At 40.0% G+C, this 144,179-nt stretch overlaps 2 protein-coding genes across 6 annotated transcripts; one reads left to right on the plus strand and one right to left on the minus strand.

Annotated features, from left to right (window-relative positions):
- Positions 1 to 24,355: 24,355 nt before the first annotated feature.
- LOC147460446 (uncharacterized) lies at positions 24,356 to 92,836 on the minus strand. Of its 5 annotated transcripts, none has more exons than XM_086507693.1 (2): positions 92,066 to 92,836; positions 24,356 to 26,755 (listed from the first exon to the last, which is right to left on the minus strand). In XM_086507693.1, the coding sequence occupies exon 2, from the start codon at positions 25,247 to 25,249 to the stop codon at positions 24,491 to 24,493; it is 759 nt and encodes a 252-aa protein (XP_086363819.1). In that variant the 5' UTR covers positions 25,250 to 26,755; positions 92,066 to 92,836; the 3' UTR covers positions 24,356 to 24,490. The 5 variants fall into 5 exon arrangements, 1 of the variants encoding a protein (XP_086363819.1); XR_015187382.1 differs by lacking the exon at positions 24,356 to 26,755 and adding an exon at positions 91,641 to 91,887; XR_015187381.1 differs by lacking the exon at positions 24,356 to 26,755 and adding an exon at positions 91,641 to 91,890.
- On the plus strand, positions 45,657 to 47,818 carry LOC147460447 (uncharacterized). The gene has a single exon (XM_086498562.1). It carries the CDS (start codon positions 46,934 to 46,936, stop codon positions 47,480 to 47,482), a length of 549 nt encoding a protein of 182 aa, XP_086354688.1. The 5' UTR covers positions 45,657 to 46,933; the 3' UTR covers positions 47,483 to 47,818.
- Positions 92,837 to 144,179: the final 51,343 nt, after the last annotated feature.

Raw genomic sequence — 144,179 nt, forward strand, 5'->3', positions numbered from 1 at the left:
GGCCATCGCAAGTCCTATCCGGTATGGAGAAGGTCCAAGAAGCTGAAGAAGTTCAAGGAGGGAGGAAAGGACACCACTTTTCTTACCTATGATGGCACCTTTGGTGCTACGGACAAGATATTGGCCTTCATCCAACAGTTTGATGTGGCCTTTGATGATGAGGACTTTATGGAGTTCTCTAAACTGCGTCAGGTATCTATGCATTTTCAGAGCTCCGCTCGTCAATGGTGGGCTAGCCTACGAGCCCAAAGCACTACAACAAAAGAAGGTGTTATCGACACGTATATCGACGCTGCCCGTCGTTATACGCGTCGCTGTGAAACCAGTCGCTATTAGCGACGCTGATAGCGACGCGTATAGCAACGTGCATAGCGACGCATATAGCGACGACCATAGCAGAAAAAGTTTTTCTTGGGCAGAGGGCAGGTAGCCTGGCCTGTGCCCAGTTAAAAGATGGACACAGCCATAGCCAGACTTCCTGCCCTCTACCCAAGAAAGCGAGCAGCACCAAAATATCAACCATGCTCCTACACGCAGAAATTTCGGCAGAGTTCCCTTTGTTTTTACATAAACTTTTCAAAAAAAACCATATCATGTATACGCCTCCTACATGCTATCCATGTAGGATCTCACATGAGATTTAAGGCCAATGAAAGACAACCATACCAACTGAAAAGCATAGCCATAACTTAAAAGCATAACCATAACGAACCATAACCATAACTTAAAAGCATAACCATGACTTAAAACCATAACCGGCTATAATCACTTTGATCAAAACCATAATGCAGATAACCATAACCATAAACAAAATTAACAATAACCATAAGCATAACCAGAAAGAGAAACAATAACTCTCTATTGTAAATCTCTTTTGTAAATTACGTACCTAAACAAAGCAGTGACGCTTGCATCTGACCTCCCGTACACTGACTGAAGATTCAAAAACGCCAAAGAAGTACGAAACACAGATATTTTGGTGCCTTCATAGATTGGTTGACGTGCCAACTTCCTCAACATGTCTTCAGGAGATAGGCGCAGGGCTTCTGGTGCTGCTTCGTTCGCGTTCTCCTCGCTTGTCTGGAAGAAGGCATCCAGCATCTCCTCCATGCCGTCGTCTTCTATCTGTAAGCCCTTTTCTGCTTCCATCCGTGGCTCTATATTGGTCGGACCTTCACGCATAATCTTTTCTCTCTCTCTCTCAGATGTAGGTGCTATGTCGCGGAAATCAATGCCTGTTCCGTAGGAGTCGTATCGCAGATTCTGTACGGTTTCTCTAGCAAACTCTCCGTACTTGTGCACATGCTCATTACATATCCTACGCTTGCGCAGGATTTGATACTTACAGAGCGTGCACGAGCATGCAATCTTTTCCTCCATGTTAGTTGATGACGTTGCCATCTACAATGATTATGAATGTTGTTTTAATATATATATATATATATATATATATATATATATATATATATATATATATATATATATATATATATATATATATATATATATATACTCCTCACAATGTAAACTACCTCACATTCTCTAGTCTTGCCCAATCTCCGTACACCTCGGTCTAGAGGTGTACGGAGATCAGGTCCACCGGGTCAAAATCTCGTCTTTATTGGTCAAATCCTATATGGGTAGACACATACATGCACTCCCAGGTGTACATGGCAATGCATGTAGCAGACAAAACCCCTTTGCCTCTTTTAGTTCCATAGTTTCTTCCTTGTCTACGAACCCACCTGCCTCCATTCCGAGGTAGCCTGTTAGAGAAAGCTTTCCAATGCCGCACTTGATGAATCATATATTAAAGCATGACCATTTTTTTCATTTTTGTAATGTTCCGTATGTTTGCAATTTTTTGCACAGGTTTTTCCAAGGATATTATGGCCATCCTGGTGTTTTTTTCACCACATGCACAAGCCATGGAAGTTCTCAGCCCAATGAAATTTTTCTACGTGATTGTAAACCAGACGGGGCCTCCATGTCCAAGCCAGAAGATAATGTGGAGATGGATGAGCAACTTGAGAAAGATTCAGAAGCCTTGCATGGTTCTTGCTCAAAAAAGCGATCTCGATCTCTCTTTCGCTCTCTCTCTCTCTCGATCTCGCTCTCGCTATCTCTCTTTCTCTCTCTATTTCCTTATTTTCCTATCTCTCTCTGTCTCGCTCTTCACTTCTCTCTCTCTCTCTCTCTCTCTCTCTCTCTCTCTCTCTCTATATATATATATATATATATATATATATAGAGAGAGAGAGAGAGAGAGGAAATAGAGAGATAGATATAACTCTCTTTCTCTATCTCTCTATTTCCTCTCTCTCTATCTCTCTTTTTCCTCTCTCTCTCACTCTCTCTCTCTCTCTCTCTCTCTCTCTCTCTCTCAGCCGTTTTTTGACCTAGTAGACAGCAGTTCACTCTTTTGACCATAACTTGCTCATCCGAACTCCGATTTAGGTGATCTATAGTCTCAATCGAAGAGCACAAACCCCTCTACGCATTGATGTAAAGACAGAATTTTTCTGTGTAATTGAAGGCTTTGCTGTAGCAGCATCTCAGAACTGAAAAAACTATCAAAACTTTGCGTTTTTGTTGCCGACTTGAAGGCAATGTCAGACAAAACTCGCAAGGGTGGAAAAGCCACACTTGCCATGGAGAATGATGCAAAATCTCCAAGGAATTTGGATGCTAATCCAACCACATCATCTACAACAACGGAATCAATGATCATGGCTTACTTGATCTCGTTACAAGAAACCGTCAACAAACAAGGTGAAGAGTTGCGCGCACTTGCAATGGAGAATGGTACTTTAAGAGTTCTCGTTGTGGAGAATGAGCACCTCAAGAAGGTTCTTGAAATGCAAACAACACGCTTGATGCATCTTGAGAATGAAGTTCAAGAATGTAAACGCTCTCTTGTTGACATGAATGTATTGAAAGAGCGCTTGAGTAAAGTTGAGAGTGATCATGTATTGAAAGAGGAAACAATAGATACAATACGACATGATGTATGTGAGATGAGAAATGCATCCAAATCATGGGCTGATATATGTAAGGATAATGTGGTTTCTACATCTCCTATCACGCAAGCCGTTGTCCAAGCAAAGAATGTAGAGAATGTGGACACTCAAGAATTGCACGAACGACAAAAACGCTCAAAGAACATCGTCATTCGTGGAATCAAGGAGGAAAGCATGGAAACACCCCAATCTCTTGCACTTGCTATTGAAGAGTTTTTTGCTACACACTTTGGCATGTCAGGAATCATGGCTTATGGTGCACATCGAGTTGGAAAACAAGGAGTCCCTCGCTCGGGAGAAAGACCTATTGTATGTACCATGGCTGATGAGGTAAATAGAAAGATCATCCTTGACAATGGTTGGATCTACCTCAAAGGAACAGGTTGTAATGTATTTGAGGATCGCACTATTATGCAACAAAATGTACGTCGCAAAGCATATGAGGAAAGAAGCAAGAAGGTTAAGGTATCACCTCAAGAAGAAAAGCCACTTAAGGAGGATGCAAGTCCACCCAACAAATAGGGACACATGATCTATGAGACCAACTCACGCTTGCGAATAAGCTTTTGGAATTGTAACGGGTATCCATGGAATGCGGGAATTGGCATTGATGAGCTTACCAATGACTCCGATGTGATACTTCTTGTCGAAACATGGGAGCATGATGCGCAACGAATTCTTAGATTTGACAAATACGATGTGCATTCTTTGATGTGGGCCAAAAATGCAAAGCAACGAAGAGGCCAAGGAGGCGTAGCATGTATGACCAAAAAGGGTTTGAAAGATGTTTCCATTGTCAAAGAAGATAAATATAAACGCTACTTATGGCTAAAAATCAGCCCACCAAATGGTCAAGTCATGTTTGTGGCCGGTTGCTACATTCCTCACTATGACTCCAACTTTTATGCTTGCTTGAATATGGATAGAGATCAGCCCTTTGTTGAACGAGAGAAAGACATTGCTCATTACAAGGATCAAGGTGAAGTCATTGTTTTTGGAGACATGAATGCTCGCACAAATATGGTACAACACGACACACAACAAGTAGACATGCCGCATGTCTCAAGAAGAATGGATGACTCATACATGTATAATCGAAGTTCTAATGATGCAAAATAAGTGGATCAATATGGAAAGTCACTTCTACATATGTGCAATAGTACCGGAATGCTCATTGCAAATGGTGTATCTCTATGGCAAGGCACCAATGACTTTACATGTAGAAAGCACAACGGTGCTAGCGTGATTGACTATATGTTGTTCTCGGAAGCCACTCTAGAATGCATACAAAGCTTTACACTTGGTGAATGGAATCCGGAATCGGATCATAGGATGTTATGTATTGACCTCAAGTGTGGTAAACGGCCCGAGCATGTAGCCTCCAATCATGATGTGAATCATTTGTACCTACGTCTAGACTTCAAACGAGCACTTATATATGCTGATATGGTGGACCAAATGTTAAGCATGATAGAGCATCAAGAGAGCCCAACATTAGAATGCAAGTGGAAAGTTTTCAAAGAAGTAATTTTCTCTTGTGCGAAGGAATGCTTTTCGGTGAAACACATGTCTTGCAAAAGGTCTAAGAAGGGTAGCACCAAGAAGAAATGGTTTGACATGGAATGTAGTCAAGCCCGAAAACACTTGCTAAGATTGGATGCAGTCAAAGACAAGGAAGTTTACTTGGAATGTTCACACACATACAAAGCACTTGTTCAAAAGTAGAGGAGAAGGTGGGAAGTCGAAAAACAACTTCTTTTAGCACAAGAGAAAGCACATGCATGTGGCAAGTTTTGGCAAAATCTAAAAGGCAAGTGCGTTGAGAGCTTTGGTGACTTGACTCTTGAGGATATGTATATGCATTGTAAGAATCTCTATGAGCAACCCAATGTTGATAAGATGGAGTGTTGTAGCTCCCTTCCGTTTATGTCTCCCTTCTTTACCATTGAAGATTTATGCCGCGCGCTTGAGAAACTTGCTACTCGTAAGGCAGGTGACCTTCAAGGTGTCAAGGCTGAAATGATTAAATGGACAAGCAAGAAAACACGATATTGGATATGCGATATGTTTAACCTTGCACTTCAGTATGGCATGCCTCATGATTGGAGTGCAAATTGGATCAAACCTTTGCACAAAGGAGGAGATGTAAACAATGTGAACAACTATCGCACTATAATGGTTGGTTCTTTAATGGCAAAGTTATTTGGATGTATCATGGAGACCAAGATAAGTGAATGGGCTAAAAAGAATGGCAAACGTGCACTTGGCCAAGCAGGTTTTCGAAAGTATCATAGCACTATTGATCACCTTGTCACTCTTCGAGTTCTTATGGAAGCGTCTCGATTGAAAGGAAAAAAGTTGTATTGTTGCTTTGTGGATTTCAAGAAAGATTTTGACATGGTACCGCGAGGAAATCTTTGGAGACGTATGTAAAGGCTTCAAGTGCCGAGAGAATTTATGCATGCAGTCTTTCGCATCTACCAAAAAGTGATATGTCGATTACGTATGGAAGATGGAATTTCAGAATTTTTTGCAAGCACTATTGGTGTCAAACAAGGATGCCCACTTTCCCCAACCCTCTTTGGGCTACTCATTGATGAATTGGAATGCATGGTTCTTCACTTTATGCAGCAAGAAGGCAAAGAAGAGGTTAAGATTGGAAATGCGGTGATCATGCTTTTGTTTTATGCCGATGATGTAGTGCTCTTGGCACATACCTTAGAAGATGCACAAAAGCTTATGAGTGTCTTGGAACGCTTTTGCCTACATAGCAGGCTGATCGTGAATGGATCCAAAACCAAGGTTATGCTTGTAAAGACCCTCAATGATGAAAATCCATGCATTGTATATAACAATGAGAAACTTGAAGTGGTAGATCACTTCAAGTACCTTGGCCTTGAGGTTCCATCCAATCATAAATGGAAGGATTGTGCAATGCGTCGCTTGGAAGCCGGAAAGAGGGCCTATTATGCATTTGAGAACATGTGCAATGCAGGAGAGATCAAGTGTTGGGCTCTCAAAAAGTACCTCTTTGACACATTGGTGACACCGGTGGTTCTTTATGGAGTGGAGGTGTGGGGTGGAAGCATCGGGAAGTCTACTTGGAAAGAGTTTGAGAATGTCCAAAAGCGTTTTCTCACCAACTTTCTCCAAGTCAAGACACAAACACCCTACATGCTCTTACTTCTTGAGTCCGGATTGCTTCCCATTGAGGTCTTGGGCATGAAAAGGGTTGTGGAGTACATGCGTAAGACACAACGTAGCCCTTTGCATCGACTTCCTAGAATCGCATATGAAGCAAGTCAAATGGTTCAAAAGACATGCAAGAGCAAAATACTAAGTTCGGGGTGGATGCTTGATATCAAGAAATGGTTTGGAAGATGGGATGCATGTCACTTGGTCAAGGATGCGTCGATCGACTCCCAAGTTAATGAGGCCTTCTTACAACGCCAATGTATCACAGCTTGGGAGAAATCCGGAGGTTCTCGCTTCAACCATTACACCACACACATTGCCCCAAACTACAAATCTCTCTTCTTCTCGGAACGAGGTAACCGAACCCATTCCTACATCCTTGAGCCCATCCCGTTGAGTGCGATCCGCACCATTGTCTCCATTCGTCTTAGCTCCCATTCTCTACGCTGCGAGATAGGACGTTGGGGCACTGGCGAAGAGTGTCATCGACTTTGCACCTTATGTCCTCGTCAAGTGCGAGAGAGTGAGTACCACACACTACTTGAGTGCTCAGCTTTTGACCACATTAGGTCCTCTTTTCCCCATATATTCAGCCATGATCTCTCCCTACATACCTTCCTCTCCCAACCACGATGTGGACTCTCTATTGCGACGCTCATTTCAGCCATTTTTGAGCATCGAGAGTCACTTATGAACTCCACTCACACCACGTGACATGTTCATTTGGTCCCATGGGTCATATTTGACCTCCCAGGACGATAATAGAACTATCTATCTCTCTCTCTCTCTCTCTCTCTCTCTCTCTCTCTCTCTATATATATATATATATATATATATATAACTCTCTTTCTGTATCTCTCTAGCTATTTCCTATCCCTCTCTCTCTACTTACCTCTCTCTCTCTCTCTCTCTCTCTCTCTCTCTCTCTCTCTCTCTACTTCCCTATCTCTCTATTGATCGAACGAGCGACTGAGCTAGGGAGATCTAGACGTCCACTACTGCGGAGGACTACACAACATTGACAGAGGCTGCATCAGAGGATCTAGCTAGGTCACTTTGGCTCGACATGCATAACGCCCGGTCAGACTACTGACCATGGAGGAGATTGATGAGATCCGCCAGCGACAGCTGCTGGATCTCCTATGATCTACCTATCCTTGCTAGTTGGTTTAGCCGTTTAGTCCATACCCAGCAGTTTAGGATTCCACAATATTTTATTTTTTCATCTTCTTACTCTGACTTTGTATCAGATCCATCACATTGTAACTTTCTTGTCTCATGTCTCATAGGTCACTTTGGCCTTTCGAAGACATTAATATAACATTTCATTTCATTTCTCTCTTTAATTATTTTTCTTTAATTTTAATTTCCTAAGCATACATTAATTCTCTCTCTCTCTCTCTCTCTCTCTCTCTCTCTCTCTCTCTCTCTCTCTCTCTCTCTCTCTCTCTCTCTCTTTCTTTCCTACACACACACACACACACACGATGTAGAGAGAGAGAGGGGTTGGGGGGGGGGGCATAATACCTACACAGCAGGTGGAGGGCAAGATTTGAGCAGAGCGCAGGCAAAAATGGCCCCTACTGCTTGCGGGTTTCGCTTTTTTCCCCCAAAATTTTTTGCGTCGATATACGCGTCGCTATACGCATCGATATACGCGTCGATATACGCATGGGAAATAAAGCCTTTCCACGTGTATATCGACGCACATATCGACGCGTATATCGACGCCCGCTAATTTCGTCGATATACGCGCGTCGATATCTCCATGTTGTGTTGTAGTGAAGGAAAGCTCCAAGGACATGGAAGGCTTTAAGAGCCTCCATCATGAAACAATTTCTGGCAAGAAACACTAAAGACAATGTCCTCACAGAATGGCAAAGCTTGAAACTCTCTCCCTACGAGTCTATCCATAAGTATGTAGATAAGTTTTGGGATTTACTTCTCAAGGCCAGTGTCTACAATAATATAGTCTTTGAGGAGCAAAAGCAACAATTTTGTGCGGGTCTTTTTGACGAGATGGCCGAGTATATCAACTCACAAAGGCCTAATGCCATATCGGCGGTCATACACCATACTATGGTCACCTCTCAAATCAATTTCGAACAAGGGGTTAAGAGAAACTCTAAGCCCATGGAAGTGAAGGATCAAAAGGAGCCTAGAGGAAGGAATAATGCTCAAACTTCCTCCAAAGGCAACTCTAGCAACACCGATAACAAAGCTAAGGAGAAAGGAGTCTACAAAGGTAAGAATAGACTCTCTCCAACAGAGCTAGAGTGTTATCGTAAGGATAAAAAATGCTACAAGTGTGGACAACAAGGGCATGTTTATCGTGCTGTCCTCAAAGAAATGCATGCAACAAGCCGCCTTGAGTTTCTATGCTGGAAACTCCAAAAGAGGATGCTCATAGCAAAAGGCTTTTGTTTTTCCTAAGCTAGGAGATATGTACATACATGTTTATGAGTCGGGTAGCATCCTATACCATGTAAATATGCATGCTTTTCGTAAGTTAATGAAAATCTATATATTCATATACATGATTTTTGTTGAAAAGTCTGTAAATGAATTCAATGTTTCAACCAATAACAATAAAATAAAAAGAGACAAGAATCAAGAGGAATTAAAATTTTCTACATTCCTAAATGGATTCCAAAATGTTTTTATTGACGATACCCCCGTGAGCTATCTCCACAATGAGGGGACTATGACCATGCAATGGAGCTTTTACCACGAAGCTCACTGCCTAATAAGCCTCCTTATTGAGCTTTATAAGATCCACAAGAGGAGTTCAAAAGGCAATAGCATGAACTGGTAAGTTTTGAGAGAAATTAGGCTTTCCTCTAACCAAAAGAAAAGTGGATTTTTTTAAAGAGATTCAATAATTAGGTCACATTATCTCTAAAGGTGCTATTTGTATGGAACCACAAAAGGTAGAGGTAATAAAAAGATGGCCTAATCCAAGGAGTCTACATGAGTTGCGAAGCTCTAAAGGTATGAGTGCATACTAGAGATGCTTCATAGGAAAAATTCATGCTTATAGCAGGTCCAATACATGACTTAACAAAAAAGAACGTTAAGTGTACATGGACTACAAAGAGAGAAAAATACTTTTGAAAAGTTCAAAGAGAAACTTATCTCTCAACTTATGCTTACACTACGGGATCTCTCAAAGATATTTGAGGTCCAATGTAATGCCTGGATGCATGCCTTCAAGCAAAAATTTGCTTCAAGAAGGGAATACCATAGAATACAAGATTCAAAGACTCAAATCCAATGAGCGAATGCTGGACATATACAAAAGGAACTACGAGCTGTTTTATATGTTGTTGACACATGGAAGTACTTCTTGCGGACTCCATCCATGATACAAACCAAGCTCTTTGACAATCAAATGAGGTGGGCAAATTTCTTCTTGAAATTTAAATTTTACATTGCTCACATTGCTGGCAAGCACAAACATGTAGTCGATGCACTTTCCCGATGGCCAAGGGTAGATAGGATATCAATAGCAACTTACAATGAACTATATTTTATGATAGTTAAATATGCTTCTAACCCAGGCTTTAGGGATATGATAATAGCCTTTACAAATGGAAGAAAAAGAACCACTCACATTAGAGGATGGTTATCTTCCATACCTCAATAGGCTATATCTTCCTCACTTCCCCTGCTCCTCCCATATGCGGGGCAAAGAGGAATTTGAATTTATTCTTTTAGGAATAAAAGCATACTTGTATTGGCTTACCAAGAAACAAGGACATACAAGAGTTTGTTTCAAAATGTATGGTATACCAAAAGATGAAGTATGATAGAAGGACCATGGCATGCCAACATCTAATTGTGTCGGATAGAAATCCTACCATGACCACTAATTTCTGATAGAGTCTCTATCAGAACTAGAGTAGCCCTCTTATGTTGGCCTACTATTCCAACGGATGGCCAAAAGGAAAATTAGAAAACTAATGATCCTTGATCTACTAAAATCTTGTGATTCGAGGTAGATCAATGCTCAAAATGGGAGAAGTACTTACCCTAACAACAGTACGTCTCTAATAACATGAACATACTTCTAAGGGGAAAGTACCTTTCGAGGCTAAAGACGAAAGATCCAAACGTCCCTTGTAGCTTAAGGTACCTGGGAAGATCTTCATTGAAAAGGAGTATAGCCGAGATAAAAAAGAATCTTTTTAGAAGATTAAACAGGCTATATCCATCTATTAGCTAGGCAAAAGAGGCTCCTGCCATTAGGCATAAAAGAGCCTTATCCTTTAAAGAAAAAGAGATCTTTCTTTGGGTCCTACTAAACAATTAAAGTTTCCCAACTATTGGCTCATATATATCATTTTTCATGAGAGCCCATTCAAGCCTTATTAAGGAGCGCCACCAATAGAGGCTATAAATGTAGACCCATTAGAGATCGAGGATGAAGCAAACGAGCTCCAACCCAAGTTCATCCTTCGACAGGAACACAACGTATTAAGAAATGGTAAGATTATTGATAGTATCTTATTTAAGTTAAGAATTATCCTTTCAAATATGCTAAATGCATGCAAAGAACATAGCTTAAGGATAATATGAACCTTGTTAATGATGCTTACAATGACACAAAAGAGTAAGCAAATGTAAAAGAGATGCATTTTAAATGATTCATGTTTTTTTCTTACAAGACTTTCTTTTTATGTTTCGTGCACAAATTTTAAGAAGTATGCATACTTAGGATCATGTTTGTGGTGACTACGTCTCCCAAACACCAAGTAGAACTTGTCACTCTACTTTGGAAGTATGATATGGACTAAAAAGAGCAGACATCCTTGCGGCAGACAATGTCTCTCAAGCACCAAGTGGATTAGTCATCCACTCTGGAATGATGTCGTAGGGTAAAAATGGATCCTCTACCCGCTAAGACCAATGGACTAACAGGTGAGACTTTACCATCTTTACCTCATAGTCGAGGACGACTATGATTTCAAGAGAGAGGTAATGTCATAAAAACTAATATCTAACCAACCCAAATGATTTTCTCATATTAAACTGATCACATAATGTGGGAGAATAAACGGAAACAAGGGTTAAGATATAGACATGTGCTTATAGATCTATCTCAACACGGGGCCAATGGTAAAGGAGCCCAAATGAGAGATGGTCTATCAATGAGCAAGGCTAACCAATGGAGAATAAGACCTTAGGGCTAGCTTCATTGAAGACCTCCAATAATGTGTGTAAAAGTCCTTTGACCTTAGGTAAGCTAGGGCTGAGCTTGAGGCGCGTGAGCTTGAGGCGCGCGAACCCGACCCAGCTCCAGGTGCTTGTCCTGCTTGTCCTGCTTGTCATGTTTGATGACTAAGGTGCTTGAGGTGCTTGATGATTGAGGTGCTTGAGATGCTTGATGTGCTTAATGATTGAGATGCTTGAGGTGCTTGACATGCTTGAGATGTTAGGGTTGCACTTGCGGTGAGAACCCAGCCCAAGCTTAAAGTGCTTAAGGGCCAAGCTTGTGGTGGGAACTGGGCCTATGCATGAGGGGTTGAGGTGTCAAAAAGTCAAAGATTCAATCCCTACAAGGAAGGGGCGAGCCCTACATGAGGGGGGATGAGAGAGAACACCCACACACTCACACAAGGCATGCATGGTACAAAGAAAGAAAAAGGGACACTTGTCAAGTTCCTCCTCATGTTGCCCTCATGGTGTGCCTAAAGCCTGGTTGGACACCCAAGGGGTCCAATGATAATTTAGGGGATTTAATTAATTGATTTTGCATTTATCAAGTCCTCTCTCTCAAAGGGGAAAGGGGGACACTTGTCTCAAGGCTACCCTTGCTGCTTGTTATGCCTCCTGCTTATGATTGGCTAGGCCTGGAGGGGTCCAATGAGCTTCAAGCATGATCTACAAGGGGGGGTCAACCCAAGCAAGCTAGGGGGTTGCTTAGGGGGTATACTCACCCACACACACTCACAAACGCTCTCATTGTGTGCTAGGCAAAGTGCAAGAGCTCCATCTCCTTCTCCAAGCTCCTTGAGAAGTTGCGAGCCTACACCAACACTCTTGGCTATGGAATGCAAATCCAACCAAGAGCTATGCTTCAATGCTTAAGCTTTCCATCTTCTCCATATTCGTTACTATGCTATTATGTATGCTAATCAAGAAGAGTGATGATAAGTGAGGAATTATTTCTTTCTCATATGGAATACTTCTTCTTCCTCTTCCCTACCCTCATTCCCTACTAGCTCTCTCCACCTTCGAAGGTGTTTGAGGTCTTGGGACTGAGGCTTGGGATAGTTAATGCTTTCCACAAAGTGCATGTTATGCTTATTGCAAGAAGGCTAATGGTTTATTGCAAGTAGATTAGTTACTTAATGCAAGTAGATTAATTGTATTGCAAGGAAGATTAATTGTTGCTTTAGGCACAAGTTGATGCATAAAAGTATGCATCCTCATGCACTCAAATGATTTACGGAACACAAAGACTAATGATGTTCACGAGTTCTTGATTGTTTTCAAGCTAAAATTGATTGTTGATATTATGCAAAAGCTTGGTGTATGAAGCTTCTATTTCCATACTGCCAAAGAGGTCTCAAGGAACACAAAGATTGTATTGTACCAAGTCTCTCTTAATGAGAGAATATATAATACAAATGCCTTTTGGAGGGGGACCGGCTCCACATAAATCCGGTCCTCAACTGTTGTCATATTCTCTAAAATCACTCTCTCTCTCTCTTTCTCTCTCTCTCTCTCTCTCTCTCTCTCTCTCTCTCTCTCTCTCTCTCTCTCTCTCTCTCTCTCTCTCTCTCTCTCTAAAGGTATTGCTCATGCCTAGTTAATTAAGTGTTATGATTAAGTTGCTACTACCAATTAAGTTCACCATCTATGCTCTCAAAGTTGCTCACTCTAATTCTTTTAATTCCGCTATTCTCTAAGTTCACAGACCATTTCCATTACATGAAACGCACAGAGGAGAACCAATTGCTTAAGATATGAGATGGCGTCCTCACACATGTCAACTCTGTTGCTCGTCACATGCGCTATCGACAACATTTTAGAACACTTACGTATAATCAGTGCTTGGGATGGAGACGTGCTCCTCGACCTGCCTTGGCTCTGATACTAGTTGTAGGGCTTGGGACCTATGGAGGATGGAGACGGTGTGTAGCCATGGGAACAGGAGAGAGTGCAAAAAAGCGAGATAGGAGATGAAGGAGAGAGAGAAGGAGAGACGACTATTTGAAAAATAAACATTGTTGTTTGTTTGTAAAAGAGACTTACATATACATAGAAGTTTTTAGCCATGAAAAAAACTCAAATTCTAAATGAACTTCTAACTAACCTTATCTGCATGCCATAAGGGCATAATCCCATGTAGGGCTTGAAACCCAACCCCCTCAAGCCTGAAAACCCTGAACCTACCTCTCGTGATATCTCGAGTTTTTGGTGTACTCAGCAACCATGAATTTTAGGTTCTCTCACAACCAAGGATTTGGGTATATCCATAACATGATGCTATGATAGTAAACCTCTCCTTAAGCATAGATAGGGTGTAGGAAAAATTAGCTACCAACGAATGGAGGTTTTGGTTCACTGTCAAACCTTGGGTTTAAGGTGTACCCAATAACCTCATGAGAAGTAGGACAAAAATAGGACTTGAACAACAATTGGTATTTTTGGAAGGTCTTACCACTTTGTATGTGTGGCAATGTCTAGCCCGGTACAAGTTTATTTGACTAGGAAAAACATAAAATGAGTTGATCTAAAGAACATCACTGTCAACATAAAGTATTTGGGATTCGATATCTCCATCAATCACATGAATTTAATTTTTACCCTTTTGAAAGCATTTATTGAAGGATGATTTGTCTTACCACAGTGAAAACAAGGATTCTTCTTGAAACAATTCTTTGTATGGTGATTGTTGCACCCACAAATGGCACAAGACCTGGTACCAATGGATGGTCGAGATGAAGCTGAGGTAGAAGCACAATTAGTGAATGCATAGGCAATGGGAGTATCAAAAGAACTGATGGGAAATATTGTACATGCATTAGGAATAATGAGAGAATTGGTACCGGATACCCTTTCTTCTTCTTCCTGTGAGGACAACGGATCGTTCTCTTTTAAGAAAGTGACAATCTGATGGAATCCATCATGCAAATTTTTAACAAAACAGCTATGAGATCTTCTTCTAGTATTGGGGCTTCAACATAAACAAGTTGATTTTTAATAGTCGTTAGTTTGTTAGCTAAAGATGCAATGTTTTCATTGGCATGCATAGCAAGAGAGTACAACTCCATCTCTAGACTCATCATTGGATACTTAGCTTTAGCACCAAAAACCTTCTCTAGTTGTACCGAGGTAGCACTAGAAGATTGCACATCATTCAAATAATGGATAAAGTCATCTTCGAGAGATGTCAGAATAGTACCTAACACTTGCTCATCCTTGCGTTGTTGCTTGGAAGATAGCGCTCTCCTAAAAGCAGCGGATGTGCCAGATTTGTCGGTTGATAGGGGCTTCACGACACTCCACAGATTTTTCCGTATAAGATAGCCTTTTACCTTTATTTGCCAAGTATGGAAGCCAGTTCCACCAAACTTGTCGACTTTTGACGCCATATTGGAGCCTTCAAGAAGCCTGGTAGCGAGGATTACCTCGTGTATATAGTTGACTTGCAGCATTTTGATATGCTTTGCTATACTTTATATGCAAGAAACCATCCTAGCCAATCTATTCATAAGTGTGCTTATCAACTATCATGAGTGATACTCTCCCTCTTTACATGCATTTTGAGAGGTTGATGGATGCAGGGTATATGGATGCCTATGAGTGACCATGTAGTGCTTGCTATAACAGTGTTTTAGAACACTGATGGAGTTTGTCTGTGCCTCTTCAACTACACGTCGCACCTCACCACTATTGCGTTGCATTGTATCTATGCTAGAGCCTACATGTAAATCCAATAGACTACTCTGTATGGTCTGCAAAGCTTCAAAATGCATCATGCTAGTGTCAGTCATCGTATGAGTGACAATCCCTACTGCAAATGCTCCCACCACTCAACACTAGTACATCGTACATGAGACAGCCGATTGATGACGAAATGTGCACAAATCTGGCTATCCTAGCATCCCTTGCACTATTTGCATGTACTGCATCATCAAGACTACTCATCCCATATGGATGTGTCATCGCCGACAGTGGGATGGCTAAGTCTCTCTCATCCATATGCAAAACCATATGTATTGGAATTAACTCATCAACCTCCAGCATGAGCATATCTAAGAACTCTATGTCTGTCATCTTTGCATGTGTCTCTAGGGAGTAGACCTACTCTACTTCTGTCTGCACAGACTTGAATGATAGTTGTTGTGTCTTACTAGAGAACTACCACTCTATCTCTGTCTCCACCGAGTCTATTGGCACGTCCTATAGAGCTAAATGCTCTATCTCGTGAGCATGGTGGAGCTCACCATTGAAGGAGACATGTCACGTCTCTCGCTCAACGCCTTCTAGCAAAAAGAACAAGACTATACCATCTCAAATCTTAGATACATGCATAGGATATACCAAGCAATTGCGGGCTCTCACAATCTGCTAACTGTCTTAGTGAGATCAAGTTCTGTCTCACTTGAGGAAAATAACGTACATGTCGTAGCATGTATGACACACCACTGAGCAATGACAAACAAACATCTCCTGTACCTGCAATGTCAAACACCAAGTATAGACAACCAAAGCTCTCACTAGAGAAATTGCTAAACCACGCACGATATGGTGTGACATGAAAAACTGCATCCTCATCTAGCAACCAATGAGGAGAAGTGTCACCTCTAGAAGATATGTAAGCAAAAGGAACGCTAAAGGCAAATGTGACATCACCATCACTGGCATATGAAGCCACCCCTCTAGCATGTGTCAATACTGTAACTGCATCACGCATAAATCTCCGTTGCTCTCTCATAGGTCTAAAACAATGGCGCCTAATGTGCCCTATGTGACCACAATGCCAATATTGCATATACGGCAACTATGAGACCGCTCTCTCTCATAAGTCATATTTGTAGACTCTAAATTTTCACATATATGTGCAATATAGATGCCAAGAAACTATGGCGAGAAAATGACAGAGTCTAAACTGAGCAAAAAACTCAAGCAAAATATCAACCAATAGACCGTGTCAAACTAGCAACAAAGTGAGAGATCACACTATCTACACAACCATGAAAACCATGATGAATTGCATCAAAACCAATGCTCAAATATGCATAAAACATCTCCATAATTTTCTATATACGTAAGCATACAATCTGGGACAAACAATCTGCTATATACGTAAGCATACAATCTGGGACAAACAACTCAACCAAGCGTAAAGCGCATAGCCATATACGCAAGTAGTGAGCAAACAAGCTTAAAACGCATCCCACAAGAAAACTGTCAATAAAAATTTGCACAAAAACCTTTGAAACCTTTTACTGCTTGTAATTTGTAGCCGTACGAGCATATGGAACTCTCACACTTGCGAGAGTGGATACAAGAACAGTAAATTATGTCCAAGCTGACGAAACCTAACTCAGACTCGACCACTAAACCATCATAGAGTAAAACTGTAGATACGTATAAATCATGGCAAGAATCTGGGAAAAATTCGACAAAGTTCTTCTTGAAAACTGAGTATAATCTCAAATTGCCTTAACCATAAATAATCAACAACACAAACAATGCGCAAAACAGAGACTACTTAGTCTCTTGTCACAAAGGTCATACATCAAGTTAAAAGTGACTAAACGCTCTACAACCACGATAGAGAGAAGCAAGAAAAAACTTGTGGGTCATAATCAAAAGTGCATAAACTTATCCAAGACCACTCCGTCTCAACCACAGATCCACATATCGATGACATGTACCTTAAGTATGGCAACCAAGCTCACTCCTGCATGAGTAGCTCTATGGACACTCTACCTGTCCGATATAGTTGTATACCTATAAACCTGCCACTTGTGAGCTCTATATAACTCACGTTGTATCCGCATATGCATACATAGCAAATTCGCTCAAAATCATGTGCATAAATCTCTTTGAAGAAAAATTCACACAGTCACAATGCGTAGAAAACCGCATCCGGATGTGTTACAATCCAAAAGTCACATCCCAAAGAATGACTTGCACACACAAATGGAAGATAAATTCTCTTTCAAATAGCACTACAGTATGATATACATAGCCAATGATACAAACCCCATAATGCTCTACAATGTAAGAATTTTTCCTCACCTCCCCTTCGAATATAATGGTTTGTTGTGTGCTGCTTCACATCCATTGAATATAAAGCTATCTCCCACTTGGATTGATTCTAACACACCAGCTTTTTGTGCACAGGGCGAACTAGATCATTTGATTAAATAGGAACAATATGGCAATTTGTCAGGTCACATGAAGTTATAAGCGCATTGTTGAAGTTTTGTCCTTTCCTAGTGCTCTACAACATCATCCTTGAGCACTTTATGCTACTAGATCTAACTCCTCAGGTCAAGAACTAACTTTCGCTTTCATAGAGAGACACCTGTAAATCTGGTTTCTCTGTTAAACCCATACTGGGGATGAACATGTGCTATGCTGAAGACAAATATGAGCATGCATGTATGTCGGGACATACCCACACCTTATTCTCCAGCATCTGCACATCTTGGGCTGATCGATTAGCACCTGCCATTCAGGCACCAAAGAGGAAGATGGCTTACTTTTGCTAGAAGTCTATATACAACAGCTTAAGCACGATTCTGCATGCAGTCTCAAGAAGTTTTAGACAAATTCTCACGATAATTCCCACAGTGTGACTTACCTCAACATCATGAGCTTCTGTGAGGGAGGCACTGCATACCTAGCTACGTTTGATTGGGGACAGCGGGCCGGCGGTCCCTTGCCCCCAATCGTACCTAGCTAGGTATGCGGTGCCTCTCGAGAAGAAGCTCATGATGTTATGCATTGTATGAAAAACACTGAAAAAGACTCCGTTTTCCTACATGAGAAAATTTCTAAATCTTCTTGTGAATGGTCGTGTGTGTTGAACTTTTCGGCCATAATAATTCTGAGCAGTTAGTGCTTTGGGCAGGAATTTTGATAGGGCTAGTCCGCCACAGTTCTGTGATAAAGAACAATCTTTCATGGTGCTCAATGCTCTCTTTCTTCAACGTGCTCTTGGATTCACCATTTGCATTGTTGCCTGAACTACGACAGAGCTAAGGTGGTTTTGCCACCAATATTATCATTGCTTTCATATGTATTGGAGCAGGAAAGTTTTCAGATACCCTGGCGGTAGTGAGAGACTCGCAATCTCCAATTTGGTCTCCTTCAGGACTAATGGGGGCTGCTATCCTTATCTTTGGCTGTAGAATTTCTGTGGCTATTGTCCTCCGGACAATTGGCATCAATATTTGGTACTCCCAACACAGACGACTTTTGGAGGTTTCTCGCTGATCGAGTCGCTATCTTGTGGGTGGCTATTGAGGCATCCTGTGCATTTTAGAAATGGACGTTTTCGTTGGCAGGTATGCCTTGGAAATCTGCTTTCATTTCCAAAATGAGTGTTCTAAACAGAGTTTCTATGATGTTAATGCCTTGTAGCTTGCTTGCTCATAGGAGTCAAGGGAGGGCACTCTAACCGTTGACACATTGCATGATGCACTCTATGTTAACTCCTTCTAGCTTGGTTGCTCATAGGAGTCAAGGGAGGGCACTCTAACCGCTGATACATTGCATGATGCACTCTGGCTCTTTATAAATACACCACTTTTGACATTTTTTGCTGGGACATGAAACGCTCTTGCAATGTAATGGAATTTAGCCTTTTAACTTGAGTTGGAGCGGAAAGTGAATAACATACTGAGCATTTCCTTGAGCATTCCTTTGTGTGTAGATGTAGAGTGAAAAGGAAAGTGCTTGGATGGAGAGAGCAACACTAACACACTACTTCATTAACATGGCATGAAAAATACTTGTAAAAGAGAGTGAGAGTTTAGAGAAATTGACACCAATAGATGAACGGATTACTTGGAGCCGGTCCCCCCTCCAATAGGCATTTGTATTATAGATTCTTCCATGTCGAAAGATTTGTTTACAATACAACTGATTGTGTTCCTTGAGATCTTCTTGATGAGGTGAAGATGGCAAGCTTCACTCACCAAAAATTAATATAACAACAACAATAAACATGATTAGCATGAACTTGAAAAATGCCCAGCCTCAATCCCAAGACCCCAAACACCATGAAAGGTGAGGAGGGATGACAGGGAGTGAGGAAGAAGAGAGAAATAGAAGTATCTCTACAAGAAAGCAATACCCCCTTGCACATAATCACTTATAGGTCTTGTAGCATAGCTTAGCATAGTGAGAATGGAGATTAGAGAGATTGATAATTAAGCATAAGCATTCTCTTGTGTGCATTTGCATCCATAGCCAAGAGGTTATTGTAGTAGGCACTCAACTTCTCAAGCTTGGAGAAGGAGATGAAGTTCTTGCTTCACAAGAGTGTGTGAAGAGAAGAATGAGAGAAGGAGAGGGCTCATGGGATGCTCAAATGAGAGAGAGAGGTAGCTTGGTCGACCCCCTTTCCTAAGCTTCTCTTGAAGGTCATTGGGACATGTAGCCCTCTAGCCAATGAGAGGTTGGCTCCCTTTGGGACAAGGTGTATAGCCTCTTGACAAATGTCCTTCTTTCCCTCTTGTGAGGTTAAGCTAGCACCCCCCTTGCTTAAGCACAAACCTTGCCTGCTTGAGCAGTGTGCCTCTACACCTGACATGTGGCCCCTTTCCTCTCATGAGAGTATAGGCCCTTGGTGAGGTGCACACACACTACTCACCTCCCTCCTTTGTAGGGCTCGCCCCCTCCTTTATAGGAAGTTGTTTGAACTTGGTAAGCAGGCAGGCCCCCTGCTTAAGCACAACCCTTGCTTAAGCAAGTTGCCCCCTTGCCTGCTTGGACCTTAATTGACTAAAGTTTAAAAGTTAAAGACTATTTCTTAAGGCTTTTAACACTTACCTTTGGAGGCTTTAATGAATCCAACCCTAAGGTATTTTGCTTTGTTGGTTAGCCTTGCTCTTTGATAGACCATTTCTCATTTGAACCCCTTTACCATCGGCCCCATGTTGAAATAGATCTATAAGCACATCTATATCTTGACTCTTGTTCCCGTTTATTCTCCCACATTAAGTGATCAGTTTAATATGAGAAAATCATTTTGGTTGGTTAGATATTAGATTGTATTACATTACTTCTCTCTTGAAATCATAGTCGTCCTCGACTATGAGGTAGAAGAGATAAAGTCCTAGTTATTAGTCAGTTTTACTTAGCGGGTAGAGGATCCATTTTCACCCTACAACATCTTTCCAAGATGGATGACTAATCCATTTGGTGCTTGGGAGACATAGTTGCCGCAAGCATGTGTGCTCTTTACTCCATTTCATTCTCCCAAAGTAGAGTGACGAATTCTACTTGGTGATTGAGAGACATCGTCATCACAAACATGATTCTAAGCATGCATACTATTTAAATTTGTGCACAATTAAAAAGAGAATTAGTTTTGTAAGACAAAAACATGGATCATTTTAAACAAATTTGTACATTTGCTTACTCTAATGTAGCATTGTAAGCATTGACAAGGTTCATACTATCCTTAAGCTGTATTTCTTGCATCCATCTAGCATCTTTAAAAGGATAATTTTTGAATTTAATAAGATACCGTCGGATAATCTTACCATGTCGTAGTACCTTGCCTTCATGCCGAAGGATAGCTCCGGATTGTAGCACCTCGTCTTGGTATTCAACTTCGGGAGGGTCTTCAATAATTGGTTCACTTGGTGGCTCTCCCTTGTAGGGCTTAAGTAAGCTCACATGAAAAGCATTGTGTATGAGCCAATGGTTGGGCAACTTGAGTTGGTAAGCAGTCTCATTCATGGGCTTCAAAATATGAAAAGGACCATAGTATCTTTTTGTTAGTTTAGCATAATACTTTTGATGGCCCGTAGGATTTTTGCCCGTGGTTTGCCTTAATCGAGCCTTAGGAAACTTAAGCAAGACCCAATCATTTTCTTTGAATGTTAAGGCCCTTCTATGCTTGTCAGCAGCAACGTTTTGCCTTTTTTGAGAGATGGATATAGCCTCCTTAATCTTTTGAAAAGATTCTTGTAGGTCACGACTATACTAATCGGCGGCGTAGATCTTTCCATGTACTTTGAGTAGCAAGGGACTTTTAGGTCTTCCCTCAATGATCTCAAAAGGTTCTTTTCCCATAGAAGTATGTATAGTATTATTGTAGGCATACTCTACAAGAGGTAAGTACTTTTCCCATTGTGAGCGTTGATCTAGTTCGATAGTATAAGTCTTGAGTATATCGAGTATCGTAAGATTGGCTATCTCACTTTGGTCATCCGTTTGTGGGTGATAGGCCGAATAGAAATTTAATCTTGTTCTTAGATTTTCAAAGAGACCTTTCTAGAAATTACTGATCATTCTAGGATCTCTATCTGACACGATGGATGTTGGTAATCCATGGTGTTTGCAAATCTGTGATATGAAGAGAGTTTCCATTTGGTGTGCCTTAATAGTATTTATAACAGGAATAAAGTGTGCTTGTTTGCTAAACCTGTCGACTATTGCCCATATTCCCACATTCCCATGGATAGACTTGGGTAATCCAAAGATGAAATCCATGGATATACTCTCCCATGGTGAATTTGTGATATGCAATGGCTGGAGTAATAATATAGGTTGCTTTCCTCTATCATATTTGTTATTTTGGAATACTACGCATTTTGAAACATACTCTTGTATGTCCACTTTCGTGGTAGGCCAATAGAAATATGTCTCTACTCCTCGAAGAGTAGGTTGAATACCTCTATGCCCCGTATAGGGACTAGGATGGGATTCATACATAACTTTCTCACGAAGGGAATGGGTAACACATAGCCTATTTCCGTGGAGAAGATAACCATCCTACAAGGTGAATGGTTCCTCTTTCTTCCCCAAAGCAAGGACTGACGTTATGTCTCTAAAATCAGGGTTGGTAGCATACTCGTCTATCATAGAAGATAGATCATTGTGAGTAGCTATAGACACTGCATTAACTTCTTGGTCGTCGTGGGAAAGTGCATCAGCCAATTGATTGTGCTTACCAGCAATGTGAGCAATATGAAAATATAATTGCAAAAGAAAATTTTTCCACCTCATTTGTTTGTCGGACAGCTTGGTTTGCGTCATGAAATACTTGAGACTCTGGTGGTCAGTTCGTAGAATAAATGGAGTCCCCAATTGGTAGTGCTTCCATGTGTCTAGGGCATGCAGAACATCTAAAAGCTCTTTCTCATAAATGCCCAAGACTCGTTCATCCGTATTGAGCCTTCGGCTCTCATATGCTATGGCATGCCCTTCTTGAAGCAAAACTGCTCCAAGCCAGTCACCACAAGCATCACATTGGACCTCAAATGGTTTTGGGATATCCAGAAGCATGAGGACTGGTTGGGAGGTAAGCTTCTCCTTGAGCTTATCAAATGAATTTTTCTCTTTAGCAGTCCATACATATTTAACGTTCTTCTTAGTTAAGCCATGTAGTGGTCTTGCTATTTAAGAGAATCTTGCTATGAAGCGTCTATAGTATGCGCACATACCAATAAAGCTTCTTAGCTCATGTAGATTCTTTGGGTTAGGCCATGCTTTTATTACCTCTAACTTTGATGTATCCATACGGATACCATATTGAGAGATAATATGACCTAGGTATTGAATCTCTTGAAGGAAAAATTCGCTTTTCTTTTGGTTGAGGAGAACCTTGTTCTCCCTCAATGCTTGAAAAATCACTTGGAGATGGTGCTTATGTTCCTCCAAAGACTTGGAGTAGATGATGATATCATCAAAGAACACTCCAGTGAATTTACGATAAGGTATAAAATTTTTCTCCATTAGAAGATTGAATGTAGCTGGTGCATTAGTCAAGCCAAAAGGCATGACTAGATATTCATAAAGACCAAACGTTGTGCGAAACGCGGTCTTTAGGATATCTTCATCCACAAACCTTATTTGATGATAGCCAATGTTAAGGTCAATTGTGTGGAAAAACTAAATTGTCATACCTCCCTGTGTGATGCACAATAGAGTCCACCATGTAGAGGCCATTCTCATGTCGTCTGGACACATTTGCAAACCACTTGCACTCGAAGATGAAGGTATGAAAGTTTATAAAATTAACCTTTATTATCCTTTCAATATATTTGTAGTACCTAGCTTCATCACCATTTGTGTCAAAGTTGCCTATGATGAACAATCCATGGTGGTTCTACGCTCGTCAATGTGACACGTACGGAAGTGACGATCCTTTGACCACATACAGTTAAAGGAAATGCACTTCAAAATAGAAAAATATATTAATTTATCAAATACATATTGAAGATAATTTCAAGAAATAGCGCTACAATATGGTTTAGGTATATGAGTACTCTACCTTTGGTACACAGTCTCATGCATACTCCCATTCTTTGCAGGTGATGTTTTCTCCGCGCGTTTTTGCCTCTGTCATTCTCTCATGAATCCACTCTACACTAATGATATCTGGGAAACATGCAAGGTGTCTAGGCACTGGGGGTGCCCTCCTTCCTCCATGTGCTTGTTTCCATGCTTTCTCTCTTGCAAACGCCTTGCCTTTCCCACTATCCACAAGTCCACCCACTTGGTCATAATCTTTACATTGGGAATACAAAAGTTATTGACCACTCGGGATAGATTCATATCCATGTTAAGTAGTTTTCGCTTTCACTTGGCAGGTGTGAAGTCATCCTTGCATCTTCCTTGTCTCACCACATGCGAGGCATTGAAGGATCAACTTATGCCAAATACTCTGATATGTAAACACATGCCTCTTCAAAAATCCACCCTTCGGCCATACATGCCTTTGGTTGAGACCGTAGCCACACAAAATCTCTGAGAGTCTTTAAAAACCTCCCTAAGAAGAACATCCATCGCGCGTGCACTACTCCACATATAGCGATCTCCTCCACCACGTGAACCAAGAGGTGAATTTGACTAAGAAGGATCGATCAAGGAAATGCATCATGAATGGCACACAGAGTTTCTGTTGCAAGTATTTGAGCAGCAGGGATATCATCTATTTCGATTCCGTTGGAGATCACAAATTTGCAAGAAAACACACAAGGATACACTAAGTGCCTGTTGAAATTATTGTGTACATAAAAAAGGTGTAATTGAGTGTGTTGTGGTGTATCTTACTAGCTTTCATAGTTTCAAAATAGCGTCCCTGACTTTCTTGTCCCGACAGAATGAACTACAATGTAAATCAGGGGAAGGGAAAGTGAGTGATAGTCATATACACAAACTATAGATAGAATAGGGAGTATGAAGATTACGTGAAGCATCTTGTGCCAATCGTGGGACTTCAACCCATACAATTGAACGCTTCCACCTTTCTTCGCTTTTGTAAAAGCTCCCTTTAGCGACCTCATGTATCCTGTTGGTGTGCGAATAGAGGCAATGGTACCCTTCACCTTGTCTAGCATCCATGGTGCTTTAGGAAGCACAATCTTTCCATTTGGGGCACGACGTGGAGTAGCAGAGGTGGGGAGACGTTTTAAAAGTCTCAAATCCTCCCTCACACCCAAAGAGTCCTTCTTGCCAATAATGTGGTCCCATGGTGTTTGGGCTACATTCTTGATTATGTGCATGGAATCCAAGAGGTGTTGTATTTTTAAGTCCTTCCAATATGGAAGCCTTAAAAATATGGAATACCTTGACATACCTTTTGGTGGAGGACATGGAGGATTGTTGTTGTGGTGTTCTTCCCAAATGGTTGCCCAATATTTCATCATGAGCTTTAGAGGGGTCTTCCCATTTGTTGGAGCCTTGTGCTTGTTATGCCCTTGCGGTAAGAAACAATGGTTGTTTGGATAGATTACTTTGTGCAAGGAATCGGGCCTCTTCGTCACCAACGATGGACCGCAAGTAGGACATGCATTATGCCCCGATATGTACAACCCTACATACATATCATATGGTTAGAGAGATGAGTAAACTAAAGTGAACTAAAGGGAGAGAGGGAAAGAGGGAGAGAGAGATAGATGAAAGGGGGTTACCAGAAATCTCTCTAAGCCCAGGATAGTCATGCATAGTCCACATAAGGATTCCCTTCACAATGGCCTCTCTCCCCTCCTTTGCAAGTGAGACATCAACAACAAGAAAACCTCTCCATAACTCCTCCAACTCCTCAATGAGGGGCTTGAGGTAGACATCAATATTTGACACTTTGTACTTCCCTGGCACAAGCAAGGAAATAAGTATATTGCCTTTCTTGGTTTTCTCCCATGGTGGAATATTGTAGTTGACGATCACCACAGGCCAAGTACTCCATGAAGTAGACTTAGTGTCGAAGGGATTGACACCATCACTTGCTAACCCAAGTCTCAAGTGTCGAGGCTCCAACCCAAACTCTAGCCATTAAGTTTCGATGTGCCTCCATGCAGGTGAATCGGCAGGGACACACATCATTCCATCATTTGAGCGATGGTTGGCATGCCACGCGAAAAGCTCCATGGTAGACATGCTTTTAAACATGTGTTGAATGTGAGGAACTAATGGAAAATGTCTCAATAGCTTGCGGTGTAGGTGCACCCCGCTCACTCATGTCTTGTATTGTGCCTCTCCACACACTGGACATGAGGTAGCATGTGCATACTCATTGCGGTATAGCGTGCAATCATTAACACACTCATACTCCATTCCAAGTGCAGTGACATACAATCTAGCTCGTCGACGATCTGGAGGCATGTGGTGATCTTTTGGCAACATTTTGCCCATCAAACTACAACAAACATGCATATTGTTATAATTGCTAGAAGACATCACCATAAAGCGAGTGGAGAGTATATAAAATCCACATTCCCTACTTACAAAAGTAGTACATCGACACTTGCATTACTGCAACAGAATTTTTCTTGCAAGTTGAGGACTTCCAACAATGCTCAGAGCACCGAGTACTGTGCACCGTCGTAAAGAGGTATTCGGGCACTCGTCATCAATCTATTCTCCATTTTGGCAGCCCATTTAGTGCAGGGCTAACAATCCTCCTAGCACACGTCACGCTCATGAGCTAGTAACTCATCACACATGTCAAACATGTGTGCATCCTCTACCTGAAAGTGCAACGGAGACACCATACGAGTTGCCAAAGTACCGCACACGAGAGGATCACCATGCGGTGCACCCAAATGGCCCAGTAGATCTTGTTTGTGTTGTTCGGCCTTGGGTGCCAATTGACCACCACCGAACACAGACTAATGGGGCATCTCCTCAAGTGATGGGTGAGTCACGCTTTCATCTCTCCAAGCACTTTTTTGAGGATGCCAAAGCTCTTCGTTCTCCACGTTCTCCAAGGCAATGCGCTTCAAGCGAGGGATTGCCCTTTTTCACTTGGCGCAAGGACAAGGGAGTTTTTCCTTGAGCCAACGATCACGCTCAAGACCTCTAGGGGGACCACGATCATCCCAGTCGATGTCCTGCACACGCGAAATGTTGTTTATTTAGTCATGTGTCCTAAAAAATAAATAATTAGACAAGCCCTAAACAGAATTAAAAAAATTACATAAAGTTAACATCAAAGGGAATAAATGACAATGAGTGCTAAAATTAATTTTAACTAAAAGAGAACTTAAAAAATGCAATTAATAAACATTTAAAAGTACTACAAAATAAAGTATCCACAAAAAATTAAAAATCTTCATCAAAAGACTCAAAAAGCTAAAAAATGAAATAATGTATAGCTAAAGGTAGAGAGGGTGGTTTGTACCCCCCCCCCCCGCAACCTCGGACTCGCATGTATCCGTTTGAAATGACCGGCCGCGGTAATAGATGCGGTAATGGGAACGGTGATGGACGTGGTAATATCCGCGGTAATGCCTGGCGCCTAAAATAGGACAATATCTTTCCAGACCCTGTGAGACACCCATAGTAGTATTTCACAATGGAATGTCCCAAGAGGGAAGTACAACAACATCCGCCCTCAAGACGCTCTCACGCTTCCTAGGTGGACCAATGCTACCACAGAATGCAGACAAAGTTATCCTCGTCATAAAGTTTTTGCTACATAATGTTTTGGATACTGACCAGGGTACACTAGTGGATACTGACATGAGTGGACTGATATATCCTTCCACGCTTGGTTAGCTTCTTATCTTTGACGCCTGTTGGATTTGATAAAAAACGACGTGCCTTAACCCTACCAATAGATAGTTTGCAAGGTACATCTTTATCATTGGTTGACCTCTTCTCGTCCGGCTGGATTTTCACATTGCCCCCATAGAAACCCATCTCTAACAAACCTAGTTCAAGTGCCGATACCGCAACCTTCTGTTCTTTTGAGTTCTTGATTTTCCAAGCAAACCCAATGTACAGATATAGCAACTTCTCCACAATTCTGCAAAGAGAATGCATTGAACAAATGTAGACATTGGCAAGTGGAATATTTAGAACTGGGTAGAAATTAGGATCCTCATTGTGGCGAGTTATAGGTGCCTTTCTCCACCATTTTGGGTCCATCGTCTTTGCAGGCACTACAAGAGGCTATTCATATTAGCGACGCTCACACAGCGACGCTCAAAAAAAAAATTCCCGGCGTCGCTATGAGCGTCGCAACTTTCTTTGTAAATTTGCGACGCTCATAGCGACGCTTATAGCGACGCTCATAGCGACGCCGACTGGGCTAAAAAAATAACCGAGCGCGCCCAAAAACTCAGATCTCAGATCTGAGTTTTTCGGCGCCCTCAAGCAAGGAGCAGGTAACGCTCTCCCTCTCCCTCTCTCTCTCTCTCTCTCTCTCTCTCTCTTTTTCTTCTCCACACACACACACACACATGAGGAGAGGAAGGAGAGCCAGGTATGCTCCTTCCCTCTCCTCATTCTCATGTTCCCTTCCCCTCTTTCTCTCTCCCTCTCTCTCTCTCTCTCACACACACATAGTGTTTTTGAGAGAGAGAGAGAGAGAGAGAGAGAGAGAGAGAGAGAAAGAGAGAGTACAAACAAAAACAAAAACGCACACACACATACATAAACAAAGAATGCACACACACATTGAGAGAGGAAAAGAGAGAGAGAGCATGCATAAACAAAAAACGCACGCATTGAGAGAGGAAAAGAGAGAGAGAACATGCATAAACAAAAAATGCACACATTGAGAGAGGAAAAGAGAGAGAAAACATGCATACGATCCAAAAAAAACGCACACACATTGAGAGAGAAAGAGAGAGAAACTAATTTAACGTCGTAGGAAACTAATTAAAATTAAAAGACCTAAAGATCTAGTCGACGAGGAGTTGAACTCAAGACCTATTATTCAAGAGGGAAATGGCTTAATCAATCTATCATACTTGGCATGGGTGATAGAAAGGTTATACCATTTATCTCTTTTTATTGGCACACACATCCACACACGCGCACACACACAAGAAGAAGAGAGTTATAACGTCGTAGGAAACTATCTTAAAAGACGTTAAAGATTAGGTTATATGTAGACTTACATTAAATTAGATTTAGGTTTATTTTTAACTAGATTTACGTTTATTTACGCTAGATTTAGATTTACGTTATATTAGATTAGATTTAGGTCTCCATAGACTGCGATGCCTGCATGAAGCGGGTGAAGAAAGCCCTCAATGGAATATAGGGTATTGCTGCCTTCACTCATGGTGGGCTCCGTCGATCCAAAAGTACTGGTGAAATGTCTTCAGAAGATAGGGAAGAAGGTGGATCTTCAGGGCGGCAAGAGTCACTACATCCCCGACACAATGACCATCTAGACAACCTCTAGTCATTCAACAACAACTTCAAAGTTAGTAACAAGAGCAAGAACGGTCTAAAGGGCCAATTGCTGTCGTCAGATGTGGATGGAGATGAGGCAGCGTCACCGCCGGAAGTTAACTCTCACATCTTTAGTGATGAGAATGCCAACTCTTGCCGAGTTATGTGAAAAATTATGTGTTAAATCAGTTTTAAGGTTCTTATAATCCCTGTTAGTTTAGTTCTTTGTTTTTAATATAACATAATTTACGTTAGATTTAGATTTATGTTATATTAGATTAGACTTAGGTTTATTTAGGTTTACCCACACACACACACACACACACACACACACACACACACACACACACAAGAAGAAGAGAGTTTTAACGTCGTAGGAAACTATCCCAAAAGACGTTAAAGATTAGGTTAGATGTAGACTTACGTTAAATTAGATTTAGGTTTATTTTTAGTTAGATTTACGTTTATTTAGATTTACGCTTATTTACGTTAGATCGAGTCCACGCAAGAATTACTTACGGTTTAGGGTTTAGAGTTAGACGAACAGTGAAAAGATCTACTGTGAAAAGATGTTAAGATGCTGTGAAGTGCTACAGCTAGAGAAGAGGCAAAGGGGTTTTGTCCACTACATGCAGTATCATGTAGACGTGGGTGTGTAGATTTCTTGTACCCACAAATATAGGTATTGACCAATAAAGACGAGATTATAACCCGGTGGTTCTGATCTCCGTGCACCTCTAGACCGAGGTGTGCGGGGATTGGACATGACTAGAGAATGTGAGGTAAAGAGAGTGAGAGAGAGAGAGAGAGAGAGAGACAGAGAGAGAGAGAGAGAGATAAGACGAAGAATGCCAATAGAATATTGAATTTGTTGTCCACGTTATAAGTTTTTTATCCTCATTATGAGTAGTGACGAGGATGTGGGACCATCCAACCGAAACACCTATCTCTCAACGAGGGTCTTATGTCCTTGTAATCAATGCAAGCATGCTGTGCGACGGACAAGACGTGTTTCTTTGCAGCACGTTCGCGAATTTGGCGAGTTCGATCCATCTATTATAGATCGAGTTGTTGCCAATTATAACTCGTCGGACTCTGACGCTGGCCAACAAGCAGCAATCTTGCAACCCAATAGACGTGTTCGCAGGCGCTTTGGTCAAGCAGCATATGTGAGGCCACAAGATGTAGCCTTTGACAGCTCGGGGGATGATCATGCAGAGCACATTCCCAACGAGGCAATGTTTGAGCCCGAGATTGATGAAATGATCGAGACGATCATGGATTCAGAAAGTCTTATCTATGATGATATGAAAAGTGAAGCCGATACACCATTGTACAATGGAGCACGTATGTCTAGATTGAAAGCACTCCTGGTTCTTCTCAACATGCAGACAAAGTTTGGATGGAGTGACACTAGCGTCACAGCGCTTTTCAGGTGATCTATTACAATTAGTTTACTTTAATAAAACTCTAAATGTATAATGATCTGATAGATTTTTACACGACTTTATCATATTTTTATGTTGTGTAGATTGCTGAAAGAGCACATACTACCAGCTGACAATGTGATGCCAGATTCCCGAGATGAAGCAAGAAAGATTTTGCGAAACTTGGGGATGGATTACACTTCTATCCACGCTTGTCCTAATGACTGCATTCTTTTCAGAGGGGAATACATAGACATGGAGAAGTGTCCGAAATGTGATTCCGAAAGATATCGAGTAGATCTCCACGGGACAAAAATTCCACAAAAGGTTTTGCGACATTTCCCTCTGCTTCCTCGCATCAAGCATTTCTTCGAATGTAAGTCCATGGCTGCCCTAGCATCATGGCATGAGGAGAATAAATCTTCGGATGGTGTGCTACGAATTCCTGCAGATTGCGTAGCCTGGAAACATATAGATGGAACATGGTCGGATTTTGCTAGGGAAGCTCGAAATTTGCGCTTAGGCCTGGCTATGGATGGCGTAAATCCATTTGGTCAAAGATCAACATCTTACAGTGTATGGCCCGTTGTCATCGTCAACTACAACACTCCCCCGTGGTTGACTACGAAGAAGGGACACCTATGGCTAAGCTTGATTGTGCCAGGGCGATATAAAGTGGGGAATATGGATGTGTATCTTCGTCCACTATTGGAAGAGCTACAACAATTGTGGATTGGCATAGAGGTGGTGGATATGAGCCGACACACAGGACGACAGAATGCTTTGATCAGAGGCATTCTAATGTGGACCATGCATGACTATCCTAGGCTAACAGAATGCTCAGGTGATCTATTGACACTCCTCACTCAGACACTGTAAATCTTGTTTTTTCCCATAGTTGATCTATTATCATGTGTATACATGCAGGGCTTCAAACAAGCGGATACAGAGCATGTGTCACATGTGGACCTAGACTGAATGCACGAGGGCACCCTCACTGAAGAAGCAAATCTACGAAGGTCATCAAACGTATCTTCCAGAGAATCATGTGTTACGCGACGGCTTTTTGGGAAGAGAGCCACCAAGGATGTCTGCACAAGCATGGTTAGAGCAGAAGGAGATGTGCGATGACGGATTGCCTCCAGGGATGAAGAGACTATCTCCATGGTACGAGTTACCATACTGGCCCTGACTCATGATCAATCACTTGCTCGATCCAATGCACATATTCAAAAATGTGGGTAATCTACTATGGGACCATCTGACCGGCAAGAAAGATACTTTGGGAGCCAGAGTTGACCTTAGAAATGTGGATCGTATGGAGCAATATTGGCCGCAAACAGCGTCTGATGGATCGATAAAACTCCCTAAAGCACCATGGATTTTCACAGGAGCCCAAGAACGCAAAGTAAAAGAGACCATTCGATCTTTGTGGACCCCCACTGGCGTAATGCACTCGCTCCGAACGTGTTTTACTAAAGAAGAAAAGCTTACTGGTTTGAAGTCACACGATTGGCATAAAATGTGTCAGGTACGTTCATAGTGGACTTTAATATCATTGCATAAAATGTGGACTTTAATATCATTGCTGCACATACTTTACAGTTTATTTTACCAGTTGCCATTGAGGGATGTTTGTCTCTCGACATCCGTAACACAATCTACAAACTTGCAAAGCTGGTGCAATGGATCTCACAAAAGGAGATCAACGTAGACTCCATACCATTCGCCAAACTAAATGCTGCGGAGCTTGTGTGCATGTTTGAGAAACATTTTCCTACTACAATGCTAACCATTCAGGTGCATCTTCTTGTTTACATAGTTGATGAGGTGGAAATAACTGGCACAGTTCATTCCAGATGGATGTTCTTCTTAGAACGTTTCATGAAAACGCTTAAGGGATATGTGCGTCAAAAGGCACGTCCGGAGGGTAGCATGGCAGAAGGTTGGTTGGTATCAGAGTCCCTAGTGTACATTGGAGAGTGGCTAGACAGATTTGATAAAGCCCGGGACACGCTATGGCAAACCATAGATGATGAGCGCATATCTGGGATTGTCATGTGCAATCTCGGTGTTGAGAAGAAGATGACGGAAGATCTAGAGGCTAAAATCAACCAATTTTGCATGCTTCACAATCCAGTGATGCAAAAGAGGATTTCACAATATGAGGATGCAAAGCAAGAGCGACAAAGGGCACGAATCGAGTGGAGACGGGGAAGACGACCACCGGTGCACTATCCAGCGGTTCTGGAGAGCCTACCAACCTTCATGAGCTTAAGATGGTTGCACAACCAATTGAAAAGCGCACAACAATGCGGTGACGAAGTGACTGAGGAAGAGTGGGAGTACTCTCGGGGTTGCGCGACCAAGGTAAGTTTGCAATGTACGACTAGCAAGTGACTTTATTTATAAACGTTTGAACGGCCACTCATAATCTTTGTTCGTTGTAGTATAAGTCATACACAACAGCATGGTGTAAAGGTCGACATTTTAGGGTGGAACGAATCGACAAAAAGCGTTTTACTCAAGATTGTGGAATCATGGCAAAATTTGAACAGTCTAGTCGACGACGTTCCTCTGATGCAGATCCTGTGGTGGCGGAACTCACTTACTTCGACACGCTGCAAGAGATTTTGAGGATCGATTACAGAGGATGTTTTGTCGACTTGTTCGACGTGCAATGGTTCAAGATAATCATGGAGGTTCGCAACGCGAGTACGCAGGTAGGAAGGGCTTAAACGCCCTGATGGACATTCTCAGTTCTCGCGGCGGCATGGTTAGTATTAGGGTTTACTCTTTTTTATTTTTTGTATTGTTTTATAAATGTCGTTATATGTTTATACTTACTGAAAGCTGTCTTATTGTCTTTTTTTGCAGAATCCGACAGATACGCCGCTTGGACGCGATGAGACGTCTGACTAGACGACGTCAGTTTAGCCGTAGCTAGATAGCCTTAGTTTAGGATTTCTCATAGCTTATGTATCATGAGACGGATTTTATACGTCTTTTTGAACCATGTATATTATTACATTTGTCATCGCAGTTCCTTTTGCCAATCAATTCTTTATGCCTATGATGTTGTACAATTGTCATTATTACATTTGCCAATCAATTCATTTTGCCTATGATGTGTACAATTGTCAATTTTGCAAACAATGCGTCTTGTGGGTGACTATTTTGGGATTATTATCGACCCTTGCACTTTTTTAAAAAAGTGAATCAAGTACAATATGGTTGATGGGTGGCAGGGCATTCAATGCCCTGCCACCAAAAAGAATTCTCTCGGGCGTCGCTATAACCGTCGCTATTTATGACTCTGTAGCATCGCTATGAGCGTCGCTATAGTCTTCAGTGTGAACGTCGCTATGAGCGTCGCTATATAGCGACGCTTATAGCGACGCTCATAGCGACGGTTTTAGCGACGCCGGGGGTTATAAAAACCCAATGTATTTCCGTCGCTAACAGCGTCACAAGAGCACACAACCTCTTGTAGTGAGGCTCCATACAATACAAGCATGGAGCCTTTACCATAGCATACATTCCACAATTATATATACACTTCAGTGCTTTAAGCTCACCTGCAAGTCTATGCCATTGGACCTAAAAGTCTCCCCTTTCATTGACAACCAACACCTTTCCTTGATTCATTTGTTTTTCAATGGTATCAGGGATAGGGGTTTGATGGAACACCTAATATAAAATATCATGGTCTTCTTTCTTTACCTTCAATATTAAATCCACATGAGATGTTAAAGTACATCTGAATTTAATCTCAAGAGGGCTCACCAAAGCTGAAGAGAAACTGGAAATGGAATACCTGAAAAGCACCAAGCCACCATATGTTTGTTTCTGATTGAACAGTAAAGTATGAAGGATCATTATTGGGGCATTTTGAAAGAGCCCTATTCATCAATGTTATTGTGACTTATTCTAGCTTCTTCTCTTTGAGGATCTCACACTCATCTAGCTTCAAAACAAAATGCAAAACGCCACCTGTCTCTTCAAATGTTACATTGTAGAACTCAACCATTCTAGTGTGCGACAAAGTGAGGTCCACGTAGGTTACAATTGATCCTTGAGATCTATAAATACCATCAATATGAAAGGGACATCCAATGCAATCTCACTACAAGAGGCTCTTCACATTAGCGACGCTCACACAGCGACGCTCAAAAAAAAAAATTCCCGGCGTCGCTATGAGCGTCGCTATAAGCGTCGCTATGAGCGTCGCAAATTTACAAAGAAATTTGCGACGCTCATAGCGACGCTTATAGCGACGCTTATAGCGACGCTCATAGCGACGCCAGCTGGGGAAAAAAAATAACCGAGCGCGCCCAAAAACTCAGATCTCAGATCTGAGTTTTTCGGCGCCCTCAAGCAAAGAGCAGGTAACGCTCTCCCTCACTCTCTCTCTCTCTCTCTCTTTTTCTTTTACACACACACACACACACACACACACACACACACACACACACGAGGAGAGGAAGGAGAGCCATGTATGCTCCTTCCCTCTCCTCATTCTCATGTTCCCTTCCCCTCTTTCTCTCTCCCTCGCTCTCTCTCTCACACACACACATACACACACACACATAGTGTTTTTTAGAGAGAGAGAGCGAGAGAGAGTGCAAAAACGCACACACATACATAAACAAAGAATGCACACACACATTGAGAGAGAAAAAGAGAGAGAGAGCATGCATAAACAAAAAACGCACGCATTGAGAGAGGAAAAGAGAGAGAGAACATGCATAAACAAAAAACGCACACATTGAGAGAGGAAAAGAGAAAGAAAACATGCATACGATCCAAAAAAACGCACACACATTGAAAGAAAAAGAAAGAGAAACTAAGGGAGCGTCGTAGGAAACTAATTAAAATTAAAAGACCTAAAGATCTAGCCGACGAAGAGTTGAACTGAAGACCTATTATTCAAGAGAGAAATGGCATAATCAATCTATCATACTTGGCATGGGTGATAGAAAGGTTATACCATTTATCTCTTTTTATTGGCACACACATCCACACACGCGCACACACACAGGAAGAAGAGAGTTATAACGTCGTAGGAAACTATCTTAAAAGACGTTAAAGATTAGGTTATATGTAGACTTACATTAAATTAGATTTAGGTTTATTTTTAACTAGATTTACGTTTATTTAAGCTAGATTTAGATTTACGTTATATTAGATTAGATGCGGATCTCCATAGACTGCGATGCCTGCATGAAGCGGGTGAAGAAAGCCCTCAATGGAATATAGGGTATTGCTGCCTTCACTCATGGTGGGCTCCGTCGATCCAAAAGTACTGGTGAAATGTCTTCAGAAGATAGGGAAGAAGGTGGATCTTCAGGGCGGCAAGAGTCACTACATCCCCGACACAATGACCATCTAGACAACCTCTAGTCATTAGACTTACGTTAAATTAGATTTAGCTTTATTTTTAGTTAGATTTACGTTTATTTAGATTTACGCTTATTTACGTTAGATCGAGTCCACGCAAGAATTACTTACGGTTTAGGGTTTAGAGTTAGACGAACAGTGAAAAGATCTACTGTGAAAAGATGTTAAGATGAAGTGAAGTGCTACAGCTAGAGAAGAGGCAAAGGGATTTTGTCCACTACATGCAGTATCATGTAGACGTGGGTGTCTAGATTTCTTGTACCCACAAATATAGGTATTGACCAATAAAGACGAGATTATAACCCGGTGGTTCTGATCTCCGTGCACCTCTAGACCGAGGTGTGCGGGGATTGGACATGACTAGAGAATGTGAGGTAAAGAGAGAGAGAGAGAGAGAGAGAGAGAGAGAGAGAGAGAGAGAGATAAGACGAAGAATGCCAATAGAATATTAAATTTGTTGTCCAGGTTATAAGTTTTTTATCCTCATTATGAGTAGCGACGAGGATGTGGGACCGTCCAACCGAAACACCTATCTCTCAACGAGGGTCTTATGTCCTTGTAATCAATGCAAGCATGCTGTGCGACGGACAAGACGTGTTTCTTTGCAGCACGTTCGCAAATTTGGCGAGTTCGATCCATCTATTATAGATCGAGTTGTTGCCAATTATAGCTCGTCGGACTCTGACGCTGGCCAACAAGCAGCAATCTTGCAACCCAATAGACGTATTCGCAGGCGCTTTGGTCAAGCAGCATATGTGAGGCCACAAGATGTAGCCTCTGACAGCTCGGGGGATGATCATGCAGAGCACATTCCCAACGAGGCAATGTTTGAGCCCGAGATTGATGAAATGATCGAGACGATCATGGATTCAGAAAGGCTTATCTATGATGATATGAAAAGTGAAGCCGATACATCATTGTATAATGGAGCACGTATGTCTAGATTGAAAGCACTCCTGGTTCTTCTCAACATGCAGGCAAAGTTTGGATGGAGTGACACTAGCGTCACAGCGCTTTTCAGGTGATCTATTACAATTAGTTTACTTTAATAGAACTCTAAATGTATAATGATCTGATAGATTTTTACACGACTGTATCATATTTTTATGTTGTGTAGATTGCTGAAAGAGCACATTCTACCAGCTGACAATGTGATGCCAGATTCCCGAGATGAAGCAAGAAAGATTTTGCGAAACTTGGGGATGGATTACAATTCTATCCACGCTTGTCCTAATGACTGCATTCTTTTCAAAGGGGAATACACAGACATGGAGAAGTGTCCGAAATGTGATTCCGAAAGATATCGAGTAGATCTCCACGGGACAAAAATTCCACAAAAGGTTTTGCGACATTTTCCTTTGCTTCCTCGCATCAAGAATTTCTTCGAATGTAAGTCCATGGCCGCCCTAGCATCATGGCATGAGGAGAATAAATCTTCGGATGGTGTGCTACGAATTCCTGCAGATTGCGCAGCCTGGAAACATATAGATGGAACATGGTCGGATTTTGCCAGGGAAGCTCGAAATTTGCGCTTAGGCCTGGCTATGGATGGCGTAAATCCATTTGGTCAAAGATCAACATCTTACAGTGTATGGCCCGTTGTCATCGTCAACTACAACATTCCCCCGTGGTTGACTACGAAGAAGGGGCACCTATGGCTAAGCTTGATTGTGCCAGGGCGATATAAAGTGGGGAATATGGATGTGTATCTTCGTCCACTATTGGAAGAGCTACAACAATTGTGGATTGGCATAGAGGTGGTGGATATGAGCCGACACACAGGACGACGGAATGCTTTGATCAGAGGTATTCTAATGTGGACCATGCATGACTATCCCGGGCTAACAGAATGCTCAGGTGATCTATTGACACTCCTCTCTCAGACACTGTAAATCTTGTTTTTTCCCATAGTTGATCTATTATCATGTGTATACATGCAGGGCTTCAAACAAGCGGATACAGAGCATGTGTCACATGTGGACCTAGACTGAATGCACGTAGGGCACCCTCACTGAAGAAGCAAATCTACGAAGGTCATCAAGCGTATCTTCCGGAGAATCATGTGTTACGCGACGGCTTTTTGGGAAGAGAGCCACCAAGGATGTCTGCACAAGCATGGTTAGAGCAGAAGGAGATGTGCGATGACGGATTGCCTCCAGGGATGAAGAGACTATCTCTATGGTACGAGTTACCATACTGGCCCCGACTCGTGATCAATCACTTGCTCGATCCAATGCACATATTCAAGAATGTGGGTAATCTACTATTGGACCATTTGACCGGCAAGAAAGATACTTTGGGAGCCAGAGTTGACCTTAGAAATGTGGATCGTATGGAGCAATATTGGCCGCAAACAGCGTCTGATGGATCGATAAAACTTCCTAAAGCACCATGGATTTTCACAGGAGCCCAAGAACGCAAAGTAAAAGAGGCCATTCGATCTTTGCGGACCCCCACTGGCATAATGCACTCGCTCCGAACGTGTTTTACTAAAGAAGGAAAGCTTACCGGTTTGAAGTCACACGATTGGCATAAAATGTGTCAGGTACGTTCATAGTGGACTTTAATATCATTGCATAAAATGTGGACTTTAATATCATTGCTGCACATACTTTACAGTTTATTTTACCGGTTGCCATTGAGGGATGTTTGTCTCTCGACATCCGTAACACAATCTACAAACTTGCAAAGCTAGTGCAATGGATCTCACAAAAGGAGATCGACGTAGACTCCATACCATTCGCCAAACTAAATGCTGCGGAGCTTGTGTGCATGTTTGAGAAACATTTTCCTACTACAATGCTAACCATTCAGGTGCATCTTCTTATTCACATAGTTGATGAGGTGGAAATAGCTGGCACAGTTCATTCCAGATGGATGTTCTTCTTAGAGCGTTTCATGAAAACGCTTAAGGGATATGTGCGTCAAAAGGCACGTCCGGAGGGTAGCATGGCAGAAGGTTGGTTGGTATCAGAGTCCCTAGTGTACATTGGAGAGTGGCTAGACGGATTTGATAAATCCCGGGACACGCTATGGCGAACCATAGATGATGAGCGCATATCTGGGATTGTCATGTGCAATCTCGGTGTTGAGAAGAAGATGACGGAAGATCTAGAGGCTAAAATCAACCGATTTTGCATGCTTCACAATCCAGTGATGCAAAAGTGGATTTCACAATATAAGGATGCAAAGCAAGAGCGACAAAGGGCACGAATCGAGTGGAGACGGGGAAGACGACCACCGATGCACTATCCAGCGGTTCTGGAGAGCCTACCAACCTTCATGAGCTTAAGATGGTTGCACAACCAATTGAAAAGCGCACAACAATGCGGTGACGAAGTGACTGAAGAAGGGTGGGAGTACTCTCGGGGTTGCGCGACCAAGGTAAGTTTGCAATGTACGACTAGCAAGTGACTTTATTTATAAACGTTTGAACGGCCACTCATAATCTTTGTTCGTTGTAGTATAAGTCATACACAGCAGCATGGTGTAAAGGTCGACATTTTAGGGTGGAACGAATCGACAAAAAGCGTTTTACTCAAGATTGTGGAATCATGGCAAAATTTGAACAGTCTAGTCGACGACGTTCCTCTGATGCAGATCCCGTGGTGGCGGAACTCACTTACTTCGGCACGCTGCAAGAGATTTTGAGGATCGATTACAGAGGATTTTTTGTCGATTTGTTCGACGTGCAATGGTTCAAGATAATCATGGAGGGTCGAAACGCTACTGTGCGTAGAGGAGAGTCTGGTTTTCTTGAGGTGGATTCTACTAAGAAATGGACTGACCTAAGAGACACTTTCGTACTACCCGAGCATTGTGAACAAGTAAGTATATAAATAGTTAACATCCCCCTTTTACAAGTTATGTGCTTGAAAGCTCTCATGTAAGTTATGTGGCTCTGGCAGGTAGTATTTCATCCTACAAAGTCTACATCAAACTGGTGGTACGTCATAGAGGTAGCCCCTCGTAGTGCAAGGACGTATGAAGGCTACCATGTGCCAATCACAACGACATCAATGGAGGAGATCAGAGAAGATGCTCAATCAGAAGCCGCTGCGGTGGTGCCAGACGAGCATCAAGATGCTACTACTCTATATGGGGTGCATGCAGAGGAGCTACAAAATGAAACAGAGGATATGTGTTTAAACGGAGAGCTCTATATAGATATAGGAAGTTATGCTGAGTTATGCGAGGATGAGAGAGAGATCTCTTAAAGCCACAAATATTGTATTTGAACAATTTTGCTCCGTGCTGTAAAAGCTCTAGCTCTCTAAGTAGCTTCCATGGTGTGTAACGCTCTTTTCTACTCGCGCTCACATCTTTTGATTGAAAATTCTGAGTTTTCGACTTGCCTCTTCTACCACTCGATTCATTGCGTCATTGTATTTATATGCGTCATTACGTCATTGTATTTAATGGTCTTTGCGTCATTGTCTACTCTATTCATTCAATATTAAGTTTAAATATTCGTGTGTTTAATGCAGGTATGGATGATGAGGAGTTTCTTTCTTCTTTGTCACCGCAGCAGAGACAGTGGTACGTGGAGCGTCATCGCTCTGGCGCATCATCGCGCGTTCCTACACCATCCGCATCTCCCTCTCTTTCGGAGCATTCGGCGCGCTCCGAAGCTTCGGCGTCGACGAGACAAGCGTCACACTCGTCTAGACACCGGCGCTCTAGTGGTGGCGGTGGCGGTTGTTGTGGGGATTCCGCCACCGATGCCTCCACACCGCCTCGTGTTCGACGAGGCTCTTTACCCTCCCCTTCTTTGCCCGCCCCCACACCAGCCACAGCATCGCCGTCTACGCCAGGTTTTGCACGGCTGACTGTTCCTAGAAGCTACACACCTCTACCTACTCCGCCAGGAGCCACCCCACTCGACACTCCTCGCTTCGGCGCCCAGACGCCGATGGAGACACCTGACGTCCGTACCCCCATCGACACGCCGCTAGAGACCCCTGCCGGGACACCCAGGTTCACACGTCACCGGCCAGAGGGCTTGCCTTACTCCGTCGACATCAGCGGCGGCATCATCATGGATGATGACGGCAAGAAGGTGATCTCGCGCATGCGTGGTCTTTGCTCTCAGCTGTTTAGACACTATATACTAAACAAATGGAGTGAAGTACCAAGTGATTTAAAAAACAGAGTCATCAGCATACTTCATGATGAGTTTCCCGTTCCAACACGGGATCAGCGCTTCAATGAAGACCTGATGAAGATTCGAATGCGCGAATACTGCAAACACAAGCGTTCCGAAGTGCAAAAAGCAGCGCGCGAGAATCCCGACAAGTGGAAGCAACAAAAGGATGCAGCCAGAGCGCGAGTAGAGGCAGGGAGCTCGCACCACTTGGGGAGCGGTGGATGGGCATCATTTGAGGCCGATTTTGTAAGTCTTTTCACATTGCTCTTTATGCATGTTCGATAGTTTAGGGTTTATGAGTTTTTTAGTTCTAACATAATGAAATCTTTGTATGTTTTGACAGTGGTCGATGATAGGACGTGATCCCACACCGTACGAGCGCGAGTACGCAGGCAGGAAGGGCTTAAACGCCCTGATGGACATTCTCAGTTCTCGCGGCGGCATGGTTAGTATTAGGGTTTACTCTTTTTTATTTTTTGTATTGTTTTATAAATGTCGTTATATGTTTATATTTACTGAAAACTGTCTTATTGTCTTTTTTTGCAGAATCCGACAGATACGCCGCTTGGACGCGATGAGACATCTGATTAGACGACGTCAGTTTAGCCGTAGCTAGATAGCATTAGTTTAGGGTTTCTCATAGCTTATGTATCATGAGACGGATTTTATACGTCTTTTTGAACCATGTATATTATTACATTTGTCACCGCAATTCCTTTTGCCAATCAATTTTTTATGCCTATGATGTTGTACAATTGTCATTATTACATTTGCCAATCAATTCAGTTTGTCTATGATGTGTACAATTGTCAATTTTGCAAACAATGTGTCTTGTGGGTGACTATTTTGGGTCTATATATTATTTACCTTTGCACTTTTTTTAAAAAGTGAATCAAGTACAATATGGTTGATGGGTGGCAGGGCATTCAATGCCCTGCCACCAAAAAAATATTCTCTCAGGCGTCGCTATAAGCGTCGCTATTTATGGCTCTGTAGCGTCGCTATATGCGTCGCTATACTCTTCTGTGAGAGCGTCGCTATAGGCGTCGCTATATGCGTCGCTATACTCTTCTGTGAGAGCGTCGCTATAGGCGTCGCTATGAGCGTCGCTATATAGCGACGCGTATAGCGACGCCTATAGCGACGCAGATAGCGACGCTCTCGTAGCGACGCTTTTAGCGACGGTTATAGCGACGCCGGGGGTTATAAAAACCCAGTGTATTTCCGTCGCTAAGAGCGTCACAAGAGCACACAACCTCTTGTAGTGTCTGTCTGTGCATGGTTGAGTTGAAGTCTCTCTTTCCAGACACTTGTTGCTGTTGATAGAAGTTTACACTTTATTCCATTCCTCACAAAAATGGAGGAGATAGACTGCTGAATAGTCGAGTACCCTCTCTTACTCACACCAAGGGAGTCAAGTGTGCCCTGTATTTCACTTGCAGGCACTCCACTCTTTTTAATAAAAAGGTCAACAATATCCTCTGCAAAATATTATACTTTTTGTCATGCATTATATCCTTTGCGAGACCACTCGTTATCAAAGGCTTCAACTGTTTTCCTACATTCCCCTTTGGATCTATGTTTTCTTTGTCTAGATATATAACATGTCTACATAGAAAATATAACATACATAAGAAAAAACAATGTATAGGTGAAATAAACTAAAAGGTTCACAATCCTGACCACAATGCTTGTATCCTTTTCTTGAGACCTCCAGAGACAACCTTCAAGGTTTCAACATTTTGTAGTCTCTTCTTTCGCACACTAGCACCTAAGCTTGTATCTTTTCTTTCTAAGTTACACACTTTTTCTTGCAATACCTGTATTTCTTGTGTGCACTGCAAAAGGGTTTTTTGGTCCTCACAATACAAAGTAGAAAGTCATATAATCTCATTTGCTTGATGGTGAACCATGCTTTTTTGAATTTTTGAATTCCCAATTAGAGCTTTGTAGTAGCCAAGTAAACCATTCTGTTCATCACCTACAAAGGTCAATAAAGTAGTCCGATTTACAAATGCAAAGGAGGCATTGGTCATAGGATTCAAAGGATGGAGGGAGCCATTTGTCCATAAATCTATGTGTTTGGTTCCTTCTACTTTGAGTCTTGCTTTCTCCTTTTGTGTTACTGTTCTGTTTGTTTTACTTTGCTTGCATAAAGGCTCATATTCAGGACTCAAATCAACATGTAGATGATATTTATGACGATTAGTGAGAAGGTTTGAGGTGGTGGATGAAGAGGCCATGAATGCACAGTCAAAAAAATCTAGAAACAAAAGAGTATAGCACCATAACTCCCTAGACTACCTACTGCATACATCCTATGGAAAAGAAATTCCTTTCTATATGACGAGGTGCATTCAATATAATTGAAAAGGGACATTCCATCAATCATTACGGCCGTCATGACTCTGTGAAAAGAATCCACTTCGAAGTACACTTTTTGAACGGTCGGTGAGGACACCTTTTCTTTTACCACACCAATTTTCTAGAGAGAGAAGAAAAACAAATTTATTTTCTTCGAAGGCCCTCCAAATGACCTCCCAAATTTCCTAATGTATTGAATCCTTAAAAAGGCCTGGTTTGAACTATCTTTACCTTCGTCTTGTGTTTGTCGATAGATCATTTGACTTGATTCACCTCGTATACATAGTTGACTAGCAGCGTTTTGATATGCTTTATATGCAAGCAACCACCCTAGCCAAGCTATTCATAAGTGTGCTTGTTGACTATCATGCATGATACTCTCTCTTCACATGAGCTTTGAGAGGTTGATGGATGCAAGGTATATGTCTGCCTATGAGTAACTACGTAGTGCTTGCTATAACAGCGTCTCAGAACGCTGATGGAGTTTGCTTGCACCTCTTCAATTACATGTCTCACACCCCACCACTATTGCGTTTTGAGATGCTTCGCCTTCACCTGGGCCTAACGAGATATGTCGGTCTTGGGAGATGCGCGTTTTAAAACTGTTGGGAAGTGCACAACACCGTTGATGGCTTCAAGCCCTAAAGTTTGCTGCCTTTTGAAACACACAGAGGAGAACCAATTGCTTGAGATATGAGATTGTGTCCTCCAACATGTCAACTCTGTTGCTCGTCACATGCGCTATTGACAACATTTTAGAGCACTTACGTACAGTCAGTGCTTGGGATGGCGACGTCCTCCTCGACCTTCCTTGGCTCTGATACTAGTTGTAGGGCTTGGGACCCCTAGAGGATGGAGACAGTATGTAGCCATGGGAACAAGAGAGAGTGCAAAAGCGAGATAGGAGATGAATGAGAGAGAGAAGGAGAGATTACTTTTTAAAAAATAAACGTTGTTGTTTGTTTGTAAAAGAGACTTACATATATATAGAAGGCTTTAGCCATTAAAAAACTCAACTTCTAATTGTACTTCTAACTAACCTTATCTGCATGCCATAAGGACACGTTCCCACGTGCTGGGCTTGAAACCCAACAACCCTCCCTCAAGCCCGAAAACCGTGAACTAGATACATCACTCTCGTGATATCTCGAGTTTTTGATGTACTTGGCAACCGTGATTTTTAGGTTCTCTCACAACCAAGGATTTTGGTATATCCATAACCTGGTGCTATGATAGTAAACCTCTCCTTAAGCATAGATAGAGTGTAGGAAAAATTAGCTACCAACAAATGGAGTTTTTGGTTCACTGTCAAACCTTGGGGTTAAGGTGTACCCAATAACCTCATGAGAAGTAGGACAAAAATAGGACTTGAACAACAATTGGTATTTTTGGAAGGTCTTACCACTTTGTATGTGTGGTAGTGTCTAGCCCGTACAAGTTTATTTGACTAGGAAAAACATAAAATGATTTGATCTGAAGAACATCACTGTCAACATAAAGTATTTGGGATTCGATATCTCCATCAATCACATGAATTTGATTTTTACCCTTTTGAAAGCATTTATTTGAAGGATAATTTGTCTTACCGTAGTGAAAACAAGGATTCTTCTTGAAACATTCCTTTGTCTGGTGATTGTTGCACCCACAAATGGCACAAGACCTGGTACCAATGGATGGTCGAGATGAAGCTGAGGTAGAAGCACAATTAGTGACTGCATAGGCACTGGGAGTATCAAAATAATTGATGGGAAATACTGTACATGCATTAGAAATAATGAGAGAATTGGTATAGGATACCCTTTCTTCTTCTTCCTGTAATGAATAGATGATACCATCCAAGGAGGACAACGGATCGTTCTCTTTTAAAAAAGTGACAATCTGATGGAATCCATCATGAAAACTTTTTAACAAAACAGCTATGAGATCTTCTTCTAGTATTGGGGCTTCAACATAAACAAGTTGATTTTTAATAGTCGAGATTCTGCAGTCAACATGGCCTTACCATCACAAGGCAAGAGAGAGGGTTGCCCAATCCCCTGGTCCACACAAAATGTCTCTTCACCTACAATCTGTTGCTCTTTGACCACCTTTTCCACATGCATAATATCATATGTCTCATACCTTGAGAAAGAAGACTCTGTTTCCCATGTGTTTTTCGTATCCAAGGCACTGCTATAGCTCGAATACACCTCGGCTTTCTCCACAAAACTCATCGGCTTTGGCACTTCAGCTATCTTCTCCACTGCTTGCTTTTCGGAAGTCACTTGGTCAAGTGCATTAGGCGGTACTCGGTAGTCTCCTCTCTGCAGCTGCTGAGGCCTCATAGGCCCACACGGTCTCATCTCTACTCTGTCATCACGCCTATCCGCTGCTACCACATGTGCATCAACAAAGGGTCGGATTACCTAAAGCTCTTCCCTAGCAATTGGCCTTGGCACCAATGGACTCGCCAAAACCTGCTTTGTATGTTGCTTCTTTAAAACCTTCTTCGTCCTGCTCTACGCATAGGCTACTGCCTCCTTGTACGTGCACGGTCCATCTATCTCAACTTTATCCCGCACTTTTACATACAAGCAGTCCACAAACTTGGTCATCTTCAAAAAATATGCATCCTCTATAGCAGTTACCTTAACCAACTTGCTCCATATGGCCTCGAACTCCCACACAAATGCTCCAAAATCACCATCAAGGCTTTGCTTTAGGTTGTCCATTATCTGCTTCACTTCACTCCACTGCGTGTTGGCCACATATCGGCTTCGGAATGCCGCTTCCAATGTGCTCCAATCCTGTTTTTCTTTAACCTGCAAGCCCTCGTACCATACCTTTGCTTTTCCACAAACCAGGAGCGGGAAAGCTTGGGCCACTCCCTCTTCTCTTGACAAGCCGATGTCCAGCAAAAAAAGGCCGATCTTGCAGCCAAACCTCAGCATCTTCAGCACCTATAAAAGTCAAAAAACCCGACCATGCCATTCTTGCTAGATCCTACTCTTCAAACCGCGACATTTTCCTCGACTTAATCGAGAAGCAATCAGTAGGTCCTCAGTGGGGGCACCACTGATGGAAAGGGGGAAGTGGGAACAAACCCAGCACACTCTACACTACCTCTCTATAGCCCAGGGATTAACCCCCACCCCTAACCATACAAAAACTCACACACGCACATTTTCTACCAACCTTCACACCACATACTCACCTACAAGCAATCGCGGCTACACACACTCGACCATAACAGCAAACACTTGTCAACAAACCACCATATATATCCTTACACCAATGGATACATACAACTCCCCAATTGGTAAATGCACGCATACAGGGAGGTGACACACGCAGACCGCACACAAAATAGCTCACTCAATCATTCCCTCCCTCCCTCTCTGCACACACACACAACTTGTCCGGAGCCAACGCTACCACGGACTCACTGCACGAGATTAGAGGGAAACGACGATTGAATTCAAACCACTCAAGACAACTCCAAGCACATTATGCATCACAAAAAAAGCATCTAAATACAATGATGGCATCACTTGGCGACCACTTCCATGCTATGTGACTGCTCTCTCCCTTTACGACCTGGCGGCTGTGTGCCTTCACCAACTGCAGTCCCAAATAAAACCCTCATGATAGCCTCTCGGCCCTATTCGCCTCAAAGCAACCCTTGGCTATGGGCGGCCTTGGTTCTATCACCTCCTCCAAACCCTACACTCGGCCCCCTTTCTTATGCATCCAACCTCTGGTTGCCCTTTCCAACCTTGAAGACTTTGATCACTTCTCTATTCCCGTCTACCGCCCACACTACACCATGGTCGCCCCTTGAACGCCTTCACGTCAGTGCCCCTCCAATTATATTCAAGCCCTCGACAACTCTCCACATGAATTTCTTCATTGCAGCCCTGCACTCGGCCCCCTTTACTACTCACCTCCAACCAGATGGCGGCATCCCTCTTGGTCACGGCCCAGCCTCCTGTCAATGGCATCTTGCCATGGTCTCCTTCTCCTCTGTGCTTCTCAAAGCCACCCCTATGGCAACTTTCCTTTCTCCCTCTCAAAGAATCTCCCGGATTTGCTCCATGGTGTTGGCCGCCGCCTAAGCCGCTTGCTCTCGTTTTTTGGCCACCCTCATGCGGCCCTTGCACAGCTGACGGCCTCTCCTTTTGATGGCTCTCTTAACCCTCCTGTGGCGCTGCCTTGCAGCAGACCCACCACCCTCCAACTCCTTGGTTCGATGGACTGCAGTCCTCGCGGCTTCTGCACTAGCTCGATCAAGCTCCCTCTACCTGGTCCTTGGAGTCCTCTCTGGTGAACCTCTTCTTCACGCCAAGGTGGCCCTGCAGACCAACGTTGAACTAGACCCACTCCTGTAGTATCCGATGCTCCCCGCCCTATCGAGTCCGCATCCTCTAGCCCATGGCTCCCCCTTGGCCCACCTCTTCACCTTCATAATTTGTGCTTCCATGCAACCAGACAGGTGGTGCTCCTTTCCCCTCCATTTGTTTTGGCGCCCTCATCTGTGTCGTTAGTGCCACGCATGGAACCGATTTTCATCTCAGGTTAAGCTCAGCTTATTTTAAGAAAAAAAAATCTTATTGGGTCGCCTTTCCCTCGCCCATGCAATACCAACTTTGAGCTCACCTTGGAAAACTCTTAACTTTACTTCCTTTCACACCTTCAACTGTCGGATCCAAACTCCAGCATCGATCTTTGATAATTAGTCCACTATATGGTCACATAGTAGGCTCCTCTGCAATAGATCTCGATTATCAAAGAACCCAAAAAAACCCTACCATCTATTTTGAAGCCACGGTCGCTAATCATAATGCCCGATCAAGAGTTAATAGGCATTGGTCTTCAAACACCTAGAGAGCCTTGAACTCACCGAACATGAGCAAGCATTTTTCATACATACTGGTACTATTGGATGGAGATAAACATCTACCTTTAGTATCCTTAAAACTCCAATCAGCAAAGCTTCGAACCACATTTGACCTAGTAAAAGTGACATTTGGCGTACACATCCTGGCAGTAGAGTCTCCTGCAGACACCTCCATCAAAATCCCATATCATAAACCTGATAGCACCTACGTCCAACACCCCTTGTCTCGTTCCCAGTCTTGTGATATAAACATTTGCTCTTTCGACCTGTGATAGGAAGAAACATTGACAGTTTCCACTAGCAAGTGCTCCATCTCGGTATACCTCTCTCCTAGCTGCATCAAATACCTGCTCAAGGTCCTTGCCATTTGCCTGCAAGCTATTATGCCCGTATGTCTTGCACATCCATAGGTCGACCATCCTCAGCTGTATCAATGTGTCACAACACGACATCCACCCCCTCTAAACCTGCACATCCTCCAGTATGTGCCACATTCTCTCTTTGTAAGATCAGCCCTCTTGTACATCTTCCTTGATTTCTTCTTCACTACATGATTCCAAAGCTTCATCTTCACTTTGATCTTCACTTGTGTTTTGCTCTTCCTCCTCATCAACATCTTCTAGATCATTGTCTCCTCTTCTCTTAAACATTTTGATCCTTTTTCTTGCAATGGTAATCTTTACTTATGTACCATCTAGTTCAGACAAGCTGTAAGTAGCATTTTCATGCACATGCTTTACAACATACGGTCCAAACAATCTTTTTGAGAACTTACACATGATTGTGTGTTGGTTATCAAGGCTACTATCATACACTAAAACCCAGTCACCTTTGTCAATTGCTTTGCTCCTGAGCCGATGTCACTTATCAAAGTAGTCCTTGTTTTTCAACCTCGCATTTTTGAGTCGTTCTTTTGCAGCCTCAATGTCTCTAGGTCTTCTCTCTAGCTGCGTTATGTGCAATGCAAGGAGATCTTCCCTACTAAGCCCCTCTTGCGAAGGTAGTACATTCCATGTGGGAATTGTATCTTCAATCGGCATCACTGGATTTTGATCATACATTAGCTATGTAGGCATATAGCTAGTTATTGAGCTATGTGTTGTACAATCAGTCCATAAAGCATATGGTAACAATTTTGGCCACTCACCAACTCTTCCTTCGCAAGCCTTGGCCAAAGCTTTGATGATAGGAGGATGCCCTCTTTCACTCTTTCCATTGCCTTCAGGGTTGTAAGTTGTAGTAAGAGAAAGCTTGATTCCTAATCTGGAAAAGAACTCCCTTGCTTCCTTGGTGATCTTTCCCACAAAACCATAATGGAAAATCACCTCATCAAGAAGAAATTTGCATACAGATTCTGTGGCTTTAGCTCTTAATGCTCGCCCTTCAACGTGGTTAGTTACGTCCTCTCATGCAAGAACTAAGTATCTCATCTTCCAGAGTCCTAAAGGCATTGTGGCTAGATCCACAACCCATTTATAGTGCATGGCTAGTGGATATGTAGGGTGCAATCCATCACGATGTCGAACATTTGAATACATTTGACAAGTTACACATGACTCTACAAATTGAGATACATCTTTATACATACCCTTTCACCAGTATTTTTCTTTCAGCTTGGAGAAGGTTGTCCACACACCCCTATGTCCAGCCCATAGACTCTAATGAAACTCTTGCATGCACTTTACTTGAGTCTCTTTTTTACATATAACCCTTTGTGGTGTAGCACCCTTTTGTTTAGGATGATTCCACAAGTAACCATCCCTCAAAAAGTACCCGTATTCTTTCCTGCATATCCTCTTGAATTCTTGTTTAGACCAATCATCCTGTCTTACTAGAGTATTCAAGTAGCCTCCTATAAGAAGCCAATACCCTTCATAAAGCTCTTTCAAGAACAATTCAAGTGGATTTGTCATGCAAACATTGTTACGTTTGACATGAGAGATAGAATAGAACTTTGTGCCTACATCATCTCCTTTGTCAATCATTTGTGACTCATCTTTATACCTTGCCCTTGATAGCATATCTGCCATTGTATTGTCTTTACTTGCAATGTGCTTAAACTTGGGATCTAAGGACTTAATGTAGGCAATCCACCGCAACATAGCAATGTCTTACGTTGAGCAGATTGTAATCATCCCAATAAGTGGTAGACAATCTATTTCTACCATCACATGCACCAATTAGGTACTCTTTTCCATTTTTCAAGGTTGTAACCATACCCCGTAATTCTCTCTTTATCTGTGGATAGTTTCTTTGGCGACCACTTAGTACCTTTGCTTCAAATCGCACCATGTACCTGTTTCTTCTTCATCATCTTGCCCTATTGCCCATCCAATTCCTGTTAGGATTGGTGTCTACTCTCACAATTACTGACCTTTGACACTCATAATCTACCTTTTTTAAAGTTGGTGCTGACTCGAGCAACTCCTTTAGTTTTTTGATGGCTTTTACATGTGCTTCTATCCATTTAAACCTTTGATTCTTTCTAAGCATTGATAAAGAGGATCAGCTATATGTGCATTGTGAGGGCCATACCCAGACTCGACCCTACTCACCTCCCTAAGTCTTCCAGAGTGCTCCAAGGAATGACGTAGATCTATCTGCACGTATCCCTCCCACTTGGGACCAACACCCAGAGAGGACTCTGGCTTATCTTGAATGCCAACCCAAGGGGTTAAATCCCATCAATTTGACGACTCTATCCGCTTATCATAATTTAAATCCGTCCTTGGTATATTTCAGTCATCCACACCCGAAATCACGGTCCTTAGTCTTGATTCTCTGGATCTTTAACTTGAGGATTTTCTTCTGCTTTCTTGTTCTCCCTTGGTTCATGGCGATAACCTCTTTTTCCTGACAAGCAGGCATAGTAGTTATTGCTTTCTCCTAAGAAGAGGGATCTTGTAATCCTACCTGGTCTCGCTCGTTCCCCCTTACCAGTTTTTATCCCGCATAGTCCTAGCATTTAGCATTAAAAAAGTTATTCAACATCCAGCCATCTGACCCTCCGGCTCCGCCCACCCACCGAACCATTTCATGAAAATCCCTTCCCGAGGTAGTACTTAACTACTACAAAATAAGGAAGACAGTCTATCAGACATCATTAGACAACAAGCAGCATACAATCTGTTGCATACCCTCGTTTTGGGAAATTCATCTGGTTGTTCCCACCTGATCTTTCTATTCATTTCTTTACCTTTATCTACTACAATTAGCTTGCAACTAGTTTCCTAACTAATCATGCAACACATTTAGTTTCAACCACTTCATCTTGACTCACTCAGGACCAAGATAATCGGTTACAAGCCATCAAAATGGCAGCACCTTCACAACATTTCCCAGAATTAAGTGTTGGGAAAGGTTCATCAAGTAATTTAATCATTCCTTCCTAAGCATTTTATTTCGAAAGGAATAGCACCATCTAGTGACAGATGCATAGGATAGCCCATATATTCCTAGCGTTTCGAGTTCCTTTTTAAATAACCAAATCAAACAAATTTCCTTAATTAAATTCACATCATCCTCCCTGAGTATGACCTCCTCATCCAACTATTGGCATCAGGCCATACACGGATTATGGCCGTTTTCCAATAAGAAACCGCAGGTACTTCACTCGACCAGGCAAAAATAAAACAAACCCATTTATCCCTTATCGCTCGGGCATGGATAACCTAAGTATAAAAAACTTTCCGGTTACGTTGCCAATCTCTGTCAAGTTCCCCAAGAGAATCCTCTCAATGGGCCGGTCTTTCAATCAAATTTACCCCAAGAAGATCCATCTTGGTTTCCGATCATTTCCAGACAATCTTCAAAACTCTTAGTTAAATCTATGTTTTGCAATGGGCTATCTGTTGGGGTATAAAGCCCAATGTGGTCGCCCAGGTAAGTGGGCGGGCCGCCAGGTATGTACACATATTCTTTTGTAAAAACCTAAAAAGAACTCACTATGCTCTACACATTACAGTAGAGCGAGTTCACCATATCGTCGTGCTCTTCTTCTCGCACTCTCTCTCGCGTCGCACTTCCGCTCGTACTCCTTCAACTGGTATCAGAGCTCAGATCGAGGCTCGGGACAGCACTGCAGGAGGCTAGAGTCACCAACTCAGATTGGAGTGAAATTCGACAGGCGAAGACACGGCCCCAAATCTCGTGGGTGAGCTCGAAGGGCATGGTGTTGTCAGAATTTCATTCTGAGGTCATCTCGGCCACCGTTCGGCTTTGACAATGGTCTGCGCAGGCCATTTTTGACTACGTGGTCTCAGTGGGTGCAGATCCGACTCTGCAAATTTGGGGTTTTCGGCCTACGACTGCAGGTGCTGAGGATATCGACACTCCCGGAGTGTTGATTTGTGGCTGTCTACACATCGAAGGACGGCTCACAGTTCTTGGAGGCGTGTCACATACGACACGGGCGCATCTACACACAGACTGTAGGCGACATCCACTAGTTCATCAGGTAGCTTGTGTTTGCTGCTTGATATTCCAGATTTCATCCTGACATTGCAGGTACTTACACATAGGATGTATTGTCAGAGATGATGTATGTTTGTTGAGGGTTTTCTGGCTGTGAGTCACGCAGCAAACAACCGCCGCAGCGGTTACAGCATATAGTGGGAAATTTGTGGATGTATGACTTTGTGGGAAGTCTATGTACTGTCAGATTTACTGCAGCCTTTGTTGAGGGTGGAGTGAGGTTTTATTGAGCTGGGGAATTCTCGAATGTTGAGATCCTTTCGGTGATACAGGTCTTGGAGCGATCCCTCGAGCACCCTTAGATAGGTAGCTAGGATGTATTGACTGTGAGTTAGACAGTTGGGATTGCATCTTTGCTTTACTGCCATTGAGGCATTGTCGCAGTCTATGCTTATAGGACAGTGACAGGACAGTGAGAGATAGTACAGGTGCAGGACAGGTTTACCCGCAGCTTACAGTGTCAGAGAGACAGTGTTTTTTGAGCTGTTTTTTGGTCTTCTTTTAGTACACTTGAGACATTTTACAAAGGAGACTCTGCCAAAATTGCAGAATCTGAAGCTTTCTTGGTTCATTTGACAGGTTGATATTGGTTCAGAGGTCAGTTTACAGGGGAAACTCTGCCGAATTTTTCCCAGAAAAGTAAACTACTGTGAAGAAACCAATAGAAAGACAATGGACAAAGGCAAAGGAACAGCCTAAGTTGTCAGGGGAAGGACCAAAGAAAATGACAAAGGTGGAAAGAGGAATCAGTCTCGTAGCAAGTCCCGCAGTGCTAAAGGCAAGAGTGACATAGAATGCTACCATTGTGGCAAGAAGGGTCACATGAAAAGAGACTGCAGAGAATGGAAAGCAGAAAAAGGCACAGAGAAAGCTGAAGACCATGGTGAGAAGAACAAGTCCTCAGTGAAGATTCAAGAAATAAATGTGACAAACACTGTTGCAAAGGATGACAGTCTAGTGTCAGGAGACATCTACTTCTTGAAGAATACAATGGACTCAGCTCTTCTTACAGCATCTGATGGAAATGCACTAAGTGATTGGATTATAGACTCAGGGGCATCACTTCGTGTGTCTCCAAACAAGGAGTGGTTTACTTCTTATGTGACCACTAAAGATCATGTTTGGCTAGGCAATGGACAGACATGTGAGATCTTAGGTGTTGGAGATATTCAATTGAAGTTTCAGAATGGCTCTTCCTTCACGCTGAAGAATATGAGACATGTTCCCACAATTACAAAGAGCTTGATCAGCACAGGTTTACTTGATGATGCTGGCTACGTCACCACTTTTGGACAGAACATGTGGAAGATATCCAAGGGTTCTATGACAGTAGCACATGGAGTAAAGTCTGGAGGACTTTACATGATTTATGTATCAAATGTCTCTAAAAAGGTAATCAATGTAACCGAGCAGCCGAACGTTTCTTTGTGGCATAGCTAGTTAGGACATATGTCCAAGAAGGGAATGGAAATCTTGTCTCGTTCTAGTTATTTGCCTGGCTTTTCATTTAATGATTTTGAATTCTGTGAACATTGTCTGTATGGTAAGCAAACACAGTAGCCACATAAGCATAGAAGCAGTAGAAGAGATACACAGTTGGCACTTGTTCATAGTGATTTGTGTGGACCTATGCCTAACCTATCTCTAGGGGGAGCTTCTTGCTTTATGACATTTATAGATGATTACTCAAGGAAAGTATGGGTTTACTTTCTCAAGCACAAGGATGAAGCGTTTAGTGTTTTCAAAACGTTTGTGACACTTGTGGAGAATCAGAGTGGCAAGAAGCTTAAATGCTTACGCACTGACAATGGTGGAGAGTATGTTTCAAAGGCCCTTCACGACTTTTGTGAGTCAAAAGGTATAAAACGTGAACTTACTGCTCCTTACAATCCTCCTCAAAATGGTGTTGCTGAGAGGATGAATAGGACCATACAAGAGAAGGTCAAAAGTATGTTGTCTAATGCACAGTTGCCAAATGGGTTTTGGGCTGAAGCTGTATCAACAATTGTTCATCTTGTAAATAGATCTCCTAGCAAGGTTTTGCAGAAGGATTCAGTGCCAGAGATGGTATGGTCAGGCAAAATACCCTCATACAAGCATCTCAGAGTCTTTGGCTGTGAGGCATATACTCACGTTCCAAAGGAATTTAGGAACAAACTTGATCCAAAAAGTAGAAAGTGCATCTTTCTAGGCTATGGTAATTCTGGTGAGATGGGGTACAGACTTTGGGATCCCGAATCCAGAAAGGTTGTCCGTAGCAATGATGTTCACTTTAATGAATCCAAATATCATTCTAAACCAGAGAGGGTTGAGGAGATTAGAAGAGTTGTCTTCCAAGAAGATGGACTTGCATGTGCAAGACAAAATGTCAGGGCTCAAGAGGAGCAAGGACAGGATAGAGTGGAGCCATAGGTTGTGGCTGAGCCTGAGCCACCTATTGTGCGTAGATCTGGACGTGTCACGTGACCTCCTTATAGGTTTGTTCCATCTATGAACTATGTCATGTTGACTGATTGCAATGAGCCTTCATGTTACAAGGAAGCAGTGCAAATGAAGGACTTCGGGGATTGGCAATTGGCCATGCAGTCAAAGATGACAGCTCTACATAAAAACCAGACATGGAAGCTAGTTAAATTACCACGGGACAAAAAGGCTCTACCTTGTAAATGGGTTTACAGGTATAAGATCACCGCTCATGATAGTCAGCCAAAGTACAAAGCAAGGCTTGTTGCCAAGGGCTTTAAGCAAGAACAAGGCATTGACTTTGATGAAGTCTTCTCTCCGGTGGTCAACATGACTACATTGAGATGCTTTCTTGCATTGGTTGCCATATTCGATTTGGTGTTGCACCAAATGGATGTCAAGACAGCGTTCTTGCATGGTGATTTAGATGTGGAAATTTACATGCAGCAGGCAGAAGGGTTTGTTGAGAAAGGCAAGGAAGATTGGGTATGCCAGTTGTTAAAGAGTCTTTATGGCTTAAAACAATCACCGAAGGCATGGTACCATAAATTCCACAAGTTTATGCTTTCTCAAGGCTACAAACGTAGTGAGTTCGATCACTGTCTATATACAAAGAAGGCTAAGGATGGCAGTTGGCTGATCCTTATTTTGTATGTGGATGACATGTTGATTGCTGGCAAGCACTTGGAAGAAATTTCAGCTTTGAAGTCAAAGATGGCAAAATCGTTTGACATGAAAGACATGGGTGAGGCAAGTCATATACTTGGTATGCGCATTGAGAGAGACAGATCAAAGAAGTTGATTTGGTTATCTCAAACAGAGTATATTGACAAGGTTTTGCAACGTTTCAATATGGAGAAGGGAAAGGCACTCAGTGTTCCATTGCCACCATATGTGAAACTTAGCAAACAAGATTGTCCTGTGTCTGAGGAAGAACAGGCTGAAATGGATAAGATTCCATATGCGTCTGCAGTGGGTAGTTTGATGTATGCAATGATTGCTACTCGCCCAGACATTGCATTTGCAGTGGGAGTAGTAAGTCGATACATGTCAAACCCAGGCAAGAAACATTGGGAGGCAGTGAAAGGAATATTGAGATATATGAAAGCTACAAAGAGTATGCATATATGCTATGGGAGTCAGGAGCTAAGTGTAAAGGGTTTTATAGAATCAGATTATGCAGGTGACTTAGACAACCGAAGGTCTACGTCAGGGTATGTCTTTACATTGGCTGGTGGAGCAGTATCATGGCGTTCTAGACTACAAGATTGTGTTACTCAGTCTACTACAGAGGCTGAATATGTTGCAGCATCAGAGGCATGCAAAGAATCAATTTGGCTTAATCGACTAGTAACAGATTTGGGAATCAAAGAAGAGATGCCTGTGTTATATTGTGATAGTCAAAGTGCTATACAATTGGCTCGCAATCCAGTTTATCACTCAAAGACAAAGCATGTGGATGTGAAGTATCATTTCATCAGGGAAATGCTCGAGGATAAGCAACTTCAGCTTGTCAAAGTTCACACCACAGAAAATCCTGTTGATCTACTTACAAAAGGACTTCCCTCAGAGAGCTTTGCGCATTTTCGCAAGCAGTTAGGTGTAGAATAGTACATCACTTCTCTACATCTCTTGTATATTAGCTTGTATAGTAGCTTCTCTCACACTTAAAGTACCACATTGGACTTTAAGTGGGAGGTTGTTGGGGTATAAAGCCCAATGTGGTCGCCCAGGTAAGTGGGCGGGCCGCCAGGTACGTACACATATTCTTTTGTAAAAACCTAATAAGAACTCACTATGCTCTACACATTACAGTAGAGCAAGTTCACCATATCGTCGTGCTCTTCTTCTCGCACTCTCTCTTGCGTTGCACTTCCGCTTGTACTCCTTCACTATCCCTATCACCTCACGAGATTCCTTTTTAAATCTTGTTGGTAATTTCCACGTTCCTTCATTTATCAACCTTAATTCCTACTTTCATTAATTATCTACCAGCCAAGTTTAGTTAGAAAATACAAGCGAGTTTTTGCCATAGGCATTTGATGGTTAATGTCTCTTCGAAAATGCCAACTTTTTAAGTTCAATCCCCGTTTTGTCCGATTCCCAAGTTTTTTGCAATCCTTTGCCATCCATGGGGCATCTCCATGGAAGCTTGTAGATTTTTCGGTTCAAACAATACGGAAATCAATTTCGCGAAATTATCCCCTATCTCCCCCATCCCGTATTTGCAAACAAACTTGAAATTGACTACTTTAGAAATACTCTTCAATACCAAAAATTGAACTACTTCTATCGAGCTTAGACAACTACTATTTTCTTATGGTGCCTAGCTTTCCATTTAGGAAGCTAGAAGGTCGTCCTATAATTTATGAGTCTTCGAGCTTTCCATTAAAGCTCGCTTTGGAGATAAAATGGGAATCTAGAGCTTTACATTAAATCTTGGAAGAGAGGATTATAACCATACATTCTTCCTACCGTAAAGAGACATGCAAACCCTACGCTTGATTACCATAATGAGACTAAACTTCTTTCTTTAATGAGACAAGGATTCCATGGAAGCTTAACCCTAATCACACACAAAGTCACCATGGAAGCTAAACCCTAAATTGCAACTTTGTCTTTCAATGTTTTTCCTAAGTGCAAAGTTCCCATCAAAGCTTAGCTTAAGGATGCAAATTTACCTTTGAAGCTTAACTTAATGATGCATAGATACTCTTAGCACTTAACCTTAACTGCGTGGTTACCATTAAAGCTTAGCTTAAGAATGAATATCTACCTTTGAAGCTTATCTTAATGATGCATAGATACTCTTAGCACTTAACCCCAACTGTGAGGTTACCATTAAAGCTTAAACCTAAAATACAAAGTAGTCACTAAAGCTTACACCTAAGTGCAAAGTTATCATTAAAGTTTAACTTAAGAGTGCAAATCTACCTTTGAAGCTTAACTTAATGATGCATCGATACTCTTAGCACTTAACCCTAACTGTGAGGTTACCATTAAAGCTTAAACTTAAAATACAAGGTAGTCACTACAGCTTACTCCTAAGTGCAAAGTTACCATTAAAGCTTAGCTTAATGGTGCAAATCTACCTTTGAAGCTTAACTTAATGATGCATAGATACTCTTAGAACATAACCCTAACTGCGAGGTTATCATTAAAGCTTAAATCTAAAATACAAGGTAGTCACTGAAGGTTACACCTAAGTGCAAAGCTACCATTAAATCTTAGCTTAAGGATGCAAATCTACCTTTGAAACTTAACTTAATGATGTATAACTACCATTAATACTTAACCCTAATTCCAAGGTTACCATTAAAATTTAAACATACAATACAAGGTAGTCACTAAAGCTTACACCTAAGTGCAAAGCTACTATTAAATCTTAGCTTAAGGATGCAAATCTATCTTTGAATCTTAACTTAATGATGTGTAACTACCATTAATACTTAACCCTAATTCCAAGGTTACCATTAAAGCTTAAATCTAAAATGATGCACATAAACCTTCCTAGTATTAAAACACATGGTTCATATTAATTAATCCTACTAGAAGTGAAGATTACCTCCTATAATCAAGAGGAAAGTGGGGTTGAAGTCCTTCTTGAAGAGATATAGGGCTCAAGGAAGAAGGAAAGGGATTTAGGATGAAGAGGAAGGAGAGAAGAGATTCTTTACAAAACCCTCAAGGGTTTGGCCTTCGAGAGAGAGAGAGAGCAAGAGCAAGGTTTAATGGGAACCTTGATTTACTTAAGCATAATCTTGAGCATGGCAAGTATGCAAGTAGCTTAGCAATATGTGTAAAATTACAAAGGAGAGAGGTTGCTTATATAGGAAATGGTGGGTAGAATACTCAATTCCTAATGGACCCCAATTCTTTTCTGAATTCCTATTGGATCCCAATTCTCTTTTCAATTCCTATTGGACACCAATTCTCTTCTCAATTCTTATTGGACCCCAATTTCTTCTCAATTCCTATTGGACCCCAATTCTCTTCTATATTCTTACTGGACCCCAATTTCTTCTCAATTCCTATTGGACCCCAATTCTCTTCTTAATTCTTATCGGACCCCAATTTCTTCTCAATTCCTATTGGACCCCAATTCTCTTCTCAATTCTTATTGGACCCCAATTTCCTCTCAATCCTATTGGACCCCAATTCGCTTTTTAATTCTTATTGGACCCCAATTTCTTCTGAATTCCCATATCTCAACTTTATCTTCCAATCAAGTTAGTCCCTTTTTCTGCCAGTTCTCGATCTAAATCGGTTCCCACACGGCTTTTGACGAAGAAGTATAAATAATCTTAATCTTTTTGCAAAAATATATGGATGACGTAATTTCTTATCCGGAATATCCTTGTCTTTTCATTCTGGGGTAAAGTCTCGTTGTCCGCATGACTTCTTTGTCGGTCTTTCTTTTTCTAAATTATTTTCTAAGCTGAAAAAGTTTTGAATAGCTCTAGGATTTAGGGAGGGACCTTACAAATTCCCCAACAAAAAAAGGGTTGTCCTCAGCTTGGGGATGCTTTAGAGTGTAGTCAGACTCAATCTTTGGTCAACTTATGATTGAAGATGTCAGTAACTTTAGGGTATTTAGATTAAAGGACAGTGAAGCTGGTATGGACCTTGAATAATACACTTCTCTTCCATTTTTAGCGTTGACTCAAAAGTCTTAATCATAAAGAAGTCTTAATGACTCAAGGTTACTTTAATTTCTGAATGTGATCTTACTCAACTAGGTACTTTTTCTTTGGTGTGATCGGATTGTGTTTCTCTTGTGAGGTATGAAAATAATTTCTTCACTTCACTCTCTATCTAGTATCAATACACTTTGTAGAAATCTTACCATTGATCTTACCTAGACTTTAACTTTTTCTGTTTTTGAGTGTTGACTCATTTTTCTATTGATATCATCCAACTGATACCATGTTCTTGACAGTTAAAGGATTTCATGTTGATCGTTCAATTAGTCTTGCAATATCTCATCCCTTGTGTACCCAATTTATTTCCTCCATCCTCCTTTCTCTTATGTCTATAGCTTATTGCCTTATCTTTCACTTGGTAATCAAATATTTCACGTATCATAATAATTAGACTTGTAAAACACCATAGACGATTTGAATCTCAAAAGAATTGCCTAACTAGAGATGTTTGAATTCCATAAATATGACGATTGATTACATCCACCTCAAATTTATATCAAAAGTGCCATCAATATCTTGAATAATAACTATAATTTGTTCCGAAGAACCAACCAAAAATATGATCACGGGTTTGGACAAAAGGGAGGTATTGATTTGATTCCAAAAGATGAATTACATGGGCTCATCCTCCAAAACTTGGAAATTGGGTAATTAGCTGGTCCCAATCTTCCGAGGAAGCATCTTCAACCGGATAGCCCTTCCACTTGATTAGTACTTCTCGAATTGTCCTATGTCGCAGTTGCTTCTCTTTAGTTTTCAGAAATTGTTCTGGTTCTATTTGAAGTTCTTCTTGATTGACGAGAATGGTGTCATCAAGATTCAAATTATGTAGAGGGTCAACAACATATTTCTTAAGAAGGCTGACATGAAAAACATTATTAATGTGTATGTAAGGCGGTAAGGCTAACTCGTAGGCTTGTTCGTCTATCTTTCTAAGGATTCCAAAAGGTCCACAATATCTGAATGCAAGCTTACAAAATTTCTCTAGCTTTAAGGAGCTACGTTTGGGTTTGACTTTGAGGAAAACTTGTTCACCTTCGCTAAAGCTGTTAGCGGAGTGGTAAAGACCAGCATAGCTCTTCTACCTACAGGTTGTCTCTAATGACTAGAAGTTGATGATCCATCTCTTCTAGGGTAGACTTAGCGATAGGAATATGAAGAGCTGGGTCCGCTAATTGAAGAGGGACTAAAAATTCATGACCATACAAGGCTTTAAAGGGTGACACTCCGAGGCTGCGATGGTGAGAATAGTTATAAGCAAACTCAACTAGGGAAATAAACTTGATCCATTGTTGGGGCTGCTCGTTGCAATATGCTCGAAGCATATCTTCAATGACTTGATTCTCTCGCTCAGTTTGACCATCAGTCTCAGGATGATATGTTGAGCTGAGATTCAGTTGGGTACCCAGAGATCGAAACATGGCTTGCCAAAACTTAGAAGTAAATTTGGCATCCCGATCACTGATGATTCTTGTAGGGATTCCATGTAATCTTACTACCTCTTTGAAAAATACTTGGGGTATGTCGATGACGGTGGCTGTCTGCTTGACTGGAATTAGATGAGCCACCTTAGTGAACTTATCTACTATGAAAAAAAAATAGAATCGTAGTTTCCAGTTGTCTTTGGAAGACTTGTAACAAAGTCCATACTCAGAAATTTCCACTCCATCTTAGAAATATCTACTAGGGGCTGAAGCTTTCCAGGTAGTAAAGAAGACCATCTGCTAAGGTATAGTCAGTTAAGTGTTCCCTCAGGTTCTGAGCTTGAATCTCTTGCAGAAGAGGTCTAAAATAAGGGTCTACCCGCATTTCTTCTTGAACTTCCTCGGGTAAAGAAGAGCTAAGGAGTGAATTAGTCAAGGTTCATGAGGACAGGACTACTGGTCAAGAGGTCTTTGAGTCTATTAAAGGTAGCATCTCTCCCAAAAAAAAAAAAAAGTTGTCATCAACTCGAATAAAATACGTAATTGATGAAGCTTCTTGGATACGTCTTGCGACTTAACTTCTTGTTAACGCTTTCAACTTGACTTCTATCTTACACTTCTTCGTCCCCAAAAATCTGTTAATATAATATTGGAGTCATGAAAAATCTTTTTTAATAGCTATCTTCTTGAATAAGTCATCACGTTTGTGGCTTCTTCGATACGCTATTTCCTCTTTATAAGCTACTAGTAATCCCTTCTTTATCAGCACTTGTTATCCTCATATTTTTGCGATCTTCACTCTCTTGTAACTTAGTAATTCTCTTATCTGATGGCGTCTTGGCAAGAAGACTTGGTTCTTCCTGTATGCATCTCTCACTTGTAGAGTATAGATGAGGTAGTTAAAAGACAGTTCTTAGAGCGATACAAAGATCTCCTCTTTCCTCAACCAAATTCTTGTGTCAGCCAGACGATATGGAAGACATGGCGACATCTCACAAGAGTGACTCTATGGGGTAAAGACTATTTTCGCAACAATACCCGACTTGTTATGGTTATAGACGCTCTGGACTTGGCCCTCGATACTACTGCATCAAAAGGACACGAGATCCTGGGTTCTCCACAAGGCTGTTCCAGTGTTCTTGCTTATGCAGTTTATCCCCCATTCCAAGATTTGCCTCGATACCATCTGGAGTCTTCCTCTCAGAGGTCCTTTTGTTTTCTTTGCTCATACCCCAGAAATTGCTCAAGCCGTTTCTCGTAGAAGCATTCCAGAGGGTGAGCGTCCTAACATGTGCGGTGCTTGCGATACTTGGTTATGTGACCATATATTAGAGGATCTTTATGAGTTGTAAACTTTCTTGCCTCCCTTGTAATCCTTTTTGGCTTTAATTGAAGAAATAACCCTTTTTGAAAAAGTTGAGTATTGTCAGTATTTCCTTTTCTTCAAATGTCAGTCTCTCTTCTTCAATTGCCAATGAGTTTTTAATGACTTCTCTTTACTGTGAACTTTTAATTTCTGCAAATGGCCTTTCGTCTACAATAGTCTTGAGTAAAGATTCCAACTTTAAAGTTCTTGGCTAACTCATAAGTTTGATTTCTTGTTCTTCTCAAGTCTTTGAATGATTCGAATAATTTGTGAGCTTATCTCTTGCACTTTCCCATCTTTAAGGGATTTCTTTTGGGCAAACTTTAAAGAAAGAAAAAAAAAAATGGTCATCACTTGCACTCTTAAGATTCTTTCTTATGACTTGCAATTTGGCAATCCAATTCTTCGCTTGATCAAAAAACCCTTCTGTCTCAAGATTATCTTGGTTCGATTTACATTAATCTTGAATTCTCATGAAGTCCTAACAATAGAAAACTTGGAAAATCCGCAACTCTTGCGCTCAACAAGACTTCTTCAATTCAGTGGGATGAGTACTCAATTTTTCATAGTATTTATGTAAACAAAAATGCCATCCTTGCCATTCTATGTAATCTTCCAATCCTGATAAATTCCAACCTTCATAAATCTCTCATTTATGAGATTTCAACCCTGATCAATTCTCTTCACTCAAGAAAGAGCAAAAGCCTTCATCAAATCTTCCATCATCTTTCCATATACATCATCTCAATACTTCAAACTTGTAGCAACAATCTTGGCATCTTCCTGTACATCAATGCTTGAATTCTCGAGTATGGTTATCCTTTATTTTTAAAGTTTCAAGCAGCATTATTTTCAGTTTGTACCCTTATGAGCTCTGATATTTTTCCCAAATCATAAACCATTTAGCTTTAATATTTCTCCAGATCACAAACCATGCTCTGATACCACTTGTGAGGGCCATACCCAGACTCGACCCTACTCACCTCCCTCAGTCTTCTAGACTGCTCCAGGGAATGACGCAGATCTATCCGCAGGTATCCCTCCCACTTGGAACCGACACCCAGATAGGACTTCGGCCTATCTTGAATGCCAACCCAAGGGGGTAAATTCCATCAATTTGACAACTCTTTCCGCTTATCATAATTTAAATCCCATCAATTTGACAACTCTTTCCGCTTATCATAATTTAAATCCGTCTTTGGCATCTTTCAGTCACCCACACCCGAAATCGTGGTCCTTAGTCTTGATTCCCTAGATCTTTAACTTCAGGATCTGCTCTTGCTTTCTTGTTCTCCCTTGGTTCATGGGAATAACTCCTTTTTCCTGACAAGCAGGCACGGCAGTTATCGCTTTCTCTTAAGAAGAGGGATCTTGTAATCATACCTGGTCTCGCTCATTTCCGCTTACCCGTTTTTATCCCGCATAGTTCTAGCGTTAAACATAAAAGAAATTATTCAACATCCGGCCATCTGACCCTTCGGATCCGCCCACCCACGGAACCATTTCATGAAAATCCCTTCCCGAGGTAGTACTTAACTACTACAAAATCAGGAAGACATTCTATCAGACATCGTTAGACAATAAGCAGCATACAATCTGTTGCATACCCTCATTCTGGGAAACTCATCTGGTTGTTTTCACCAGATCTTTATTTGAAAACTTTCTATTCATTTTTTTACCTTTATCTACTACAATTAGCTTGTATAGTTTCCTAACTAATCATGCAACACATTTAGTTTCAACCAATTGCTTCACTCAGAACCAAGATAATCGGTTACGAGCCATCAAAATGGCAGCACCTTCATAATATTTCCTAGAATTAAGTGTTTGGGAAAGGCTCATCAAGTAATTTAATCGTTCCTTCCTAAGAATTTTATTTCAAGAGGTATAGCACCATCTGGTGACAGATACGCAGGATAGCCCCTATATTCCTAGCCTTTCCAGTTCCTTTTTAAGCAATCAAATCGAGCAAATTTACTTAGTTAAATTCACATCATCCTCCCTGAGTATGACCTCCTCATCCAACTATTGGCATCAGGCCATACCCGAATTATGGCCGTTTTCCAATAAGAAACCGCGGGTACTTCACCCGGCCGGGCAAAAATAAAACAAACCCATTCATCCCTTATCCCTCACGCATGAATGACCTAGGTATAACAAACTTGCCGGTTACGTTGTCCTAGCTAAAAAGGGCCAATCTATGTCAAGTTTCCCAAGAGAATCCTCTCAATAGTCCGGCCTTTCAATCAAATTGACCCCAAGAAGATCGATCTTGGTTTCCGGTCATTTTCAGACAATCTTCAAACGTCCTAGTTAAATCTATGTTTTGCAATGGGCTATCCCTATCACCTCTCGAGATTCCTTTTTAACTCCTAGCTGGTAATTTTTAGATTCATTCATTTATCAACCTTACTTCTTACTTTCATTAATTATATACCAGCCAAGTTTATTTAGAAAATACAAGCGAGTTTTTGCCATAGGTATTTGATGATTAATGTCTCTTCAAATATGCAAACTTTTTAAGTTCAATCTCCGTTTTGTACGATTCCCAGGTATTTTGCAATCCTTTGACATCCATGGGGCATCTCCATGGAAGCTTGTAGAGTTTTCGGTTCAAACAACACGGAGATCAATTCCACAAAGTTATGCCCTATCTCCCCCATCCCGTATTTGCAAACAAACTTGAAATTGACAACTCTTCAATACCAAAAATTGAACTACTTCTATCGAGCTTAAACAACTACTCTTTTCTTATGGTGCTTAGCTTTCCATTTAGGAAGGTAAAAGGTCGTCCTATAATTTATGAGTCTTCGAGCTTTCCATTAAAGCTCGCTTTTGGGGATAAAATGGGAATCTAGAGCTTTCCATTAAAGCTTGGAAGAGAGGATTATAACCATACATTCTTCTTACTGTAAAGAGACATGCAAACTCTAAACTTGATTACCATAATGAGACTAAACCTTTCTCTCTTTAATGAGACAAGGTTTCCATGGAAGCTTAACCCTAATCACACACAAAGTCACCATGGAAGCTAAACCCTAAATTACAACCTTGTCTTTCAATGCTTTTTCTAAGTGCAAAGTTACCATCAAACCTTAGCTTAAGGATGCAAATCTACCTTTGAAACTTAACTTAATGATGCATAGATACTCTTAGCACTTAACCCTAATTACGAGGTTATCATTAAAGCTTAAACATAAAATACAAGGTAGTCACTAAAGCATACAGCTAACTGAAAAGTTACAATTAAAGCTTAGCTTAAGGATGAAAATTTACCTTTGAACCTTATCTTAATGATACATAGATACTCTTAGCACTTAACCCTAATTGTGAGGTTACCATTAAAGCTTAAACCTAAAATACAAGGTAGTCACTAAATCTTACACCTAAGTGCAAAGTTATCATTAAAGCTTAGCTTAAAAGTGAAAATCTACCTTTGATACTTAACTTAATGATGCATAGATACTCTTAGCGCTTAACCGTAACTGCGAGGTTACCATTAAAGCTTAAACCTAAAATACAAAGTAGTCACTAAAGCTTATTTCTAAGTGCAAAGTTACCATTAAATCTTAGCTTAAAGGTGCAAATATACCGTTGAAGCTTAACTTAATGATACGTAGATACTCTTAGCACTTAATCCTAATTGCGAAGTTACCATTAAAGCTTAAACCTAAAATACAAGGTAGTCACTAAAGCTTATAACCTAAGTGCAAAGTTACCATGAAAGATTAGCTTAAGGATGGAGATCTACCTTTTAAGTTTTACTTAATGATGTATAACTACCATTATACTTAACCCTAATTCTAAGGTTACCATTAAAGCTTAAACTTAAAATACAAGGTAGTCAATAAAGCTTACACCTAAGTGCAAAGCTACTATTAAAGCTTAGCTTAAGGATGAAAATCTACCTTTGAAGCTTAACTTAATGATGCATAACTACCATCAATACTTAAACCTAATTCCAAGGTTACCATCAAAGCTTAAACCTAAAATGATGCACATAAACCTTCCTAGTATTAAAACACATATTTTAGGTTAATTAATCCTACTACAAGTGAAGATTACCTCCTCTAATCAAGAGGGAAGTGGGGTTGAAGTCCTTCTTGCTCAAGGAAGAAGGAAAGGAATTTAAGATGAAGAGGAAGGAGAGAGGAGCTATTTCACAAAACCCTCAAGGGTTTGGCCTTCAAGAGAGGGAGAGAGCAAGAGCAAAGTTTAATGGAAACCTTGATTTACATAAGTATAATTTTGAGTATGGCAAGTATGCAAGTAGCTTAGCAATATGTGTAAAATTACAAAGGAGAGGGGGTGCTTATATAGTAAATGGTAGGTAGAATACTCAATTCCTATTGGACCCCAATTCTCTTTTCAATTCCTATTGGAGCCCAATTCTCTTCTCAATTCTTATTGGACCCCAATTTCTTCTCAATTCCTATTGGACCCTAATTCTCTTCTTAGTTCTTATTGAACCCCAATTTCTTCTCAATTCCTATTGGACCCCAATTCTCGTCTCAATTCTTATTGGACCCCAACTTCCTTTCAATTCCTATTGGACCCCAATTCTCTTCTTAATTCTTATGGACCCCAATTTCTTCTCAATTCCCATCTCTGAACTTTTTCTTCCAATCAAGTTAGTGTCTTTTTCTGCCAGTTCTCGATCTAGATCAGTTCCCACATGGTTTTGACGAAGAAGTATAAATAGAATCTTAATCTTTTGGAAAAATATAGGGATGACGTAATTTCTTATCCAAAATATCCTTGTCTTTTCATTCTGGAGTAAAGTATCGTTGTCCGCATGATTTCTTTGTCGGTCTTGCTTCTTCTAAATTATTTTCTAAGCTGAAAAAGTTCTGAATGGCTCTAGGGTTTAGGGATGGACCTTACATGCATAATGTGGAATCCAAATAACATAAAACACACATGCTCCCAGAAACCTTCTAACCTCAGTGATGCTAGTGCATGTTTCTTTCATTCTTTGGATGGCATCTACCTTTGTTGGACAAGGTTTCCTACCATATGGCCCGCACATGTGCCCCAGAATGAGCACTTCATTGACACCAAATATAGACTTTTTTGTTGACAATGTAAGATTCACTTCTTCCAACCTAAACAAAATTTTATCACAATCATTTATGTGATTTACCACAAACCTGTGATATACCTTGAGATCCAAAGCTTCACCTTTCTCACTTTCTTCACATCCTTTGATAGGCAAATTATCAATGAAATGCATCGTGATTTGAGGAATAACGTCACGTAAGACCTTATTCATTCCATTCATCATATGTGCAACCGAATTGGTTGCTCCTTGTGGCAAGCTACACATCCTTACCAAACCCAAAGGTGTTCTCATGGTTGTCAAGTCTCCGCTTTGAATCACAAGCTGAAATTGATCATAACCTGAGTAGAGATCCCCCATTGAGTAGATTGCCCTCCTTGCAAACCCCTCTGCAAACTCATCCACGATCGGTCATGTACCTACATTTCTAATTGTCATCTTGTTCACTGGTTGCATATCTTGGATGAAGCGCAGAGCACCATTCTTTTTTGGAATTGTGAATCACCTGTTTGAGTATGGAGCACAAGAAGGCTCCAAGATTCCCATTTTGATTTTCTCATTCAGTAGCTCTGCTAACTTTTGCAAATGAGCCTTTGGAACCAGAATAGGCCGCAAATTCCAAGGCACATGAGGTATTGTGAAAATTACCATAGGAGCTACAATAGAAGGATCCGCACATCCTATCTCACGTGGCTCAAATGCAAAAGCCTTACCATGCTTTGAAGCACTTTGTCTCCTCGTGTGTTAGAAACTCCTCGCAACCAATCTGCAACGCTTGAAAAGACTCCTTTGTGAAGGTATGTCTAATCTTTTTAGGATTCCTTAAACTTGGTTGTTACAAAGAAGCTTGCTCAATCTTTTCCATGTTGTTTGGTGGTAAGGGTGAAGCTACTGGTTTCACCTCTTTGCTACACTCTTGTATTTAGTTTCAACATGGACTTCTAGGCCAACTATTTCGTTTTCTTTAAAAGCTTCTATTACTTGATACATTTCCAGTGACCTAGTGTGATGCTTAAAATGTTGATGGTTGAGGCTAAGAATGATGATACTTGGTGCTCAAAAATATTAGAGACTCAAGATTGAAAATGCTGATCTTGATGATTGAAAATGTTGGGTGATGAGGGTACTTTATCCTTGTTTGGCAAGTCTAACTAGCCTTTAAGTGACCCCCCTAACGTCACTTATATAGCAAACTAATGCTAGGTGGAGCAGTCTCCTTTTTTGCTCCCATGACCTTGCTGAAATAATGCTAAAAAGTGAATTATTAATACGTTCACAACCTATTGATAAGTTTCCATTGGTCTAAACCCTAAACATAGGAGTTAGCTTTTCCACATGTGCATACAGTTAGATGTGCATGTGACATGCTCATATGAACTCGTCAAGACTCAATCTCATCTTTCCCTTGACTGTTCACTTGTACTAGAGCCCTCTCTCTCTCTCTTGCCTTGAGGAACGGTGTCAGAGTGCACGTTCTCTAGGGTTGACCAAGATAGCACAAAGGCTCAAACCAAGAGAAACAAGTTTAGATAGAGATAAGTTTAGGGATAATAAGAGTATATGGTGAATATTAGAGAGAATTTTTGAGAGATAATTGTGATTTATAACACTATTAGCTGCTAGAAGAAATAAGAAACATATAATCGACACATAAATGATGTTTTCAACCAATAGATGCTTCCAATTTTTTATTTTTGATATCTCTATTACAAACCAATTCCATACGCATGCATCGCTATGCCTTTCAATTTGTGACCCTCTCATTAGAAATCCCCAAAGTTAAAGAAATCTATAACTGCCAGGCACAAATCACTCCATATACAATTTCCTTGAGAGAAAGTGCGAGCCTGAGAAAAAATCTTTCCTCCTCTTGATTTCACCAGTTAGGTGTTGAGAGAGAGATCCCAAGATTAGGTAATGTGAGAGCTATGTAATATTCAAAATAATTGGGTGCTGTGGAGCTTATCTCTATAATATTAGAGAGATAAGTGAGCTATTGACCTTAATTAACTTGGCTATGCCATTTATATGGATATCAAGAGAAAGTTGAATTAGCTATATGAGCTTAATGGATATCAAGCTATGGAGCTTGAGGGAGAACAAGAGACATGGAGCTTTGGCTTGTATAGAGGGAGACAAAGATCTATGTTCCTTGAGCATAAGGGACATCAAGAAACTATGCTCCTCGTTGAGAATAAGGGGGAGATAGCTTAATTAGCTTTGGGACCTTACAGGAGAGCATGAGATATGGAGCTTTGGCATGAGGACAAGAGAGAGAGAGATCACTGAGCTATGGCTTGTATATGAGGAAGAGAGTTATTAAAGCTTGGCAATTTGGAATGAGGGTGAGTGAGCTTTCGCCCTTCAACACAAAATTCAATTGACAAGTAGAGGAGCTCTCCTCCTTCTAAACTACTGAAAAATTGGTTGGAAGGCAACCCACATAGAGGATGTAAGTTTTCCATGGTGTGAGGTAGAGTTCTTGGGCAAGGGCAACATCCATAGGCAAAATTGAGCGCCTATTTCTCTAACTCCTTGCAACAGGTTTTAGGTCTACTTTTCCTTTCTCATGCGCTATCAAACTCCTGTAGCGGCACTACCCTTTGTGTAGCACCATCCTTCCTCACTCCTAGCAGCCCTTTAGTAGTAGCAATCCCTTGGAATTTTTTGCTCATGGCTCTCATCCCTTTTTCAATAGCGCCCCCTTCTCCTTCAAGCTCTCCTCATTTTTCCCTCTGCATGTAATCTCAAAATTCCATGTTTTAAAAAAAACTCTATTTTAGCCACTTTTCACACCCACTCCTATTGACTTGCTTTTCCATGCTCAAAAATCCTTTGTTATTCTCCACCTTTGGCACTGCATGATAGACACCTTCCCTCCATGTTAAAAACAAGCTTCACTTCTCCTTCAATTGTTTAAAAACCCATGCAAACTTTGCCTCTTCAATTAAGAAAGTGGTCGAAGGAGGTGACCCACATGGCCGATCATGGTTGTCTTTGCAATCCATAGCATAAAAGCTTGTTCCCCTATGCCAAGGCCTCACACACCACAATGAGCATAGTCCACTTTACAAAAATTCTTCTTGGATGATGGGACCTTGCGGGGTGAGAATACAATCACCTCCATCGTCACCCAATCCCAAGTCACAACTGCTCGCCATGATACGCGATTAGAGAGCTTCTAGATATTGGTCTTCAAGCACATAAAATGCTTGGAAATAATTGTTTTGTACCATCCATTTGGCATACACACCATAGTATCTTCACATGACATGATCATCAAATTACAATCGATAAACCATATTCAACATATACTACAATTATTGCAGTTTAAGCGATGACATCCCAAATGGGAAGACCACCAAGAACTTTCTATGCTTCCATAAGAAGAATTCAATGACATTCCAAATGGGAAGCCCACCAAGAACTTTCTATGCGTTCATAAGAGCATCACATCTATCCTATGTATCAACCCAAATACCACCAAGCATAATATTTTTCTTACGTATCAATGAAAGCATTCTTAGTCACCCAATTTGGCCTAGATATTGATCAATGCAGTGTTGAGAAAAACTTTAATTGCATCCACATCCATTGTCTTTGGTCATGGATATCTAAGACTACGAAGAGAAATCAACTGACCATATAAGTTGAGCAGTTAATACCCAATTTGAACCCTGCAAATCACGTGTTGTAGCCCTTCTTGACCACTAGATACAAAACCCATGATATACTTGATTCCATTTATCGATATACAGCTTGAGATGGGTCCAAAAATAATGGAATCGACCCCCAAAAAATTCTTGTATTGAACATGGTTTTCTCATCTGGACCTTGATTAACAAGCCATAATAAAGACAAGCATGGAGAGCATGTCAAACACTACACTTTTGTACTGTAAAATTGCATCTTGATAGCATCTCTACTTCTTGGTGTAGAGGCATCGAAGCTCTTTTAATGGCCCCAAAACCACAGTTAGCATACATTTGATTGAACCACAGTCATAGCAGATTGTGGCAGGAATCATAAGATTTCCAAAACTCTAAAATTCATACAGATTCTACAAAGAGGCCTGACATTCACCTCCAAACTTGCACATCCTTTGATATATGCCAAATTCATCAAATCCTCAAGCATAGATCTGTAATCACATAGCCACTAACCCATTGTGGGCATTCCCTCCTCCAAGATCATAGGGAAAACAATATAAAAAGTCCCGATCAGTAGAACATATGCATTCATTAACCCATGAAACATCATGAATACCACTTGGATCAAAACATAGCATAGAGTCCCCTATAGTATCAAGTGACATCATATCCCATATAGAATTAGGTTTATCAGCAAATCCTCTATGATATCAAGTACCATTAGATACTACCATATCCCTTGTGCAACCTACTCAATTAATTGTTGATCATCTATCATGGGTAGGAACACTGGTAGTGGAGCTTCACCCCCTCTAGTATTGGAATTATTGTCATACGTATCTAGTTCCTTGGCAAAACCCTCCTCATTTGGCTCTCAAGAAGCATCAAAAAAAAAATTCTATTTTGCACATGCTCAAAATCTAATAAAGCCTCATCAAGTAGTCGCATAAGGTCAACATCAACCATATTTGATAGACTAGATCATGCATGAAAACAAATTGCTTGGTACTCTTAGCATCTACATTCGAGCATCCTTCCAAAGCTTCGTCCAATAAACACATAAGCTTTGGCCTATCGCTTTAGAAGAATCTTCTATCATGCACATATCAAGCTACAAAATATGCTTTGTCTCTTTAGATTCCCTCTCTCCCATTGTTGAATTGATACTTGATTTGTTTTTGCGCTAGCCTACTCTTCAAATCCACCCAATTCACATTTTCCGAATTGTTACAATTCTCGGCTTTCAAGTCGATACCCAAATTTTGATTGATTACTTGCACTTGATTTGCATACTGCTGCTACAAAATAGCAATCACTAGGCCTTTCATCCACTATATCTCATGATCTTGACATAACATTGCTAAATCCGTCTACCTCAATCAAGTTCGCATCAGATTCACAACATTTGTTGAAGTGTGCATTTCTTTAGGGTCAACCAAAAAAGCATCCAACTTTTGATTGTAGACAGGAACTTAGCAAAGGCTCAAACCAAAAGAAATGAGTGCAAATAGAGATAATTCTAGGGTTAATAAGAGTATATAGTATAGGTTAGAGAACATTTATAAGAAATTATTATTATTTATAACATTATTAGCTACTAGAAGCAATAAGAAACATATAATCGACACATAAATGATGGTGTCAACCAACAAATGCTTCCAATTTTAATTTTTGGTATTCCTACTATAAATCAATTGAATATACCTACGTTGGCATGCCTTTTGATCTTTGACACTCTAATAAAAAATCCCTAAAGTTAAATCAATTTGTAATTGCAAGGCACAAATCACTCTTTGTACAACTTCCTTGCTTGAGAGAAAATACAAGCTTGGAAATAAATCTTTCCTCCTCTTGAGTTTTACAATTTGAGTCGACTGCCTCCTTTCCAAGGGTGTTGAGAGAGAGAGAGAGATCCCAAGCTTAGAGAATGTGAGAGCTATGTAATATTTAAAATGATCGACTGCTATAAATATTATCTCAATAATATTGAAGATAAGTGGTCTATTGACCTTAATTAGCTTGACAATGGCAGTTTGAAGGATATGGAGAGAGTCTAATTAGCTATATGAGCTTAATGGATATTGATCTATGGAGCTTAAGGAAGAATAAAAGGTTATGGAGCTTTGGCTTGAGGACGAGAGAGAGAGAGAGAGAGAGAGAGAGAGAGAGAGAGAGAGAGAGAGAGAGAGATCACCAAGCTATGGCTTGTATACAAGGGAGAGCAAGAGCTATGTTCCTTGAGCATGCAGAAGAGATTGAAAAACGATGCTCCTCCTTGAGCATAAGGGGAAGAGAGCTTAATTCGCCTTGGGAGCTTAACGAAGAGCGTGAGAAATGGAGCTTTGGCGTGAGGACGAGAGAGAGATCACAAAGCTATGGCTTGTAAATGAGGGAGAGCATCATGAAAGCTTGGCGTTTTGGCATGAGGGTGAGCGAGCTTTGCCCCTTCAACACGGAATTCAATAGCCAAGAACAAGGATAATTTTCCAAAAAAAGAGCAATTTTTGCGTGAATTTGCTAAGTAATTCTCTAAAAGAAGAATCAAACATGATGCCACATCCCAAATCTATGCTTTTAGGTAACAAAAGAATGACAAAGTGAAGTAATCTTTGCTTTGCTTTAAATAGTGTATAGAGAGGTTACATGTGAGAGACACGATTAGCAAAGAATTTCCGAGAAAAGGATTGAACAAGGTTTAATTCTTTAATCAATCCACAATTTTCTTTTTCTCATTTCTCAACAAGCATTCTTGAATACGGATTTATGCATGGAGTCTACATACTAGTCTCAATATAGCCAATGTCATCATGGCAATGTCCATCAAAGGTGGTAATAACCAAAATCGGGCTACAAGGTCAGGGGTTATACACTTAATTTATTTTTTTAACTCAATGTCAAGTTTCGTCTAAAGAGACATGACGTGAGCTTGACAAAAATAGCATGTCTATCCCTACAAGCTATTTCCAAAACACTACCAATGATTGAGATATGCTATTAGCATACGGACTTAAAGAATTTTGAAGAGTTAAACATTATCTCTTCCAAGGTGGTTCAGACAACCTACACACCGGTGGTGCAACCAAATCTGGTCGATGTTGTGAAGCGACCTATGCACTATTGTGGCTGCCCGTGAGTGCAAGCCGCAGTACTAAAACAGGTAAGAAAGCCCTAGGCAAGCAAGTGGTGGTTGAAATATGTGGTTAATGCAATTTTTTGGGCCATAAAAGTGTCCAAAACACTAAGTTGGTGTTTGGTATGTAGTTGTTTTTTTTTTGCCATAAAAGTGTCCAAAACACTAAGTTGGTGCTTGGGTATGTAGTGCTTGAAGTGCTTGAAGAGCCAATCTAGACGACTCTTCAAACAAAGCTATGGTGTGAAAGATAGTGTAGCTCAAAGTTGGAATGTTTTGCACATCCCACAGAACATGTCAAGTGAGAGCAAGTGGCCACAGCTAAAATTAGTGAATAGATACAGAGAGCTCAAGTTGTGGAGCGTGTCAATCTTTCTAGATCCCCAATCGAAGCTCAAACAAGCAAGATACGACTAGCCAAAGATTTATCGGGCACCAATTATGGACCAAATTGAATACATTGGTAGTCATGCCATCTAGCAGTTTTTGGGCCTCGACCAGGTTCCAAAAAGTAGAGCTCAACACGTAAAGTTGTCAGAAAGAGATGGCTCATCATTCCTATTTTTTATGGCAAGGTATTGCAAGTTAAAGGTGAGGTACATTTTCCTCGAAGAACGATACCAGATGTTTTTTGCCAATATTGGTTGTTACGATTGGCAAGCTTGAGAATCTCTAAATGTGGTAAGCTCCATATTGGTTGAAGTTGACAATAACAGCTTTCACCCGGTCTTTGCAGTTTAGAAGTTGAGGTGCTAGGCAAAAAATAGCCATGTCTTAAAAGTGGTGGTAAAAAGGGGGATTTCATGTGTGTTATACTTTAGAATATGGAGAATTTTAAGGTTGGATTGAACCATGGTGCACCATGTGGCACTCTCGTTTATCCCACATCCCCCCCCCCCCAGTGCTACGTAGGGTGTGTGAGTCTATGGAGTGTACAGGCAACACTTAGCTCGTGTGAGTTGTGTTTTTTTAAGGTGAAGTTGATAGAAAGAGGTGTTGTGAATACCATGGGCTATAGAGAGGTATTTTTGTGTGTATTGAGTGTGTTCCCCATTCCCCCTCTCCATCATCTGGTTCCCCCACTAAGGAGTTGCATTGGGAAGTATGGTGATATGAAACTATGGTCAGAGTTTCATAGAGGAAAAGAATCTGGGTGAATGGTTTGCAAGTTTTGAAATGTACATGTTGTCTTCGCAAATTCTATGGTTGCAGTTATGATTGTCAAGCATATCTCTTATATCTATGCATGCTTGTCAAGCATATCTCTTATATCTATGGGAAAGAAAGAAAAAATATCACTTACATCTATACGAAACATTTCTCTACAATTTTTTTTTTAAAAAAAAGTACTAGTACAACCATTTTATTTAGGTTTTGAGAATCTCTCTTCTTTCAATAGATAGATATATTTAGGTTTTGAGAATCTCTCTTCTTTCACTAGAATAGATAGATATGATTATCTTAACAATTCTTTTGTGAATAAGAAACGAGTCTGAGTAGCTCTATTATTTAGTCCATAGAACCTGCTATGTGTCTATAAAAGCAATATTTTCTAGGTATGACCAGGCTTGTGAATAACGAATCATTTAGTGAGTGTTGAAAGTCACTTGTTTGACCCTTCACACTCTTGTTTCCAAGGAAAGAGGTTATAATCTATCAAGTGACAATAGATAAGTTTACTAATCTACTTACAGTCATTACTGATAATAAGCAAGTTTATGATGATCTCCACCTACCTAGTGGATTAAATAGTATCATTCGGTATCCGTGTGACAGTCGAGTTGCTTATAGCCATTTTAAGCATGTGGTATCAAAATCAATTTCAATTGCCAAATTTTTTTATGTATCTAGTATCTTTTGTTAATGTAACAAGTATTGCAACAACATTAAGAGATGATTGTTTAAGTGTTTTATGTTTTAGTTATTCTTACCAATTACCCACATAGCAATGGCTTTATGAGCCTCTCGAGCTAACAATGACACATTTTCCTTAATTGTGTGTCACAAAAAAGTCATTGTGGGCTCGTCAATTAGATCCATTTGACCATTTTAAGCATGTAGTATCAATAACAGTTTCAATCGCCAAAAATTTTCATTTATCTAGTATAGTTTGTTGATGTAACAAGTATTGCAAACAACATCACGAGATGGTTGCTTTTAAAGTGATTTAGGTTTAAGTTATTCTTACCAATTACACATAGCAATGGCTATTTCATGTCAATGAAAAATCTTCATTGCTTATACTTAAATATATTTTTTGTCTCAATCATAATAGGATTCAAACTATTCAGCATGTCTATTTAGTAGTTACCCCATATAACCTATTTTGCATTGCTAGGCTCTAAGTGGTAAGTGTTGATTTTCTCTTGAAAGAGCTATTTACACATCTATTCCCTCAAGTTTTTATCTATGTTGTGAGCATAGACAAAATGATGATTAATTTCCAAAAGCCATGATAAGTTTTTCTTAATACATGCAAACTAGGAATCATGGGCCCCAATGTTTAGCAAACATATCTGAAAAGACATGAAAATACATTTAATTCAATGATTATCAAGAGTCCTAAGCAAAAAAAATCAAGTATTTATTGAGGCTTATATATGATCTCCGACCTAAACAACAAGTGATGGCAGCCTTGGCTACGAAACTATTTCAACAATTTACGGCTCGTGAAGCATGCTCGTAAACATTTTTCATGAAAATGTATGACAAGAAAAAGATGGATACTTGAACTATCCTAGCAAGAAACATCAACAAGTCACTTCTACCAATGGTTAAGAGATATTTCTTACGTGTTACAAAACTTCTAAAGTTTGAAAGCTAGTCATATACCTAAGTAATCTTCTTGATGTTGTAGCCCACTCAAGATACTCAAGTGAGTTGAAGATATAGTCTACACACTCGTATTCATGTCAGACAAGAAAAGGATAGATGCTTGAACTATGCTAGCCAAAAACATCAACAAGTGACTTCTACAAAAGATGAAGAGATTCTTAGGTGTTCTAAAACCTTCAAAAAACTTGAAAACTAGTAAATATGTAAGTTATCTTTTGGATGTTGTAAGCCACTCAATATACTCAAGTGAGTTGAAGAATAGTCTACACAATCGTATTCATCCGATTCTTTTGTAAGCTACTTATGCAAACGCTTACATAGGGATAGAAATGTTTCCAATCAAGATGAACTTGTTGCTTTCAATGAACCTTCCACTGAACCGCATGAAATGGTAACACAATATTGTTCTTTAGGAGACATGTTTTCATCCGATTCTTTTGTAAGCTACTTATGCAACGGTTACATAAGGACAAAAATGTTCCCGATAAAGATGAACTTGTTGCTATCAATGAGCCTTCCACTCAACCACATGAAATGGTAACACAATAGTGTTCTTTAGAAGACATATCCAGCTTGTGTTTTCAAACAAGAAAACACTTATGCAAGGGAAGAGTAATTTCAAGAGCAGATCGTAGCAGCTACAACTAAGAGTAAGCCTTAGGTTGTATCAATGACAAGGGGCCTATTAATAAGAAAGAGGGTTATCCTATTGTAAGGTGTGGCTGGATGGAGCTTAGGATGCACTTCATCTCCTCTATGGAGGTCTAAAGACAAGGCTATGAAGAAGAGGAGCAAGGCTCTTTTCTTACCATTGCCTTTTCAATCCCTTATTTTTTCAAGTGCAAGGGAACCTTTCTCTTCCATCCTAATCCTCATGGAAGAGAACGCACAATATAACATTGGAAAAGAGAATGGATTACAAACACAATAAGTTTGTTAGAATTATGTTAGGATTATATATTTTAATCAATGACATGTTCATTCTCTACCACTAGTAGGATTTCTTGGAATAGCACATAAGTTTAAGAGTTCTAGTTAAGAAAAAATTAGTAAACCAACTATTACCTATCCATCTAGACAAGACAACAAAATTTTTGTGCATTTTTTTATATACTGAATGGGTACCTTTATTAGGGTTACAAATATCTATGAGTTTTTATTTGTATAGGCGACACTTAGCTAGTGTGAGTTGTGTTTTTTTAAGGTGAAGTTGATAGAAAGGGGTGTTGTGAATACCATGGGCTATAGAGACGTAGTTTTGTGTGTATTGAGCGTGTTACCCATTCCCCCTCTCCATCATCTGGTACCCCTACTAAGGAGGTGCAAAGATTGCTTCTCGATTGACATAAAGAGTTTCTTGCATTGGGAAGTATGGTGGTATGAAACTATGGTCAGAGTTTCATAGAGGAAAAGAATCCGTATGAATGGCTTGCAAGTTTTGAAATGTACATGTTGTGTTTGCAAATTCTATGGTTGCAATTATTCTTGTCAAGCATATCTTTTATATCTATGCAAAATATATATATATATATATATATATATATATATATCACTTACATTTATACAGAACATTATTTTACAAAAAAATAAGTAAAAACTACTAATACAACCATTTTATTAAGGTTTTCACATTCTCTCTCCTTTCAATCGATAGATATATTTAAGTCTTGAGAATCTCACTTGTTTGCGTGGATAGATATGATTGTCTTAACAATTTATTTGTGAATAAGACACGAGTCTGAGTAGATCTATTACTTAGTCCATAGAACGTGCTATGTGTTTATAAACCAATATTTTCCAAGTATGACAAATCTTGTGAATAACAAATCATTTAGTGAGTGTCGATAGTCACTTGTTTTATCCTTCACACTCTTGCTTTTAAGGAAAGAGGTTATAATATGTCAAGTGACAATAGATAAGTTTAGTAATCTACTTAGTCATTACTGATAGTAAGCAACCTTATGATGATCTCCATCTACCTAGTAGATTAAATAGTATCATTTGGTATCCGTGTGACATTCAAGTTGCTTATAGCCATTTTAAGCATGTGGTATCAATAACAATTTCAATCGCCAAAGTTTTTTTATGTATCTAGTATCTTTTGCTAATGTAACAAGTTTTGCAACAACATTAAGAGATGATTGCTTAAGTGTTTTAGGTTTTAGTTATTCTTACCAATTACCCACATAGCAATGGCTTTATGAGCCTCTCGAGCAGAAAATGACACATTTTCCTTGATTGTGTCACAAAAAAGTCATTGTGGGCTAGTCAAGTAGATCCGTTCGACCATATAAAGCATGAAGTCTCAATAACAATTTTAATCGCCAAAAATTTTTATTTATCTAGTTGTTTAGGTGTTTTAAGTTTAAGTTATTCTTACCAATCACACATAGCAATGGCTATTTCATGTCAATGAAAATTCTTCATTGCTTATACATAAATATATTTTTTGTTTCAATTATAATAGGATTCAAACTTTTGAGCATGTCTATTTAGTAGTTGTCCCATACAACCTATTTTGCATTGCTACCCTCTAAGTGTTGATTTTCTTTTAAAAGATCTATTTACACATCTATTCCCTCAAGTATTATCTATGTTGTGAGCATAGACAAAATGATGTTTAATTTCTATAAGCCATGATAAGGTGTTTTAAATGCATGCACACTAAATTCAATGATTATCAAGATTCCTAACAAAAAAAAATCAAGTATTTATTGAGGCTTGTATACAATCTCCGACCTAAGCCACGAGTGATGGTAGCCTTGGCTACAATAATAATTCAACAATTTAGGGCTCATGAAGTATGCTCATAAAAATGTCTCATGAATATGTATGACAAGAAAACGATAGATACTTGAACTATTCTAGCAAGAAACATCAACAAGTCAATTCTACAAATGGCGAAGAGATATTTCTTACGTGTTACAAAACTTCTAAAGTTTTAAAGCTAGTCATATACCTAAGTAATCTTCTTGATGTTGTAGCCCACTCAAGATACTCAAGTGAGTTGAAGATATAGTCTACACACTCGTAGTCATGTCAGACAAGAAAAGGATAGATGCTTGACCTATGCTAGCCAAAAACATCAACAAGTCACTTCTAAAAAAGATGAAGAGGTTCTTACGTGTTCTAAAACCTTCAAAAAGCTTGAAAACTAGTAAATACGTAAGTTATCTTTTGGATGTTGTAATCCACTCAGCATACTCAAATGAGTTGAAGATATAGTCTACACAATTGTATTCATCCTATTCTTTTGTAAGCTACTTATGCAAACGCTTACATAGGGACATAAATGTTGCCAATCAAGATGAACTTGTTGCTTTCAATGAGCCTTCCACTCAACCGCATGAATTGGTAACACGATATTGTTCTTTAGGAGACATATTCAGCTTGTGTTTTCATCCGATTCTTTTGTAAACTACTTATGCAACGCTTACATAAGGACAAAAATGTTGCCAATCAAGATGAACTTGTTGCTTTCAATGGGCCTTCCACTCAACCGCATGAAATGGTAACACAATAGTGTTCTTTAGGAGACATATCCAGCTTGGGTTTAAAGAAGAAAACACATATGCAAGGGAAGATTAATTTCAAGAGAAGATCCTAGAGGCTACAACTAAGAGTAGGCCTTAAGGTTGTATCAGTGCCAAGGGGCCTATTAATAAGAAAGACGGTTATCCTATTGTAAGGTGTGGTTGGATGGAGCTTAGGATGCACTTCATATGCTCTATGGAGGTCTAAAGACAAGACTATGAAGAAGAGGAGCAATACTCTTCTCTTTTGCTTGTCTTTTCAATCCCTTAATTTTTTAAGTGCAAGGGAAACCTTTCTCTTCCATCCTAATCCTCATGGAAAAGAATGCACAATACAACATTGAAAAAGAGAAGGGATTTCAAACACAATGAGTTTGTTAGGGCTGTATATTTTAATCAATGACATGTTCATTCTCTACCACTAGTAGGATTTCTTGGAATAGCATATAAGTCTAAGAGTTCTAGTTAAGCAAAAATTAGTAAACCAACTATTACCTGTCCATCTAGCTGACAAGACAACAATATTTTTGTGCATGTGTTTAGTTTTTTACTGAATGGGTACATTTATTAGGGTTACATATACCTAAGAGTTTTGATTTGTACAGGCGACACTTAGCTGGTGTGGGTTGTGTTTTTTAAGGTGAAGTTGATAGAAAGGGGTGTTATGAATACCATGGGCTATAGAGAGATAGGTTTGTGTGTATTGCACGTGTTCTCCATTCCACCTTTCCATCATCTAGTACCCCCACTAAGGAGGTGCAAAGATTGTTGCTCGATTGACATAAAGAGTCAATTTTTTACATTGGCAAGTTTGGTGGTATGAAACTATGGTCAGAGTTTCATAGAGGAAAAGAATCCAGATGAATGGCTTGCAAGTTTCGAAATGTACATGTTGCCTTTGCGAATTCTATAGTTGTATTTATGCTTGTCAACCATATCTCTTATAACTATGCAATATATATATATATATATATAACACTTACATTTATGCAAAACATTTTTTTACAAAATAAAAATTATAAAAATACTAGTACAACCATTTTATTAAGGTTTTGAGAATCTCTCTCCTTTCAATAGATAGATATATTTAGGTTTTGAGAATCTCTCTTCTTTTAGTGAATAAATATGATTATCTTCACAATTCATTTGTGAATATATAAGACATGAGTCTGAGTAGATCTATTATTTAGTCCATAGAACTTGCTATGTGTTTATAAAAGCAATATTTTCTAGGTATGACCACGCTTGTGAATAACAAATCATTTAGTGAGTGTTGATAGTCACTTGTTTTATCCTTCACACTCTTGATTTTAAGGAAAGAGGTTAAAATCTATCAAGTGACAATAGATAAGTTTATTAATCTACTTACTCATTACTAATAGTAAGCAACCTTATGATGATCTCCATCTACCTAGTAGATTATATAGTATCATTTGGTATCTGTGTGACATTCGAGCTGCTTATAGCCATTTTAAGCATGTGGTATCAATAACAATTTCAATCCGCCAATTTTTTTTATGTAGCTAGTATCTTTGGTTAATGTAACAAGTATTGCAACAACATTAAGAGATGATTGTTTTAAGTGTTTTAGGTTTTAGTTATTCTTACCAATTACCCACATAGCAATGGTTTTATGAGCCTCACGAGCTAACAATGACTTTATTGTGTGTCACAGAAAAGTCATTGTGGGCTAGTCAAGTAGATTCAATCGACCATATAAAGCATGAAGTATCACTAACAATTTCAATCGCCAAAAAATTTCATGTATCTAGTATCATTTGTTAATGTAACAAGTATTACATTAAAAGATGGTTGTTTAGGTGTTTTGCGTTTAAGTTATTCTTACCAATTAGACATAGCAATGGCTATTTCATGTCAATGAAAATTCTTCATTGGTTATACTTAAATATATTTTCTGTCTCAATTATAATAGGATTCAAACTTTGAGCATGTCTATTTAGTAGTTATCCCATATAACCTATTTTGCATTGCTAGGCTCTAAGTGGTAAGTGTTGATTTTCTTTTAAAAGAGCTATTTACATATCTATTCCCTCAAGTTTTATCTATGTTGTGAGCATAGACGAAATGAAATTTAATTTCTATAAGCCATTATAAGTTTTTTTTTTTTTTTTGCATGCACACTGGGAGTTATTAGCCCTAATGTCTAGCAAACATATCTGAAACGACATGAAAATTCATTTAATTCAATGATTATCAAGAATCCTAACCAAAACAAATGAAGTATTTATTGAGGCTTATATACGACCTCTCTCTTAAACCACAAGTGATGGCAACCTTAGCTACAAAAATAATTCAACAATTTAAGGCTCGTAAAAATTTCTCATGAAAATGTATGACAAGAAAAAGATAGATACTTGAACTATTCTAGAAAGAAACATCAACAAATCAATTCTACAAATGGCGAAGAGATATTTCTTACGTGTTACAAAACTTCTAAAGTTTGAAAGCTAGTCATATACCTAAGTAATCTTCTTGATGTTGTAGCCCACTCAAGATACTCAAGTGAGTTGAAGATATAGTCTACACACTCGTATTCATATCAGACAAGAAAAGGATAGATGCTTGAACTATGCTAGCCAAAAACATCAACAAGTCACTTCTACAAAAGATGAAGAGATTCTTACGTGTTGTAAAACCTTCAAAAAGCTTGAAAACTAATAAATAGGAAAGTTATCTTTTGGATGTTGTAATCCACTCAACATACTCAAGTGAGTTGAAGATATAGACTACACAGACATTTTCATCCAATTCTTTTGTAAGCTACTTATGCAAATGCTTACATAGGGACAGAAATTTTAACAATCAAGATAAACATGTTGCTTTCAATGAGCCTTCCACTGAACCACATGAAATGGTAACACAATAGTGTTCTTTAGGAGACATATCGAGCTTGTGTTTTCATCCAATTCTTTTGTAAGCTACATATGAAATGCTTACATAAGGACAAAAATGTTGCCAAACAAGATGAACCTGTTGCTTTCAATGAGCCTTCCACTCAACCGCATAAAATGATAATATATTATTATTCTTTAGGAGTTATATCCAACTTGTGTTTTCAAAGAAGAAAACACTTATGCAAGGGAAGAGTAATTTCAAGATAAGATCCTAGAGGCTACAACTAAGAGTAAGCCTTAGGTTGCATCAGTGACAAGGGGCCTATTAATAAGAAAGAGGGTTCTCCTATTGTAAGGTGTGGTTGGATGGAGCTTAGGATGCACTTCATATGCTCTATGGAGGTCTAAAGACAAGGCTATGAAGAAGAGAAGCAAGGCTCTTCTCTTTCCCTTGCCTTTTCAATCCCTTAATTTTTAAAGTGCAAGGTAAACCTTTCTCTTCCCTCCTAATCCTCATGGAAGAGAACACACAAAATAACATTGGAAAAGAGAAGGGATTACAAACACAATGATTTTGTTAGGATTATGTTAGGATTGTATATTTTAATCAATGACACGTTCATTCTCTACCACTAGTAGGACTTCTTGGAATAGCACATAAGTTTAAGAGTTCTAGTTAAGAAAAAATTATTAAACCAACTATTACCTATCCATTTGGGCAAGACAACAATATTTTTGTGCATTTGTTTAGTTATTGAATGGGTACCTTTCTTAGGGTTACATATACCTGTGAGTTTTGTTTTGTATAGTCAATACTTAGCTGGTGTGAGTTGTGTTTTTTTTAAGGTGAAGTTGATAGAAAGGGGTGTTGTGAATACCATGGGGTATAGAGAGGGAGTTTTGTGTGTATTGAATGTGTTCCCCATTCCCCCTCCAATCATCTGGTACCCCCAATATGGAGGTGCAAAGATTTCTGCTCGATTGACATAAAGAGTTAATTTTTTGCATGAGAAAGTATGGTAGTATGAAACTATGGTGAAAGTTTAATAAAGCTGAAAAAAATCTAGATGAATGGCTTGCAAGTTTTGAAATAAACATATTCTCTTTGCGAATTCTATGGTTGCAATTATGCTTGTCAAGCATATCTCTTATATATATGCGAAAGAATACTTATATATCACTTACATTTATGCAAAACATTTTTTTACAAAAAAAAAGTAAAGAACTACTAGTACAACCATTTTATTAAGGTTTTGAGAATCTCTCTCTTTTCAATAGATAGATATATTTAAGTTTTGAGAATCTCTCTTCTTTCAGTGGATAGATATGATTATCTTAACAATTCATTTGTGAATAAGACACGAGTCTGAGTAGCTCTATTTTTTAGTCCATAGAGCTTGCTATGTATTTATAAAAGCAATATTTTCTAGGTATGACCAATTAAGCTTGTGAATAAGCAATCATTTAGTGAGTGTTGATAGTCATTTGTTTGATCCTTCAAAGTCTTGCTTTTAAGGAAAGAGGTTATAATCTGTCAAGTGACAATAGATAAGCTTATTAATCTACTTAGTCATTATTGATAGCAAGCAACCTTATGATGATCTCCATCTACCTAGTGGACTAAATACTATCATTTGGTATCCATGTGACGTTCGAGTTGTTTATAGCCATTTTAAGCATGTGGTATCAATAAAAATTTCAATCGTAAATTTTTTTTATGTATCTAGTATCTTTTGTTAATGTAACAAATATTGCAACATTAAGAGATGATTGTTTAAGTGTTTTAGGTTTTAGTTATTCTTACCAATTACCCACATAGCAGTGGCTTTATGAGCCTCACGAGCTAACAATGACCTCATTGTGTGTCACAGAAAAGTCATTGTGGGCTAGTCAAGTAGATTCATTCGACCATATAAAGCATGAAGTATCACTAACAATTTCAATCGCCAAAAAATTTCATGTATCTAATATCATTTGTTAATGTAACAAGTATTACATTAAAAGATGGTTGTTTAGGTGTTTTGCGTTTAAGTTATTCTTACCAATTACACATAGCAATGGCTATTTCATGTCAATCAAAATTCTTCATTGATTATACTTAAATATATTTTCTGTCTCAATTATAATAGGATTCAAACTTTGAGCATGTTTAATTAGTAGTTACCCCATATAACCTATTTTGCATTGCTAGGCTCTAAGTGGTAAGTGTTGATTTTCTTTTAAAAGAGCTATTTACACATCTATTCCCTCAAGTTTTATCTATGTTGTGAGCATAGACGAAATGAAATTTAATTTCTATAAGCCATTATAAGTTTTTTTTTTTCTGCATGCACACTGGGAGTTATTAGCCCTAATGTCTAGCAAACATATATGAAACGACATAAAAATTCATTTAATTCAATGATTATCAAGAATCCTAACCAAAACAAATGAAGTATTTATTGAGGCTTATATACGATAAGTGACTTAAACCACAAGTGATGGCAACCTTAGCTACAAAAATAATTCAACAATTTAAGGCTCGTAAAAATTTCTCATGAAAATGTATGACAAGAAAAAGATAGATACTTGAACTATTCTAGAAAGAAACATCAACAAGTCACTTCTAGCAATGATGAAGAGATTTCTTACGTGTTACAAAACTTCTAAAGTTGCAGAGCTAATCATATACCTAAGTAATCTTCTTGATGTTGTAGCCCACTCAAGATACTCAAGTGAGTTGAAGATATAGTCTACACACTCGTATTTGTTTAGTTATTGAATGGGTACCCTTCTTAGGGTTACATATACCTATTAGTTTTGATTTGTATAGAAAACACTTTGCTGGTGTGAGTTGTGTTTTTTTAAGGTGAAGTTGATAGAAAGGGTTGTTGCGAGTACCACAAGCTATAGAGAGGCAATTTTATGTTTATTGAACTTTTATGTGTATTGAACGTGTACTCCGTTCCCCCTCTCCATCATTTGGTACCCCCACTAAGGAGGTGCAAAAATTTCTACTCAATTGACATAGAGTCAATATTTTGCATTGCGAAGTATAATGGTGTGAAACTATGGTCAAAGTTTAATAGATGAACAAAATCCGGATAAATGGCTTGCATGTTTTGAAATAAATATATTATCTTTGCAAATTCTATGGTTGCAATTATGCTTGTCAAGCATCTCTTATATATATATACGAAAAAATACATATATATCACTTACATTTATGCAAAATATTTTTTTACCAAAAAAAAGTAGACTAATACAACCATTTTATTAAGATTTTGAGAATCTCTCTCCTTTCAATAGATGGATATATTTAGGTTTAGAGAATCTCTATTCTTTTAGTGGATAGTTATGATTATCTTAACAATTCATTTGTGTATAAGACACGAGTCGAAGTAGCTCTATTTCCTAATCCATAGAGCCTGCTATGTATTCATAAAAGCAACATTTTCTAAGTATGACCAACTTGTGAATAACGGATCATTTATTGAGTGTTGATAGTCACTTGTTTGATCCTTCACACTCTTGCTTTTACGAAAAGAGGTTATAATCTATCAAGTGACAATAGATACGTTTATTAATCTACTTAGTCATTATTGATAACAGACAACCTTATGACTATCTACATCTACCTAGTGGATTAAATAGTATCATTTGGTATCGATGTGACGTTCAAGTTACTTATAGCCATTTTAAGCATGTGATAGCATTAACAATTTCAATCACAAATTTTTTAGATGTATCTAGTATCTTTGTTAATGTAACAAGTATTGCAAGAACATTAAGAGATGATTTTTTAGGTGTTTTAAGTTTTAATTATTCTTACCAATTACCCACATAGCAATGGCTTTATGAGCCTCTCGAGCAAACAATGACACATTTTCCTTGATTGTGTCACAAAAAAGTCGTCGTGGGCTAAGCAGGTAGATCCATTCGACAATATAAATCATGAAGTATCACTAACAATTTCAATCGCCAAAAAATTTCATGTATCTAGTATCATTTGTTAATGTAACAAGCATTGCATTAAAAGATGGTTGTTTAGGTGTTTTAGGTTTAAGTTATTCTTAACAATTACACATAGCAATGGCTATTTCATGTCAATGCAAATTCTTCATTGCTTATACTTTAATATATTTTTTGTTTCAATTATAGTAGGATTCAAACTTTTGAGCATGTCTATTCAATAGTTGTCCCATACAACCTATTTTCCATTGTTAGGCTGTAAGTGGTAAGTGTTGGTTTTCATTTAAAAGAGCTATTTACACATCTATTCCCTCAAGTTTTCTCTATGTTGTGAGCATAAACAAAAAATGATATTTAATTTCTTAAACCATGATAAGTTTTTTTTTTAATGCATGCACACTAAGAGTTATGAGTCCTAATGTTAACAAACATATCTAAAACGACGTAAAAATCCATTTAATTCAATGATTATCTTTAATCCTAACCAAAAAAATGAAGTATCTTGTATACGATCTCCGACCTAAGCCACGAGTGGTAGCAACCTTGGCTACAAAAATAATTCTACAATTCAAGGCTTGTGAAATATGCTCATAAAAATTTCTCATGAAAATGAACGACCAAGAAAAAGATAAGATGAGCTATTCTAGCAAGAAACATGAACAAGTCACTTCTAGGAATGATAAAGAGATATTTCTTGCATGTTATAAAACATCAAAAGTTTCAAAACTAGTCATATACCTAAATAATCTTCTTGATGTTGTAGCCCACTCAAGATACTCATGTGAGTTAGAGATATAGTCTACACACTCGTATTCATGTCAGACAAGAAAAGGATAGATGATTGAACTATGCTAGCCAAAAACATCAACAAGTCACTTCTACAAAAGATGAAGAGCTTCTTACGTGTTCTAAAACCTTCAAAAAGCTTAAAAACTACTAAATACGTGGGTTATCTTTTGGATGTTGTAATCCCACTCAACGTACGCAAGTGAGTTGAGATATAGCCTACACAATCATATTCATCCGATTCTTTTGTAAGCTACTTATGCAAACACTTACATAGGGACAAAAATGTTGCCAATGAAGATGAACTTCTTGCTTTCAATGAGCCTTCCACTCAACTACATGAAAAGGTAACACAATAGGGTTCTTTAGAAGACGTATCCAACTTGTGTTTTCATCCAATTCTTTTGTAAGCTACTTATGTAAACGCTTACATAGAGACAAAAATGTTACCAATCAAGATGAACATGTTGCTTCCAATGAGCCTTCCAATCAACCGCATGAAATGGTAACACAATAGTGTTCTTTAGGATACATATCCAGCTTGTGTTTTCAAAGAAGAAAACACTTATGCAAGGGAAGAGTAATTTCAAAAGAAGGATCCTATAGGTTTAACCTCGACAAGGGGCCTATTAATATGAAAAAGGGTTCTCCTATTGTAAGGTGTGGCTGAAGGGAGCTTAGGATGCACTTCATCTCCTCTATGGAGGTCTAAAGACAAAGCTATGAAGAAGAGGAGCAAGGCTCTTCTCTTTCCCTTCCTTTTCAATCCCTTAATTTTTAAAGTGCAAGGGAAACCTTTCTCTTCCACCCTAATCCTCATGAAAGAGAACGCACAATATAACATTGGGAAAGTTTCTCTTCCACCCTAATCCTCATGAAAGAGAACGCACAATATAACATTGGAAAAGAGAAGGGATTACAAACACAATAAGTCTGTTAGGATTATGTTAGGATTGTATATTTTAATCAATGACACGTTCATTTCTCTACCACTAGTAAGATTTCTTGAAATAGCACATAAGTTTAAGAGTTCTAGTTAAGAAAAAAATAGTAATCCAACTATTACCTATCCATCTAGACAAGACAACAATATTTTTGTGCATTTGTTTAGTTATTGAATGGGTGCCTTTATTAGGGTTACATATACCTATGAGTTTTGATTTGTTTCAAAATACATATGGGGGTTTAACCTTGGTTTTCTAGTAGGCAAGTCAACATGTTCGAAACTTTGAATTTAAATATAGATGTACACAAGCTACTTAGGAGGCCATTTGGAAAAACAAAGACGCATTGAAAACAATGTAACAATTTTTATGTAGGTCTAGCTATCCTTAAAAAGGCCCAAATGCATAATTCTCATAAAGCAAAGGGGCTACCTTGAGAGAGGTAAGTTATTTGTGTATGCAAATATTTCTCCCACATTGTTACATATAGGCATTTTCTGCATACGCATGAATATAAAGCAAACTCCGTTACTCTCAGAGCCATATGCCACATGTTGCATTTAAATGCATGTGAACACCTTAACGTTCCTTTACTCACTAAAAAGACAATGTTCGCAAGTGTTTTAAAATCTATTTTGTGAGTGATAATTTTTAAATAGAGCTTAAATTCCTCACGCAAAAATGTATTCTTTTTTAAAAATTCTACAAGCATTCCTTTGATATGCTTGAATTCTACTCAAAACAAGTGCAACTCTAAAATCAATATTATTCATGCTTACGACCTGATCATACGCTACCGCTCTCCCAAAGCTATGTTACCAACCAGAAACTCTTCACAAATACAACTTGCGATAATGAAAGGTCATCTTTTAGAAAAACTAAAGCGGTTTTGAAAAATGGTAAAATCAATCTATACTAAATTTTAATGAAGCCAGAAAGGCCTTTATTTTTTAAAGATTATATCTCTACAATAAATATTACACATTATTTCAATCTGAAGATACATTTGCCATTTTAACAATGGTATTTGACCAACTAGAGGACGGTGCAAACCGATTGTTGCTATTTTCTAGAAAAAACAGAATTAAGAATTAACCTCCAAAAAAAAGAGATTCACAAATTTCACGAAAGAGAGATTCTTCCCGATATGTAAAGTGAAGGTATGTAGAACCTTAAGGGAAGGGGAAGTAGATTCTCGTGGAAAATGAAAAAGCTTAAAAATCAAAAGACATTCTTCACTCACCATATAAGAAAGATATTAATGTTATGTGAACTTTTACGTATTCACATCCTCTATTTTCTCCGCTAATTTTTGTTCTTTCCTTGAGCTTTCTGTAGTAGTTCTCCTCATATAAGGAGGCCACTATATTATTTTTGTATCAAAATTTGCTTCTTTTACTTGAATTATATTATTAGGAAGTACCTAGTATATTAATTTACGAAGTGCTGAGTTGATATATTAACCTCCAGTAGCCAAACACAATGATAATTCCATAAACCCAAGCTAGCCTAGACTATTTCCAAAAGCTCAAATGAAAAGGGTTCAACTCAAATGAAAAGCTCAAATGAAAATCCATGCAACCCCAATTTGTTTGCAACCATGGCTTGATATTGACAGAGCTTGGAGGTTTGCTTTCTATTCAATGTTGACAAGGGGGGGGTTACAAAGTTTCGCAACATGGTCTACTTCTCACTAATATGAGAGAGCTTGGAGGTTTGCTTTCTATTCAATGTTGACAAGGGGCGGGTTTACAAAGTTTCGCAACATGGTCTACTTCTCACTAATATGACAACTCAGGTAGGAAAATGCATAGTTATGGAAAGCAATGGAGCTTACTTAAAGACTCTCAAAATAATATTCCCAACAGAAACCAGCTAAGCCTCGTTCTTGGGTCACACTCAAAAAAGAGCATCAAATGAATAACTGTGCCTACCTTTTGTAACTATGCCGATTTTGGCATAGTTGTGAAAATCAAGGCATAGTTATGAGGTTGAATGAATTAAGCACAAATCCTTACTTATTCATCTAATGCTCTATCTTGGCATAGTTATAGTTATATAACTATAACTGATAACTAAGCCTCGCGTGACCATATATCCTTAAACGAACATTGCGAAAGGCGTAGGTATCATGATAACTATACCTCCTTCCTACACACACATGCACCACTTCATTGTCATATAAACTTGTGGAAGTCTCAGCATAGTTGCACCAGTTATAATCATATTCTCAGCATAGATAATGAGAAGGACCTCTGCTCAAATCCGAATAAAAGTAGTGCTGAACAGCGTTCGTTTTGAGCTATGAAGCTATGAATGTCGCTTCTCAGAAGTCCACAGAGGGCTACGAACAGGAGCATAAAATCACTCACTAGCTAAATATTGCCTTGTGCGCCTGGCAATGATCATTGCCACACAATTCATTATTTCGATGTTAAGCGTACTGACCAGCTGCTGCAGAGCAGATTAATTATTGGCTGAGTACCTCGTTTGCCCGATTTGTTACACTATATTAACATTCAGAAATCCGTCTAAGTTTACAGCTAGCTGCAGTGAAAGGACAGCCACTAAAGCAAACTTTATGAAAGTAGAAAAAAAAATTACTAGCAAGAGGGAGGCGATGGCGTACCTGCTCTTTATCGTCTCTGTTTGGTTAATGTGCAGTGGCCATCGGGTCTACTCGCAGATGATAGCATGCCTGATAAAGAAGGGTAGGAAGAGAAACAGAAAAAGAACCCGCCGCAGGAGAAGAAAGGAGGGGCCGGGGGGGAGTGGTTTTACTATGCTCATAGTGATGATCTGCATGGCCCCCGGCACGCCAGCTGCAGAGGCTATCATCCTCCCCTCGCATTTTGATAACCTCTCAGGTGGCATGCAGGGAGCCAGGCAAATAAGCACCCCCAAGGGCCCCCACCTCAGATAGATCTATGAGCTCTCTTGGGCTTGTTCCTACGACTTTAAGACTTCTCCCCTGCTCCTTCTTCTTCTTCCTCTCTCTCTCTCTCTCTCTCTCTCTCTCTCACACACACACACACACACACACACACACACACACACACACAGAGACTCTCAGACAGACACACTCTCTCTTCCTTCCTTTTCTGCTTCCCCTCTTGTGCTCCCCCCCTTCTGCGGCCGTGTGCGCTAAGAGATGGGAAAGAGCCCACAAGTACTATATATTATGCGTATGTAGCATGTATTGAAGCCAAGCATGACATGTCCTTCCTCACGGATGAATGCTCATGGACCAATTCCTCACGTTAACTATAGGTACAATACATAGCGAACAGGGAAGACACTGCTGATGGCGTCAAATAAGAGCTTCATTCTCTAGCGCTGAGCCAGCTAGCGCTTATAAGGGCTCCTTTATAGTTGACAAGTTTCCCTTCACAGGAAACAAACTTTCAACACCTTTACACACACACAACCCCCCCCCCCCCCCCCCCCCCCTCCTTTTTCCTTTTCTCTCTCTCTCTCTCTTTTGCTGCCCTAGGTGCGCTCTTTCTTTCTACATCTCTTTACCAGCCATGACCCTACCAGAGCACTAGTAGTGCTTCCCAACTAAAACATACCTTTCATCCACCCGCTTTCAAATTAGAATCCCTCCCCTTCGCTCCTACAAAGCAACATAAAATTGACTCAAGAAAGAGAAAAGTCCAAAGCTACAATTACTTTTCATCAGTCATGCTCCTTTTCCAAAGATACATGAAAATGGACACAAGACAATGGCTATCATGGTAGAGTAGACTCGATCCACTAATGTCTCCAATTGTGTGTAAATTGTTCTTAAAGAGTTATGGGAGAGCAAGTGTGTGTGGATAAAGCTAAAGCCGTAGTGTAACCATGTCAGTGAAGCAAAATGCGAGTTGCACACCACATGAGTCATTGTGCCTACCAACATCACATAATGACAAAACGAACTAGTAGAAGACTCTAGTGAGTCAACTTTTCTCTGGCAAATCCAAATCTTATAAACTCAAGCACAAAGAGTTGGACCTACCACTCCAGATATCAACCGGTTTTTCATGGCTACCAGATATACACAACCTACCATTGAGCTCACATCGTCTTTCAACTATACAAGAGAACAAGGCTCTACACAAAATTTCAAATTTTCAAGCATGTACTGCAGCTACTATATTGCAAATCAATCCACTAGAAGAAAAGTTCATAATTGGGAGGTGTAGAGGTATCAACAAGGATAGTTTATGTGCATGAATGCTCAATTGTCCCTAGCTCCAAAGGGTGAGAAATGGACGAAAAAGCTAAGGTTGAAGATAGTAAGCCTGACTACCACTCCGAGAAGCAACAGATTAAGTACATCGTCCTCTACAAAGCAAATCTAAGACCAAGAAAGAAGACATAAAATCCAATGGAAAAGAAGACTCAAAAGGCAAGAGCAAGGTTGATGAGTTTGATAAAGAACCCAAAGAACGGTTAGACCACGAAGAATATAAAGATTGACATCCAAAGATTGAAATTGACCAACTATGGAGAACTCGTGTGGTAAAATCTGTGACTTGAGGACCAAGCGCATAGATCATCCAAGCCGGCGAGAGGCACCTCAAGAGATTATTGCATCCGTGGATCCGCAAAGATTGCAAGAGGAGTGAATGTAGCAAAGCATACTAGGATAGCCAGAGGCAAAGGTTAGATGCTACCAAAGATAGATATGAAAGGGCTAGGAAACTAATTGCATGCTATTCTCCACCCAACCTCCTCCTTTTTGTCCTCTAGCCTGTCTTTAGGAGCCCATGAATTATGCATGCCTAGATGGCCTTGCCTAGCCCCCCACACCCCACACCCCCACCCCCCCGGTCCTACCCTTTTCTTGCTCTATACACCGGCATCAAGTCAACTGACCCACTTTATAATTACCAAATATGGTACTCATATGTGGAACTATATGCTTATAGTGAAAACTAAACTTAATGATTGTAGATGATAGCCAATATTGAACTTGTAAACAATTCAATATCATGACTATGGAGATTCTACTTGATAATCTAAGCTTTAAGTGTCATTCTGCTCTATTTCTGAGAGTAGAGGGTAATCTATTTTGGTATGTGAATCTAGTAGACAATGGAATTACAAATTTTCTCTCTTTTGTGAGGTCCCCACCCCACCGTATCAAACGATGGATCTGATGGTGAACCTGGTGGTCACTAGATCTATAGCGGAAGCTAACAAAATGGTTCAGGGTTCAACTAGCGGACGATCTCTCATCACAAAGTGAGTCGAGTTCGAGCCTACTAGCAAGAGAGATCTAGCTCCACCTCGCAGGGTAAGCGTACTTAAACTATCTAGCGATCCTAAGACCCACCTTCCAAGAGGAGAGAACCCTCGAGTGCCTTTTTTCCCATGTTTCAGAGGCACGTACACTCGAAACTTCACCGCTCTAGGGGCAATGAGTATTACTAGTATTGAATTAAACCCTATGGGGACAGAGAATTTCCGACTAATCGGGACCACCCTTCTCATAGGCATTGGCAACTTGAGCCAAGCCCCCACTATCTACCCCCACACTCACACTTCCTTGTGTGTCCTAATTCCTACCACAATGGTTGTTCAACATAAAGATTCCTTGATTAGATTCTGAATCACATTGTTCGTTAAGAGAGCCCTTCAATCAGTATTGCAAACGGCACCAAGACAGTATTCTAGTAAAAATTCTACTCAAACTCATTCATTAAAATTCCAATGTTCTGGTGCTACAACATTCCCCCTCCAGCGAGAGTTTACTCCTCCCGTTGTCGCCTAGCTGCCCATACAACTAGGTATGTCCACCGCATAGAAAGCACGACATGGACACTCCCACCACATAAAAAGCAAGACGTGGGTCCCCACCGCATAGAAAGCAAGTCGTGGGTATCCACCGCATAGAAAGCAAGTCATGGATTCAAGAGCCCTTAATGAGGAACTCTGCCCCTTGTGATCAGTAGAGGGGGTCAAGACTGATTCAACATTGGAAATAGAATGAACATATCGAGCTAAATTTTTCCTACCAGACATTCTTTCCTATTGCAAACAGCATACCCATCAATCAATTCTTTCCTACTTTAGACTTTAATGTACAAACGAATTCAATGCCGAGGTTTCTGTCGGATTTCTACAACATGTATGGGGATATGTTCATTCCTAGCTAAACGTGTGCAATGTGAAATTAAACAACTTAAATGAAATTATGATCTACCTCTTCCATTTCTTCGTCGATGGCCCGTGAGATGGCCGGTGTTTGTTCGTCCATGGGAGCTTTTCCCTTTCCGTTCGCATTACTCGTTCCCGCCTCGCGGTCGTGGGCTAAAGTCCGAGAGAATCATAACAAACCAATTCGCAGATTAGAATCATTAAAGAATCGTCCTTATGCAAGAGATTAGATTTTTTCTTCGAGACCTAGCAATTTTATGGGTAATTTCTTTATTTGCCCTATGGGAACTGGCTCTAAAGTTAATCACTTGGCTTAGATGATTAAGAAATTCATAATTTTACTAATTGATTTACAAGAGAGATGAAGTAAGCAAGCTCAATCACTTTCCTAGTGCGATTTGAAGATGAAGATTTACCGCAGGCATGTGTGATAGAAAATTCTCTTCTTATTGGCCTAATGACGGTTTAATTTTAGCCTTAATCATATCTTAATGTGAGAGAAGATTGAGTCTAAGTTAATACAATACTATTGAATGGAAAAAGAATAAATTTCATCAAATCTACATTATTACCGGCTAACAATTTATTAACTATGCTGCCTAGAGAGAGAATCTTTGCTAATCATGTATTAATGATTGATTAAGAATGATGAATGGCTGCATAAATTAGCTAATTGAATGATGATTATGTAATGGAGTATAGCTATGTAAACTTAGAGAGCAGCTATTGGAAATTATAGCTGAAAGCAGGCATAGTAGACGAAGAATACACGAGAATAATGATGAGAATTAAGAAGAACCGGAATTAACCATAATTACCGTGATTAGGGGCTGAGAATCCTCTGATTTTTTTGATCCAATGAATCCTCAAGATGAGAATTTTCGGCAGCACCTCCCTCCTTGCTTCTCCTTCAAAAACTGTGTGTGTACCGACACACCTCCCCAAGGTGTGTGTAGGTGTGTGTGTGTGTGTGTGTACTGGGTGTGTGTGTGTGTGTGTGTGTGATCACACCTTTAAATAGGCATCCTCAAGCTGAAAATCAAACCTGGTTGCTATTTGCATCTGGGTGTTACTCCAGTTAAGCATGGCAAGTCTAGTTGCCTACCCACAAGTGTCCAGTTGGCTTGGTTAACTGGCTCTCACACTTAGTTGCAAGCTTGGAAACTCTCCCAAGACTCCCACAAGGACAAAAGGCGCCCCCTAGCTGCTAAAGCTGACCTTGAGTGGCCTGGAACCTGCTCCCACACAGCCTCGAGCCCTCGGTGCCTCCCCAGACAATTTTTGGGAAAAAATGATTTTAGGCTAAAACGGGTCATACGAGTCGGAAATTGATGAAGAAAATTGCTATACCAAACCCTAACTAAGGCGTACTAGCCCGAGTACCTGCCATATTTAGCAGCCCCCGGGGTTGAAAATGCTTTTTTTCAAATTCGGGGTACGGGTGCAGTTTTTCGAGACTGTCAAAACTAGATGGGTCGGGTGACCAAAAACTTACTATTTTTGGAATTTTTTTACAAAAATTATTTTAATTCACATTTTGAAGCTTTAAAATATTCTAAACATCATGGCACTAACAGAATTTGGAAAACCGCTAAAAATAGTAACTTTTTCCATTATGTTCATTTCAAGGTACAATGGTGCTCTTTTTGATCGGGGTCAGAGACCTTACAACCTCCCCAACGTGAAAAATTTGAGATGTCCTCATCTCAAGAATGTGTTTGGGTAATCCTTTATGAGTGTTGGTTTGTCCTCCCAAGTTGCATCTTCTTCAGGATAATCCTTCCACTTTACTAGATGCTCCGTGATAGTTTTGTTGCGTAACTTTCTTTCCCTTGTTTCCAATACGTAGTCGGGTTATCTGATCTGAGTCCAAGAATTGATCAGGGTTAGGAATATAGGGTTTGAGTAAGCTGACGTGGAACACATCATGAACCTTCAAGTTTGCAGGTAACTTTAGCTTGTAGGCTTGGTCACTTACAACTTTAACAATCTCAAAAGGTCCACAATACCTTGGGCTTAGCTTCTTATATCTGCCTAGTGATAAGTCTCTTTTCTTTGGTCGGACTCGCAAAAAAACCTTATCCCCTTCTTTGAAAGTTTTTTCCGAACGGTCTTATCTGCATAGTGCTTTTGCCTATCCTGAGCTGCCTGAATGTCCTGGCGAATAGCTCTAGTCTGAGCTTCCATATCTTCTAACATCTTCCTAGAGGCTTCTACCCTGATGGTTGGATCTGAGAAGTTCAGTGGTGCTAAACAGTCATGTCCATAAAGAGCTTTGAAAGGTGACATTCCAATGCTTCTGTGTTCGGAAGAATTATAAGCATACTCTACCAAAGGTAGATATTATAACCACTTCTTTGGCTCTTGCGAACAATAGGCTCTGAGAATGTCCTTGATGACTTGATTAACTCTTTCAGTTTGCCCATCTGTCTGCGGATGATACGTTGTACTGAAGGCTAATTGTAACCCAATAGATTGGAAAAGAGAAGTCCAAAATTTTGATGTAAACTTGGCATCTCTATCACTGACGATACGCTTGGGTAGACCATGTAGCCTAAAAATCTCCTTGATGAATACCTGGCTAACATCTGAAGCAGTAAAGGTTGTCTTTACGGGTATTAGATGGGCCACTTTTGTGAGCATATCAACAACCATGAAAACAGAATCATAACCTCCTGTAGAAGGTAATCCTGCAACGAAATCCATACTGATGCATTCCCATTTCATCTGGGGTATGTCAAGAGGTTGAAGTTGCCCTGGTAACTTGATCCTTTCAACTTTTATCCGCCGCGGACAAGAAAGACATTGCCTCACATAGCGAAGTATGTCTCCTTTCAATCCAGACCAAAAATAACTCCTATTGACAGCATGAAGAGTTTTAGCATAGCCTGGATTTCCAGATGTAGGGCTATCATGTGCTTCATACAAAATAGCCTTCTTTAGAGATGGATCTCTGGGTACACAGAGTCTATGTCTGTAGTAAAGACATCCTCCCATAAGAGAGTAATCTTTAGCTTCAGGCATCTTATTCTGCTGAACTAATGATACTATACGTTGGTACTGTGGATCTACCAAGGATGCTTCTTTGATTCTATCCCAGATAGGGTTATTTGGAATAGAGATAGCTCCGAGAAAGGATTTTCGACTAAGACCATCTGCAACTGCATTTTCCTTCCCTGGTCTATACTTTATGTCAAGGTCATATTCCTGTAATAGCTCTATCCATCGCTGTTGTCGCATGTTGAGAATAGGTTGAGTAAAAATCCATTTTAAGATCTTGTGGCCTGTAACCAGCTGAAACTTGCGTCCGAGAAGATAATGTCTCCATAACTTCAGCGCATGTATAACTGCTAAAAGTTCCAAATCATGAGTAGGGTAATTCTTTTCATGATCCCTCAGCTTTCGCAAAGTATACGCCATTGGTCTCCCTTCTTGAGTAAGAACTCCACCTAGAGCAAATTTGCTAGCATCTGTGGCTACTTCAAATTCCTTACTGAAGTCTGGAAGCTTTAAAATAGGAGCTGAGACCAAGAATTCTTTTAGCTTAGCAAAGCTAGACTCATGCTCTGTCTTCCATTCGATCCTCATTCCTTTCTTCAGGAGTTCCGTCAAAGGTGCAGCAATACGTGCATAATCCTTGACAAAAATCCTGTACCATCCCGTTATTCCAAGAAATCCTCTTACTTCACTAACGGTGGATGGTTGAGGCCAATCAACGATATCCTTGACTTTGTCTAGGTCTACTGAAATCCCTTCAGCTGATATGACAAATCCAAGATAGTTGACCTTTGGTGAGAAAAAGGTGCACTTGCTCTCTTTAGCGTAAAGTTGGTGTTCCCGAAGAAGATCAAGTACTTTGCGAACATGTTCTTCCTGATCTGCCTCGTTCTTAGAATAGATCAGAATGTCATCAAAGAAAACCAAGACAAAATCATCCAGGTAAGGTCTGAAAATATCCTGCATAAGTCGATTGAAGCTTGCAGGAGCATTTGTTAGACCAAAAGACATTACTGTGAATTCGTAGTGTCCATACCTAGTGTTGAAAGCCGTCTATGGAATATCTGATTCTTTGATCTTGATTTGGTAATATCCTGACCTTAGATCGATCTTTGTAAACATTTTGGTGTCGTGGAGCCTGTCCAAGAGTTCGTCAGTCCTTGGAATTGGATACTTGTTCTTGACAGTTACCTGGTTCAGTCCATGGTAGTCTATGCATAGCCTTAAGGTTCCATCCTTCTTCTTTTGAAAAAGAACTGGTGCACCCCAAGGAGAAGTACTGGGTCGAATGAATCCTTGCTCAATGAGTTGCCTAAGTTGTTCCTTGAGTTTGATGGCCTCTGGAAGTGATATTTTATAAGGTCTTTTTGAGATAGGTTCACATCCAGGAATAGTCTCAATCTCATCATCTACCTCTCTATGTGGTGGAAGATTCGTAAGGTCTTCAGAGAATACATCATCATACTCTCTCAACCAGTTTGGTCGAAGTGAGGTATCTGATTGGTCCACCTTGTTGAGATTTACCGCATAAATTTGCTGTCCCTTTCTTAGTCCCTTCAAAAGTGTGTTGGCCTTAACTAGAGTAGCCCTAGGTCTCCCATTTCCCCCCTGGATTAAGGCTTCATTACCCAAGTTATCTGTAAAGGTAAAGCTTCCTTGTGCACAATGGATGTGGGCCCTATTTTGCTTTAACCAGTCCATCCCTAGTATCCCATCAAAGAATCCTAAGGGTAGGGTTCGAAATTGGGCAGAAGTTGGGTGTCCCCCTAAATCAAAGTCGATTTTTCCTGCATAATGTTGAGATACTACTTCCTTGCCATTTGCTAACTCTACAACTAGCTTGCTTGTTGGATACTTATCTAGCCTTAGCTTCCTCATGCATCTGGGTGAAAGAAATGAAAGAGTACTACCACAATCTATAAGGAAGTTAACTTGTTCACCTCTGAGATATCTTGGCGTATGAATGACTGTGTATTGCTTGCAACCATTGGGATTGTCAATTGCAGCATGTAGGGTTGCTCTCTCCACTGCTTCATCACCCACAGTTGGTTGTACCACTGCGGCATTCACTCTGGCGGTAGCTCCACGCCCTCGCCCTCTGTTCATCCTTCCTCATCTCCCTCTTCCCTTAGCTTGGCCACACCCATGGGTATTTAAGGGTATGGTATTGGCGTTGGTTGCCTGAATGTTCCTGGGGCACTTGGATCTGTAATGTTCATACTCGCCGCAACCATAGCATTGAACATATGGAAACTCCATGGTTGTGGTGGTAGCCACAATAGGGCGCTGGTCATATGCTTGGTTGGTTGGTCTGTTATTCCAAGCAGTTGTCCTTGCCCTCTTTGCCCAATGATTCCTCCTGTTCTGATTAACCTTTTGTACTTCAAGAGCTAGAGGTTTGGCCCTCAACAAGGCATCTTGTAGTGTCGTTGGCCTGAGAGCTTCCAATCGAGTATTCAAAGGATCGATTAGCCCTTGGCAGAACCTCGCTACCTGTTGTTCCAAGGTCATCTTAGAAGCATATCTCCGAAGAGTGACAAACTTTGCATAATACTCTTCGACAGATGAAGTCAGCTGCTGCAGAAGTGAAAAGAATTCATTCATCTTCAAGGTTCTATAGGCAGGTGGTAAATAACGCCCCATTATCGCATCTTTGATGTCTTCCCAGGATTGGGAAGATCCCTTAATATCCAGGTCCCCGCAATGTTGCTTCGATCATATCTTGGCATCGCCAGTCAAGCGGAACATCGCAAGCATGGTCTGATTTACGGGTTGGGTCTCCGCAGCTTCAAAGTAATCGTCCATGGCTTCCATCCACACTTCCGCATCTCTCTCCACATTTGCCCCCTTGCCCTTAAAGATCGGAGGTTGGGCTTGCTTAAGGAGGAGCTTCTTCTCTTGCGCTGCCCAGTACAGAGCAACAGGCGGTGCCTACATGGGTTATACGAGATTCTTAATACCATTACTTGGATTTCAAAATAGACACGAGACTTTAAATAAAATTCAAGACTTTATCAAGAGACAGAAATTCAGAGACAAAAAGCACTTTATTGATGAAAATTTATTACAATTGAAACCCCTCAAGGTTTAGGATAACTAATGATCAACTTATTACATGGCTTTTTGGATTGCGTATAAGATACGCCTAGGAGATTGTGTTCACATGATGTACTACTTTGTTCGTGAAGTAGTTCCTGTACTCATCCTTGAGTGGATAATAAACTAAGATATCAAACCGGGATTCCTCTTTTGGTACTCCAAAAGTTCTCACTCTGTTCGCTGGGATCACCTTGGTGACCTTTTCCAAGAGCCAGTCGTTGATGGTTTGATTGGAGTTGCCTGAAATAGTCAAGTCCAATCGGGTAGGCAGCAAGTAGAATAACTCTACCACCCTCAACTCTTCTCCCCAACGTATCTTCTTCAAATCGGTATCTAGGCATCCTAGCTTCCGAGCGTTGATGTGGTAAACCCCTCCTGCAAGTGTCCAATCAAGTCCCCATCCTCTATCGATGCGAGTGGAGTGTAGCGTATGAGCCTTCATCAGTATCTCCATGACATCTCGCCTGAACTGGTAAACTGGGGATCGTCGAGTTTGCTCATAAATAAGCTCAAACACTTCGAACTTACGATATTCTAGCACGGGGTCTTCCTGCAACACCAATGCAAGGAATTCGGAGCAGCTATCTATATACTTTCAGTTCCTTTTTAAATATTCAAACAATACGACTTTATTTCTCAGCCTAACCTAGGCTCTAATACCAGGTGTGAGGTCCCCACCCCACCGTATCAAACGGCCGATCTGATGGTGAACCTGGTGGTCACTAGATCTATAGCGGAAGCAAACAAAATGGTTTTGGGTTCAACTAGCGGACGATCTCTCATCACAAAGTGAGTCGAGTTCGAGCCTACTAGCAAGAGAGATCTAGCTCCACCTCGCAGGGTAAGCGTACTTAAACTATCCAGCGATCCTAAGACCCACCTTCCAAGAGGAGAGAACCCTCGAGTGCCTTTTCCCCATGTTTCAGAGGCACATACACTCGAGACTTCACCGCTCTAGGGGCAATGAGTATTACTAGTATCGAATTAAACCCTATGGGGACAGAGAGTTCCCAACTAATCGGGACCACCCTTCTCATAGGCATTGGCAACCTGAGCCAAAAGCCCCCACTATCCACCCCCACACTCACACTTCCTTGTGTGTCCTAATTACTACCACAATGGTTGTTCAACATAAAGATTCCTTGATTAGATTTCGAATCACATTGTTCGTTAAGACAGTCCTTCAATCAGTATTGCAAACGGCACCAAGACAGTATTCTAGTAAAAATTCTACTCAAACTCATTCATTAAAATTCCAATGTTCTGAAGGTACAACATCCCCCCTCCAGTGAGAGTTTACTCCTCCCGTTGTCGCCTAGCTACCCATACAACAAGCTATGTCCACCGCATAGAAAGCACGACATGGACACTCCCACCGCATAGAAAGCAAGACGTGGGTCCCCACCGCATAGAAAGCAAGTCGTGGATTCAAGAGCCCTTAACGAGGAACTCTGCCCCCTGTGCTCAGTAGGGGCGGACTAAACTGATTCAACATTGGAAATAGAATGAACATGTCGAGCTAAATTTTTCCTAGCAGACATTTTTTCCTATTGCAAACAACATACCCATCAATCAATTCATTCCTACTTTAGACGTTAATGTACAAACAAATTCAATGCCGAGTTTTCCGTTGAATTTCTCCAACATGTATGGGGATATGTTCATTCCTAGCTAAACGTGTGCAATGTTAAATTAAACAACTTGAATGAAATTATAACCTACCTCTTCCATTTCTTCGTCGATGGCCCGTGAGATGGCCGGTGTTTGTTCGTCCATGGGAGCTTTTCCCTTTCCGTTCGCATTACTCGTTCCCATCTCGTGGTCGTGGGCACCACCGAAGCGAGTTCTCTTAACCGGGGCCATTTTACTCACTACTTTAAATGATAAACTTGAAGAAAAGAGCTAAAGTCCGAGAGCATCATAACAAACCAATTGGCAAATTAGAATCATTAAAGAATCCTCCTTATGCAAGAGATTAGATTTTTCCTTCGAGACCTAGCAATTTTATGGGTAATGTCTTTACTTGCCCTATGGGAACTGGCTCTAAAGTTAATCACTTGGCTTAGATGATTAAGAAATTCATAATTTTACTAATTGATTTACAAGAGAGATGAAGTAAGCAAGCTCAATCACTTTCCTAGTGCGATTTGAAGATGAAGATTTACCGCAGGCATGTGTGATAGAAAATTCTCTTCTTATTGGCCTAATGACGGTTTAATTTTAGCCTTAATCATATCTTAATGTGAGAGAAGATTGAGTCTAAGTTAATTACAATACTATTGAATGGTAAAAGAATAAATTTCATCAAATCTACATTATTACCGGCTAACAATTTATTAACTATGCTGCCTAGAGAGAGAATCTTTGCTAATCATGTATTAATCATTGATTAAGAATGATGAATGGCTGCATAAATTAGCTAATTGAATGATGATTATGTAATGGAGTATAGCTATGTAAACTTAGAGAGCAGCTATTGGGAGTTATAGCTGAAAGCAGGCATAGTAGACGAAGAATACACGAGAATAATGATGAGAATTAAGAAGAACCGGAATTAACCATAATTACCGTGATTAGGGGCTGAGAATCCTCTGATTTTTTTGATCCAATGAATCCTCAAGATGAGAATTTTTGGCAGCACCTCCCTCCTTGCTTCTCCTTCAAAAATTGTGTGTGTACCGACATCACCTCCCCAAGGTGAGTGTAGGTGTGTGTGTGTGTGTGTGTACTGGGTGTGTGTGTGAGCATGTGTGTGTGTGTGTGAGCACACCTTTAAATAGGTCTCCTCAAGCTTAAAATCGAACCTGCTTGCTATTTGCATATGGGAGCGACTCTAGTTAAGCATGGCAAGTCCAATTGCCTACCCACCAAGTGTCCAGTTGGCTTGGCCAAGCCAACTGGCTCTCACACTTAGTTGCAAGCTTGGAAAGTCTCCCAAGACTCCCACAAGGACAAAAGGTGCCCCCTAGCTGCTAAAGCTGACCTTGAGTGGCCTGGAACCTGCTCCCACACAGCCTCGAGCCCCCGGTGCCTCCCCGGACAATTTTTGGGAAGAATTGATTTTAGGCTAAAACGGGTCATACGAGTCGGAAATTGATGAAGAAAATTTCTATACCAAACCCTAACTAAGGCGTACTGGCCCGAGTACCTGCCATTTTTAGCAGCCCCCGGGGTCGGAAAATGCGTTTTTTCAAATTCGGGGTACGGGTGTAGTTTTTCGAGACGGTCAAAACTGGATGGGCCAGGTGACCAAAAACTTACTATTTTTGGAAGTTATTTACAAAAATTATTTTAATTCACATTTCGAAGCTTTAAAATATTTTAAACATCATGGCACTTACAGAATTTGGAAAACTGCTAAAAATAGTATATTTTTCCATTATGTTCATTTCAAGGTACAATGGTGCTCTTTTTGATCGGGGTCAGAGACCTTACAACTTTGCTCATGCAAAATTAGCACACTCAATAGAGAATGTGTAGAGTGTGTACCCCTCCCGGGTGACTCAATATCTAAAATCAGTTGTGTCTATTGTAGCCTCCCACGTATCCTTCCTACGAGAGTCAATATTTGAAATAGATTGTGTCTGTTGCAGTCCTTTCTAATTTGTATCATTTATGAAATATTTTGCAATTGTGTCTTCCAATAACTTTGGATACAGATAAGTAATTTAAGCCTTGATATCAAGCATCGGGCGGTCACTCATCAAAAGCTCCTTGTATCACGTACGTAAAAAGGCTTATTTACAATATCCCAATATGCATATCATACTTACATTGTGTGCTTATTTTTAAAAAAACCCACTATCTCTAATGTATACATGAAAGTATACAATTTACTGCATTAATAATCCTCTCTGGTTAACTAACCCTCTTTGGTTAACTCACGTGATATGATACATATTTTGTTGTCTAGATATATATTTACTAAGAAGGTTGTAGCATTAAAAAAAATATACATAGAAGTATACATTTTAGAGTATTAATTATCCTCTCTAGTTAACTAGTTGATATGATACACGATTTGGAAAGTAATCACCCCAAGGATATCAAGGTGGAGACCATGAAGAATTTAGAGCTCATCTAATTCATTTAGCTTAAGAATAATCTCATGATACCTATAGTTGTAGTTGATTGTAGAAGAATTGTGCACATTACAAGGGGCCTTTTGTTGATGTGAGCTTTAGAAAAAAGCGGGCATTGCTTATTGATTGTCACTTATGCAACACCAACAAATTTCCCCACGAAATTTTTAGAAAAGTCATTGAAGCTTCTCCAAATAGAGCATTGAAGAGTTCCACAACTATGTGCATGCCAGGTAATCTCCCTCCCCTCTCCCCCACCCTCCCTCCCCCAAAACATGTACATAGTGTACAATGGCATATATAGTGAAGCTATGTCTCTGGCTCTCTATGAGACAACTCACACAACCTCGCCTTATATGAAATGCTTCAATATTGGCCAGTCTCAATCTCCATCTTATGTGATGATGTCTACATATGCCTAATAGCACATCATAATCCATGGGACAAGTGAGTGTCCATGTAGGTAGGTCTAGATAAGAACCCATCCTCTATGAGGTGGAGAAAATGCTCTCTATATATAGTCATCTTTGTGCCTAGCTCATGTATAGGTTGTATCCATGTCCTCTGTGTATCCAACTGAAACAGATCATTTATCATAAGACTAGTGACCTGCCTCCATGTTAGAAAGAGCGAGGGTGCATCTTGAGAATTTTGAAAGGGGGCAGCCTATCCATTGGGAAACCATGTAGTTCAAACCATGCTGCCATTAGTGCATACCTCATGCATACCAGCTGGGCCTCTTGGATCTCCCCAACCCTACTGCTTGATCACTCAATATACCTTTTCTAGTGAGACCATTGGGAAACAAGGTAGCTCAAACCATGCTACCAAATGTGCATACCTATAGCATACCATCTAGGCCTCTTGGATCTCCCCAGCTATGTTCCTCGATCACTCAATAAACCTCTTCTGGTGATGTGCCATGTATCGCTCCTCTCTGGCTAGTCTTCTCTATGCTCAATCTTTGGATGGAAGAACATTGTGATATATCTCTCTCTTAGTAACCCTGCTTGATATTGCTAAATCTCCGAAAGATAGAAGCCAAAAAATTTATCATCCTGGTATCTCATAATTCTAGATAAATTCCTAGAACCCTCTCTAAAGAGGTAGTGAGAGCGGCCATGTATCTCATAGTATGTTGAACAATGACATATATAGTGAAGCTCTGTCTCTGGCCTCTCTAAGACAATTAGCTCAACGTGGTCTCGGCTCAAATTCCTTGATGCTGGCCATTATCAAACTCAAACTGATGTGATGATGTGCAAACATGTCCAATAGTACATTGTAATCCATGGGACAAGTGAGTGTCCATGTAGGCAAGCCTAGATAAGAACCCATCCTCTGTGAGCTAGAGAAAATGTTCTCTATATGTAATCATCTTTGTGTCTAGCTGTTTTATAGGTTGTATTCATGTCCTCTTCGTATCCAACTGAAACAGATCCTATCGTATAAGTCTAGTGACCTCCCTCCATGTCAGAGAGAGAGGAGGTGCATCTAGAGAATACTAAAAGGGGAGAAGCCTTTTCATAGAGAAACCAACCATGCTACCATTTGTGCATAATTATGGGCCTCTTGGATCTCCCCATCTCTATTGCTTGATCACTCAATATAGCTCTTCTAGTGATGTGCCATGTATCCCTCATCTCATATCTACTCAATCTTTGGATAAACAACATTGTTATGTATCTTTGTGTGTGTCTCTCAGTGTGTGATCCTTCCTCTCTAAGTAGCCTTGCTTGATATCGTTGAATCTCCAATAGATAGATGCCAAGACATCTCTTTTCTTGGTATCTCCTAACTCTCAATAGAGGCCCAAAACCTCTTTAAAGATGGAGCAAAGCGACCATGTATCTCATAGTATGTTGTACAATGGCATATATAGAGAAGCTCTATCTCTGGCTCTCTTTGACACAACTAACACAACCTGGCCTCAACTCAAATTCCTTGATATTTGCATGTCTCAATCTCCATCTAATTTGTGTGTCCAAATCTATCCAATAGCACATCATAATTTGTGGGACAAGTGAGTGGCCATGTAGGCAGGCCTAGATAAGAACCCATCATGTGTGAGCCAGAGAAAATGCTCTATATATGTAGTCATCTTCGTGCCTAGCTCTTGTATAGACTATATGTATGTCCTCTATGTATTCAACTGGCAAATGAAATAAATCTTGTCAAATAAGTCTAGTGACCTCCCTTTGTTGTGTGTGTGTGTGTGTGTGTGTGTGTGTGTGAGAGAGAGAGAGAGAGAGAGAGAGAGAGAGAGAGAGAGAGAGAGAGAGGGTGCATCTAGAGAATATTGGAAGAGGGGGATCCTTTCCATGGATAAACCATGTAGCTTAAAACATGCTGCCATCTCATGTGCATACCAACATGATATATCTCCATTCGCTATCAAGTGTTGGGAGAACTAGCCTAAACACGCACAAAAATGTAAGAAAGGCTGATAGAGAGAGAAAGAGAGAGAGAGAGAGAGATGGTATGAAATGTTATATTAATGTTTTCAAATATTCAAAATGATGTGTGTGAACAAAAGGTTACATCTGTGACCTATGAGAGAGAGGTTATATCCATTATATTAATGTCCTCAAAATGCAAAAATGACCTATGAAACCAAAATGTTACATCAATGAGAGAAACAATTTGTGTACGATTCTTTGTCACATAACTCAACTCATGTTTGCTCCCTAGATGTTGTTGCTGTTTGGTGCCCAACCATTAGATACGTCTCCACGGATGCACCCTTGCATACATCCCATTTGTCACAATTTTTGCATTGCTTGTTGCGGATTTGGAAGGAGTTACCATTTTGTGATGCTTAATGTGGATTTGGAAGGAATTACGCCTTACATTGAATCAACATCTACCTTCTTGTGCTGAGGAGCTAGCAAGGCAATCACTTGTATGGAATGCATATGTGACAGATGCAAAAGTTCGTTAGCTAGGTGGAAGGACTCACATTGATTGGGCTAGATTAGATGATGGGCTAGCAAGCTCTTTATTGTTAGTGCCTGATGTGTCAGGGCATTTATCTTTTTGGACTTTTAACTAAGGTCTTAGCTTTAAATCTTAGGAGCATGTTTACACAAGGTCTTTATGCCTAGATAGTTGGAAATACCCGAATGGTCACATGGTGAGTAGCAATTTATGGATGTAACTACCTGGAAGTTTGCAGTTTTCAATTTTCTTGCAATCGTACTGTTGTTTTGGGCCTGTAGTTGGTTGTTGATGATGATTACAGGGTAGAGCAGTACTTTCTCTTGCTTAGCCATGGTCTCTTTTGTTCATACAGTCTGCAGTTTTCATGGTGTAATGTGCAGTCTCCTGCCTCGTTTTTCTCTACACTGCATCATTCTTGTATTGCTCACCTGTTAGAGTTGTGAGTCCGTAACATTTACACTATTGGTCCGATGCTTCCTTGGTTGGGTCACAAGTTATTAGAGCAACCTAGGAGATCCGTAAAGGGGTTTCTACCCGTATGAGAGAGATTCATGAGGCCATTCCACCCGATTGACATGCCTTTATTGAGGAATACTTCTTTACCTTCTCATCAAGGATGGTGGATGTACTTTGATCCCCCCTTAGGAGATCCAATTGTTGCCTAGTAACGAATTCTAGTCTTTAGCATCACTAAGATTGGGCATCGTGGACATCACATATGGCTAGATTTTCAGGGTGGGTTTCCACATGATTAACAAATGACTGGCCATTGGCAGCCTGTTAGAGTGGTTGGCTCTTTCCATAAGAGATCATGTGTCAACCCTATTTTCACTACTAAGGAGGCACCACTTTGGAGAATGGGATCTTGGAGAGTGGAATTGGCCTTCCTTGAGTGATGAGGGAGCCCCTCTATCCTTTTTTCATGTTAGGGAAAATTTGGACTCTCATTGGGGCCCTATAAGGAGGTTTGACTTTGCCTCTCTTGTCCAAAGTGGGCAACCCGGTGAAGTACATAAATGCTTTGTCGAAACCCTAGTATCAACCAGCATATCATTGGAAAGATCTTAGAAAGTAGTTTCTTAATCCCAAACTCTGACAAATTTGGAGTTGATTTGTAGAAGTTATGGCCTCTCCACTTAAGTTGAAATGTGGGGAGAGACTCCCATTTATAAGACGGAGTTGTCACATCAAAAAGGGTTTTGATGAGTGTCAATGGCCAACGAATGTACAAGGACATGCACCAATCATCGTTTTCTAGTATTAGTATTGGACTACAAGACCACTCTTCAGAGAGCATATGGACATATAGTCTCGAATAGATTTAGACCCTCGGGAGTTGTGCTTACAAAAAGTAATAATAAAGAAATATCAAAAGGGGGCGCCAATCTTTGGGACTAATGCATCCTGGCTTGGAATTCTATCCTGTTGTATCGACTCTCTCTCTCTCTCTCTCTCTCTCTCTCTCTCTCTCTCTCTCTCTCTCTCTCTCTCTCTCGTCAAGCAATTATTTGCAGATTTTGTTAGTGTGTTGCTTTTGATTTCTTTCTTGGAGTGTTCAAGCCTGTAACAATGGTATCAAGATTGATCAAGTACTCCAAAGATCCAAAATATGTGAATCACCTTAAGAATTACCCACTTGATGAGATTCACACAAGATACCAAGAGACCGTCAATTCTCCTATCAAGTTGATAATGAAGCAAAAAAAAAATTCAAGTGGAGAAAATAAAAAAATGTACTTGCAAAAAGATGTTGACAAAGCTCTACTAAAAAGAAGACAAATCGATTGACAAAAAGGTTAAAGCAGTCTTGGAAGAAGAGGAAATCAGTAGATTCCCCTGATTATTTGTGCCAAAAGTCGACTTTTAAGGTGGTAAGAAGATCGAAGAAGCGTGCTCGTAAGAATGACGCAATTTTTTATTCATCTCCAGAGAGTTTTGACATTTCATCATCCTCAAGTTCTAGAGAGGATGAGAAAAAACAACAAAAAAACATACTTTTGAGAAATCCTAGAAGGCAAAAGAGTTGTCTAGTGGATGGGGGAGGAGAAAATCACAAAATCTCTTCAAGTTTGAGCTATATCTTGAAGCTTTAGTAGTGCCAATTTCAAAATCTACCGATAAGTCATCACATTGAATCTTGTGTGATGCAGTTTGCACAAGACAAGAGCCACTCCACTCCTTTGTCACAAATTGACTAGATTAAATAAAGTCACAAATTTCTTTTCAAGATTTTAGGGGTTCTCTATAGAAGAATAATTGTCTAATTAGCTCTGATAACATTGTTACAGGCTTGGACACTCCAAGTGAGAAAATCAATAGCAGCACATGAACAAAAATTGCAAATAACTTAACTTGAACACACACACACACACACACACATATATATATATATAGAGTATAGAGAGAGAGAGAGAGAGAGAGAGAGAGAGAGAGAGAGAGAGAGAGAGAGAGAGAGAGAAGGAGAGTTGACACGGCACAATGGAGTTCCGAGCCAAGATGCACTAGCCCCAAAGGCTGGCACCACTTTTTCTCAATGCATACAAATATTCCCATTCAGAGTGCTCTCATTGTTTCTCTAAATGACACAAGAGAAATATATGTACTCAAGTGTCTCACGCAAGAAAACCTCCTCACTTATAAGTTCATTTGGAATCATAAACAATGGCCAACCCAAATGAGTCACTTGTAGCCCCAAGCATAGACCCTTTAGCAACAACCACCCAAACAATCAACAGTTAACATGATCGAAGATGCTCTCTATGATGAAGTGGAATCCAATTATGATGAGGGCTATGATCTTGCATATAATTCCAATGACAACCCTTCTTTAGGTATTCCAATATGTCCACACACCTTACTTAAAGTGAAGAGCACAACTAAGAGTGAAGGCATCACAATTTTCTTAGATGATGGCAGTAGTCATAAATTTGTTTTGGTACTATTGGCACAATAGCTCTCTCTCTCTCTCTCTCTCTCTCTCTCTCTCTCTCTCTCTCTCTCTCTCTCTTCACCACGCAAAGTAAAGATTGTTTTTAATTATCAATTTTTAGCCTATAAGACTCGAGTAACCATTGAAGTTTGCATTGGTGGGTTTTCATAGACACCTACATTTTTGGTCGCATCATTGCATGGATTGATATGATTTTGGGGGTGGCTTTTTGACATGAGTTTAACCCACCAATTATCTAAAAAGCATACCCATTGACTCTCACACAAGGCAATAAAACTTTCTCTATCCAAGCAACACTCAGTTGAACTTTTAAAAAAATCACCTCTCTCTCACACCAAAACCAAATCAGCCGATAGAAAGCAAGGAAATAAATACCTAGTGCTTGTAAATTAGCTCTCTACTAAAAATGAAACTCCACACCACTCTTCATATACAATCTCACAGTTTAAGAGTTATTTTTTGCATGGTTTGCCTCTGGAAACTCCATAAAGAAGACCATAAATTTGACATTATCTTGGGTAGTGAATCTCCTTGTAGAGCACCTTATCACGTAAACCCAACTACAAAATGGGAGATAACCAAATCACCGACTTACTTGACCAAGGACTTATCAAACCTAAAAACTCACCATAAAGAGCTTTAGTACTCATAAGAAAAAGGGAACCTTTTCTATGTGTATCGACTACAGGGCTTAAAACAAGATCACCATTAAGGATAGGTTCCTATTCCGTGAGTTGATGATCTACTAGACAAACTGAATGGGACAAAAATTTTCGCTGAAATTGACCTTGAATATGGGTACCATCAAGTCAAAATGTTTGCAAAAGATGTTTTCAAAAGTGCATTCAATTAGACATAAAGGTACTACAAATTTCTTGTCATGCCATTTGGTTGTAAGAAATGGACCAACCACTTTTACACGTATGACAAACAAGATTTTTTCTGACCGTCAGGATTTTCTCATTGTCTTCTTTGATGACATTTTGATGTTTAATAAATCTAAAGAAGAGCGTAAAGAATATTTAGCACACAAATTTCTTTCGCTTTCACAAAATCACTTGTACTATTTAAACCCCAAAAAAAGTTCATTATTCCCAATCTAAAATTGAATATTTAGGATACATTGGATTGGAAAAGGGGATTCATGTTGACTTGGTCTTTGTAGTTATTATAAGTTTTTTCATATAAATCTCATTGTTTAACTCATATTGAAGAAAAGCACTCCTTATGTATGGACTGATTTACAAAAAAATCATTCATGCACTCAAAAAATGCTTTAACTAATGCATTTGTGTTACAATTGTCTGATTTTGATAGACCGTTATTTGTTGTAGTCATTGATGCTAGTGAAAAAGGTATTGGTGCATTATGGAAGATAGCCATTTACTCGCATTTTAGAACTTCGGAATCTGCATTCAATACATATGGCAAAGAATTAACTATTACCCTACATGCTTCAATGATCTGGAAACATTATGTACTGGTGTTGATTTGATAATCAAAATTGATCAACAAAGTAAAAATTATTTGTTATCTCAACCATCTTCAATAGGTGATAGGCATGTTAAGTGGGCTACCTTCATTTAAACTTTTCAACCCAACATTCAATACCAACCTAGTAAAGAAAATATTGTAGCTGATACTTTGAGTCAAAGATCCTCTCTTAATAATCTATCAACCACAAATACCTCATTTGACTTTATGCCTGAAACTTATGCACAAGATGATGATTTCAGAACCACATGGTTGCATATATACTTGTTGATAATTTTGTGTACACGGTTTTGGAAAACACCACTCAAAAACATTTCTTTTGTTTTAAACACAAACTGTTTGTTACAAAACCTTTTCGTCTTTTACTCATTGAAGAGTTGTATAAATTACCACACAATACTAGCCATAGAGAGTTTTTAGTTACATTTCAGAACTCATGCCGCGATTTTTATTGGTCTACCATAAAAAGTGATGTAAGTAGTATGTTTTATTTTGTTTGATTTGCCAAAAGATTAAATCGGTAACATATTGGGCCTTTTACACCCTCTCCTCATTTCTAAAAGACCTTGGGAACACATTACAATGGATTTTGTTATATTTTTTTCACTCACTATTTATAAGCATGATATGATATGGATTGTCACTGATCATTTTTCTAAACATGCATACTTCATTCATTGGAAGAAAACTCTCACAACGCATCCGGTTGCACTTCTTTTTCTAAAAGTTGTCTTCCCACATCATGGTTTGCCTAGAGTAGTAATATTTGATCGAGATTTCAAAATTTGTAGTGCTTTTTAGGTAACAAAATTTTAAAATCTTGATAATAAACTTGATTTTATTTATGCATTTCATCCTAAGTCTAATGGTCCAATGGAAGTAACTAATGATACTATCATTGATTTACTAAAAGCTTATGTTTCTTCTCAACCAAAGAAATGAGATAATTACTTGTATATTTTATAGTTTTTCTATAACAATATCTCTTACTTTGCTATAGCGGAATCTCCAGTTGAGATTGTGTACGGTCATTCCTCGGTCATTCTCTTCCTACTCTTGCTTCATATCTTTCTAATGTTGTGCTTACTATTGTGAATAGTTTTCCTGCAATTTTTTATGATATCAATGTAAGTATTTATTTTGCTACCAAGCATTCATATGAACTTTACACTAAGCATGCTAACAAAAATTGTGTTATCAAGCATTCACCCCACGACAGTCACTTATCAAAACCTACCTACATCACATGTGTTCAAGAGGCTATTAAAAATACCTCAATATATATACTTTATTTACAGTACAAGCTTATTAAAAATACGCCATCTCCCCTCTAATGTACAGATAAAGTACACATTTCGGATAACTAATAATCCTCTCCGATTAACTCATGTGATACGATACACATTTTGAAAAGTGATCGTCGGGGCATTAACATGAACTTTACACTAACCATGCTAATAAACATTGCAAGGCACATGGATTTAAGGAATGTAATTACGTTATGCTTTGAATTTAAAAGCGCAAAATTAAAATTGTTGACACCAATGTTTTTGTGAAGATTGTTTCCAATTCTTATGGTCCACTCAAAATTTTGATGTTACTAATGATGTTTCATTTTGTTTAGATTTGTTACTCACACTGGGACATTCAAAATTCCTTTCACATTAGTCTTTATGAGCCTTTCAAGGATCCCTACATACACATCACCTTTACGAGGATCCACTTTGACTTGTAGATAAAAAAGACCAACTTATTTCTTCATGAGACCACCATCACTACACACACTAGCATGGTACACAACCACTATCTTTTGACTTTTAAAGGCCACTCTAGAGAAGATGCCAAATGGAGACGTGATTTTTTTTTCCAATCTTCTCCACACTTTCCATTACTCACGGCCTAGTTGGTTCTCTATTGAGCATCCGAGGACAATTGCTATACCTGTGGTAGGAGGAATAATACGATATTGAGCACCCTTCTATCGTATGTGGTTAGCATTACAATTGGAATAGCTGATTTCTGATGGCTAATTGATGTGATATCTTTATTTTTCACTAATAGTGAGTTGATGGTGTGTAGATTGAAACTTAACGAAGTGAGAAAAAGGCATCAACAATAAAAGAATACTTCTCAACCACTTATTTTTGCATAGTGTTGTAGTCATTTTTCCAAGAAGCTGATATGGCTCCATTGTACATATTTTGTGAGAAGTTCGAACCCACCTTATAAAGGATCATACAATAAGTGATAGATACCTCACATAAACTAAAGTGTAAAGAGGACCCAGGGGCCTCTAGTGTTTTGGCACCAACTAAATCAATAATGAATTTATTTACTCGTCCACAAGAGGTTCCATGGAGTCTATAGCCTACAACTTTAGGCCATTCTCTTACAAATTTCCTCTCTCTCTTTTATTATGCTAAGTTGTGTGTAGAAATTGTGTCTCCTTGTTCTTTTTTATAATTTATCACCATCAAAACTATTCTTGTGTCCACGTGTGTGTGTGTGTGTGTGTGTGTGTGTGTGTGTTGCATCCTTGTCTACTTGTATCTCCTTGATTAAGAGAGAGATGGTGAGAAGTTTGATGAGTGGTATTTTTTGTAGATGTAAAGTGCAAGAGTAGTCTCTTTAGCATTTGTTTGTTGATTACTCTCTCAATATGCAGTTTAGAAGAAAGCTCCACATAGCTTGTGGTTTTTTATCCTTCTAAGATTACTTGGAGGTCTCTACTACTAGGTGAAAGCAAACACATGGACATCCCTCTATGAACTTGTCTAGAGAGTGCCTACTTATGGAATGTATCTCTTGAAAGGAACAAGGCCTATTTTGGTAGGACTTACACTACAAATGCCACCCAACTTAGACTCAGGTTTCTAAATGTCATGAAGGAGCTCAAACCTCATGTGAGAGATGCCCCTTCCTTGGATGTAAAGCTTATTCACAAATTCTTCAAAATGTGGTAGCAATGGAAAAGTTTCATTTTGTCCCTTTAAGAGCCTATTAGACTCTCCTTGATATATGATTATTTGCATAGGTTCCATCATCTCCTTTCAGAAGTCCAAAGAACATGGAAAATTAGTTTTTTCAAGACTGATCTATTCCTTGGAGGCAAGAATTCAGGTAGTCCTGCCCCCCTCATCAGGACTCAAATCGTCAGGTATTTCTTCTTACATAATGTATGGCAGCGCCGTGTGTTTGAAGGTGGTTCTAAGGTGGCAAGCTTTGCATTCAAAATTATACACAAAAGAAAAGTGCTAATATGGACGCTCGGGCGCAAGCAAAACTCGGACGATTGGTCTAGGACTACTAGTGCCTTGTTGAAACAGATGGAATGCCTAGGAAGGGGGGAAACCTAGACCATTGGTAAATGGAAGATCTCAAAAGAACATGATAATTGACCTTGTGTATCAAGGATAGGGGGGCGGTTCGTTAAGGGTGGCTATCCATATTGCCGTTGTAACTATGGTCCCTGGATGATGTCATGGCTCGACACGAGCATGGCAAGACCTTGTAATTTTTTGAGATGAATCAATATAATTCACTCACAATTGTGAGTTTTGCTAAAAGAAAAAAAGAAGTTCTCCCTTGTTTTCATTCCTAGCGAGGATGACCCTTATCTTTCCCTAGGGTACTTATAATCTTTTCCTCTTTCTATTGTTCAATGTTTCTTCCAAAAAAAAAAAAGAGTTATGCAATCAGAGTTAGGCTATGTCACGCGAGGCTTTGTTATCAGTTAGAGATAATTATGCCAACTATGCGCAGATAGAGAATTAAATCAATAACTAAGCGTGTTGCATTGTCATCCAAGGCTTAGTTATTCATTCAACCTCCTAACTATGCCTTCAACTTCACAACTATGCCAAAATTGGCATATCGGTATAGTTACAAAGGTTAGGCATAGTTATTCATTTAATGTTCATTTTTTTGTGTGACTAAGGCTATGGTCACGCGAGGCTTAATTTCCACAGACAACCGCCGACAAAGCCTGACAGGACGCAGCTTTCCACCGGCATAGAATTTGTCTATGCCTTTTTTGGCATAGTTTTCAAACTAAGCCCGTTGCGTGCCGGTGAGTTCTCTCTCTCTCTCTCTCCCCTGTCTGTGCCTCACACTCCCTCTCACTACAGGCTGCTTCCCGTCACCCTCTGAGCTACCGTACCTGCCGCGGTCAGATGCTGTCGTGAATTACCAAAAACTAAGCCTCGCGTGACCATGCCCTAAGGATAAAGCTTAGTTATCAGTTCAAATGACTAGTAACTAAGCCGCGCGTTACCGCCACCTTAGAAGTGGAGATACAAATGAGCTAAGAATAAGATTTTAACTCCATTGTCCAGGTGTGTTGAATCTTGATTAATTAGTAGGCTTGTTTCTCGTGCAACCAAACCACTACATAGCGTTCCGTGCACTTCTAGTTAGAACGCACTATAAACCTTCCAGATTTGTATAAATCTTTTGCTCAAACTTCAATCCATGTTTCTTATAGCAAAAGGAAAGAAAAGGTTGAGACATGTGCAGAAAGGAGTTGTATATTCTTTAAAAAATGTTAACCAGCCTGAATCTGGATGACTAATGAGATATTGCTTTCTTGTTTGAAAAGAGCTTTAAAAGGCTGTCGAGAAAATGAAAAATAATGGGGTTGTCGATATGCCCAAGAGAATGGAGAAGGAATGTCTCTCGGACTAGGTACCTACTACTGCGCAGTTCAAGAACTTTAGGGTCTATGTAAGGCACCTGAGACTCTGGAGCACTGCTCGGCAAAAATCATTTTTCCAAACATACAAAATTCCTTTCCTTGAATTTGCCAAGAGGAAATTTTAAAAGAATTGGTTACGTTTTTAGGTTTTTACACTATTTTCCTCTATTTTGAGGCGGAATGTCTCCTTTTTTTTTTTCCCCCTTGCGCTCAACCGGCATTTTGGAATTGAAAACGGCACGATATTAAGCTGAGACACATTTTTCCAGAACACTGCTCTGGAGTCTCTGAGAGAGAGCGAGAGAGACCTGTTTTGAGGCGAGGAGACTCTCGGTCTCTCAGAACGGGAGGGCGTTATGCTAGACTCTGGAGTCTGGACTCTGGAGCCTGTGGACCGGGTGGGGAGTCGGGACCGGCTGAGATAGTGACTCTCGCTGCCAGTCACGACTCACGCTCCGATGGTCTCGTGACATATGGCCCTTCACCGACCGAGAGAGAGAGAGAGAGAGAGAGATTCGTACGGGAAAAAAAGACTATCTAAAGTGAGAATGCAGAATTGCGTACGGTGTCGAGTCTTGCATGAGACTCAAGAGAGAGAGAGAGAGAGAGTCTAGAGAGAGGGGGGCCGCTGAGCCTTGAGCGAGAGACTGACCAGTGACGCCCATCATCTGTGTCACACTTGGCCCTTGGGGGTCGCCACGGTCTAAAGTGGCCTTGCTCGGGCAGGCAGTACCAGGCACCTTGGGCGGCCTGGAGGGTTGAGCTGGCTACCCAGTCAAACTGGACGGATACTGAAAGTCTGAACGGTGACAGAAATTTTCAAAAACGCCATGAACCAATCACCTGCCCGACGCTGCCCGAGGGGAAGGGTCGCTCTGGCACGCCCAATGCCCATCGCAATGGCGCTGCTGATCACGAAACGCGGAGTCACGGGGGGACTGGAAGTCTGGAAGGCCCTAGGGCCTAGGCCATGAATCATGATAGAGGAAGTTTATGGTGACCTCTTGTTGGATTGGACCAGTGACCAGTTGGCAGTCTCATTGCTCACGCCTCAAGCTCGTCTTCCGACTTCCGAGTTTGCTCGACAGGGGCCTCAGCCGGCAGGGCAGGCCGTCACGGGCCCTCTCTCACACGCTAACACCGTACTGAATTTCTGCATTCTCACTTTAGGGTCTAGATATTCTCTTTTACTTTGGCCGTACGACATCTCTTTCATAGACTCTCATCAGCCACGAGACCGTGACGTGCAATGAGGGTTACTATCTGAGTCGGTCACCGGGCTTCCGAGTTCCCACCTTAGTGTGGTAACTAGTAACTATTTTTTAGGCTAGCTAGTTACAATCCAAACCCCCCCGCCGGGCGCGTCACTGGTGCCTTGAGTCTTGAAGCCTTGGTGGAGGGTGGTGGAGAGTGCATAAAGAAGAAAGAGTTCTTCTTGAACTGCGCAGTAGGTACCTAGTTGGAGAAACATTCCTTCTCCATTCTCCTGGGCTATATTTTTTATTTTCTCGACTCACGCCCCTTTATTATTTTAGTTTCTCGAATGTACGACTGCCTTTTGAAACTTCTTTTCAAAACAAATAATAGTTTCTCTTTTAGCAACTTCAGCAGCTCAGCTAGGTTCAAACTCAATAAGCTCACCGAAAAACTTTTTCACCTGAAAGGAGAGGAAAAAAGGACCCACTTTAAAACCCCCCCCCCCCCCTTCCAGCTTTTAGGTCAAAATTTGAAGCATTTGCCAGACTTCAGCCTAAAACTTGAGAAATTTCAATCTAGCCCGGATTTGCAATTTTAGGAGGGGCCCACAACATGGAGGGGGGTGACTGTTTTGCCTCCTCTCTCCACTAACACTAACTGCACCTTTGAGTTGCAATTGGATTTCATGCCTTTTAAGTTTTACCCCCCTCTCATTCAGCGTGAACGTGAAGCCTTGTCTTTTTAAAATGTCCAATCAGCCTCGCCCTTTACGATTATCCCCCCTCATGTGGAGGGCACATTACACGGTAATTGAAAGGACATTTTTAAGACCCGTTTTATGTAGCTTTACACATTTCTTTTGCACATGCACATGTTTGGACCTTTTCTTTCCTATGGGCCATGGCTCATGGCTATAAGAAATATGGACTGAAGTTTGAGCCAAAGATTTAGGGCGCATTCGCACAGGTTGCGTGTAACCCAGCCATGTGACATCAGCGAACGCTACCCTCGTTTCTCAACTCTACCGATTTTGGTAAACTTGGAAAACCAATATTCTACCCCACTATTTGAAATGCAAAACAGTTCATGAATTTGAACGCTACTTATATTAATGGAGAAATTGCCAAGGTAGGTGACGCGAGGCAAGGGCTCTACCTTACTCAAATCCCGAAGGTTCAATGTGCTCTCTAACAAACAAAAAAATTTGTACTCCTTTTTTTTTGTTGCAAAACTCACAATTGTGAGTGGATAGTATTAAGAACATCAGAAATATACACCAACCTCGAGCTCAGACGTCCGAGCCTTGAGGGTCAAAGGAGTACAAGTTATCTGCTTGGCAGAGAAACCACTACTACTCCTAGGCTTTACTTATTACAAGATGTTATGTATTGTTCTAGACCAGTCCTTTGAGGCTTGTTTGCCTCCGATCATGTGTATCGTCGCTCTGCTCTCTTGTATGATTTCACAAAAGCTTGCCACAGCCAGATCCCCCTCAAACACGCGATGGTTCCTTGCTTGCCAAATATGGTGCAAGAAGTAATACTTGATTATTTGAGTGCAGACAAGAAGAGCAGGACTTCCCAACCTCTTACTATTAAAGAACAGATCATTCTTGAAGAACTTAATTTGCTATGTCCTTTGAATCCACTTGCATATTTTCCCAGCCATGCCCCTGATTGCATGGCATCCCATGAAAAGGTGGGCGAGGTCTTCACTAGCTATTCTTCACCCTGAGCAACGATTGGACCCGATGCCTCTTTCTTGTATCTTTACGCCCGTCGACAGAGCACCCCACATCACTTTCCACCGAAATATCTTCATATACTGAGGCCACCTTGGCTTCCAGATGTCCTCCATGACTCCCTCCCACCGTTTTTTTGTCCAGTGCCTCTTCCATAATTTGTTGAGGGGGCTACACCAATTAGCCTCGTGCATTAATGCATGGTAAATGCCTTTAGAGTGTGGTTTCCAAAAGAGGCTACTCACGGGCCATCTCCAAGCGTCCCATTCAAAGTTAGATTCACAAATTGGCATTACCGCCTTATCAAGCTCTTTCATCACGCTGTAGACTAGTAAGAGCTCAAAGCCATTCAGTTGAAATTGGATGGTTAAAGAGTCAACAGTTTTCCAATACTTTCTATTGCCATCCCAGAATTGCTCTAGTCGAACAAGCCCCTTATTATTCACATTCCTGGCCATTTCTATCCAATAGGGGCTTTGCGGCGGCCCCAATATTTTAGAGAGCCAAGGGGACCAGTGCAAAATGGGGTTCTTAAAGTATTTGGTTACTTCCCCCCATTCCAAAACCTCAGCTGCACTTTTGCACTTCCTCATCAGCTCCCCTGAGAGTCCACCAGATCTAAGATAAGTGTAAGACAAGGGAAGCTAAAGCCTGAGAAGTCCACCATATAAAAGTGGAAAACTTCTTCTTAAGAACACTAATGTTTTCCCCAATGGCATCCTTCATGGATCCAACTGTTTGGTTGACCGGAACACGGTTCCGCAGGAGATTCAATGAAACCAAGAGTTAACATCTTGATTTTCCACATTGTTGTCCATTTGCAACCAGCTCGTGTTATTGATTCCTATCCAAGCATAGTGTGTAGACTCCATTTAGAACACACATGAGTATGCAAAACGAGTTATCACACAAAGATGTGCCCTAAAGGGTACCTCTTTTCACTTTCCATGAAAGTAACGTGGTAACACGACTCATCAGCCAAGTTTAAGTCCTTGACTTGTTTTCCAAGTTCAGCAATAAACGACCCCACCATAACTAGTGTTCAAGGTTGAGAACTTGATTTATTCATGAAGAGACTACACCTAATCGCAAACATGATTTAACTTATGGTAATCAAACTCCAAGTAGAGCAATAAATGCTTACTAATTGGATCGCGTGGTGCTAACGTACGCACTTGCATATCCTTTAGCACAAGATGACACTTTGTAATCTGCTTATCCCCTTGGATAATTGACAGTACTGAGGTGTGTTTCCCCCATGGTTTACAGACAGTCTTTCCAGATGGCTGGTAAACGGGAATCACAATATCGTACCTTATTGCTGACCAATCAACAATTGGCTGAATAACCATCGTGGTTAACTTGAAAGATCCACAAACACCCAAACCGAGCCATGATCTCTATTGGTGATTGGTAAACCGAAAAAGTAAACTCATTGAGATTGCACATAGAGTGAAAAATAATTCATAAGCAACAACTTGATGAATACGCATGCCGTTCCAAATCAGCCTTTGCTAAACACTAGGGCCCATAACACCTAGTGCGCATGCATTTAGCAAAAACCAGATTCCGAACCTGTATATCCATGGTGATCCTTGCCAATACTTATGGCAAATGTGATGCGCGTAGTACACATTTAAAGAAATGTAAATAGTTTTGAAAATAAATTAAGTACTTTCAGTTGCAATCTTTTGCAAGCCTTGCTGAAACGCCTGAATCACAATAGAAGGTGAAACATTGATCACTTCTAGGTACAGACAGTGAAACTTTTTCATTAACTACTTAAAGCCTTGCTATATGTAGAAACAACCATCTGTAATGTTGTTTAGCAATACTTGTAGCTGAACAAGTTATTCTAGGTATTCGACAATATTTGGCCATTGAAATTGCTCCTGATACGTCGTGCTAAAAATGGTTTAGAAAACAAATTTGACCAGCACCTAGGGACTTTGTCGTGACACATAATTGAAATAATGGCGCCAGTGTCAGTACAGAGACTCATATCCTCCACATGTGGAATATGTCTGATGTAAAGATGTGTAAAAAAGAACATCCTTCAAGTACAAGATGTACTTGCGTGTGGAGGTAACTCTAGACACTCTGCGACAAGAGTGAGAGAGGCCCTCATTCATTGCTCTACACTTGCTAAACCAAACTCCTTGAGTCCCTAGACCATGTTGTATCCCATGTGACGACATGTGCCAAATTGAAACCTACAAGTGGATTCATAACAGCATAATGTACATTGGACACTATGGCCCAGAATACTTGTTTCGACATGCCCTTGGCATGGCCCTGAAATAGTCAAGCGTAGTTAAACGACTTGAAAAAACCAAGCAATGCATACTAAACACTAGAATAACACCAAATCAATAGATGCGTACCTGGAGATTGCACTGAATGTTCACTTACGCGTGTTCAAATACAGAGGAACACGTCGTCTAGCTGTGAAAAAACAAGCAACATTGCACTGGAAACCCTGGGTGTTGCAGTGTAAGACAAGGGAAGCTAGAGCCTGAGAGGCCACCACCCAATCACCGTGACTATATAGCATAGCCCCTGGACTCCCTTTCCACACTGCCAACCCTCCCTTGCCCTCGTCTAGTCCGGCCTTGCCGGTGTCCTGACAATAAGACCACTTCGGGGCGAGAAGTTTGTCGTGCATCACAACCCCGTTCCACTTTCCCCCTTTCAATCCCAGTTTTACTGCCTCAAGAATTTCCTTGGTCATGATAGCCCAAGCTTGGTCATGTTTAGTCAATGAGACCATAAATTTGGCACAAAGGGCCTCAACATGGGATACATGGTTAAGAATGCCGAGCCCTCCTTGGTCTATTGGGCAAGCAACTACCTCCCATCTACCCCGCTACCATGCCCGGGAGGTTTTCGTGTTGTTCTTCCAAAGAAACCTTTTCACTGGTTTTAAGAATTCTTTCCAGTTACACTTAGCCATCTTGAGCACGGGGGTGAGGAAAGCAATATACGGAATCATGAAAACATTAATCACTCTAATGCGGCTTTGGAAGGGGAGGAGAACAAACTCCCATCTTCTCATTTTTGAGCTTATTTTTTCAAGGACCCATTGCAATCTTTGACTATGAATTACACCCACCCCTACTGGGGCTCCCAAGTGTCTAAATACACTCCCTTTTGAGATAATCTCTCTTGTCCACTGCAGGGTCAAAAAATTGTAGTAACTCATGACTTTCAAGTGAAATCTTCTGTGTGAACTTTGTGATTGATTAAATTGCATGTAAAACTAGCTTTGTTCTGCAAATGGATTTGAGCACCTAGGGAGAGAATGGAGGTACCCTCAAATGACATCAAGGCCACCCCATGTGCTTGTAGGGGGAAGAAAAGTAGAACAACACTTAATGTGAGATCATCCCAAGAAAATCGAACCCCTAGTGTTCAACAAATATTTAAAAACTGAAGGGGTTAAACGTAATATGCCCCCACATGGTGACAACAACTACTTGGAAACATTATACAATAGATCCCTTTCCAAATCAAAGCCTCTATCATCTATCTCATCTGAGAAAGGCTTTTAAAAAGGTGGACAAATACGATTTCATACATAAATAAAATTCTTTGTGGATTGTCAAGCTGACAAATGTAAAGTGACATTTCCTCTTCCGATTGTGAATAATTGAAAGATATCAAGTGCATAAAATGGGAAAACTTTCACCCAAAAAATAACCAACTAAGTGTAACTTTCTCCTGCTTGGTCCACTTTCAATAAGCGGAATCTATCTAGATTCCTTGCTCACTCCCCACTTTCCCAAAGAAATTGGAGTCATCTCCCATCGTTAGGATCCTGCATGCCCCCGCTCGCTTCGTTTGTCCTCTCTCTCTCTCTCTCTCTCTCTCTCTCTCTCTCTCTCTCTCTCCCCATGGACTATGCACCACCATCACATGCATTTCCTTGTTTTCCTACACCATCACTCGGCCGCCCTGCCTCCCTACTCCTGCATGCATTCGGCCTGCCCACACACAAAGCGAACTGTTTTGTGTGCACTCAGCTGAGAAAGAGAGACAGGGTGCATTCCTCTGGCGAGTCGATTTCCCAATGGATGCTATCACTGATGGCCATAAAAAGAACTGAAGTGCATGTCTGCAAGTTTCACACCACGTAGGGTAGAATGGGAGGCAACACGAGAGAGAGAGAGAGAGAGAGAGAGAGAGAGAGAGAGAGAGAGAGAGAGAGAGAGAGAGAACCTCGATGCGAGCTCAATATCTGCAACCGGCTGCTCCACAAGACGTGTGCCACAGAAATATGTTCCTCCTCTCCAAACACCATCACTCCTCTTTCTATCACCCTCATTCTCCATCTCTCACTCTCTTCCCTGTGCACATCTCGATACTTGCCTAATATACCACGTCAATGTATCGATGATGTGTAAGGTCTGCATTTGAGGCTATTGCATAGATCCTCGCGCTGCTCGACAACCACTCTCCCACACATTTGCATGTCCTGCTCCCGAGCGCGCACACACACTCCATTTCTGATACCCTTCTGCGCCATGCGCAGAGAGAGAGAGAGAGAGAGAGAGAGAGAGAGAGAGAGAGAGAGAGAGAGAGAGAATATTTCCAAATGCCTCCACTCGCCTGTGTGCGTGTGTGTGAGAGAGAGGGAAAGAGAGAGAGACAGGAGACACGTGGAGCCACCGCCTCCTAGACCTCTCTCGCCTTTCCTTTATTCTTTCCCCTTTTCCCAAAGCTAGGTATCTTGTGAGATTCCCCTCGACGAGACATGCGTACAGACCTACTAGTGAGTATGCAAGTACCATTATAGGATGTGTCTACCTATAATTATGCGATAGATGCAATTTATGGTTGTCCAAATATGCCACTTCATTTGTGTGTGGCATATTGCAATAGTACCTAATTGAATGCTATAGAAGCTATCTCCTGAATTTTCCACCCTTGCATGTTTCCATTGCTCAAAGATGTATAGATGTGTGGCTACATGTAGGACAACCCCCTTTATAAATCACTACCCTCCCCTCTCCTAAAAAATCACAAACCCCCTTACCAAGGGTGAAACACGTTTGATGATATCCTAAATCCTAGAAGTAAGAGTTACCTTGTCCACATGCACATAGGGGTAGATGTGCGCGTTACACCGTTACCTTGGATCGATTGTCTCCACTCCAAACAATTGTACATTTCATGTCCAACTATCTCATTCAACGTCATTTCTATAAATGGTAGTGGAAATGGGTCTTTTATCGTCTAAGCATTCAATTTCCTGTAGTCAATGCATACCGTGAGTTTTCCATTCTTCTTTGGGTCTTCACAAAGAGGCTAAGAGCGTTATGGTGCCCAAGGGGATGATCATTGGTGATAACAAAGGTAAAAGAGTGCATCACTCTTGATATTGTTTTTTCTATGATGTTAACAATTCTATTCTTGTCTTTTCCCCCACCCTCGACCCCCCCCCCCTCTCTCTCTCTCTCTCTCTCTCTCTCTCTCACTCTCTCTCTCACACACACACACACACACACACACACACACACACACACACACACACACACACACACATATGGTCAAAGCCTCTCTTGTTTATCAACCAAGGAAAGCTGAGCGTTGCCTTGTTCATGGGGCGTGCACTTAATGAAAACATTATATATCATATGTGAACGAGAGGCCATTTTAAAAACCCTATGTATGTTTTTGGAGCGCATTTAATTCTCCTTTATGTAAATTTAAGTTAAATAAAAAAACTTTTCGTATGAATAAATATAATTAATCTTCTCTTTAAATTAGATCCTAATATAATAGTACATGTTCCAACTCTAGACATATATTAAACATACGACATGGTGGCAAATATATACCTTAACAAAATTTTTGTATAAATTGTTTTATTATAATGTAAGCACTAGTTAAATGTATGTCTCATTCGACGTTCACAACCTACCTACAAAAAGTTAGTGGTTACAAGCCTCAAAAAATTAGTGGTTATAAGTATATACCTGAAAAACTTCATTCTATACAAAATGCAATTTACTTAAATAAATATTAATAATACTATTGCAAATGAAATAAAAATCTTAAACCAATTAATTGAACTTAAAATAACTTTGGAAAATAGCTAAGTATCTTTAAAAAAGGATAAACAAGAAGATAATAGTGAAAAGATTAAATGTGATTAGCTCTAATGTGTATTGTGCTCTCTCCTCTTTGAGAATGTAAGATGCAAAATGCAATCTAGTTGACTAATGTCATTCGTCAAAAAAGCCATATACAATAGTTCAAATCCATCCAATTTTAGCACATTTTGAGAAAACTTAGCCCCAATCGAAAACTTAGCTTCAATCTGCATTCAAAATTTAACCGTGAGGTTTGTAGATTCTACAAGTTTTTGAATTAACTAAGATCTTCTTTCCATCCATCAAAATGCCATACAATATGGCCATTCTATATCTCTAACAATAAAACTTCTCTCTTTCCATCAAAACTCCATAGCACAAGCTTTGTACAAGACCATTGCATATCCTCCATCAAAACTAAAGAACTTTGTTTCATGTCAATCAAATAAAAATCCATAAGACATAAAAGTTAGCATTGACAATTACATATTCTTTAATAAAGACAATTAAAAAAACCTTTATTTTGATTTATCAAATTATGAAATTTTTTGCAATCGTTACTATCCAATCTCTAAGTGAGATTTGCGAAGGCTATAACACTTTCAATATCTGTCATATGTAGATTTGTGGAATCAAGGGAAAACATTCTGGTTCCCTTCACCTTTGTTCACCAACCAAGTTGGATTTGCAAATCTTCACGCCTACTCATCAAATCAAATCCCATCTTGTATTTCAACAATCAACCAATAATTTTTCTTTGCATTCTTTCGACTCTACCAAGATACCAACATCCATTGTGCTTTTCTTAGGCCTTGTATAAAGAAATAATTTGGATTGTTTTCTTGATGGCTCTAAATGTTCATTGATGAAGTATACTGCACAATCCAAACCTATTCCAAATAGATTTCCATTTACTCCTTGATGCACACGAGTAATCGTGTCTTTTAATAAGGTTGGATTCTTATTCAGTTGACCAAGGATTTCATTAACGCGATCACAAACATACAAACATGTTAATAACATTGAGTGAAAACATTTCAAAAATACGTAATCACGTTAAATATCAATGTGACCTTCTTGTTAATCTATAGAAACCGTCTCAATCGATAAGCCTACTGGGCTTTTTGCATACCCAAGTGGGCCTGTCAAGCTATATCAAAAGCTTGACGGGCCATCAAGATATGCAAAAAGCCCGAAGTGACTTATTAAAAAAATCAAAGTCTGACCCAGAGCCAGAACCGAAACCGATGTTGGACGAGCCACCATCACACTCTAAAGATTTTGGGCTTGGTATATTGATAGAACTATTCCTTTCCCTAATAATACAATGAATAACGGGGAATTTTAGATAGGTGACCTTTGGCAAAATTCCCCCTATTTTGTATAAAACAAAATGCTTCCATTTTCAGCCTTTTAACTAGAAAAATCAGTGGGAGTGTATCCTTATTCCTGGTATAGTTAATTCTCCTTGTGAAATGACCTAAGGTTACTGAGTCACAAGTCCCAATACTAAGCTAAAAGTGATTTTGGATATGGTCACCTGAGTATATACTAGAAACAAGTCATTAGTCAGGGGGTGGATATCATGTACTCGTATATCGGGTATATAAAGATCGCTGAAGTCTTGCATTTCACATCATCATAAGTTTCATTTGATGTATGTTGGATACTACACAATATGAGAATTATATTCTTTAATTGGTGAAAGTAGTTCTTATATGTTTAATCAAATGTGTGAGGGGGCTACAATCCCTGATTAGATAAAAGTAGTCCTCAAGTGTGTAATTGCATTGAAGATTTCATAGGCTTGTTTTATACATAATGTTGAATAGAGAGTGCACTGTGTATCAAGGCATCTGATAATATTAAGGCAAAGTACCAAGCATAGCATAATATGTTGGGCAAAATGGAAGGTAATACCTTGATGGTATCAACCCCTTGTACCCTTCAAGAACTATAGTACACTACATTGGGCTCTCTCTTATTAGCCCTCATCCAACATTGTGAGCCACCGCGATGAGGCTTTCCCTTCAAGAATCTAGGGTTTCTCCATCATGGTGGCCTACTGGTTATGAGGAATGGTGGCCCAAATTGAACTTGCAAACAGGGCATGGGCACACCCATATAAAATGCCTCATGATTTTTAACTCATGATTTTTAAAAAATCTTGAAAAGTGAAAGCCTTACCTACATCCATCAAACATATTTCACTTGACATTTGCAAGATCCAAAAGCTTGTGAGGCAGTCTAATCCCCTGCAAGTTAAGATGATTCCTTACAGTCCAAATGCCTACAAGTTAAGATGATAGCAAAGGAGAGTACAACATGGATACCTTCCAACTGAAGGGTCGTATTTTGAGGTAAGCCTAAGTTTCACTTGTCTTTCTTGACTGCCACCTTGAAAAAAGGCCTTTTCATGTGTACTAAAATGATTATGCACCTTCTAGACAATTGCTTGGACAAACAATTTGAGCTGTAGAAAAATGAGTTGCTCACAAGATGCATAGTCATGATTTGGGAATCATCAAACAACAAGTTTTGTCTCGTGTCACTTGACAACAAGAGCAGGGAGATGACCTTGAAGCACCTTGCATGGGGAGAGATGCAACAGGTAATAGAGCATCATCACTTTTGTTCTTTTCTTGAAAAGACACAAAAAGGCGTTTAGAAGAAAAGCCTTTTCATTGTGGAATGACTGAGAGTGCATTCATCTTACCAAATCACGCAGACAGAGGTGGAAATTTTGTATCAGACATGTAGTACCCTAGTTCATATTGATAGTGCTAACTTAGAGAAGGCAACTTTAGAAAAGATACAGAAAACCAACAAAAAAATTCAACAAAAGAAAAAATGTCTGTAAGGCAAGTAGAGACAAAATTTGATGAGTTAGGAGGTGGTGTCGAGAGAGTAGGCTTGTAGCTTGTTGCTACAAAGCTCCCTCTTTGTCTTCTAGGTGTTCCTCTGCTTTAGCATCTACTACATTCTTCAAAATCCCCCCCCCCCCCCTCTCTCTCTCTCTCTCTCTCTCTCCGTTGAGAGCTTCATAGCTCAAGCTCAAGATCGTTCAAGTCACACACCATTTGTTTTGGCCAATATTCAATTCTCATAAAGCTTTGGAAGTTGAGCTCTTAGGCATGTGTCACACACATACACAATGCACACATATCCCACTTTATTGTGTGATTTTCCAATTGAAAGGAATTGAAAGCATGCATGACCTCTGCAAAAGAAACTAATGATGCATACCTTTGTAAAAAGCTCATTTGATCATTGGCAGCAATTCCTCCATGACTACCTCAACCTTCTCTAATACGCCTGTCACAAAACATGCGCACATGTTCAATTGAGAGCAAGCCTACTTGCTTTGAGCATGTGTTTCTAAGTGGACATGAAAGAGTCATAGAAAATCTCAAATAATCCACTACATGGACTATACATGTATAATCTAAGTTACTACAGCTATCAATATAAGCAATACTCAAACCTATGTACTCGTGAGATTCAACATGAATAGCTCAGGCTTAAACGCAGCTCCATAAATCTAGCTTTCAACCATCATAAAGGTTGAAACTAGACAAATAGATGCAGCTAGAAATGTTTCAAAGACGCTATTAGTAACTAGATATGGTCCATAAGGAAACCATATCATAAACAATACTCTTGAGAAGCTAGTGCCCATAAAATGAGAATAATAAGTTGCTTGCAAGTTGCATACTTGTGCTTTGGGGGAAATTCAAACAACAGGTTTTGTCTCCTATCACTTGCTGACAATAAGAGCAAGGAGATTACCAAAAAGTGCTACTTTCCTTCTTGATCTACTAAGGTAAAGATGGGCATGATGCTATTGATTTAAGTGGAGTGACTCCAAAATACTGGCATGCCATGCATGCATAGCAAAAAAATATTGTGATAAGCCCTTGTCTTCAATGATGGTCTCCACAATTTGAGCAGATGCCATATGTGCCTTGCACGTTGTGTACTAACATGGATACATCATAGTTGGTCATTGCAAACCATAACTAAGCTTATATCCTCTTATTGCCAAACTTGCATGCCATTCTCCTCGATGCTAAATCAATGGATAGTACTATGGCACGAAGCAGAAGCCTTGCTTCGCAGTAAGTTTGTCAAAGCACTTTGCTTTCCAAAGCAAAGAAGTCTTATTCAAATGAAAATTGAAAGACAAAATAACAAGTAAAACTCAAAATGGTCTAACCTTGTTGCGCCTCTAAGAGCTAGCTTCGCTTGAATGTGGGTCGTAGCCATGTATGCTGAGAAATGTAGAGCTGTCCGGATGTACCTAGTATGCCCTCGAGGCTTGATCCATACCAACCTCCAATAAGAAATAGGTAGACATGTTGCCAAGTTTCCCTAAGTTTGCATGCTACTAGCATATATCAAACTTTGGAAGCTTCTAGGACAAATGTCCTAAAGTGAAGCCTTGCATCACAGATGTGGATGTAGAAGATGAAAAGAATAGAACCTGGGTGCTCTTAGCTAATAGGTACTTTGGTTGACACAAAAATGTTGAAGCATAAGAGAATCGACCTTGTCAAACTTTCATAGCGGATCGGCCTTGCGGAATCATGCAGCTTAAGAATAATGAAAATGAGCTATAATATTTTATCTCAAGTGCCAAACTGTGCTTAACCAAAGCAACACGTGCTTGGCAAGCAGGCATTGTAGACAATCCTACCAAATGGAATAAATTCAAAATTGAAACTTATATTTAAGGTGCTCACCGATCTTTGTAACCACCTCCCGTAGCATGAGAAGTCTAAGAATCTTGTGGCATAACTGTGCTTTCAATGTACTTCGTGTACTTCTGTTGTTTTCACTCTAGCAAGCTATAATTGCCTTGGAGTAATCATGCCCCCAATGCATAAATAAAGGGAGGGAGTTGTGCTCCTAAAAGACCTTGCTTTTCCCCTTCGCTTGTTGACAACACAAAGAGGACACGTGAAAGAGATATTGGCTGATGTAATGCACAAGCCAAGTTTTGGAGTATCTTTATATGTAGCCTTGCTCTGGTGATGCATCATATAGCATTGTCATACTCAAGACATATAAAATATAATTAACCCTACCGGTTGTCGACTTTGTCGAGTAATTTATCGCACAATACTACTGACATTTACCCTTGAAATCCTGTCGGATTTGTCTTGCTGACAATGGGTCTAGCATAACCCTTTCTGATTGCATCGGATTTAGTATCAACAACCTTTCACAGAGCCATACTCATTTCATGTTGTGGAGGTAATGTCCAATTGGAGCCCTTTGGCCTCAAGGTTTTAAGTGCCTTGTGTGCTCCCTCTGCTTGAGAGGAGCCTTGAAAGTGGTTCAATTTCCTTGAAATGCACAACTGCTTAAGACAAAATCCATGCAGATAAATTGAATTAGCTAATTTCAATAACAACCTTGCTATAACGAAAAATCAAGCCATGATTGATAAACTCCAACATACCCCTTGGGTGGTAACCCGATGGTAATCAATGCACAAGTTGGAATTCAAAGCCCTAAACAACATGCAGATGATTGCATAATCAATGCAAAATTGAAGTTGAAGCTTAAACTTGAGTACTTGAACGCTTGTCAAATATACCAATATGCCTTGCAATACGCTGAAGGTTCTTCGACCGATACTAAATGATTTTGGGAATCCTTGACTACTCTATCTCTTGGATAGTCGTGCATGCATGTGGAAAAAACTCCACCCGATTGTGTCCTACACGGTCTTCAAATCCATCCCCAAGGCTTGATGCTTATCTTGGTTGGATAACACGTTCTTTGGAAATCCTCGCAAACTTATGACCATTCCTCAATCAATTTTCCCTGTATTTTGATGAGAAGAAGGTCGCATGCAAGTGTTTATGGTCTTTGTCACTGCACAATCGACATGCTTATGTCATTATGGTGGCTTGTAGTCCATTAGAGATTGCTGACTTCGTCATTGCTTGCATACAATATTTTTGCATGCTTTGCTTCATTTGCCCCATAAGCTGGAGTTGAGGCGATTGTGACGTACCTTGTAGCTTTGTGACTTTGTATTTTTATGTGCTAGTATGTTGCTCGCATGCCTTGCATGCAAGTGCCTACGATGATTATTTCTTTATAAAGTTATTCCATAATACCATGATGTGTTTTCATGATTGTTTGTTACTGAGATGGTTATTATTTCATGGAATTATTCCATTACACATTATTTGTTTTCTTAATAAGTATAGTATTTTGTACCCATCGTTTGTTATTAAGATGGTTATTATTTCACAGATTTGTTTCATGATGCCATGCCGAGTTTCCATGATGACTACAAGTTGTTTGTATCGATGGTTTCTTTTTTTTTTTGTTAGAAAAAGTCATTTTGATAATGTTTTAAATTTTCAAGATGATTCATTATGATTGAAAGAATTAGTGTTCCATGGAGTCAGTTCATTATACCATGTTTTGGTTTATGTTCATTTGTAATTATTGAGATGACTGTTTTATGATGTGAGGATATTGTTTTTTGATAGTTTGTTATATTTTAGATGTTTATTATTCTATGAATCTATTCTATGATGGCACAAAGTTCTTCCATGATGATTTTTATGTCCAGATAGTTTTTATTCTATATAATTATTTGATGATGATTTTTTAATAATTCAAATGATTATTGTACCATGTGTTGTGACATGATGCCATGCTGTTAATCCATGATGATTTGTTATAAATGAAGGAGTTATACCTTGCTCCATGGATTTTCTTCATTATTTCTTGATACTAATTCACATTAACTCACAATGGTTTAGATGCTTGTACATGATGTCATTGCACTCTTTCATGAGATATGTTTGTTATGATTGAAAGACTGATGCCATGGTGCTTTTCCATGATAAGTTGTTATGATTGAAATGATTATTATTATATGGTTTTGCTTCATTATGCCATGATATATTTGATTTGTAATGATTGAGATGATCGTTTCATGATGTCACGATATTGTTCATTATCTTGTTTCATGATAATTTGTTATATTTGAGATGTTTATTTCTTCATGGATTTTCTCATAACGTCTTGATGTTATTCCATGATGATTTATTTATGATCGAGATTTTTTTTACTTCATATATTCTTTAATGATAATTTGTTATCATGGTGTTATTCCATGATGCTATGGTGCTATTCTTGATGACTCGATATTTATCATGATGTCATGGATTTTGTTATGTCCAACTGTTTTATGATACCATGGTATTGTTCGATGATCATTTGTTATGATTGAAAGAGTTATTGCTCTATGGAGTTTCTTTAGTATGTCATGATACTACACTATAAGAGGAAAGGTTGAGAACCGCTTCTATTACTGCCGCCAAGTAGCATATGAAAATAAAGAGAGAAAAAAACGTGTGAGCGATAATAGGAGCGGGAATTTCCTCGGCAATGGTTTAATAGCAATATCCATGGTAGTAGATGTGGATATATTGTCGTAAGTATTACTGCGTATATTGCGGCTGCTATTATTGCCCGTATTACCGCTAGGAGCCTATTCAATAATAAAGGCGCTCATTTAGGCCACCAAAAAATGGATGGCCCAAATGAGCACCTTTATTTTTTACTTGCATAAAACATATAAAGCATCAATTGTTTTTTGGAAAAATGTATAAAAGAAAAAAACATTAGAGTTGAAAAATACATTACCTTGATAAATTGAAGTGCAAAAAGCCAATAGTTTAAAAAATTTACAGATAAGATCAAAATTCTAAACGAGTTTTATATACATGTGATCATAGAGTTCAGTGTGCCACATTTGCACTTGTAAAAGAGGACCACAAAGAATTATCTATCTGTCCTAGCCTTCCTCCTCCTTCTCGTCCTCTTTCATCGTCCATAGGTTCATATGTTTGATCACCTTGACTCTACATTAACCAAATTTTTTTTAAAAAAAAATAACAACTCAAAACAATTAATACAATATAATTTGTTTAAACTTACTGCTTGTAGAGATCCAATAGCTGAGTCGAACGGCTCGCGAGAGATGTGATGGTTCTCCAACAACCATTGCCAAGTATCAAACTCTGTGTGACGCTCTCAATACTTGACCATATCTCTAGTCCTGCGACTCAGAGTGATATTTTTCTAAAGATGCAATAACAAGAGGAACTCATAATCTAAAACCTTTTTGAATCTGTCTAGGACCAAATTTAGGAAAAAAATTACATATTTATCCTTCCAAGCTACATTGCCTCCTGAACCATAGTGTGTGGGAGTTTGTCTTGCCCAAGCTTCCCACTGTTATCTATAGGATAAGACCATTGCAGCTTGTTTGCCCTTTTCTTGCATGGCCCATGTCCACTTTGCATCTGCCATGTTGCCTTTGTGGTAGCTCTTATTTGGATTTGCAACCTGATTGGCCACTGTGTGCGTGCCATACGCTTGCTTGCTTATTTTTCAAAAAGTTTTTAATGTAGCCCTCCAACCACTGTGCCAAAAAATGCTCATTGGGGGCATTTGAAAATCGAGCATGCAAAACTTTCACAATATAGCATGCATAATCGGGAAGTTGGTCTCTAAAATTTACAAAAAAATCCTTATACATCGAATTTCATAATCCCATGATGACATTTTTGCTTGGGATTTTTGTCTCCATATTCTAGCAGAGCCCTCTTGTGCCTTCCAAAAAAACCTGCCAGAGATGCTCCGATGTCTCTATATCATTGAATGCCGTTATTCAGGTGATTAGAATCTTGGAAATTTTCACGAGCATTGGGCATGCGGGATCTGGTATCTCCTTCATCATGTTGATGACCCCTCTGAGCGTCTGAACCATATACTTCTCTGACAGGGGGTTGTTATTGCTTAGCTTTGTTATGACGGGGTAGTTCAACACTGCCGGTATTTTGCTTTGCCAAGAGTAAGAGCTATCCCACGATCACTGTCTGTTGATGGACCGTAAGGTAGGTCGATCCTAAGATCCTATGGATCATTCCTATAGTATGTTTCATATGTTGGTTGTTGCTTAAACCATTTCTTTCGCCAGAGGGGTTGATTGTCAATGATAGTCTGAATTTATAACACAATGACAGGAACATCTTTGTAATCCTCTCTATTGTTTGGCTCAAGGGCAGGTAGAATTTTTTGTTTCCATAATCTGGCCTCCTGTCGCATCAGTGGCAGGGCGATCATCTCATGCCCAAGGTTTTTTCACTACTTCATTTGGAGTGATCATGAGCAGGGCAGCTGACTCCAACACTTTTAGCTCATATTTCAGGTACTCCTTGTGTAAGGGGTCTTTGACTTCTGAGAGCCAGTGTTGAATTTCTTCTTTTGCCGAATCTGAGATGGATGTCGTGGCTGGATCTTCAGATTCTTGCATTGCTTTTTCTGTGCTTGTACTTGGTACATTCGTTTGGTGAGCTTCAAAGGTGAAATGCTCAATTCCTCCTGTCTGTTCAAATTCCACTGAGGCTGTTTGTTCGGGCTTTGTTTGTGTTGCCCTTAGAGCCTCCAAATCTCCCTGTGCCTCTGCCAATTACTTTCTCAAATCTTCAATCTCTTTATCTTTGGCTTTTTGCAGTGCTCTATGCCCTACTGTCATGATTTGTGAGTCATATTTTACTTGAGCAAGGGCCTCCTTTAGATCTTGGACCTCTTTGTTCAGCGAGGTCGATCTAGCTGTCAAGCTTCAGGAGCTCGCTATCTCCTTCAAGGCTAAAAGCTGGGTCAGAGCCTTGCTGACCACCGCGCGTAGGACTCTTTTCACTCTGCTCTCTTTCTTTGACCAGCTCTTCCTCTAGTCGTTGTTGCTCAACCTGCAGAGTTGTGTTGGCCTCATTAAATTGATGAACCTCCTTGTAGTAATAGGCCATGTTCTCTTGTTCCCTTTGCAACTCTGATTTGAGTTGCAGAGCTGGACCTTTTGCGACTCCTCTATTTTGTTTTGTAGTTGCAGTGTGTTTTCAGCTGCTCTAGTTGCCTCTTTCTTGGTGTCTTCCAGCTCTAGCTCGTGCAAGTTGTAGAGATCTCTTCAACATTGGAATTGGAGCTTGATCTGGTCTAAAGATGCATCAATTCCAAATGTCTTGATCATCTTTGCTCCCTCCTTCATTACAGCTTGTGAATGAGGTGATTGTGGTTTTCTTTGACTTGTCTGGCCCTGATCCGAGGGTCCAGTATCATCAGTCGTTCTTTCCTTTGTTTTAAGTACTTCAATAGCAGTTGGAGTTGTAGTAGTTTTGGGTGGTGTTGTCTTTTTTTCTTGACCTGCCTTCTCTTGTGACAACACCTTATCTAGCACTTGTTCTGGGAGGTCTACAACCTCTTTTTTCTTTTTCGGTTCCACTCTCTGAAGGTACCTCTTTGTCTTTTGGTGATTCAAAACCATATTCTCACTGGTCAAGTGTGTTCTGCTCACTCTTCTCTTCTCGGATTTCATCTTCTCCCTTGGCCTTGGTAGATTTGTTGGATGATTCAAGATCATCGGCCCGTGGCTGCTTTGCATCCTCTCTTTCTCTTTGCTCCATCTTTTGTTTTAGATCATTCTGAATCTATTGCCACATTTTGTTGGCAATGTTCATATTCTCCTCTGCTTCCTGTCTTTTTCGTTGTTTGATCCGTTCTAGAGCTGCTGTTTTCCTGCATAGTAAAGGGATGCCTTCTTCTTCTTCTTCTTCTTTTTCATCGTTCGCTTATGTTCCCTTACTTCTTTTCTCCTTGTACTTCTGTTGGCGGATTCTTTCTCTTTGCACCTGCGCTTCTTCCATTGTTCTTTTGGCTTGGGTAACTGGGATGGCCTCTGCCGCCCAGACTGTTCCCTTATTCAATCTTGTCTATCTCATGGAAAACTCACTCCCATGCTCCTCATTTGAAGACTGGTATTTAGAAGGGGTATCTCTTTCTTTAGACCCGGCTTACTCGTTGTTCGGTGCATCTGACTTTGTCTTCTCACTATCAGTGTTGGTTCTTGTTGCACTCTGCCTTGTCTGTTTGACCTCTGGTTTTGGCCTTGTGTATGGTCCTGCTACCGGTTTTAATGCTCTTTTGGATTATGGATTAAATCTATCTGTGCTTCTGCAGGTCGTAGATCAACAATCATTCCCAATGCTTGGTAGGAAATTTGAGTCAACACTGGTCCAACGTTCATGTAGGTCTTGCTCTTTTGTCTACCCTTAAGATTTGCTTCCACTATGTTGTCGAGGAGGTAGTTGCCAAAGTCACAACTGACCACTCTTCATTCTACTAACCCCATTTCCATTACCACTGCCATGTGCAATAGAGGTTCAATGTATCTCGGTGGCTTCTGTACTTTGAAGTGTTGCGATATGAGGCGCAACAGCAATTCTGTTTTCGAGTAGATCAAATCTTGATATGTCAGTTTGTGTCCTCTTTATTTCAAAAAGGCTTTGTCATTATCTATTGCTTTTATTTTTGCAATAGGTTGTGTGTTCCCTGCTGCAGATGGAGAGCTTCATTGATTATTTGTGCAGTGCTTTTAATTTTGACTGTCACTCCATCAGTCAGGGTGGCTTCCCCATTGTATTGAATCAAGCTTATGAGTTCATGAGCCATTCTGAAATCCGTTCCCCATGCTGTAGTCGTAGAAATCTGTCCAACTGTAGGCACCTGGCCCCTGCTTGCACTTCGGACTTATGGTGTAGTGTCTACAATTCCCTTGGAAAGATGGCAGTCTTTACTATCACTCCGTCCGCTGCTTGAAATCTTTCGATGAATATATTGGCTGGTATTGCTTCGAGCACCTGTTCGGTGATATGGGCCTTCTCATTCAAGGATATATATGTGATGTGGTGCTCCCCTCTCCCTTTGTGCTTTCCTTCAAGGCATCCTGAGGTCAATTTTTGAGATTGGAAACATGATTTAGCAATTGATCAAAATTGTCAGAAAGTTGAAGAAAACGTAAACTTTGACCATAAAATGAAAAATGAGCATAAATTTGTCAAAACTACCCCACATTTGACAAAATTTTACCAGTGCATTTAGGATTACTATAGGCACAAGGGCATAAGGTGACAGATGAATTTTGGCAAAAAGGTACATGGATCTTGATCCATGTTGGGAAGCATCTTGCAATTTCAACTAGTGGAGGTTGTTCCTAGCCACATGGGGGTGCTACTGTGCAAATTTCTCTGGTTTTAGGGGTTGAGAAACATGGATAGCAATCCACGTTTGGTAACATATTAAGATCTGATGATACCAGCTGGTAGGCTGGTTTGATACTTAGGTCAATTTTTGGAAATCATTCTCAGACTTAGAGAAATTTGGCATTTTGATGTGGATTTTGGAATCCAAATGACTTGAAACTTCATGGCTAGGCTTTGTTGAATATACTGGGCTAGATGGTATGAATTTTTCTTTGGTTGGGAAAAAAGGTACATGGATCGCGATCCATGTTGGGAGGGGTTTTGATACAACCTCTTGTACACATGTTCCTATAGGTCTTCCTAGCACACTGGTGAAATATTTTCAAATTTGGACATGTTTCTCTTATGTTTACTTAGTTTTTAAGTTTATGGCCATGTTTTTCCCATCTTGACCATATTGCTTTCTCTGAAAGCACTTTTGGGCACTTTCTTTGATTGACATCTGTTGCTGCCTTGATTCTGGATGATTTGTGTCTGAAAAGCACAGCTTTGCCTAGCTCCCCACCAATTTTCATCGGTTTTTGAATCTATCTGAAAGGGGAAATTGGTCCAGGAAATTTTCATAGCTTGCAGTACTCTTTTTCTTTGTTTTGACCACAATTACACCTTAGATGTTACATCTCCTTGATGCTTGCCTTTCACTTTCTTCCGGACTCCCTTCTGTTTTAGCTGGCTTTGGAATAGAGCCCTAAGAAGTTGTAATTGTTGCTCTGGCTAGTGGGGTAGCTTCACATTTTTCTCATTACCCTACTCCATAAGGTTTTTTCTAGAAACATACCATTTCTCCTTTGATTACAACCAAATGACCATGTGCAGACTGAAGGTAACAAACCATGAGGGTTTGATGATTTTAAAAGCCCTTTTTGTGACTATTTCTCCATGGTCAAACATAATTTTGCATCCTCCACCTAGTGAACAACTCCTGCCCTGATTCTATCATCAAGATACATGGATCGTGATCCATGTTGGGAAGCATTTTGAAACTCCAGCTAATGGAGGTTGTTCCTGGCCACATGGGAATGCTACTGTACAATTTTTTCTAATTTTAGGGTTTGGGAAACATGGATCATGATCCATGTTCCACCACCTTTTGCAACTGTTTTTGCACCCATTGATTCTGCCAGTTACCAGGGGTCTGCTGATAATTTTTTTTTGATTTTGGGTGAGTTTTGAAGTTCCCCATTGGCCTTGACAATTTGTAGATTTTGCGACTTTGATTTGCTCTACTCTATTGTTTTGGTATTGTTTGTGCAGTATGGGGCATACACAAATGTTCTTGTAGGGTTAATGATCATACCTGTCGAATCCGGTGTAGTAAGAGCTACCAAGGTGGTCACAAAGAAACAAAGCGAAAAAACATATGCTTCCGTGGCTCTCTCTGTGTGTGTGTGTGTGTGTGTGTGTGTGTGAATGCAAATGAGCTTATGTTGCCCCATTTGGCTATACGTTCCCAATCTACTCGGACTGCCCCATTCATACTTACCTCCGTTGACCATATCTTGCTGTTCATATCACCTGCAATTTGAATCATTCTTCATTATGATATTCAGTCAACAAATGGCCTTCAATCTGTAGTTTTAATCCTTTAGAAGTTGGCTCAAAATCCATCATGTGCCGAATCTTTCCATATTAGCCATGTTCGAAGCCCTTGCCTTGAAGTTTTGGCGTTTGCTTTCAAAAGTAAATTCTGATTTTCCTGGCTCAACTTATAAATTTTTGTTGATTATTTGTCGTTTTTAGCTTTTTAGTAAAGAAAAATTACTGATAATTATTATTAGTTGGCCAACATTTTGCCAAGTTTAGTGTACTCAATCATACATACATATTCTTAACCCGGCATTTAGATGGTGTCAATATGGCTCCTGATTATGCCTGTTAAGAGTATAAGGTTCTGAAAAACTGTTAAAGAAAAAGAAATGATGCTAATATATACAAAATGATGATCTTTCCGCATTTTCCCCCCTTCCTAGAGTGAGTCATACCAGACAAACATGTGTTAGAGTGCATGGAAACGAAGTATGTGTCTATGCATAGCCGTATATTGTGACTCTATGATGCGAATCGAGGATATGCATATGGTAACAAAATGTTGTGCAATAGTATGGGTTCTGAACAATAAGTTCAGTGGTTTTCGATGGTGAGGTTATGTTGAAGCTGCGTGGTCCGAACAGAAGTAATTGTAGAAGACGCACCCTTTGTTTAAAAGTGCCTCTAGAGTTTGTGATTGAGGGATCTGTTTTGGTTGCCACTAAAATTGCTTGGATGTGGTTTTCATTGTCAAGGCATCCGGTGAGCGAGGCGGTTTCTGTTTCCATACCCACTTGAATTTTTTTGGTTATCGATGTTGAGATTGGATTGGCCTAGGTTGCTTGACAAAAGCCTTCAGCGGTTTGTCAAGGTTGGGTTTCTCTTGATGCATTGTGGGTGGGCTTGCATTGCCATGTCACTTGGGTATCGATAATTTCTTCGGATTGGTTTGCATAATAGATTTTTTTGCCCAAATTTTCCCACTACAAGAGGTTATGTGCACTCGTGACGCTTTTAGCAACGAAAATACATTGGGTTTTTATACTCCCCGATGTCGCTAAGACCGTTGCTAATAGCGCCGCTACAAGAACATCGCTATAAGTGTCGCTATAGGCGTTGCTATATAGAGACGTGTATGGCGACATTTATAGCAACAATTACAGTCCTTCTGTAGAGATGCTTATAACGACATAGCAGAACCTTATATAGCGATGCTTATAACGACGCCTGAGAATAGAATTTTTTGGGTGGCAGGGCATTCAACCCATCAACCATACTGAATGTTTCTAGAATAGAGTAAGCCTAAATGAATCCAGGATACACCTTTGCAAGAAAGTGAAAGGTATAGACCCAAAGTAGTCACCCACAAGACAATATAACCATTAACTCCATCATGTATAGTATTGTTTGCAGAATAAAGATACAAAACTGACAAAAGTAATTGGACAAAAGTAAATTGACGAAAGTAAGTCAATTACAATTATACACATTATAGGCAAAATCACTTGATTGTTAAGCTTTGCAAATGTAATAGTTACAACACAATTGTCATTATTGCGAAAATACATGGTTTTCCAATAGTTACAAAAAGACGTATACACGTCATCTCATTATAGATGCTATGACAAAAGGAAACTAATGCTATATGGCTACGGCTAGACTGACATCATCTAATCAAACATCTCATCGCATCCAAGCGGCATATCTATCGGATTCTATAGAATAAATCAATAAAACTTTCTGTAAGTATAAACATATAATTACAAAACAATCTATTTTCTTAGTTTATCATTAAAATACAACAAATGTAAAAGAGTAAAGTGAAATACTAACCATGCCACTATGAGAACTCAGAATGTCCATCAGGGCGTTTAAGCCCTTTTTGCCTGCGTACTCGCGCTTGTACGGTGTGGGGTCACGTCCTGTCCATCGACCACTATTCAAAACATACAAAGAATCCATTATGTTAGAATTTAAAAGTACAATTAGATGTAATTACCAAACCTAAAGAGCAGTGCAAAAACACTTACAAAATCGGTCCCAAATGATGCCCACCCACTGCTCCCCAAGTGGTGCGAGCTCCCTGCCTCTACTCGCACTTTGGCTGCCTCCTTTTGTTGCTTCCACTTGTCAGGATTCTCGCGTGCTGCTCGCTTCGCATTCTTTCAATCTTTTTTGGCCAGTCAATTTGGTATGTTCCACCCATGCTTTATTGTTTTTTATACTTCAGAACGCTTGTGCTTGCAGTATTTGTGCATTCAAACCTTCATCAGGTCTTCATTGAAGCGCTCATCCCGACTTGATACGAGAAACTCATCGTGCAGCATGCTGATGAATCTGTCTTTTAATTAATTTGTCACTTCACTCTAGGTGTTTGGTGTGTAGTGTCTAAACAACTCAGAGCAAAGACAACACATGTGTGAGATCACTTTCTTGCCTTCTTCATCCAAGATGATGCCGCCACTGATGTTGACCGAGTACGGCAAGTCCTCTTGCTTGTGACGCGTGAACCTGGGTGTCTGGGCAAGGGTCTCTAGTGATGTCTCGATAGGGGTACGGACATCAGGTGTCTCCAATGGAGTCTGGGCTCCGAAGCGAGGAGTGTCGACTGGGGTGACTCTCGGAGGAGTAGCTAGTGGTGTGTAGCCAGGAACGGTCGGAAGCCGCGCAAAACCTGGTGTAGATGGCGATGCCGTGGCTCTTGTGGGGGTGGGTAAAGAAGGGGAAGGTAAGGAGACTTGTCGAACACGAGGGGGTGTCGAGGCATCAACGACGACATCCCCACAGCAACCGCCGCCACCACCACTAGAGCATTGGTGCCTAGACAAGTGTGAAGATCGTCTCGTCAACACCGAACCTTTGGAGCACACTGAATGCTCCAAAACAGAGGGAGACATTGAAGGAGTGAAACAACGTGATGGTGCTTCAGAGCAATGAAGCTCCTCGTACCACCTCCTCTGCTAGGGTGAAAAAGAAGAAAAAAACTCATCATCATCCATACCTACATTAAACACACGAACATTTAATCTTAATAGTGAATGGAGAAGAAAACATGGACAACTTATAATCTATACTATACATAATATGGAGAGGGATTCCTGTGTAGAGAGAGAGAGAGAGAGAGAGAGAGAGAGAGAGAGAGAGAGAGAGAGAGAGAGAGAGAGAGAGAGAGAGAGAGAGAGAGAGAGAGAGAGAGAGAGAGAGAGAGAGAGAGAGAGAGAGAGAGGACTCATAAAGGGGGAGGGATTCTTGTGTAGAGAGATTCATGTGAAGTCTTGTGAATTTGTCTCCTGTGTGCATTCTACGTATCTTGTAAAAGCTATGTCTTGAGCAACATGCCATTTATATGTAGCCGTGACAGCACTGCGCTCCGAGTGTGATGGAGAGTGAGGTTGAAATCACGAAGGAGGTGATTTGTCTCTGCTCATAGATGCTGATCAGAGATAGGCAGCATCTATGAGCAGAGACGGATCACCTCCTTCGCGATTGCAGCCTCAGTCTCCATCGCACTCGTAGTGCAGTGCTGCGTCACCATATCAGACTTTCACGACACATCGAGGAGTGTCCCTGCTTGTGACAACATACCTGGAGCATACCTGGAGTGGACGCAATGACGATTAAACACAATTTAAATTTCTCAAGTATAG

Source organism: Adiantum capillus-veneris, chromosome 3 (assembly GCF_014529385.1).
Source record: "Adiantum capillus-veneris isolate H3 chromosome 3, ASM1452938v2, whole genome shotgun sequence".
Classification (NCBI taxonomy): domain Eukaryota; kingdom Viridiplantae; phylum Streptophyta; class Polypodiopsida; order Polypodiales; family Pteridaceae; genus Adiantum; species Adiantum capillus-veneris.

Excerpts from the sequence above, each read along its gene's own strand:
- LOC147460446 (XM_086507693.1), bottom strand. The coding sequence starts at position 25,249 with ATGTATGTAGGGTTGTACATATCGGGGCATAATGCATGTCCTACTTGC.
- LOC147460447 (XM_086498562.1), top strand. The coding sequence starts at position 46,934 with ATGCTATGTGACTGCTCTCTCCCTTTACGACCTGGCGGCTGTGTGCCT.